This window comes from Ictidomys tridecemlineatus, chromosome 5 (genome assembly GCF_052094955.1).
Source record: "Ictidomys tridecemlineatus isolate mIctTri1 chromosome 5, mIctTri1.hap1, whole genome shotgun sequence".
Classification (NCBI taxonomy): Eukaryota; Metazoa; Chordata; class Mammalia; order Rodentia; family Sciuridae; genus Ictidomys; species Ictidomys tridecemlineatus.
Genome location: NC_135481.1, coordinates 32,760,879 through 32,899,864, shown reverse-complemented (window position 1 = coordinate 32,899,864; position 138,986 = coordinate 32,760,879). Strand labels below are relative to the sequence as shown.

Below are 138,986 nucleotides of genomic sequence, written 5' to 3'. Positions count from 1 at the left end.
TGAACCTTGACACCCAGATTATTCAATTCATTCAGAGTAGGGGAAGTTTAAATTAGAAAAGCACACACCTTACCATATCTAAAGACATCTGCATATCTTCAGACCCCTTTGGAAGTCCTTTGAATGATGCAAATAAATCACTTATCATTTCAATACCCAGGCACCCTGTGGATATTCAATATGTAATTATTGGTGACTGATTGCAATTCTCCAAATTGAATGGCTTTCAATTTCTTTGAGGATTGGTTGTTCTTGTGAGAAAAAAAAATCTTTGGAACTCAGTTTTCAGTTTAGAATAAGATTGAAGTAGTTTTTTTTGGTTTGGTATTTGCTTTTTTTTTTTTTTTTTAATTCTCTGGGCGGTAATCAATGGGAGGAATCCATAATTTTCATAAGAAATCTTCTACTACATTGGCTGATAATGGACATTTGGGGTTTGGGTTATGTGTTTATTATATGCTGTTGGAAATTATATGTGAAGCACTTATAGGCTCTCAAATCTAATTATCGTGTGAGATTTTAAAATATAGTCATAGATTTTTCCCCCTAAGTATGAGGAAAAACCCATTAAACTTAACTCCTAACTCTTGAGTACTATAATTATATTTCACACTAAAATAACCTTTTTTCACTGAAAAGTTCAAAGACATTCCCAAACGTTTCCTTTCATAAAGGAACAAACATACAGTTTGTGTGCCTTGCAAAATATTACGCACACATTATCGATGAAGTTGTAGCTAGAAACTAATACTCAACACTTAATTTCCTCAATAGATAGGTACCTGCCCTCTACCCCCCCCCCCAAAAAAATACCATTAAACATCAGATCCTATGCCTGAAGACTTGAACTACTTCATGAAACACACAGGCACACAATCACAACATTTTAATCTATTAGAATGCTTGGTAAAATGCTGCAGTTGGGGTATAGCCTACATTGTTTCACAAACACAACAAATGCTATTGTACTTGCTACAAAAATTGTTTCTCCTCAGTCATCTCTGAGACAAAGTATTTGGAGTAGTAGAAAGGGCACTGGAGTTTGGCAGAGTGAATGCATGTTCGAGCCCCAGTTCTGCCTCTTCTGCCTATAACTCCTTCTCAATCTCTCTTCAGGATAAATAAGGGCAACAATACCTGCCTTGCAGGATAATATGAGAATTAAAAGAAGTACTTTATGTAGAGCAAAGTGCTGTAATATTACAATTTTTTTATATCTTAAGGATCCAGCAGGGTTTTAGTCAAAAAGAAACTAGGTAATGATCCTATGATACTAAAATTTAAATACTTTCAAAATATTCATCGTTCTGTTATTCTTTTGCTGTGGTTGAAATTAACAATGAAACTTGGTCTCACAGTCCCCAGTCCAGTAGATTCTTGCAAAACTCCTCTAATCAATTTAATTCAATATTTTTAAAGAAGTCTTTATGCTTAAAACAGTAATAGATACATAAGGAACACAAAAGAAGTAGAGCTCTGCTGGGAGACGACTTTTTTAAAAAATATTTTTGGTTGTAGGTGAACACAATACCTTTATTTTATTTATTTATTTTTATGTATTCTTGAGGATTGAATCCAGTGTATCAACCCTACAAGGCAAGCACTTCACCATGGAGCTACAACCCCAACCCCAGGAGAGGGCTTTTATAAAAAAGCATTATTTGAGTGCTATAATAGACCATAAGAGGAAAGTATAATTAAAAACTTATTTAGAAAAACAAGAGACTGGACCACATATCATAGTGGGCCAATTAAAATATTTATCTTAATTATTGAGCTTTGGGGCACTCCCTTTAAATTTTGTGCCTAAGACAAATGCTTTACTTGCTGTATCTTAGTTCTGGTCTTGAAAAATGCAGAAAGAACAGAGGTAGTTCCTACTGTGGAATCATCAAGGGCTTACTAGAAGAGCTGGCTCCTGAAAGAGAGAATTGGGGAAGCTTCTGATGAGAAGATAAATTGCTCTATACATTAATCTATATATTGATTTCCTTTCTCTCTTGCTATTAAACTAAATCTGCAAAAGTTAAAAAAAATAGTTATTAATAATCTATTGCTGAATCCAATTTCTACATTTTCCTCCCCTCCCCAATGTTTTGTTGTTATTTTACTGTATGTATGCACACTGAAAACTTCTTAAATAATGCTTAACTTTTTTCACTTCCTGAAGTTCCCACTAAAAATTGTTTTCCTTTACAATTTCACAAAATATATTCTGGTACAGTATCACCTAACAATTTAGTTTTCTTTCTTACAAATTGGAATGTGTGTTTATGAGAGAGGGAGGGAAGGAAGAAAAGAGAGACACCTTGGCATTGATCAAGAAATTTAACCCTAAAATTCCAAAATCTTTTCAGTTCAAACCTTAATATATGCATCATTTAGGATTTATGTGTTCACCTGCTAGTAACAGTGACTGGAAACAAAAGTTTCTTAAACAAGATACACTTTATTACTCTCTGTAGTAAAAAAGAAGTGCAGAGGGAGCACCCCAGGGAAGGTATAACAGCTCCATAGTCAGCATGGATTCAGGTTCCTGCTTTCTTCATCTTCCACCATTCTCTTGCAAACCTCCCATCATTAAGTTTGTGCCATGATTCAAGATGGCTACTGGAGATGCAGGCACCTTGTCTGTATTGTAGGTTAGAAATTGTCCAAAAAAAAAAGAATAAAGCATCTTATTTAGAAGTCAAACATAGCACTTCCAGTGATGGACTGGAATGTAGTCACATGACACATTCAGCTATAGGGGAGGTTGGCAAACAGTTTTGTGGCAAGGCTCCTAAAGCTTTAAAAAGACTTTACATTTTTTTTTTTATTATTGGTTGTTCAAAACATTACAAAACTTTTGACATATCATGTTTCATACATTAGATTCAAGTTGGTTATGAACTCCCATTTTTACCCCAAATACAGATTGCAGAATCACATCTGTTACATATCCACATTTTTACATAATGCCCTATTAGTAACTGTTGTATTCTGCTCCCCTTCCTATCCTCTACTATCCCCCCTCCCCTCCCCTCCCATCTTGTCTCTCTACCCCATCTACTGTATTTCACTTCTCTCCTTGTTTATTTACCCATTCCCCTCGAAACCTCTTATGTGTGATTTAGTATAACAATGAGCGTCTCCCTCCATTACCATGCAATTTCCCTTTTCTCTCCCTTTCCCTCCCACCTATTGTATCTGTTTAATGTTGATCTTTCCTTCCTGCTCTTCCTCCCTGCTCTGATCCTGGTTATTCTCATTATATCAAAGAAGACATTTGGTATTTGTTTTTTAGGGATTGGCTAGCTTCACTAAGCATAATCTGCTCTAGTGCCATCCATTTCCCTGCAAAATCCATGATTTTGTCATTTTTTAGTGCTGCGTAATATTCCATGGTGTATAAATGCCACATTTTTTTTATCCATTCATCTATTGAAGGGCATCTGGGTTGGTTCCACAGTCTAGCAATTGTGAATTGTGCCGCTATGAACATCGATGTGGCAGTATCCCTGTAGTAAGCTCTTTTAAGGTCTTCAGGGAATAGTCCGAGAAGGGCAATAGCTGGGTCAAATGGTGGTTCCATTCCCAGCTTTCCCAGGAATCTCCATACTGCTTTCCAAATTGGCTGCACTAGTTTGCAGTCCCACCAGCAATGTACAAGAGTACCCTTTTCCCTACATCCTCGCCAGCACTTGTTGTTGCTTGAGTTCATAATGGCTGCCAATCTTACTGGAGTGAGACGGTATCTTAGGGTGGTTTTGATTTGCATTTCTCTGACTGCTAGAGAAGGTGAGCATTTTTTCATATATTTGTTGATTCATTGTATGTCCTCCTCTGAGAAGTGTCTGTTTAGGTCTTTGGCCCATTTGTTGATTGGGTTATTTGTTTTCTTATTGTTTAATTTTTTGAGTTCTTTGTATACTCTGGATATTAGGGCTCTATCTGAAGTGTGAGGAGTGAAAATTTGTTCCCATGATGTAGGTTCCCTATTTACCTCTCTTATTGTTTCTCTTGCTGAGAAAAAAACTTTTCAGTTTAAGTAAGTCCCATTTATTGATTCTTGTTATTAACTCTTGTGCTATGGGTGTCCTGTTAAGGAATTTGGAACCCGACCCCACAATATGTAGATCGGAGCCAACTTTTTCTTCTATCAGGCGAGAGTCTCTGATTTGATATCTAGCTCCTTGATCCACTTTGAGTTAACTTTTGTGCATGGCGAGAGGAGGGGATTCAGATTCATTTTGTTGCAAATGGATTTCCAGTTTTCCCAGCACCATTTGTTGAAGATGCTATCCTTCCTCCATTGCATGCTTTTAGCTCCTTTATCAAATATAAGATAGTTGTAGCTTTGAGTGGCAGGATATAAAATTAACACGCATAAATCAAAGGCATTTCTGTATATCAGCGACAAAACTTCTGAAATGGAAATGAGGAAAAACACTCCATTCACAATATCCTCAAAAAAAATAAAATACTTGGGAATCAACCTAACAAAAGAGGTGAAAGATCTATACAATGAAAACTACAAAACCCTAAAGAGAGAAGTAGAAGAATATCTTAGAAGATGGAAAAATATACCCTGTTCATGGATAGGCAGAACTAACATCATCAAAATGGCGATATTACCAAAAGTTCTCTATAGGTTTAATGCAATCCCAATCAAAATCCCAACGGCATTTCTTGAAGAAATAGATAAAGCAACCATGAAATTCATATGGAAAAATAAAAGACCCAGAATAGCAAAAGCAATTCTAAGCAGGAAGCGTGAATCAGGCGGTATAGCGATACCAGATTTCAAACTATATTACAGAGCAATAGTAACAAAGACAGCATGGTACTGGTACCAAAACAGGCGGGTGGACCAATGGTACAGAATAGAAGACTTTACAATTTTTAAAAATACTATGGGGTATATTTGAACCCCATTTGGATTTCCTTTTTTTCTAAGAAGTTTATTTATTTTATGATGAAAATGTGGATATTCGCTATTGAAAAAATAATAACGATAGAAAAATCTAATCTTATTCTGACAATCAAATCTCTCTTTTCTCTGTCTTTTCCTCATTCCACTACCACCACACTGCTTAATTTAGGAGGTTTTTTTTCCAACATTCAGTATTTCAAAAATGCATCCTAAAGAAAGGTCTCTATCAGCCAAATGATTTTAGAATTAAGACAATCATCTGAATGATCTGGGCTAAAGCCACTTTCACTTCAATTATTCAAGTACTTCAGATGATCCCAAGGTTACTGCTTGAATTCTTTAGGTTATTATTTTGTTTTCAGATTTATAATCCTCGCATCATTGCCCAGTAATAGATTCACATTTGATTTTTGTAAGCAACAATAGTACATATTTTTTTCTTTGAAGATGAAGGACTACATAATTCCTAGATATTTATTTGAGTCTCCATTTTTTAACTACTTTCTAATTTCCTAGCTTAAAAAATCCTGCCTTTTTCTCAGTCTCACCCTAATAACACAATTAACAGGCAGATTAGAAGAATAAATTTCTAAGAACCCTGCTCTATTTTTCTTCCTGTGTAGCTACTGCCTTCCTCCTTAGTAATCCTTGAATTGAACATTTTCTGTTCAAAGTCATGGATATTACAGCAGCAATTTTAAACTATCTTCAGTTTAGTATCCTAACTCAAAGAGTATTAAGATTTTGCTTTATGTCAAATATTGTTTTTAACCTAAATAATTACACATCTTAGCAACATTATTCTCTATTTTCAATTATAATATTTGAGAAAAAATAGGTTTCTTAAAGTGATGAATTAATAGGGTTTAACCTACATACATTCTGCATATTTGAAAATAATCCTATATGATGATGACAGAGAAAATAACAGACACACTCCATCTTCCCCATTTTATTTGGTGATTGGAAACCAATTTATTTATAAGTGGTGATGAATATTATTAAACTCCCTGTTTCTTACCTTCACTTGCCCATGTGACAATGTTCTTGCCAACAAGATATAAGCAGAAATGTTGTGAGGACCATGTAGGAGATTCCTCAAAAGAAACTGACTTAGCTTTTAAGAACAACCCCTTCTCCTCCTTTGCCTCCTCCTGCTGTTAGCTTAGAGTAGAGAAATGATGTCTATAAGCAACAGCAACCAGGTTGGACCATGAAGTAAACTTGTAATGGAAAGCTGTGCTACTGATGGTAGAGGAAAATAGAATCCATGAAACCACAGTAACAACCCTGACATTTTTATCCCCAACTGGTTTTCACTCTGGATGCAGGGTTTTTCTATTATACACAGCTGAACTTAATGCTGATGACCATCATTTTTAATTGAAATGATTGACTTGCTTAATAGTCTCTTCTATACTATGTCAAACAAACACTACTTTTTAAAAGTCAGGTGATGCATGCCTGTAAGTTCAGTAACTGGGGAGGTTAAGGCAAGAGGATCACAAGTTCGAAGCCAGCCTAAGCAATTTATTGAGGCCCTATCTCAAAATAAAAAGTAAAAAGGACTGGGATGTAGCTCAGTAGTAAAGTGCCCAATCCCTACTACCAAGAAAAAAAGAAAAGAAAAATGTCCTGAAGACATGATTTACATTTGTTTTTGTTTGCTGCTTTGCTTTAAGCTGTAGAACACTACAATATTTTTTTTTGTCTGATATCCATTTTTCTTATTTTCCTTACTAACAGAACCACAATTTTGTTTAGGGTAGAAATGTGCCTAGCGGAAATACCATTAGTGACCACAAGACACAAATCTAATGAGTTTTAAGGAGTATTATACTAGGGATTCTGGAAGGTGTTTGCTTTCTGAATAAGTTCTTTTTTTTTTTTAAGAGATAGCAGAGAGAGAGAGAATTTTTTAATATTTATTTTTTAATTTTCGGTGGACACAACATCTTTATTTTATTTTTATGTGGTGCTGAGGATCAAACCCAGCGCCCCACGCATGCCAGGCGAGGGCGCTACCACTTGAGCCACATCCCCAGCCCTCTGTATAAGTTCTTTGCCTGCCTGCCTGCTTCCTATGAGGCCCAAAGATGGATAATACATCTTGAAACCTTGAGTCAACCAGTATAAGGACAAACAAGCTAAGGATGACAGAGAGGAAGGTAAGAAACTGAAAAACTGATGACATCAAAGAGTGCATAAGTCCTGGACTGCACATAACCAAACTTCATGTTTGGTAAGAAAAATGACCTCCATTGCCTTTAGGCAATGCTGTTGGATTTCTGTTATTTCAATTCCAAAAAAAATTAGTTTATTATGCAAACAGAAATCAGTTTGCAAACTAGGAGATCTCAAACTGAAAATGGTAAGAGGAAACTCAGAGGCATAGCATTACAGGCTGGTTTATAAAAACAAATGAGAAAAAGGTTTTGTTATTTCAATTCCAAGAAAAGTGAACCTTTTGCACTATTGCAGCCCTTTTTAGCAAGGATTGTACCATTCCTGATGGCTGCTTATCAGCCTAGATTTTGGAAGTAGTGGTTTTTCAATAGTATAAAAATGTTATTTATTTTGTCATAATATATTGCAAAAGTACAGACGGAAGAAATTCATGTCAATATACTTCAATTCACAAACTGTTAAAAAAGTGTTGAAAGTATATGCTATACATATAATACGTATAGAAACAAACTTGATAACATATATTTGCTTGTTTTTTACTTCTAACTTTTTAAGTAGTCAGAGATGGGGGTTGCCCTTAAATTCAACCAAACATTTATGCATTTTATGTGAGAAAGGATTCAATGCACAATGTTTTAAAGATTTTTATAACAATTAGACTGAGTGAACCACAGTCTAGGAGTTATTGCTTGATTTTTAAAAATTTACAAAATACAGGACTCACAAGGAACCAGCAACATCAATTCATGTGACCAGCAGCAGCAAGGTAGGTCTCAGGACTCCTGATATCCAGAAAAGGTTGGCAGAATGGTCCCATCTGCCATTTGCTGATACCCACAAAGTTACCTGTGGCTCCTGCTGAGATTATTGGTTTCTCCTTCTCTTTTTCCTCCCAAATTTTGCAACAGTATCTCTCATTGGCAGAATTTAGGTTGGAATACAATTGATAACAGATTTTGAGAAAGGTCTCATAAGACAGAAAGCTTGGAACTGTAAGGATGATGTTGAGTATCAAGAGTTAACATATGGCATAGTTCCTAAGTCATTTAGCATACTTTCTGAGGTATTCAAACACAAAGGGAGTTATTCTATTCAGTTGTTTATTTATCCTGTCAAATAAAACAAGATCCAATTTTAAAAAATAGTTTATTATGCAAACAGAAATCAGTTTGCAAACTGAGAGATCTGAAACTGAAAATGGTAAGAGGAAACTCAGAGGCATAGCATCACAGGCTGGTTTATAAAACAAATGAGAAAAAGGTTTTGTCATTTCTGGTTTTTGCTGTGTTGGGAATCAGACCCAGGATATCACACATTGCTAGACAAGTGCTTTCCCACTTAACTGTAACCCCAGCCCAAGAAAGTTTTTTCAATCATTTTTGCAATGATTGGGTATTACCAGATGGCAGAAGATTGGTTAAAATTGATTTTATTAGGGCTGGGGATGTGGCTCAAGCGGTAGCGCACTCGCCTGGCATTCGTGACTCCCCGGTTCGATCCTCAGCACCACATACCAACAAAGATGTTGTGTCCGCCAATAAATAAACATTAAAAATTCTCTCTCTCTCCTCTCTCTCTCTCTTTCTTTAAAAAAAAAAAGTGATTTTATTATACATTGTTGAAAGACAAGTTTCGTTTATGATTATCAGAGCCATTTACAAGAAACAACCTAAGTAATGTTTTGTTTAGGTCCCTGGTCTCCATTATACTTTGCTATAGCCACCCATTCATTCATTGTGTCTTTTAGATTTAGAAATGAATACCAGGAGGGGAGGGGAGGGGGGATAGTAGAGGATAGGAAAGGTAGCAGAATACAACAGTTACTAATATGGCATTATGTAAAAATGTGGATGTGTAACTGATGTGATTTTGCAGTCTGTATTTGGGGTAAAAATGGGAGTTCATAACCCACTTGAATCTAATGTATGAAATATGATATGTCAAGAGCTTTGTAATGTTTTGAACAACCAATAAACAATATATATATATATAAAATAGAAATGAATACCTGGACCTTCCAGTAAGGTAAAACATGTAACAACACTTGTGACCTACTATTCTCTTAAGTGCACTAACAAATCTCTAGTGAGTTCCCTGTAATATCCTTCAGGTCACTAAGGAGCTGGCAGGGTAGCACTAGTAGGATAGATTCTCCAACAGCCCCAGAGTCACAGAGAAAAGGTAGGTACTAGTTGTCTATGTACTTCAAACCAGACCTCTGCATGTGCACTATTAATTTGTCTGAAAACTAGTGTCAACATTTCTGAAATCTCAGACCTTTTTCTACCCAAGTTTTTATTGCTTTGAGAATCTGCTGAAGTCCCAGGGACAGTCATGTAAGAACTACTGTGAATATAGAATATTTTATGACAGTTATGAAAATTAATTGGTCCTCAAAACATTAGGTTTATAATTTTTCCTCAAGATTGTCATATTTTTAAATGCTCTTTTAAACAGTAGCCAATAACTTCAACTTATTTTATACTGATTTTTAGATAGTATTGAATGATGTCCCTTCTTAGGCCTTTTTAATTGTCTTCTATAGTTACTTCAATTAATTTTGTATCTTACTAGATAAGTATTAATTTAGCTTAACATCACTTAAAATATGAGAGTTTTATATGACTAGTTTTAGAAAACTGATATCAAGTACTCAAATGTTTCTTCTTTAACAATGTGTGCATTCCTGAAGAAGGGGGAAAAAAATCCTCAGATTTTACAAAATCATGCCCTAAAAATAACCAAAAATAACAAAATGAAAAGACAAGCCATAGACAGGTATTAAATTCTTTACAAAATTTATATATGTTTTGTTGTTGTTGTTGTTGCTTTCTTGGGGGGGGGCGGGGTTTACCAGGGATTGATCACAGGGGCACTCAACCTCTGAGCCACTTCCCCAGGCCTATTTTGTATTTTATTCAGAGATAGGGACTCGCTGAATTGCTTAACGTCTGTCTGTTGCTGAGGCTAGCTTTGAACTCATGGTCCTCCTGCCTCAGCCTCCTGTATGATCCACCTGCCTCAGCCTCCTGAGCCACTGGGATTACAGGTGCACCACTGTTCTGGCCCAAATATGCAAAGAACTTTTAAAACTCAACAATAAAAAAACAAATAACCAGATTAAAAGAAGAGATCCAAACAGACTCACCAAAGAAAAGGTATAGATGAAAAAATATATGAAAAAAAATCATCAATCTCATATGTCACTAGGGAATTGAAAATTAAGAGAACAGTATGATCTGGAATTGGAAATTAAGAGAACAGTGTGATCACTCTACATACCTATTACAATGGCTAAAATCCAAAACACTGAAAATTCCAAATGTTGATGAGGCTGTGCAGTGACAGGAACTCTCATTCATTTGTTGCTGACAGGAATACAAACTAATTTAGCTACTTTGGATAACCATATGACATTTTCTTACAAGGCAAAATATAATCTTACCATATAATCCAGCAATGACTCTTTTAGTTATTTTCCAATGTGGGTTGAAAACTGTCCAAAGAGATGCCTGCACACAAATGTTTATAGCATCTTTATTCATAATGGCTGAAATTTGAAAACGACCAAAACATCCTTTATTAGGTGAATGGATAAACTGCAGTATATCCATACAATAGAAGAGTATTGAGCAATACAAAGAAATGAGCTTTCAAACTGTAAAAGTTATAGAGGAAGCTTAAATGCACATTGCTAAATGACCAAACCCTCTGAAAATGCAACAGAACCTCTATGACTCTAGAAATACATCCTAGAAAAGACAAAACTATGGAGACAGTTAAAAAAAATAGTTCAATAGTTTCCAGGTGTTCATGAGGGGAAGGAATGAATACAGCACATTTAGGGATGTGAAACTACTCTGCTTGACAATATTATGGTGGATATATAACATTAGGCATTTGTCAAAACCTATAGAACTGACCAACACAAAGAATAAACTCTAACATGATCCACAGAATTTAGTTTATAATAATGTATCAGTATTGGTTCATCAACTGTTAACAATACACTATCCTATTGCAAAATGTTAATAATAGGTAAAACTATGAGGGAAGGGGAAGCGAGATACATGTGAACTTACTGTACTTTCTTCTTGACTATTCTGTAATCCTAAAACTGACCTAAAAACTAAAGTCTATTTAATTTATAAAATAACTGAAAAGATTTTGGGGGGAAAATCATGATGGAGAAAAAACAATGTTTCAGTCAGAGTTTTCACTGCTGTTGTAATGCCAGATTTGTGGGACCCCAATAGACCTCCAGGAGCCAAATCCGATGCAATCACACAAGAGTCTTTATTGCAAGCTTGAGCCTGGACTCACAACCGTTTCCTACACAGCAGTCCCAAGGAGTGAGCCCCGGTCCTTTGTTCAGTGAGATTTTATAGGTTTGGGGGGAATACTCTATGTGTCACAACATCACACAGCAAATCATTTCACACCGCGGGGAAAATCAAACAACAACCCTTAACATTGATTAGCACATTCACTTGCAGAAACAAGTTGGGTAGATACCCTATCATATGGTTAGTACAAGAGGGGGATTTGCTTGAACTGATTGGTTTAATCTGGGAAGGCTGTAATGTTAAACTACCTGGTTTCCTAAATGTTATCAACCATCATAAACTATTAGGGGGTCATCTGGCATCCCAAGTATTTTCCCTATCTCATACTGATTGGTGGTTGCTAGGGGGTTGCTATGGGTCCTCACCTAGCCTAACTGAGTCAGAGACACCTGGTGCCACAGATCTCTCCTATTATTTGCAGACAAACAACTCAGCATTGGGCTTTTCCAAGGACAAGGGTCATACCCCCCTCCCTCTGGACAAGCCTTAGGTAGAAGCTGTTTTAAAAAATGGAATCACATCAGTTTCTCACTGTCACTAAAAGAACCAACCAGAATAATTGTGGAGGAGGATGAGTTTATTTGGGGGCTTAAGGTTTCAGAGATCTCAGTGCATGAACAGCAGGCTCCATCATGGCCGCAGAGTGTGATGGAAGGAAGCAGCTCATGTGATAATCAAAAATCAGAGAAAGGGACTCCACTTGCCAGATACAAATATATACCTCAAAGCCACACCCCACCTGCCCTCAGTTACCACTCAATTAATCTCATTAGGGGATTGATTCGCTGATTGGGGTATAAGGGTCCAGCGAAGCGTCAGAGAAAGAGACCACCAAGAGACCACTCATGCAATTGGCAGAAGGGGATTTATTGAACCAGCATGCTGGGGCTCCGTGTCCACTCAAGAAAGGAGAGCAGCCCAGAGCCCCAGGCAGGGGTTGAGCAGTGCTTAAGTACACTTTTTGGGAAAGGCGGAAGCTTTGCATACATCAGGACAAATCATCATGAGGCACGGGAAAATCAAACAATAACTCTTAGACATGATTAGTACATTCATTGGCGAGAACAGGCTGGGCAGGGGTGATTGGTCACTTCTAAGCGGGGTACACATTCAAACTGATTGGTTTTGGGGCCTGGATGCCTACGTGCTGGGCTACTCAGAGCCCTTAATTATTAAACAGCCAGAGGATCAGGGGGAATATTTACTGGGCAGTTCGGGTATTGTCCTAACAGAGGAATTTAACAATACCTGGTCCTTCACTTTTTAACTCAGGCCCTGCAGCTTGGAAACCTTACAATGCCCAGTCATTTACACTTTAACTTCAATTTCTTTTACTCTTACAGAGGTAAGGCTCTCATAACCCAACATTTCTTCTCTGAACCTTCCTTCTTGCATTATCTCACACGTGAGCTTTTGGAGGACACCTCACATCCAAACCATAACAATGAAAAAGCTATGCCACATCACAACCAGAGCACTACAAAAACATTTACAAACCTATTGAAAGTGCTAGCAAAGTTAAGAATAAAAGTTCAAATATAATTTACAATATATGTAAAACTTTGAGAATTTATTTTAGTTAAGAACAAATGAGAGGAAAATATAAAGAAAGACTGAGTATGAAAACAAGGGCAAATAAACAAAGATCAAGAAGAACCTGCATTTTCAAGATAGAGCATGTGCCAAGAGATAAAAAGGGGAGTGGATGGGCATTGGGTACAAGACTGCTTTCTTCCACAACTTACTGTATTAGCTGTCTTAGTGGACTTGGATTTCAGCTGCTGCTGCTTGATAATCAAAACATTATTACACTGGGAAAATTGTGCATAAAACAATTGATTTCCACATTCTAATCACATTTCTATTTTTCAATTATGTATTAACTGACTCATATTACAAAAGAATATGTTGCAACAGAGTAAAAAATAATGGCTTTTGTTTCTGTTTCTTTAACCAAGCAAAATAATTTAAGCCAATTTCTATATATTATACTGTGGTGACAACTCACACATTTGTGGACATTGAGCTCAAGATACCCTATCATATGAATTAGATTCAACAGTGAATATGACAGAGAGTTTGAAGTACACTTTTAGGAAACAATTTAAGGATTATGTGTCGTAAAATTGAAACCAATTAAATGAAACTTATTTTAAATAGGTCACTCTGAACTGAAACACTTAGGGTATTTTTCTTTGCAGAAAAGTTTACCAGCAAAACATAAAATCTCATTTTCAATGGAATTCATCAAATAGTCCGGCATTAGATCATTATCTGCACTGAAGTGTCATCATGCTCAATTCACTTATGAGTCCACTCACTTAGATAATTTCTTCACTGTTGACAAAATCCAGCACAGTCATTTTCTAATCATATCTAATCATGCTATTACCACCCTCTCTAATCCTATTTCAGCACATTCAGCATTGGCTACTCTTGAGATATCAGAGTTTTGTTTTTGTTTTTTTAAATTGCTCTATTACTTTTATGTTTTTCTTCTTTTTCTTAAAACAAAACAAAGGACTTTAAACCACTCTATATCTAAATGCAAAACTGAGAATAAGATCATGGTCCATTCATTTATAGAAGTTTTGAAGTATTCTTTTGGGATTATGTTGGATTACAGAAATGATCTTCTTGTAGGGGGTGCCCATGAATGCCTGCGTTTTGAGCAAAACATCTGTATGTATGTATTTTTAGAGAGGTGGCATATACTTTTTACTAAAATTTCAAAGTCATTTTTAATCTCTCCCCACCCCCCCCCAAAAAAAAGATTGAAACCACATAGGTAGGAAGAAGGCATGGGTAGCTAAAAATGACACTCAAAATAGGAGTGCATTCAAAAATATAAGCAGTCAACTTTTTAAATTAGCTAATTGCTTAATGTCATCTAAAGTCAAATAAGCACTAGATTGATTCAATCAGCTTCTGTGTCCCTGTGATTAAAATATCCAGTGAGAACAACTTATAGGGCGAAACACTTATTTTGGTTCACAGTTTCAGAGGTCTCAATCCATAGACCGTTGACTCCATTGCTCTGGGACTAAGGTGAAGCAACACATCATAGAGGAAGGGCATGGTGGAGGGAAGCTGCTCCTCTCATGACAGCAAGGAAGGAGAGAGAGAGAGAGAGAGAGAGAGAGAGAGAGAGAGAGAGAGAGAGAGAGAGAGAGAGAGAGAACGCACAAGAAGAACAACTCTTCCAGGGGCTGCCCCCAGGGACTCACCTCTTCTAGCCACATCCCAACTGCCTACACTTACTAACCAGTCAGTCCATTCAAACTTGGATGGACTAATTAGGTTGCAGCTTTTGTAATATAATCATTTTACTTCTAAATATTCCTGCATTAATAGGAGCTTGGACAACTCATATTCAAATCATAATGGTAAGTGATATGTTGACCAAGATTTAGTGACAACGTTGTAATAGGCATAGAGAAGGTTGTATAAACTGGGACTTGTTTTATGTAGAATATTTGTATATAAACTAAGAATGTAATGACAAAACAGAAGAAAGACAATTCTGTCTGGGAGGTTAAAACAATGCACATATTTACCTTTCTAATAATTTTTATTGCTCTGAAAATAAATCATAGACTCTCTGGAAGTATAAATTAAACCACATGTGCCTTAGAATAACATTCATACAGTTCATACATTTCAGAAATTTTTTATAGAAATTGAGCAAGCATTTGAAATGCAAGCAAGTGTTCTGTGTTTTATCTTTATACAATTCTTCATCACTACTTTAGCAATGGAGAATAAAATATAAATTTCACATTAATTTCTGTGTTTCTATGAACTTTGTAAAACTTGCCATGTGGTCTACAATGTATCTCAAGGGCAAAGAACAAATCTCATTTATCATTGAATCCCAGCACCTAGCAAAAGAAGTAGAACATAATGGATTTCTTAATCCATTATACTTTCCTGACTTTTGAGAACATTGCCACCTTTCATGTAGCTTTAAAAAGGTGAAGGTCATGCACTAACACAAAGGAGCCTAATTTATAGTTAAAGCTTTCCTTTGGCATCAATTCAAAATTATTAACTGGAAGAACAACATAAAGTGATATTGTTACAGATTTTTTAAAAAACACAAAACTTGGGGCTGGGGTTGTGGCTCAAGGTTAGAGTGCTCACCTAGCACATGCAGGGTGCTGGTTTGATCCTCAGCACCACATAAAAATAAAATAAAGGTATTGTGTTCAACTACAACTAAAACATTTTTTTTAAAGCACAAAACTCTCTAATAGAGCAAACTTCAAAATCTATGTATGTACATATGATGTCAGTGACTTCACAGATCAGTGTTCATACTAATTATTTATGAAAAACTAACCCTGTTCCTCTTTCTAAATCAAGTGAGAATTAGGTCTGTAGTTTCTAGATTTTAAAAAATCAACTTATGGTTATTTATCATGGGGCTGTATTTAAAGTCATAAAATGATAATTCAAAATCCCTAACCAAAATAACAAATTCTTGGAATGGGACCCATAAATCAACAGCAGAATCATGTAATTTGGCTCTGTTCCCTTAAGCTAGAATTCCAAAACGAATAGATAATTGCAGATCATAATATGGAATTATAAAATGTAGTCAACTGTAGCATGGGTCCAGGCAGTGTCAAAATCAAAATCCAATGAATCAAACTCATAAACAGTTGTAGATAGGAAAAATACTTCCAAGATTAACTTCTGGAGTGGTTGGAATGGCTTATTTTTGATACAGTCTAGAAATGTAGAAAAGTAGATAGAAGAAAATTACTTTCTTTCTCACACTGTATGAGTAACTTTGTTGCCAGAATACATTTTCTAGCACTTTGCTAGTTGAAGTGCCCCAAGACTAGCAACCTTTTACATCACCTAGGAATGAAGAATCTGAGACTCCAAAACCACACCTACTAAATCAGAGTTCGGTTTTGAGCAAGATTCCCCAGGGGATTCATTTGTTCATTAAATATCAAGAAGCACTGTCCTAGCCCACAGTGCTAAAAAAGTATGTGGCCCTTAACAAGTTCATGAAACCATAGTAAGAAAAATGTCACTAAAAAAAGATAGATATTCTTCTCTCTTTCGTAGTAAGCAATGACATCACCTATTTTTCAGGATTTTTAATAGTCTTAAATGAAAAAGAACAGGTTGATGTTGTTGTTGTTTTTGTTTTTGTTTTTGTTTTTTTCCAGTATGGCCTTTTATGAACTCCCAGGTATACTTTGCCCAATTTTTTAAGACTATTACATTTCCTAAATTATTAAATACCCTAAATAACCATTAAAATGTCTTCTTTTTTTAAATTAAAACTCATTACACATTATATGTTCTCAGTTTTTAAAGAATTATTATTATTAACATAGTTTATGTCCTAATTCTGTATCTGTATTTCCCCCAAATGCCAACAATTTACTAGATCATAAGATTAATAAATTGTAGGGCTGGGGATGTGGCTCAAGCGATAGCGCACTTGCCTGGCATGCGTATGGCCCGGGTTTGATCCTCAGCACCACATACAAACCAAAGATGTTGTTTCCGCCGAAAAACTAAAAAATAAATATTAAAAATTCTCTCTCTCTCTCTCTCTCTCTCTCTCTTAAAAAAAAGATTAATAAATTGTAGGAGGGCTGGGGATGTGGCTCAAGCGGTAGCGCGCTCGCCTGGCATGCGTGCGGCCCGGGTTCGATCCTCAGCACCACATACCAACAAAGATGTTGTGTCCGCCAAGAACTAAAAAATAAATAAATATTAAAAATTAAAAAAAAAATTAAAAAAATAAATTGTAGGAAACCTACAGGTGCTTGCAAATTGTAGGTTCTGGATATAGAGCAAAACAGGAAAGAAATTGGAAATGTTAAAACTGAGTTTGGAGAAACAAATAGAGACCTAAATCAGGGATAAGGGAGATTTCTGTTTAAATTTGTTTTGCTTTGCTTTCAAAACAGAGTGCTTGCAACCTACATATTCAACGCTGTTTAGAAAACGTGACTCTCGACTACCTAAAGATTTTATTGGCGAGTTGCTGACTACTATTTTGGTGCTTTCTAGCTAGTATTTAGGAGGAAGGTCTCACTACGCAGTATTTCAGGACTACGGACAGCGCCTAGGCGCCTACTCCTGCAATGGGAGGGGATCCGTTTGGGTTTGTTTCTCGTAGAGAAAACCGAAAGGATAAGGGTAAAAACTCCAAGTGACGCATTCAGTCCCCAGTTACACCAATACACCCTTCCCTCCCGTTTTTCCTTTATCCGATGAAATGAAACGCAATGTAAAAATCTAGAGACTACCGTTCCACGGAGACTGCTGTCATCACGGGCAGCAAAATGCCCGCGGCATAGCTGGGGATGCAGCAAAGAGAGAAAATCAAGGATTTTCACAATAAATCAATGAAACCTCACGGCCTTAGGAAGCAAAAATGGTGATGAATCCTGATTGCTAACCTTTAGGATGTAATGTGGGGAAAAATGAGCGCCTGTTTCCTTTTATTTCCTTCTTCTTTTTAGCAGACCTGAAGAATAGAGCCTGTTGCTGCTGTAGCTGATGCCCTTCCCCCTCTCGTTTCCACCTCCTTTCAGTCTTACACACATATACAGACGCTATCACATTCACACACGCGCGCAAATATTTACAGTGACACACCGAAGAAATCAACACACATTTTCCTACAAACCGTACGCGCGCACACACGTACTTCGGCGAGCGCCCACGTCCTCTCTCACCGACAGACACAGGCATTTACACACGTAGGCCAGGAAAGCGCTAACCAGGGTCCTGTGACTCCACGCAGGTTCCCAGAATACGCCTTTTACATTTTTACTGAACCGATCAGCGAACACAGACAAACCTGCCAACACTTAAGTCTACTCGCTGGATTTCATCTCCATGACAACAAGCATGGAAGGTGAGACATTGCTGCCTGCCAAGTAACTTTCTCTCCCTTCTCCCCGCATTAACTGACAGGGTTCCAGTACAGGTCCAGATGAGGAGCCTGTCCTCATCCTCTTGCCTTTCTGAGGCAGGAGAGCCAGAGGAGGGTGGTGGGGGGGAGCCTGCGGGTCTGGTGAGTTCAAATTCTTAGGAGGAAAGGACCCTAGTGCTTCTGGAGCTGCTGGTGCTCTTGTTTTAAAAAAAAAAAAAAAAATGTGTGTGTTTGTATGGATTGTTGATGCTTTCCCCATAATATTTGGTAGGAAGTTTCCATGCTTTTTCAGTTTAATATTTAGAAAGAGAGCTAGAGACAAACAACGTAGAATAATAATGATGGTCTAGGCTTCTCTAGCGAGGCATTTTGAGAATTTTCAGATCAGATTGTCTAGTAATTTGGAAGGAATGTCAAAAGAGCCATCCAAAAGGTCTCTTAAGAGAGAAATTCTCTTAAGATTGAAATCTGAAGGGTTTAAGGGTGAATTCTGGAAGATCCCAAGGTATAGCTCTCTGGGAAACTCTGAAATTTATGCACCATGATGAAGACATCTGGGTTTGTAATTTAAGGTTTTCTTTCAATTCCAACACATTCCATTACTAATGATTAGCTAGCTCCATGCAAAAGTGGCCTCAATAATGCTTCTTTTTCCTCTTTACTTTTAACAGGACTTAATAATCTTTTTATATTTGGTGCAGGGTGTGTGTGTGTCTATGCTTGGGAGGGCTCATTTTTTTTAAGCTTGGGTTTTCTTATATGTGTCATTTCATGAAATTATGAATGTCATATCATTGGTATTAGAAATTATTATCCAGAATATCATATTTCACTTTAATAATAACTATTTCAGATTTGCTGTTTGGAATGCCATTACTAAATAAATAAACAAGAGGAGGGGGAAAACCTGTTGATTAAAATGAAAATACTGGAGATGGTTCTTTTTTTTTTTGATCCATGTTTTTACCATTGGCTTCCACAATTATTATTGCATGCAAGTTTAATAACTATGTTTCTGAAAAATGAATTTTTGTCTGCTTATCAGTAAATATATTTCACAGAAGAAATAAACATCACCCTCAAATTCATGTATATGAAAGACTAAATATCTATAAAAATATTAACATTGCTTGACCACTTACAATGATATGATTTGTATGACTAATCAGAGGATTTAGTTTTTTTTTTTTCATTTGGTGATTTGCAATTATGAAGCAGCCTCCATGAAATTTGGGCCTTTCAATACCTACAGGTATACCCTTGGCCCAATCCTATGACTCATCAGAACTTCAAATGTCAGTTCCTGACATTTGCCATGAAAGAAATGTTGTACTTTCAACCCAGTTGCTTCTTTCAAAAGTGCCTAAACATTAATTTCAATGAATATGGCTCAAAGTAGTAGTTTATTATTTCTAGTAGTATTACAAAAATGTATTAAAACATTTTAATCAATATATGTAGAAACCCTGATGTTTAAACTGTGCAATGTTGATAATTTTATCAATTTTTTTGTTGTCTAGCATATTTAAAATAATTTTACCACTATTTAATTTTACATTTGATCTTTTTTATTCATCAAATTTTCTCAACTAATTTTTCTAATATTTTTAAATTTATGGTTTTGTTACTTCATAATCTGAATTTCTCTTATGTTTTTTTCATTTTTCTATTTCCTAGTAAACAGGATGTTAAGATGATGTTTCCTCCTGAGGTAGGCATTACAATGTTTGTTGTGCAGAACCTAATGATGTTTTGCTTTCTGATCTCTTTCAGCAACTAGAGAAAGTAAAAATGTATCTGACTTCCATAGTTGTCAAATATTTTGGATTCCTTATTTATTTTTAAGAAATGAATGTTGTAATTGAAGACTTATTTATGTTGCTATCAATATTTTTATGTTGTATTATGTTCCATATCAATAGAAAGGCACAAAGCTGACCCTGTTTACTAAAATTTTCTCAGAAACTGTAGACTTCATGCTGAAATTAGACAAGTTGTTCATTTCGTAAGTCAAATAAAATGGAAAATTTGGCCAATTAGTTGAAAAATTTAGACCTAAAATACAAGTATTTCAATTGCTACATACTTAAACTACCAAGAACATCTATTTACTGATTCTATTATTAAGCAAGTGTTTAACTTTTTACTTTTATTTGTTTGTGTAGAAGCAGTGTGAAGCAATGGCCAGAACTTTTTTCAACCTTCGAATATTACTTTTCAATTATTTTCCTTGATCTGTATTTTGTTTTCATCTTTAGTGTGGAGTATAATTTTAAGATGAATATAGAAATCTAAGTTTTTCTTTTTAAGGTATTAATAAAACATCTGCTCTTTCCCAACTCAATTAAAAAATGGAAATTTTATAGCCCTTTGAACTTTAGGTACTAGACTTTTTTCCCCCCTAGGATTAGACCTAGAATCTCATGTATACTAAGCAAGTGCTCTACCACTGAGTTACATCCTAGCGCTTTTTATTTTGAGACAGAGTCACACCAAATTGAATAGGCAGGCCTTGGACTTGCTATCCTCCTGCCTCAGTCTCCCAAGTAGCTGGGAATACAAATGTGCACCTCCACGACTGGCTTTGTTTTTCTATTGAAAACTGAATACATGATCATGTCTTTATTATTGAAAATCATAAATCTAATGATTTAAGCTTCTGCACCTTTAACTTTTGTGCAAGTAAAACTTATTTTGTCAAGTTTCCTCCACCAACCTGACTCCATTCTTTCATTGCTCATCATGTCTAAATACCCTTCAACTTAGTGTCCCAACATTAGAGAATACTGTTTTGTTTTGTTGATACTGGGGATTGAACCCAGGGTGCTAAGCTACTAAGCAACAGCCCAGCCCTTTTTAATATTTTATTTAGAGACATGGTGTCTCTAGGTTGCTTCAGGACCTTACTAATTTGCTGAGGCTGGCTTTGAACTTGAGTTCCTCTTGCCTTAGCCTCCTGAGCACTAGACTACAGGAGTGTGCCTGGATCTCTCTATATTTTGTTTATCCCCTTGGAATCTCTCTCTCTCTCTCTTTTTCATCAAGATGTTGAAGATAATATCAACCACATATGGTTGTTGTGGGGATAAAATAATATACATAAATCACTTTTTGATACGCAGTCCATGTTGGATACAAGTTTTCTTTCTTTTTTTATTTTCTTGGTAGAAACCTGCATTGTTTTATTCTTGTTTGAGCATGGCTCCTCTCCCTTCCTGGTTGGAATGTCTTTGAGTAGAGGTATCCTTCCTAGTACAACATAGTAGCAATGCAATAAATATTTTAGGGTAAAAGTATAGTGCATATATATTATTTTATACTTGCCTGACTGAAGCATAATTACAGTATTGCTACTTTCTATCATTTGTATCTCCATTCAATTTAAGACAGCATTTATTGTCCATGGTGGTGGTGGTACTGGAAATTGAACCCAAGGACCCTTTACCACTGAGCTACAGGCCCAGCCCTTTTTTAAAATTTCTAATTTTGAGATAGGGTCTTGCTAAATTGCTTAGGGCCCCACTAAGTTCCTCAAACTTACAATCCTCCTGTCTCAGCCTCTCAAACTCCTAGGATTATAGGTGTGTGCCACTGCTCCTGGCCAGCATCTGCTTTTTAAATAATCACCTCACAGCTTTGATTTATACTAGTATTTGATAACTTGCAGACTTATTTCACATAAATGGCCAAGCTGTGTCTCCCCCATTTAAGAATGGTACCTCTTTCTTCCTCCCACATAAACACATAATTTTTAGAAATGTTAAATTCTATTCTCTGGTTTCAGCCCAGAATTCTTTTCATCAGAATTGTTTTTTGAGTTTTGATTCTGTGAGCTATCATATAGTTTCAGCTAAGAATTTTATCAAATTTAATAATCATCACTTCTAGGTCTTCAACCTACTTACTATTCAAAAACACTGAAGAGGATGTAGACAGTCCTTTGTGATACTACATTGTAGACCTATCTCCATGATTATAGAACCAAATATTTATTAGGGTAGTACACTGAAGTATGAATCTATATAAAAAATGCTATTATTCAGGAATATCTCCCATGTTCCTTGCAAAGATCATGGGAGACTGCTAAGTGCATTGCCAAAAATTCTAAATCATGTTCATGCTATTTCCCTGACTCACCATACTAGTAATAAAATTTCCAAAAGGAAATGAATTTGGCATTTGCTATAGTTTAGAGCCCATTTGTCAACCAAAGGCCCCATGTGTTAAAGGCTTGGTTGCCAGATTGTGGGCCTATTGGAATATGATGGAACCTTTAGGAAGTAGGGCCTAGTGCAAGGAAGTTAGATCATTGGGGGCAAACCCTTGAAGAAGATATTGGGACACCAATATCTCTCTCTCTCTCTCTCTCTCTCTCTCTCTCTCTCTCTCTCTCTCTCTCTCTCTCTCTCTCTCTCTCTCTCTCTCTCTCTCTCTCTCTCTCTCTCTCTCTCTCCCTGCCTCCTTCCCTCCCTCCCTTCTTTCTGGCTATCATGAAGTAAGTATTTTGCTATACCAGATAATACCACACCCCAAAACAATGGAGCCAACCAAACATGGACTGAAACTTTTGAAATAATGAAATAAACTTTTCATCCTTTAAGTTGATTCTCTCAGGTAGTTTGTCACAGCAATGGAAAGCTGACTAAGACAGCATTACTTATTAAACTCATATTAATTTTAGTGCTTCCTTAAATTCTAACAAATTAGATTAATTGTACATTATTAATATATAATTTTCATAATTCTCCTTTACTTGTTTTTTTTGGAGGGTATGGGGATTGAATCCAGGAGCACTTTACCATTAAGCTACAGCCCAGCCCTTTTAATATTTTTTTTGAAGCAAGGTCTCACTAAGTTTCTTAGGGCCATGATAATTCACTGAGGATGGCCTTGAACTTGTGATTCTCCTACCTTAGCCTCCCAAGTCACTGGGATTATAGGCATGCACCACTAAGCCCTGCTCTCCTCTTTTGAAAATAGAAACATTTATCTGTCCATACCTATAAATCTGGCAGCTCTCTTATAAGTCAGTAACTTCTGAAAGTTCTTGAAAATATATTTGTAAGTTACAAATCATCTGAACCTGGGAGTTTAAACTCATTTAATGTGGTTAAACATTATTCTTCTACATTCTTGCCCCCTACATTGTTTGATTTTTTTATATTATTTTAAAAGTTTATTCTACATTGGTTAAAAAGAAAAAAGTAGATAAAAATATTTCTGTCTTTTCTTTGTCACTTGGTACATTAAACTATCTTGCACAAAGAAGGGATTTAATCCTATATCAGTTAATTTCTTGATCTGAACATATCATATTTGAAATCTCCCCTCCTACTTCAATTCTTTTGCAGTGGCTGTTTCCTGAAATTTCAATGCTCTTCACCCCCTATATTTTCATGTCTCCTTCCTTGCATTATTCAAGTTTGAGGTCAAATATTATCTCCCTAGAGAGGCATTTGTAACCCTTGAAACTAAAATAATGACCTTTGGTCACTACCACAATTCTTTTTCCTTTTAACTTGTTTTTCTTTCTTTCACATTTACAACTATGACCACCTGGCACAATATATAGATATAGATATATAGAGTTAGATTTTTTTTAATTGTGTTCATCTTTTCCACTGGGATGTAACAGTCATTATGGCAGGTATACATTGTTATCAAGTTCATAACTATTCAGCACCAAGGACCGCACTGACACATAATAGATACTCAACATCTATCTGTTCAATGAATAAGTTTTAAAACATATTATATGTTACCTTAAGCTCATTCAACTCTTTAGAATTCCTGAAACATTTAAAATTTTTGGTCACTTTTCAGCATTTACCCTAGTTACACTGCATTTTTTCTGTATTTGTACCAATAATAGAGATTGAGTGCTTAGAAATATACATAATGTCATCAAATAGCCATTTATCTATTCCTCCAAGGAATAACAAAACTAGTCGCTTTATTTATTTACTACGTGATTCTGTATACTCATTTATTGTTCATACCCTTACCTGATTCTAGAAATTTTGGAAGTATCTTACAATAATCCTCTTGCCTAAGGGTAAGAGCCAAGTATTATAAAGGACAGGGCAAACAAAGGAAGGTACAATTATGCCAGAAATCTATGCTAACCAAAGTTGCTACAATAGAATGCCTGGTACAGATTAACACCAAAATAACATAATGACTACATACTTTTCCTTAAAAAAAAAAAAAAAAAAAAAAACAGAAAAAAACTTACAAAGTTATTAGGAAAGACTTTCTCTGTCTTTAAAAACTAACAATCACATTCTGTAAATGCTATGTTAATCAATTTGATAGAAAAGAGCAGAAACACTGAACTCTGAAAAAGCTGTTGAATTTTGATATAAATCTTCAAGACCATTTTTTTTTTTTTAGTAGTAGGGATTGAACTCAGGGGTACTTTACTACTGTGCTATATCCTTAGTTCTTATTAATTCTTTTTATTTTTTATTTAGAGACAGTATCTCGCTAAGTTGCTTAAGACCTCACTAAATTACTAAGGCTGCCCTTGAACTTGTCATCCTCTTGCCTCAGATCCCCAAGTCATTGAGATTATAGGAGTACACCATCACGCCTGGTTTCAAGATCGATTTTTGAAATTAAATGCAAGTTCTTTCATTTGTTTTATTTTAAACTAAATGGTTTTGTGTACGTGTGTGTGTTTTGGATATTATAAAATTAGATTTTGGGGGGTGGTACTGGGGATTGAACCCAGAGGCACTTAACCACTGAGCCACATCCTCAGCCCTTTTTTTTTTTTTTTTTTTTTTTTGGTGCTGGGGTTAAACCCAAGGCTTCATATCATGCAAGCTTAGCCTATCTCTGCTCCTGAGCTATACTAGTAGCCCCACAAATCTCCCTGCACCCCAGTTCCAATCTAGACGTGTATGGTGGGCACCAAAGCATATTCTCTTTTCATTACTTCAACATATTTTTTTTAAGAGACAGAGAGAGAGAGAGAGAATTTTTTTTTTAATATTTATTTTAGTTTTTGGCGGACACAACATCTTTGTTGGTATGTGGTGCTGAGGATCGAACCCGGGCCGCACACATGCCAGGCGAGCGCGCTACCGCTTGAGCCCCATCCCCAGCCCTTTTATTCTTTATTTTGAAACAGGTTCTAGTTGCTTTAGGGCCTTGTTAAGTTACTGAGGCTGGCTTTGAACTTGAGATTCTCTTGCCTCAGCCCTCTGAGTTGCTGGGATTATAAATAAGTGTCACCATACCTGGCCTAGATTGATTTTTAAGAATAATTTTATACATCAAGCATTATGTTCCTCAATGTATTTACTTGACTCCAGTTCAAATATTTATTAGGTATCTACAATGTGCCAGGAACTGTAGTCAGTACTTACTTACCAGGAACTGTACTTCAGTACATGTGAAGTACTTATTTTTCCATTAAAAATGCAACTTAGCAAGGCATTAAGCAACTTTGGAATAAACTGTCTCAAAAAAAGGGCTGGGAATGTGGCTCAGTGGTAGAATGCCCCTGTGTTAAGTCTCTAGTAACCCCCACACACACAAAGTATATATATAAAACTCATTAATTCACATATTGTCTGACTCTAAGAATAGAGCATTATCTGGTATATGTTTAATTTAATAGAAGTAAATGAGATGAGTGGTTTTTTGCTACATCTAGAAAATGCTTCTTTTTTGTTGGCTTGTTTGTTTTGTCAATTGGTAAGTTTTACTTAGAATGTTAGAGTATAGTTGATTAATTACTGGCCAACAGATAACTGACTTAACTCTTCCAGTGATTCAACTCTTTCAGTGACCCTGAATTTGAGTCTGTACTATGATCTTTTAAAAACATTTAAATAAATTTAGCTACTAGTATAAAAACAATCAGTTTAAGCTATTTCTACATGATAATGAAATGAACTAGCTGAAAATGAACTGATATTTAAAAACACCCAGATGGTTCAATAGTGCAAATTATTGTGTGCTGGGTTCCCCAGAAACCAGACCCTGAGACAAAGGTCAGTGTGCCAGAGGTTTATCCTGTAGAAGCATGGATAATTAAGCAGGAGTGGGCAGAAGCTGAATTGTGATGTGGACCCGGTAACAGACTCAGCTGATCCCATGTGGATCTCCAGCACTGACCCTGCCTTTGAGTCAAGATGGCCATGCCTTCATACTATCATAGCAACCAGTCACTGAAGATGACCTTCCCTGGATATGGCCATGACCTAAGGTGTAGTAGACTCTGAGGTTGACACAATCCATGAAAGGAGCAAGACATTGAAGACTGTTTGCTAACAACATTTCTGGCTGCTGGGCAATGAATCCTTCATTGAAGAGAATCTATTGAGTGCATCACAGTGTCCACCAATAATCCATATTTATTGTCTCTTCTTACCACATATACCCTGAAATATCAAATAGCAAGGATTTGTTCTAATGAAAAAACATTCAGTCAGTTATTACAAAGCTTGGTCTACATCTCCATATAGAAACATTCTCCTTTTCAATTTCTCCATCCATTAACAAATGGATCAGATTATTTATGTGTCTCAACAAATGACCTTTAATTGACAAAAGCAAAGAGAGAGAGAGAGAGAGAGAGAGAGAGAGAGAGAATTTGTCACAAAAAAATATTTCTGTTAAGTCTCAGGGTCATTAGATATTCTGTACACTCTCCTGTGCTTTTTACACAACAGATAATTCAAGAACTTCGTCTTTTTGTTTTAATATTTATGTTTTAGTTGTAGTTGGACACAATACCTTTATTTTAATGTGGTGCTGAGGATCGAACCTAGGGCCTCATACGTTCTAGAATGAGTGCTCTACCACTGAGCCACAATGCCAGCCCCAAGAACTGCTCTTCTGAAAGATTATTCTGAACCACTTAAGTGAGCTAAATTTAAAAAAAAAATTATAGTGATTTCATGATATTCTTATCAGGGCATAAAAATGATTTGGCAGAAAAATTCAACAGAAGAGTTTGAAACATTTTTTTTCTTTTATTAAACAAAGGATCAAATAACTAGCATACTCCAGAATATATTGAATATTTCTGAAATTTAAGGTTTGAAGATAGTGCTCTTTTTTAATCCAAATCATTATAAAATACAATACTGATTGAAATAAATTGATTGCATTATTTACTAAATACTTTTGGAAGGCACAAGTCTTGCTGTTATTACTCTCTCCATTCCTTATCTCCCATCCCTTGTTCTCTCTCAATTATTTTCTGAAAACTGAGTCCAAAAAAATCTTAAGGTCAGCTATTAAAAATAAACATAATTTAAAAAGTTGTCAGAAGAAGCAACAATAAAAAAAGAGGACACTATTTCTATCATTTTCAGTTATTGCAAACCAAGCTATTTGGTGACAATCTTCTTGAAGGCAGGAGTTACTGTACATTCGTAATCATTTGACTTAATTAACTATTTTAATTTGTGCTCATTAATTTGATTAACATTAAGATGTAAAATGTGGGAGCTGGGGTTGCGGCTCAGTGGTAGAGCGCTTGCCTAGCATGTGTGAGACACTGGGTTCGATTCTCAGCACTGAATATAAATAAATAAAGTTCCATTGACAACCAAAAAGTATTTTTAAAAAAAGATGTAAAATGTGAAAGAAATCCTATTTCTCTTCAATTCAGCATATATTTTCTGAATACTTTAGCTATACTTTTAGAATCTCAATATACTAAGGGCTTACAAGTAGAAATCTAGTTGGAACTTGGGAGTATTAAAGCTGAATTTGTTTAACTTAAACTTTATGTTTATTTAGGAGGTTCTGAAAGTTAATGGAGAAGGTGGGGAGGTAGCTTAATGGCTCAATACAGATGCTGCTTGCCTTGTATAAGCTGATATGTTGGGCACTGCTGGTATTTAACATAATTTATTTAACATAATTTAATAGACACAAGTTCTCTAAGAAATTCACATTGTAGGGAGTGTTAGTGAATACGAAAATACAATTACATAAGCATAAAAGTTAAAGAGGTGAGAAAGAAGGATTATATCTGTTTAAAAGAATTGGGATTTGTATCAGCAAAATGGCAATAGAGATAAACCCTGAAGTATAAACTTGAAATAGCATGAATAGCATATGTCTGTGTTTATGTATGGTATTATCTACACATGCAAAAATGAAGTGAATTTAGATGACAGTTCAGAGCAAAGAAGCAATGACAACCTTCTAGAAATTAATCAAAAGTTTTTAGGGTTGAATTTGAATATCCATCTTCATGCTTGATTTTATATTTAAATATGTAGAAATGGTTTTATGCATCCTAAATAGTAATTCTGTAATTATTAGAAATTACTAGAATTAGTAGAAATAGCCATCACCGATGCTAATTTGGTTCTGATCCATAGCTGATAATGTTGTCAAACATCTTTTGCAAGTTAAGTCAAGAGAGTTTGAAAAATGACAGATTTTATATGAAGATTTCCTGTCTGATACAATACAAGGGTAAAACTAAACTGAATTCAATTTTATACCTAGGCCAAAAGTTGACTGCAGCAGGAATTTTGAAGAGCCACAACGATGTGCCAGTGAATAATGAGTAGTACCTACTGTGGCAATTCTTCAGCTAAGATGAGCGTCAATGAAGTTTCAGCTTTCTCATTGACTCTGGAGCAAAAAACTGGCTTTGCTTTTGTTGGGATTCTGTGTATCTTCTTGGGACTTCTAATTATCAGATGCTTCAAAATTCTCTTAGACCCATATAGTAGCATGCCTTCTTCTACATGGGAAGATGAAGTTGAAGAGTTTGATAAAGGGACGTTTGAATATGCACTCGCCTGATTTCCAGCTTTATGCTTCTCATGGTTGTGCTATTGGGACATGTGGTGGCTACATTTGGGTATGCTGGGTAGGCTGGAGAGAAACTCATTACATTCATTGAATTCAATAAAGATCTATCATTGATTTATCCACTGTGCCATGTAGATGATAAACCACTCTTAGGATTACTACTTTTCTCTGTCCCTGCATCAAGGTATCTAATGAATAGAACAAAATATGGCTCCACTTATAAACCATTTTTATTTTTACCTTGAACATTTGCCTTGAATTTCTGTTCTCTTCCATATGCCCATGAACTAGCTGGAGGCACCCTCCTTCCTCTTCTCTGCAAAGTCTAAATACCCTCTTCACATTCCAGATCCAGACCTCTAATTTAACTTTAGAGAATCAGATCATAAACATAAGGGACAGTCAAAAGAATAAACAGAATATGGTTTTTTAAAAATGATAACCATCAGTCAAAAAGGTTCATAGGTAAAACAAAACAAAAGAAAACAAAACAAAACCAAAAAACTAACACCTAAATCCCAAAAGTTTCCACAGGCCCTAAAATCTCCCCAAACTTACAGAGCCCTGGCCCTTCTAGTCTTATTATAGAATCTTTTGCAATAAAGTTCTATAGCTTGGAATCAAAGTGGTCCTGCTTCATACTGATATTCTCTCCACTACCCCTTAGATAAATCACATTTAAGAGGGAGTTTCCAGCAGGATCAGAGCATTCTGCCAGAATAAGAAGTCCACTCTCAACCCTGCCACTATTAGAGCTATGCAACCTTGAGCAAGTCATCTTATCTCCGTGTTCTTGGTGGGGAAGCTATCCAGAATATTGTTAACATTCTTAGTGCCCTAAACATGTTACAAATATGACGTGAAATTCAGAGGTCTAAGAATGAGGATTTAAGAGGTCATGAAAGTTTTTCAGATTAGAAACCTAAAGTCAGAGACTTGGATTCTAATGTTGGCCCCCAAACTAGCTTTTTGGTCTAGAAAGTTACCTAAGGGTAACTTATTTTTTGCATCTGCAAAACAAGAGTAAGAAGCCCTTGGGCTGGGGGATGTGGCTCAAGCGGTAGCGCACTAGCCTGGCATGCGTGCGGCCCGGGTTCGATCCTCAGCACCACATACCAACAAAGATGTTGTGTCTGCTGATAACTAAAAAATAAATATTTAAAAAAAAAGATTAAGAAACCCATCCTGCATATCCTGCAAGAATATTAAGAAGACCAATGAGGTATATTTACTGTGAAAGCACTTTGAAAAACATGAAACACTGTTTCAACATACCTTACTATCACTATTTAGTATCTTCATGAGTAGTAGTGTAAGGGTCCGGCTAAACGTCGGAGAAAGAGACCACACAAGAGACTGGCTTCATGCAATTGGCAGGAAGGAGTTTGTTGAACCAGCATGCTGGGGCTCAAGGCTCACTCAGGAAGGGAGAGCAGCCCAGAGCCCAGAGCAGAGGTCAAGCAGAGCTTAAGTACACTTTTTGGGGAGGGCGGGGGGAGGGGCTTTGCATACATCAGAACAAATCATTATGAGGCTCGGGAAAATTGAACAACAACTCTGAGACATGATTAGTACATTCATTGGCAGGAACAGGCTGGGCAGGAGTGATTGGTCACTTCTAAGCAGGGTACACATTCAAACTGATTGGTTTTAGGGCCTAGAGGACTATGTGAGGAGCTACTCAGAGCCCTTAGCTATTAAACAGCCAGAGGATCAGGAGGAATATTTACTGGGCAGTCCAGGTATTGTCCTAACAGAGGATTTTAACAATACCTGGTCCTTTACTTTTTAACTCAGGCCCTGCAGCTTGGAAACTTTACAATGCCCGGTCTCTTACACTTTAACTCAGGCTTTGCGGCTTAGAATCAGCTTAGAAATTTTTTCTTTACAGTAGCAGTAATAAAAGTGCTCAAACCCAAAGAAGAAATGACTTATTCAACCTCTCCACTATTCATTCTCTTCATTTGAAAAATGAAAAGATAGAATGACATCATTCTAAGTCTTTCCAATTACAAAATTTTGACTCTCTGTGATCACTGAATGAAGATAAATAATAAAAAACATTGGTGTCTCCTGAGACCACAGAACAGCCAAACATATCAAGAAGGAATAAGACTAACATTTACTGAAAACTAGCACTAATTTAGGTGCTTTCCATTAATTTGATACTCTTCTCAATCCTTTGGGACTATTATTTTTATTTTATTTTTATCTCAGTTTCACAGAAGAGGAACTAAAGTCAATGTAATGTAATGCCCTAAGGTCATCAAGTAATGTCCCAAGGTAATCAAGCTGGGGGATGAATGTGTTTAGAATTGAACTTGGGTAGACCAACATTGACAGTTTTCCCTGATACTGTCTTTTGCATCTAGCGTACATGAGAATTTCTCAGATCTATGGCACTCAAAACCAGCTGTCTCAGTGAGGTTCCCTGATTCTCCCCATCCCCTGGTAGATTTAGAACACATTTGTGATGGCTGTGGCTCTTCTGGACCAAACCCTCACCTCAAGAAGTCTCTTTGTACCCAGTTGATACAAGATTGTAAACACAAAACACATGATAGCCAGGTGGTAATTTAACCCAAGAACACTTCACTGAGTAAAGCTCAGCTGAACTTGCTGAAAACTGTATGTATCAAGACATTAGCATCTTCTTTGCAAAGTCTAAATACAAATACATTAGTAGCCAAAATGTAGAGTTTTGTGAGTGTTTTACCTTAGTAGCCAAAACGTAGAGTTTTGTAAGTGTTTTCCCAGGGAGAAACAAACACAATGGTCGCCCTGGGAAAACACTCACAAAACTCTACATTTTGGCTACTAAGGTATAACAAAGCCAGATATTCGGTTTAAAAAAGACTCCCCCACTCCCCAAAAATGCAAGAAAACTTCATGCAGCCTCTGCATTATTCCTGAAATTTCAACTCCCACAAACTTATCAGATAACAACTTCACCACAATATTAGTTTCAACCCACTAAAGAAAACATTTATTAACCAAAAGTGTCTTTACCCATAGCTTTTATTCATAGCCTGTTGTGTGCATTTTATCAGCAGGAATACAAGAGGGGTTATCATCTGTATTTTCAGAGACAATACTAAGAATAATACAATAAATATAAAATTCTGGTTGTAGTATGGATACTTCGTGGAAATTTCACAAAATGCTAATCCTTTAAGGAATAGATGTCCAGTGTCAGACCTGGATCAGCGCCTATTACTTCTTCCCTGGATCTTTGTCAGGCAGAACAGGAGGGAAGATAGAAGTACATATCTCCAGATGGCTGGCTTCTGCTACTTTCCTGTCAGAAAGGTCTAAATCAGGTTCACCTTTCAAGGTTGGTTTTATGGATGGCATAATTTCATCCATATCCCCCCAAACTGTCTCCCATCTGCTCTTGAAGGTCTGAATCCCCTTAATAAAGAACAAAGACATTCATTTCACTGTTAGAGATAAAAACCTTAGAATGAAAATGTCTGGTTGATGTAATACCAAGACTAAAACTAATTCACACTACACTGTAGTCAGGCAACAGGGAGAAAAAAGAATTTGACTGGGATTGGAGACACACACCACTTTTGATAGAGGAAAAAAAGTTTAAAAACAAATAGGCACATGGGGTGCCATGGCACACATCTGTAATCCCAGCAGATCAGGAGGCTGAGGTGAGAGGATCGCAAGTTCAAAGCCAGCCTTGGCAATTTAGCAATATCCTAAGCAACTTAGTGAGGGCCTATCTCAAAATAAAAAATAAAAAGGGATGGGATGTGGCTCAGTGGTTAAGCATCCCTGGTTTAAATCCCTGGTACCAAAAGAAAAAAGAAATAGATGGTTTATGAAAGTGAATGGGAATTGGATGATGTCAGTTTCTGTCCTGGTCTAATAAATAGAATTTGTTTTGGGACCCAGCTCTGTCCTAGTAGTACCTAGTCCTGATCTAAACAACCTACCCCATCTAGCCGAATCTGAAATATGACTAATTTCTACACCTGAAAGCTTTATTCATTGAACTCAGAACCTTTTGTTGAACAGATAAATGACTGGTATTAGTGGCCTTTAAGAAAATATTGAGTTATATGTTCATTCTTGTAATTCTATCTCTATTTCTGATATAGCCTCATTGTGTTAGCCTGACTGATTAACATGGCATTTACCTGACTAAGAGAATCCAAGGGGTTTTACTTAGGTATCTCCAGGCCGTTTCTCTATTTCTTTTTACCAATTTATCTTTCCCATTATTCTCATAGGCATAATACCTATCCTGACTTCTAATGATTAACCTCAGAATTTCAGATATGACTAAGTGAACCACAGCCAAGTATAAATATTGCTAAAATAGCAAAACAAGGACTATGTACTGTTTTAAACCCTAACACAAATATACTCATTTAATCCTCATAATGACTCCTTAGGGTAGGTACCATTATTATTCACATCTACATTTGCAGATGAAAAAAATTAAAGTGCAGAAAGATTCACTTCCTTGAGTTCACACAGATAGGAAGTAGCAGGGCCAGAGTATAAGAACATTCTAACTCCAGAGTTGACTCTTAACCATAATACTACACTATAACCAAACTATCCAGGCAACTGGAAATAACTTGGATAGTTTCATATAAGACACAAGGAGGACTCGTTCAATCATATTTGCTTGAAGACCAATAACAGAATCTGAAGAAGAGCCTTTTGTGTTGTCTTAATAATCACCAACCCACAGATTTGAGTAAAACCTTCTCCTCAACAAAATTAAAAAACCAAGTTTGATAAAATGTTTTCCCAGGTGGAGACAAAATGGCTATTTAGTAGTGCCACTGGGAATGTACCCACAGCTCTAGTTCTGCTTCAAAATTTTTTCCACTAGATAGAAATACTTTGGCAAATAAGAATCAAAGTAAGATTTACTATATGTAAGACAAAATAATTTCAAATAACATTTTCTAGTTACAAAATATAGGAATTACCTCTGGAGGGCTAACAATAAGAGGTCACTAGGACTCATCGTTAAAAAACCATGGGACTCAATTAATCTAGTGCCAAACAATTGAAGCAATAGTTTTTGAAGGATTGCTGTTGAGCAATCTAATTCTCCTTATGAATTAAAGAAACTTTATTTTATATCCTGTCTAAAAGGATTAATGATTTACTACTAGTTACTAGTTGATGTGGTACTTAAGGTTCCTCAGGGATAATGAATGGGTGGGGCTTCTAGTATTATTCCAGACCAATCATTGCAAAGTCATCTCTTTCAAGAAAGGCTCTAACCAATAAGAAGAAGCTTCTTGCTCTGGGCTGAAAGCTAAGTGCCCCATATATGTCTGTGTGATGCTGGAGCAGGTTACATTTCCTCAGAAGGCAGCTCCTTGGTGGTAAGTTAAACATTTCTGGGCAGGATAAAAATTGTACTTAATACTATGTCATAAAGTAGATTCTGAGGAGTGGAGTAAAGGGGTGTCAAGACTTTGAGAAGACTTTTTCTTCTTTGAGAAGAAGCGAGATGTTCTGTAAAAACTACAAAGATAACAGCATCACTTACAATTTCACCAGGAAAGGTTATTTGAAAGTTTAAGCTGGCTTCTTTTTAGTCAAAGAAATAGCTTTAATATCTGTGTGACACAGACAAGTTTTATTTGTATTTAACTCATCTTTCTAGAACTTCCCTTGAAAAAACAAGATTTAAGGTATTGACAAAGAAATATTATTCTAAAAAAAAGTACTTTAAGATGGGTTCATACTGTAGAATTTGTAAAAATTATTGTTGTAGTCTGTTCATTTCATAGTCAGATATAAATCTTTTAATTATTGAGAATATTTCATAAAAGAGAGTCCAAAGAACATGATTATTTTACCTAAATAAAGCATAGGACTTTATTAATAGCTATGATTTATCTCCTATCCCAAATACCTATATTTTTAAAGGTTCCATAATGGCATTTATAAAAACAAACAAATATATGAGCAAATGAAACATTCTGAAGACTAATAAAAGGGGAGAGAATTTACAGAGACATCATTTTGAAAGGTTGTATTTTTTTAACTGTCATTCTAAAATGTGATTTTCCACTTGTTGCACAGGAAACAAAATATTTCTGAGACAAATTTATTACTTGACAACCAATACATTTTTTATGAAGTAGCAAGAATGCCTTTTTAAAGTTTTCAATATTCATTTTATTTATCTTATAGGATATATTCTCAACAATCATTAAATACTTTGCAGTTTCAGAATTTAGTACTGTCAATGAACTATATTTCAGGCTGAGAATATTCTCATCTGTCATTACTAAATGCAATTGGTAGTTCTTTTCTAAAAATCATGCTGACTCCGACTGCATGAAATCCAAGCAAATACTACAAACACTGTAACATTTTATTGACTCCACTGGAAATGCTGTTTGCTGAAGCAAGTCCTCAGTTATTTATTATAGGATTTAATTGCTCAGGTGACAAAGGTTTCCGCATAAGTGATTTTTAGTGAAATGAACTTAAGATTGTAAGACTTGTAAAAGAAAACCCTTTCCTCATTCCCCAACCCTACTCCAATATATTTGTATTCTTTGAAACAAGTTTAATTTTCTTTTTCAATGACAGCTTTGAAGAACATTCTGAAGATTATATAGGAGACAATATATCAAGAATCTATTTATTGAGTTCATCTAGAACAAAAGCCAACAGCTACCTAATGTAACCACATTAGAGTTTGTTTTGAGGCAGAAATTTATAGTTTCTTTCTTTTTTCTTTTTTAACAACTGTATAGTAGATAGCTTAGTCCAAGAAATCCATTTTGGAAGATGTCATTGAACAACTCTTCCAATGTATTTCTGGATTCAGTGCCCAGTAATACCAATCGCTTTCAAGTCAATATCATAAATGAGAACCATGAAAACAGTGCAACTGTGAATGACAACAGGGACCCGCCACATTATGAAGAAACCTCTTTTGGGGATGAAGCCCAGAACAGATTAAGAATCAGCTTTAGGCCTGGGAATCAGGAGTGTTATGACAATTTCCTCCAAAATGGAGAAACTGCTAAGACAGATGCCAGTTTTCATGTCTACGATTCTCACACAAACACATACTACTTGCAAACCTTTGGCCATAACACCATGGATGCTGTTCCCAAGATAGAATACTACCGCAACACTGGCAGCGTCAGTGGGCCCAAGGTCAACCGACCCAGCCTGCTTGAGATTCACGAGCAACTGGCGAAGGTAAGCTTGAAACCATAGGTAAGTGTCCTCCCTATTCATGCCTCCAGGTCATTTCCTTCTCTTTAATAATACTCTGCAATGTGAAAGAATCAAACGTGGAGTCTGTTCCAGACCATCCATCTTACTTACACACTGTCCCTAGTTCCCTATAACCAGCAAATGCACAAAGAGTGCTTCAAAAATGTTTGCAGACTTGGGATAGAGAGCTAAAGAATGAACTCTGAAAGTTAGACAGTAAGTCACATCTTGTTTACAATTATAGATATTCAGTTCACACTTAGTTAAACATGTTCAACTGAATACTAAACTGCTTCCACCTCAGAACTAATTCATCCAAACCAATTGTTTTTAAAAAAAATTACTATGGTTGCTATATTTTCATTAAGGGGTACCAGCCTCCAGTGGGCATGGGTTATTTTTTTTTTATTCTTTACAGAAATAGCAGAAATTTATGATTCAGCATTTATCCCTTCCTCTTCAAAACTTTGCCTGAGGCTCCCGAATGCACCTACACATATAAAAGTAACTGAATTCAATTTAAGTACAGAGGCAGCAGAAGCGAATAAACTTTTCATTATTTCAGGAATGTATCCAGGGCTCCCAAATCTGCTAGAAGTATGAAGCAGCACTGTTTCTAACCCTGTAGCACATCATTTGGAAGCTTAGTATATTTCCTCTTTTATAACTGGCTCTAAGATATATAGATGGACTTTACCCTCCTGCTGCTCTATTACACAGTTTGCAATGACCACCATTCTTTATGGAACTTAATTTTCTATAAGAATTATAATTAGATTCACATATTCAATTGACATTGAATGTGGTTTACTCTTGCTCAAGTTTTGAGAAGAAAAAAAGAACAGATGGAACAATTTCTCTTATATTCATCCCATCCATTCAAAAATTCTTAAAAAAAAAATTTTTTCGTCATCAATGGACTTTATTTTATTTATTTATATGTGGTGCTGAGAATCAAACCCAGTGCCTCCTCACACATACTAGGCAAGTGCTCTACCACTGAGCCACAGCTCTAGTCCTCAAAAATTCTTTTAATTAAATGATTACCCAATACCAATCGAGAGATTCTAGGAATACTGCTGTCAGGAAAAATGTTGTTAGTAAAGGAGAAGATCTCCTTTTAGTTTCTGCTTGTCCTTCTTTCCACAGGAATACACATCTCCCTGAGCTGCTTAGATACCCAACCTTGGGACCTACTACTTCCTGAGGAGGAGCTCATGTTCTTAACTCTGCTCCCTCATCCTCGCCCCATACAAAGAAGACACAAAGAGTTTCCAAGATGCAGAGAGGGCTGAAAGAGGAATCTAGGGCAAGAGATTTCAATTTATAGGAAGCAGCAAAATGAACCAACCCCCCCCCCCGCCCCATCTAAAAAAAAAAAACCCTGAAGTTCTATCTAACCATACTCTACTATAATACACATAATTTTTAAAGCTGCCTCTTTCGTTAAAGTTGGTACCAGAATTTAAATATTCTCATCTATCCATTTCCTTATTTACAACAAAAGAAAATAAGATATTAACCCCCATGACAAAGGAAATGGAGTAAACTCACATTTTTCTTAGGACTGACATTCCAGAGACAGAAAAATAGCTTATTTATAATCTCTAAGCCATAGCTTATGTAAAACTTTAAATAAAGAGAGAAAAGCTCTGAAGGACTATTTTCCTAGCAAACCATCTAAATGATCACACAGTAGGAGAATTACAGCTGCATTTGACAGATTTGTAGCTATTTGGTATATTATAAATTAGTTTTAAGCTTGATGCCCTGAATGTTCATTTTGAATTAGTAAAAAAATACTGTTTGATGAACTTCACCCTCTCTTGAGGGATCTCAACTTGATTAAATCATGTAGAAGTATCCACATAGTCAAGTATGGAGTAAAATTTAAATGCAAACACAGAATCTTCAGCAGGCACATTCCTGCAGCCAGGACATTCTAGTGTCACTGAAGTTCTATGGACCAGTCTGCTTCTTCTCATGTGCTGCTTTGTGCTCTCCATCCTTGGCAGACAAAGCAGTCTGGGTCTTATTCAGGTTCTTCTCTTCTTTCCTGTTAATAAAATTGACCACCTACTCCCTGTTTTATCTCCCTCAAATAAGAGATGAAGACCTACAATATATTTTATCTATGATGCCACTTCCTTGATACTTTTTATGGTAATTCCTCAAATCACAAGAATAAGTGATTTATAGAATGAACATATTATGTAATGTTTATTCAATAATATATTCATTCTATAATACTCAGACACTTTACAGATTTTGCATGCAAAAATATAAACAATAATATTTAATTATTTAAAAATGGAAAGCAACTAGCATAGTATATGTTAGGCAATATTTTTTGTATTCATGATTGTAATGTTTTCCAAAGCCATACAGCAATGCTACATCCATACTGAAAGGTGTAACATATTTAGTCAGGAAACCAGTTCGATTTTGTGCAAATCCTGGTTAAAATTTCCAAGTCTGGCCAGGCGTGGTGGTGCATGCCTGTAATCCTAGTGGCTCAGGAGACTGAGGCAGGAGATTTGTGAGTTCAAAGCCAGCTTCAGCAACTTAGCAAACTGCTAAACTGTCTCTAAATAAAATATGAAAAAGGGCTGGAGACATGTCTCAATGGTTAAACGCTCCTGGGTTCAATCCCTGGTACAAAAAAAAAAAAAAATCCATGTTAGAAAGAAAATTATGTGACAAAAGTTGTCCTAATAGGTAAAATTACAAACAGTTGTGAAAGACATTATTCTAAGTATCTGCCTTAAATGAAACTCCAATTGTGATAGATATTGACAGAATTTGTAGTCTCAATGATTTGAGATCATAATTGAAAAAAATCCTTTAAATTTTCTATGTAGTAAAGGGTAAAATGCCTATATTGGTAGCTATGAATTATAGATTTCTGAAAACTCTAGTTAAAAGCAGAGAAAAAGACCTGTCCATTACTTGTTCTGCAATATTGTACAAGCTACATAACTTGTACTTATCTTGAAAATGCTTATGAATATTAGCTTATAAGCATATAAAGTCTAGCACACCAACACAATGGGCAGGAAGTCAATAAATATTTGTATTTCTAACTAACTTTCTGTCTGTATTCTTTTTTCAAACATGCATGGGGACTTATTTTACTTGTTCTGTACTCTGCTGTTTTCACCAAGCAATATACTTTGGAGATCTTTCCATAGCAAAACATATATAATGATTATTTGGCATCTGGCAAGGTTTACTCTAGTATTTTTGCTTTGTAAAGAGAATTGTGTTTTCAATATCCAGCCTCATTCTTGTGGGCACGTTTTCATAAACAGTCCCTAACTATAGGGCTAACTGAAATGAAACTTCTTTTTAGCCTAACTAATCACCATTTCTGTTAGTTTTTCAGTAAAATATAATTATAAAGGATTCAGCAAAACTATTTAGCCCTCCTATCAAAGCCATGTGTTCTAATGTCATTGAAATCAACTATGGAAAGTATAGAATACTATAATATTATAAAAATTGGAATGAAAGGTCATTCTTAAGGAAGCCAACTGTATACAAACTGTGCCAAATGAAAACCAATGGAATGGCTTCACATTTGGGGCATCAGTCTGTTTGCAATTAAAAATAATTTGTAATAAAAGTATTAAGATTAACTATAGTGTAATAATAACCAACTTTTAACTGAGAGTTTTCTATGTGTTAGACACCATGCTCACGCTTGAAAAATTATTTTAATGTTTATACCGATCCCTCAAAATAGATACTATTATTGTTGCCATTTTATGGAAATTGAAAAGTTTTATCTAATGCTGTGGTCTTTTAGAAAAGTAAACAAAGATTTAGATCAGTAAGCTTCCAAGGTCAAGAAGCTGAGGTCACATGGCTGCAAGTTGAACCCATGATGTCTTGACTCCAGAGTCCATACTCTATATCACCGCTCTCCAGGGTCAGTCTGCTCTCCAGTGGCACATTGCTTTGGCTCATTCAACTGCCACATAGAATGATGGGACTCAGGCACAATGAAAAAAATCTTACATCAGTCACGAGGAGCTGACCAAGTCTTAATTCATTCCTTGTTTCTAGCTGGTACCGACAGATCATATTACTTCTACTGAATTAATTACAGGTCTCAATCATTTTCATCGTCATCATCAAAAGCATTTATCAGTCATTTATTTACAAGAGCTGCTATGTAAAGTGAGTTGAAGAGATTTGACCTATATTCTCTGGAATTTTATCATATAAGTCAAATGACATCGTTATGGCTAAAAATAAAGGACAGGTAATCAAGCCAAATATTAAACCACATAAATCAGTGTATTAAATACTTAGACAAATAACAATGTACAAATGTTTTCTCTCGAGAATAATCTTTTCTAAAAGTGTTTTCAAATTCAAATTTGGAACTTCAGCATTCAAATTGGGGATATCAAAAATTAAAAATAATCACTAAACTAACAATAGTCGAAGAAAATAGTCATTAAACTTGATGCCTTAAAGGGCGGTGATGATCAGAGGCCACTCCTAAAATATTTGCTGGAGTGCAACTCTGTAAAAAAGAGTTCCTTCTGATACTTATTAGAGTTTCTAAGTACCCAAGGCCAGTTTCCTTGGAGCTCTTGCTATTAAAATAATCTGTGAAAAAAAATGATTAATTTCCCATTATTTATATATAGTTTAGTAATAAATAATGGGTAGAGTGAGAGTTCTCTTAAAAGTATACTTGGAAAATATTTTTAAAACTTTCAATTTTCTTTTTCATATGCCAGTTTATTGCATATAGTCAACTTTCTGCCTAAGTTATCAAAAACAAGTCAGTTTATGTATGAAATATGTTTTCAGTTACAGCAAAAATGCTATTATTATAAATTGTGACTCTTGGTGGTGATTTAGAGGCATAGTTTATACTACCTTAAAACAAGAAAAAGAAATGCTGTCATTTTCACCATTTAAAATACACTCCTTTATCACAAATGAGTAAAAAATGTATAATCATAATAATATTGCTCAATAAGATATGAAATATAGTTAGAACCATACTTTTTTTTTTTATTCTGAGATGAACCTTAGGACTCTGGTTCTTACTTGGATTGGTTTTAAAATAATCCTGTGGCAGGGGAGTAAGGGATTTAGAAGGGATAGATTCATCATATGTTGATAATTATTGAAGCTGAGTAATATGTACATGAGATTTATTATATTATTCTCTATACTTCATATGCTTGAATATTTAAATAATAAAAGAAAATTTAAAACAATGGGGGATCATCTAGGACTAAATATTTATGAGAATTCTATCACCTTGAGATTAAAGCTCAAAGCTGGAGAGCATGTATAAGTAGCAAACTTACCTAATTGGAATTTAAAGAATAAATATATTTAATTTCCTCGGTTTTGATGATATCTACAAAGACATTTTTAGGAAAACTGAAGATCCACATTATATATTAAATAAAATAATCTGTCATTACTGGAAGAATTCATTAGTGATCTGTCCCTTAAACTGCATGTGATTGAAGCCTCACCAGTTTATTGATATTGGAGGAGGAAAAATCTTTTATCAAACACTCTTTCTTTTTTAAAGGTGTATTTAGTGCTTTAGGGGAAAACAAAAAAACCTTACCTGTAAAACTCTCAGTAAATAAATAATCTTTCCCTAAAGCTATATAATTTAAAATGCATTTACAAAAGGTTATGGGTCATCATTTATGCTAATGGAGTGTGAACAAACAAATTAATTCAAAGTATAAAGGAAAAAAACTGGTTTCAGGGTGCAATCATAAAACTTTTGATCTCTGAGACTTTGATTTCAAGAACATATACCAGCCAGGAGTCTATGAGCCACTGGGCATAGTTCATAGCCATCAAGGTCCCACAAACCCGCAGCCCAAAGTCAGGTACAGTATTTTGATGATGCTTTGAGTTTATCAAGGAGGCATTTATTAAAGAGTGAGATGAAGTTTAGCTTTGCCATGTTAGAACAGAAAGGTGGGCAACATAGAGGAATGATTTTGCCTTAGAGTAAATTATTTCCAGATAAGATTTTCAGAAAACCCATTGGACTTATTCTTATTGGCAGCTTCCAAGAAAAGCTAAGTAACTTACTGGAAGACACGCCCTAAATTAATTGCACTGTCAAAGCTAGATTCCAAGTTTCCTAGTTTATAAGATGTAAGATTTTTCAGCTCCAACAGTAGAGTAAGCAATGAAAATGGCATCTGTGCTTGTATTTATACTATCAAACCTTACTAGTGGGGAAAAAAAGTATGCATTCAGGTCCCCCCTCCATTGCCCCCAATAGTATACATAATATAAATGTATTTAAAACTTTAAAACTTCAGCAGGTTACAATATTTACCTAAAGGAGACTTGAAACCCTACATTGGCTCTGTTTTTGAATAATTTAGAAAATGATTGCTTTACTGACTTCCACATGTGCTGGTTTTTCTGTCATGCCCTCATAGAAAATTCGTTTTACATCATATTGTGACGTTCTAAAGATAAATTTAAAAACTGTTAACTAAACTGTGACCAGGAAGGGCATCCATCAAGAAGAAATGTTCACTTAAGGGAAATGTTAAATATCCTATTCATCCTTAAGCTGACTTTGTATTTTTTTCAGTCATGGGTATTCTCATTGATCCAGACCTAAGGGTCACTGTCGCTTTTGGTATTCATCAGAGAGCAGAGCAATTTCTTGGACCAAATCCTCAAGTTCAGTTTTAGTCAGAAAATATGGTTCTAGTCCCAAGACTGCCTTTAAAAAACAAGTGACTGAGACTATGTCTTCCTGAATGAATATCTGCTGATGATCTGGTCACGAGACTCTTGATTCGCTAGAACACTGATAATTTTTTTGGAAATTGTTTTCAAATTAAGTGAAATAAATTAATCCCCTAACCAAATAATCCCTTCAACATTCATAGATATTTTAACACATTCCTAAATTTCCTGCCTTTAATGATTATAAATTTCAGTTATAAAGAGAGAGTTACGTTTGACCCATGTAGCTGCTGTATCTATATAGAATTTGTTAAGAAAAAAATAAGAGTTTGTATTAAATTGAAAATAACATCAAATGTTTCATCCAAAATTGACTGCATTGTATAGATCTTTGTTGTCCAATATGGTAGCCATTAACTACTTGTGACTAGTGAACAAGAGAAATGTCAGTAATGCAAGCCAAAATGTGTTGTCATGGAAAATATACACCATATTCAAAGACTTACTATAAAAAGAATACATAAAATATCTTATGAATATTTTATTATGCTGATTACATGTTTAAATAATACTTTATATTCCATTAAATAAAATATTGTATTAAAACAATGATTCAGTTCCTTTCCACAAGGTAAGGTGCTACTACTATTAACAAATATTTACATAGCAAATGCTAGAAATATAAAATGTGATTTGCAATTGTATTTAAGAATTAAATACATCTTTAGATTTTTTAAACTCTTTAAAACATAGCTATAGGGGCTGGGAGTATAGCTTAGTGGTAGAGCTCATGCTTAACATGTGCTAGGTGCTAAGTTCAATTCCTGGCTCCAAATATAAATGAATGAATAAATAGATAAAAATAATTACTAGAAAATTTTGAATTACATACATAACTTGCATTTGTAGCTGGTATAGACCACCAGTTTCTGCCCTGTGAGGTTGGCCTCAATTTCTTTGAATGTTATTTATCTCTATTTTATATTGGTCTGAATATATTGGTTTTTCATTATCTATGCAAATAGGAATTGAAGATGCTTAAGATATTACATCAGTAATTCAAAACTAAGTTTTCTTTGTGCTGCTTGTTTTGTGAGATTTTTGTTTGTTTGTGTTTGATACTAGAAATTGAACATCTTACCACCGAGCTACATCTCCAACCCTTTTTATTTTTTATTTTGAGACAGGGCCCTGCTAAGTTGCTCAGGGCCTCACTAAATTGCTGAGGTCATCCCAGAATTTGATATCCTCCTACATCAGCCTCTGGAGTGTCTGGGATTACTGGCATGAGCTACCACACCTGGTTTAACTGTTAATTTTAATTTCCTCTATTGTTAAATTTTTTTCCCCACTACTGTCAGAAAATAATAAGATGAGCTGACTTGAGATTTATTTTTCTTCCTCTCTCTTTTTAAATGTGGCCTGCACAGAGGAAATGGACTTATAAGAAAGAAAAAGAAAAAGAAATAGGAGATTAGAATGGATAAGAAACTAAGACATCTGATCCCAAGTGGTGGAGATCAGGGAATTTAGATCCACTTTACAGATTCAACATCATTTATTAGGGCCTTTGTATGATAAACCCTTTATTGATGTTGAAGAGCAATGCACACTACTGTCCTTCTCTGATTCAGTTGTCACAGAGTGACTCCTATCACATTATATTTTATTAGTTATCTAAATGTCACACTAGTATCATGAATAAAGTCTTATGGGGAAGAAAGTTAGGTATGCATTCTTATTTACACAATAAAGGAGAGAACATGCTGGAAGAGAAGAAGTCAAATTTCCTGGAATTAAATAGCCCAAATTAGAGTCAGTTTACAATAGTCAGACTAATGGCATGCAAAAGCCCAAAGATCCAAGAGCCCTTGAGTACGCAAGGCCAGAAAGTTAATTATTCCAAAACAAAGTTTTTATAATAAAAACTAAATGTTTACTATACACCAGTCTCATTTTAGAAGGAAAAAATAATTCCATCAAGTTTTCTTAATGACATCAGAACATAGCATCCTAGGCTTAAGCCAATTTAGAGCCTGGTATGGTGGCACACCCCTGTAATCCTAGTGACTCAGGAGGCTGAGGCAGGAGGATGGCAAGTTCAAGGCTAGCTTGGGCAACTAAGTGAGACCCTGTCTCAAAATAAAATTAAAAAAGGATGAGGATGTAGCTCAGTGATACAGAACCCTCAGGTTCAATTCTTAGTACCAAAAAATAAATAAATAAATAAATAAAAACAACCCCTGCTTCCCCCCAAAAAAGAAAAAAACAACAATTTATATAACTAAACTAAAATAAAATTATCGCATAATAATGACAATTCAGTCCTGGATCAAAGGGGCTTCTTCAGTGATTTCGAAACTGGTACTGGAAAAGTTGCTTTGGGGAAGCTCAGTGAGATGTAGTTTACTGAGTAAAGAGCCAAGCAGGTGCTAGATAGACTAAATTAACTAGAAGCATCTGAAATTATTCAAAGTCATATCTAGAAGAGCTATTGGAGATAGAGAGCTTTTTTTTTTTTAAACTTGAAACAGATATTTTCTCCCCATTGAACTCAGAGGTTATCACTCTAGAAAGGAAGTTTTTTTTTTTTTCTTTCCCAAATTAGGTCACAGAAAAAAATGCATAAAGGTTTTATACTACTTAGTTTTTATTCTTAGCAAATCTTTCTGGTAGTTAGTTGGTCATGAGACCTTTTACCCTCTACACAAAGCTAGTATACTCAATAATTGTCAAAGACACATCAAACCTGTAAGAAACTAGTCTTGCATGTGAGTTTTTTGTTTTGTTTTTTTCCACTGAATCCTCTTAAAGACCTTCTGAGGTGAGTAGAGAAGTTTTATTGTCTTTATTGTCATTATCTTGGGTGATTAAAATGGAGCATGGGGAAAGAATTCCAGATACTCTGTAGTACTGAGGAAAGTTATTTTTCTGGTCCTTCCAACAAGCTGCCCCAAAGATGCTAGTTTAGTTTTACTGGGCTTCCTTCCTTTCATCTCTTCTCTTTGTTCCTTTTTTTGTTTTAACTTATCATATTTAAGGACATAATCTCATTAGTGGGAGGACCATCTAGGTTCCCTCCGTTCACCACCCCTGTAGGTTTAGCCTAAAAGTCACTGACTAAAGGAACACATCAGCTGGGCAGGGGAAGGTGAGAGTGAGCTACAGGGAGGGCTATTTTGCTAAAATGACCAGAATGTTTTTGTTTTTCTCTTGTCTAAAGTTTCGTGTGAATTGTTTTGATTTGCCTTTGAAAGCTTTATGGAATCATTTGTTTGTTGACTTCGATATTTTTACTCTCTGTAAAAATGCAGAATGTGACAGTGGCCCCAGGTTCAGCTGACAGGGTTGCTAATGGAGATGGGATGCCTGGAGATGAACAAGCAGAAAACAAGGAGGAAGAAGATACAACTGGTGTTGTGAAGTTTGGATGGGTGAAAGGTGTGCTGGTGAGAAAGCTCCTGTGTTTACAAATGAAAACCATCCACTCTATGATCTAGTGTCACTTAATCACTCTATGATTAAGTGTCAGCAAGGCCTGAACACTAGAATTACAAAGATGACTGAATTTTGCCCCATATTTGCTTCTCATGTCTCTTCAATGTCCCTTTTTTACCCACAGGTAAGATGCATGCTGAATATCTGGGGAGTCATGCTCTTCATTCGCCTCTCCTGGATTGTTGGAGAAGCTGGAATTGGTAAGCATTGTCCTCCTCCTAAATGATTTTTTTAAGTAACTTTTATTGATTGATTGATTGATTGATTGATGTGGTGCTGAGGATCGAACCCAGTGCCTCACATGTGCTCTACCCCTGAGCCACAACTTTAATCCCTAAATAATTTTTGATGTAAATTATAAACCCAGTGAGCAACTTGGTTTCACCTTCAATACCACATGTGAGATGAAGGTTACAGAAATTTTTTACACTTGAGCTCCTTTCACTTTGCCTCTTTGACAGTGTTTGTTGGAAAGGACAAGTAAGGAGGGTTAGCTCCTGCAAGGCTGGAATTTTCCAAATTGCCATGCAAGTAAATGCTCAAGTCAATCTATCTTTTGACAGAGTTTAAAGTAAAACAGGTACACAAAAGTACATTCATTTTAGATAATAATATTCATATTTTGGGATATATTGACATTTGCCCTTTATTTGCTTAACAACATCCCTCTTATGATGATTAGCAAAACTTCACTATATGAAAACTACTTGTGGAAAGACTGGTGAAAATGTGACCTAATAAAAGTGCTGAACTGTTGAACATTTTCCAGAAAAAATAATTGTGCTACCTTCAGGTACCAGCAGTGAGAAAACAAAGGTTAATAAGATATTACCCGATATAAGCTTTAAATGATGGAGGAAATGACTAAGATCATGTCTATAACTGATGTTATTTTTTTTTCTAAATGGGAAAATGGAAGACATGGATATTATTCTAGGAGTGATTATTTAAGCTTTTAAATCGCTGTGTTCCATTTAAAATATGTCTTCTGGCAAATCTTTTTTGTTGAGAGCATATTATTAAGATTTGTATAAAAAAATTTATTTGAATGTTATCAAAGGTTGTGATTTAATGTAATAAAAAGCAATGATGTTGTATTCTGTATATGTGAAATACATTAGAGTCACTTTTGAGGGAAGATTTATAAAGCGTGAGTGTCAAGAAGTTCAGATGTGCTCTCAGAGACTACTCCAGAAGGTATCTCAATTCATGTTTAAAAAGTAGTTGGTGACTGCTGCCTTTGCTCCTCAAAACTCATACAGAACCACCAGAAGACTAACTCAAAAGAAAGGGCTAAGCTGTAAATTGAAAAAGTGGAACCAGTTCCCACAGTTTTTCCATGTTTCATGTTTGGCAACTGCTAAGTTCCTGACAAAGGGCTGCTTGCCGGTTTTATGATGCATATCAAATGAACGCGTACAGCCGCAGGGTCCAAAATAAGTATATGCTGTTCCATGGAAAATCTGCATCTTAATATTGCCAAGGTTTTGCTCCAGGGTTTCATGCAAAATTAGGTTTTTAAGGGCAGTTTAGTAACTTATTGAGATCATCAAGAAACATTACTTTGTTTGGAGGTGTGAGTGTAGCCAAGGGCAAGAGTAATTCTTTTTAATGCAACTTATTTAACAGCCATATGTTTGGGCAATAATCTGAACTTTAATCAGATCTTACATTACTCTTCACAGCCCGATTTCAAGTTTCTTACAAAATTGTAAAATATGAAGAATCTTGTTTTCTGCTGAACAGTTTATTATACTTTCAGACATTAGTGTTGTTTAATAAGGGTATATTACTAAAGGTGTTTAAATCACATATTCGAAGTGATTGGAGTTCTACCCAGTCGTTGTTCAGTGAGGCGTTCTTTGAATGGAGGCTTAGGAGCTTTGTTTTGTTTCAATTTTTTCTTTTCTTTCTTTTTTTAATTCTCAGAAAATAGATTTTAGGGAGTAGTAGAAACTTCTTATCAACCACGCTGTTTCACTGGCCTTTGCTGTGAACCTAAAGTTAAATGATTTAAGCCACCATTTATTCCCATTTGGGTTCTCTGTACTGGAAAAGAAAAGAAACAAACACACTTCGTTTCTTCTTGCTTTGGGGGTAGCTTAGAGAAGAAACCCGCCCACAAAATATTCAAGCCCAGATCTTGTGGATAAAGCCAGAAGGAATCTGGAACCAGCAGCAACAGTAGCTACAGCCCTGGGATAGCCATTCAGGAGCTCTGAGATTTGACTGCTTTATTCCTAAAAGCAAATGGAAGGAAGGAATGATAATGCCATCTAGCTGTTCTTCTCTATTTTAGAGATGTTGGCTGGGGCGAGATGGTTTCCAATAAACTTACCCATTTGGCAAGGGAGATGAGTGTGAAAAGCAGGCACGACCTGAAGCAAGTCCCTTTACCCTGTGAGCTTTACTTCTCATCTAAAATCTAGGGAGCTGGGTTAATTCTTTCCCAATCAGTTCTTTGAAGATAAACCTAAAGGTCCTTGCTGAACAGGCAGACACAAGTTGAGATAAGCTGAGGGTAGCTGAGTCATCTTACTGTAAGGTAGGTAAGAATTATCTGATAAATTAGATTAGAAAATTGCAAAATGCTGGGATTCACTTTTGAAGATCCCAACTCAGAAGGTCCGGGCATTTTTAAGAAGCACCCCAGGCATTTCCTGGAGCAGGTGGTTGGAGGACCACACTCTGAGAAAACAATGAACTGAAAGTTTCCTATGCTGCCTTTCACCCAGGGATTTTATGTGTAATTATGAGAGGAAGAGAAGAAAACCCTTGTTGTTTAAGAATATAAAACATTGTCCTGAGATTTCAAATGGCTTACAGAAATATACATAATATTAAAGAAAAAATTAAGAACTTTGGGGAAAATAGAGGCAAAGGAAAAATATGGATAGGGAAATAATAAATTAGAATAGGTTTAATGCCAAGCAATGCAAACTATATGGTCCTGTTACCATTTCTGGGTATGTTAAACATTCAATCTTAAACTAACTTTCTAAAAACAAAGTCAAGAGAAAAATAATGTGCAGAGGATAAAAATAAATCACATTTACTAGTGCAAGAACCTGAAGCCACATAGTATACAGAAGTGATGCTCTCACCACAGGATCCTTGCAATAGACACAACACATTTAGTGCAACTGTTTCTTAGAAACTCTAGCTTTTAAGAGTCTACAGAGACCAAAGCAGTATAATCCAAGTTTGCAACTTTTGCCCTACAATTAACCTATTGCCACTGCACTTTATCCTGCACAATAGTCTAGAGACTCCTGCTAGATCCACAATATATCTGGGAGCATCTCAGTATTTCTGCCTTTAATCACTCTCCACTTCCCTTTTATTGGGGCATGGACCAAGACATCCCTGAGGTAAAAGAGCCTACCATCAGCAATTATAGAGCATCTGCTTTGTGTATGGAAACACCAAACAGTCCAGACCAGACCATTCCCAATGGAACCAGAGGGAGTGCAGAGGCTGTGATCCTACAATCTTCTCCATGAACTCTGGGTCAGCCTCCACTGGACAGGGTATTGTAGGAGAGGGAAATAGTGTTTCCCTCTATCACCTTAGGTTCATCGACTGTGGCCTTAAAAATTAAACTATTCAAAGCCAGATTAACCAAAAAAAAGAAAGAAAGAAAGAAAGAAAGAAATTTATTAACATATTCATGGTGCATACACATGAGCACCCCAGTGATAAGTGATTCAAAAGGTCCATTAGAACATGAGCTTATAGATCATCTTAACAAAAGAACAATAAAGCTGTGGGAGGGTGGCCAGATAGAGGAAAAGGACTTTGGGTTTCTGGTGTGCAAATTGTGGGAAGCTAAGTAAATGGGAACAGGCCTACTGGAAGATAAGGTGTATGCATTCTTGTGATGCCTTCTGTAGGCTAAACAGAGTCTGAAGTTTTGTCTCTGGTCTTTAGTTTCTGTCCTTCCTGGTAACTAGTCAGGGCGTTTACAAATGTATATCCTGCATTTAGGGAAAGAGGAAGGAACAGAGAACTTTTCTGGTGTCCTCTTTTTATTTGTCTTTAATAGAAAAAATTCTTATACCAAAGCAATATATTCTGGCAAATTCTGTCATCTTTGTAGTCAGGCCTTCCTCCAAATTCTGGCCTCTACCACTTTCTTCCTTTCGTTATGTTCATTAACCTTCTGAACAGTTAGATCTTCAAGGGCAGCTTTTTTCATTTCATATTATTTTTTCTTGAGGCTCTCACACTACCTACCACACAGCTATATATAGAAGGCTTTTAATAAACAATAGCCTTTATGACTGTTGCAAATACAGTGAAAAAGTTTGATTATGTACTATGTTCTATGTACTATGGTAGCAACTTAACATATGCATTCTTTCTAACTCAATTGCCATCTTTGGCTCAGAAAATAAGTAGCCTGCCAGAGGTCACACAGCCAGTAAGTTAATGTAGTTTGATTTCATTCTTTCTACCTTACCCGTCTGTCCGATGAATAGTTTGCTATCCTGTATGTAATTTTCCACCCCTACAGGACCAATGTACAAAAAAGAAAGTTAACTAGGAGGAATCTCATTTGATCTACAGTTATATTAACAGCTTGGGATAGTATAGATTCGTTTTTTGTTCATTGGTTTCTAGAATGTCACTAACCCCAGGGTTCGCATTATATTTTGACCCATTTCGGTTGTTCAGTTGCATGCAACATAGCTTTGCACATTTTAGCTCTTGACAGAAAACTTCAAAGTTGAACATTGATTGTTTGATGATTTCCTGGCCAACCTGTGATTCTCAAATGTGGTCCTTCAATGATGACCTTAGGTTTGTTAGTTTTTATGCAAATGACCCAATAGATTGTTCCACCATTTAATTGCCTTTATTTTTCCTCTCTCAACTGAGGTCTTGGTGTGATTATCATCGGCTTAGCCGTGACAGTGACTGGTATCACTGGTTTATCCACCTCTGCTATTGCCACAAATGGATATGTCAGAGGAGGTAATTAAACTTGTGACCCGCAACATCATTTGTAAGGTAAAGGCAACACAGGCTCAAATAGCTCACCACTGACCTTTCTGGGAGTGTTTTCAAAGGTAATACAAGTTGGTTCCTTTCTTTCCCTCCCCACCAGCAAAGGGATGCAAGAAAAATGGAGAAGGATTTAACCTTTGTCAAATCCCCAACTTTCTCATTCATGTTCCTCTCAAGCAAGAGAGAAGGTCAAATGTCATGTTTTCTCTTTTCACAGCCAGGGTAGTTTCTCTCCCAGGACACCAGCATAAGTCAACTTTTCCTTTCCAGGGCTGCATTTTAGATTGTGTTTACTTTGGTAAACCATCCTTCATCATAACGAGTGGTTCTCAGACTTGATCTTTATGCCAGGCATACCAGTCTCTCCTCAGCACAAGAAACCCCATTGGGGCCCAAGACATGGACTTGGAAACTCAAATTAAAAGCTGTCTAGTTTGCAGAAGTAAGGAAACCATAGGAGAAAAGTGAAATGTAATATCTTCTATCTTTCATTGCTAACAGGTCTTGGAGTTCTCATAATTCTTCTTTCCACCATGGTAACTTCTATTACTGGGTTGTCAACTTCTGCAATAGCAACTAACGGGTTTGTTCGTGGAGGTAAAATCTCTAAGATATCTAATACCCTCATCACTTACTACGGGTATGCAAAAACTTTTTATATACTTGTTTTTGATGAGAACAAGGAAATAGCTCTGTGTTCTTGAAGCCTGGCTAAGTGTCTGGAGGATCTGGATGCAGAGGGAAGCATCAGGTATGGTGAGTATAGTCCAGGTCTCCTCTGGTCAGCTCTGGTCTCCTTTCTCATAGACCTCTCTGGCACATTGCAGGTCAAGCTTCACAGATGCACAAATGCCTCTGGTAAACATTTTATTTTTCAGGCAAGTCTGCACAGCTGTTGCTGGTGTTTCTTAGAAACTGACTCCTCCACACGACTTCAGTTTTAAAGTTTAGTACATTTCAGGTGCTTCCTAGACCTCCATGGAATGGGGATCTTTTAGAACATTTCAGGTTTTCATGGGGAGACGGATCCTTCTCTGACAGACAGACTGCTGCATCCTGAAGTCCTGGTGACTTATCTCAGTTCTGGAGCCAAACACCTTTCTTGGGGGATTTTGCAGGTCTTGGAGTCGTCATCATTGGCCTGAGTGTGGTAGTGACAACACTCACAGGTATTTCTATGTCTGCTATTTGCACAAATGGAGTAGTACGAGGAGGTAAGTCAATTTACTTATGACTATGAGCTTAGGTTACAGAGCAATTTTTAAAATGGTCTAATATTGGGAGCGAAATTTTCATGTTGCTAATTAGCCTCCAAAGTTTAAAAAAAAAATTTAAACAACAAGGCAACATGCTTCTCAACTAAAATTAGGGGATCTCCAGAAAAGACCTCTTTTACCTAGTTCCTAGGATAAAACATGTTTTTTTTTTTAATAGGATGACTATCTGTTTAGTAAGAAAGTATGGAATACAACAAAATATGAGGTCTATTTTTATACAAGGAAGATTCCTGCCAGCCTTCTCTTAGGTCCCTTCAGGATAGGTCTTCTCTAGCACCTTACCTGACACTAGTGATGATTCCCATTCAGTAAATCATCCTGTGCCCAGCCTTCAAGGTTCACCCCAAACAATATGCTCCTCATGGCCAACAGGCATGAAAAGATCATCAAGAAGAAAATAAAAACAAAAAGTTTGCAAGCTATCAGCAGCAGGTAGGCCTAGATAGAAAATGAAGTGGATGAAATTCATTATTGTTCTTCTAACTTCTTCCTCATTGCCTTTCCCTTGGCTTTTGGAGTCTACTTTTTTGGGAACTAGGTCTTCTTGATCAGGGCCTTCTAAAACACCATCCCACCCACAAAATACTTCCTCTGCCAACTTCTGCCTGACTCTCATTTTGACCAAGCCTACCTATTTAACTGTCTAGCTAACTTGTTTAATGAAACAAGCTAAAGGAAATAATGTGGATTTGCTCTACCCAGAAAATACATTACATTTTTAGAGAAGACTTTGGTCACTTAACCCAAAGCAGTTACTCTAGTGAAAGAAATTCCTTCTCAGTAGAAGGTGGTTTTCCTGTTTTTCAGTGCATTTGTTCAATGTTATTTCCAAGTCCACTGTGCCTACCTCCAAGACTAGTTCCATATAGAAAATTGTTGTGATGGTCTTTTAAATAATCAGGGCTCTCTCATATAGCCTTAAAAAAAAAAAATCACTAACTTGCTCTAGGTACGATTCAGGCTGTTGACCAGTCACCTTAGTCTTTCCTGTACACAGGAGGACACAGACATGGCCAAGGAAGAGGCAATTGTTCCAAACCTTTCCTGCTTTGCCTCCCACTTGGTCCCCAATTATGGTATTTGGCAATAATCATGCCTTGTTGAGCTAAAAACCAAGTCTGATTTTTAGAAGGAACAGTATGTAGCATTATATTGATACCTTGTTTTATACAGCAAGTGTATCCAAGAACATTTTATGGGATAGAAAAGGAAGTTGAAAGAATAAAGACCAACTTCTTCCACTTCATTTTCTTTCTAGGCCTGTTCGTTTCTGAAAATTTTGGACATAAAGTTTTATTTTACTGCAATCACATTATTAATCTGAATACTACAGTGATATTTTTTTTAAAGACAAAGAATTTTTTGATAAAAATTTCTTGCATAGAGCATTTTTTTGCATTTAAGTTTCAATAAATTGAATTCATTAAGTCAGGATACTTCTATTGTAGATTACGTACAGAGTACAAGGAATGGCTAGGTTATTCATTATGATGACACAGGAGCCCTAAAATTATTAGAAAGCTGTCATGCTTTATTAGAATAATTAACATTTAAAATTTTTCAGACTTTCAAAATAATTTGATCATGTAAATTAAATTCTTGGCAATTACTCAATGTAAAATATGTTCCTTTCTTATTTCAGGTGGAGCCTACTACCTTATTTCCAGGAGCTTAGGGCCTGAGTTTGGTGGGTCAATAGGCTTGATCTTTGCTTTTGCCAATGCAGTGGCTGTTGCTATGTATGTGGTGGGATTTGCTGAAACTGTGGTAGATCTTCTTAAGGTAAGTAAAGTTTTTCTTTATACAGTCAAGCAAGATAATGTATTTCTTTTTCCAGGGTTTAGGGGGTTATGGGGATATTATTATGGCAAGATGAGAGGGGGAAAGTTGGATATAGGAAAAGGAGCCTCAGACATGACCTCAGAAGTTCTGGCTTTGAATTCCAGCTCTCACTTTACCAACTGGAAGACTCTGGACCAATTCCACTGTTCATCTGAAGTGTGTTTTCCAGATCTATACAATGGGTTAATAATACTGTTCTATGTGTTTCATGGTAGAATGGTATAGATCAGATGAAATGACACATGAAACATTGTGCAAAATATGAAAAATCAGATAGTCATACTTCTATTACGCTTACAGATTTCCAAAAGTTCAAACATTAGAATAACCCACTGCAGAAAACTAGGTATTTCCTCGTTTTAGATACCCAAACTAGAATGGTGTAGGGATAAGCACACTAATTGGCTTGTGTACAAACTAACTTATGATCTTTGTCTTATGGTAACAATGGTGCACACTGAATTCAATTAATAAAATGACCTGTATTTTAAAATTATATGAATCATGAGCATTTACATACTTTGTGAGGCATATTATCTTCAAGAAATGCATTATGAGGTTTGTGTTGTCTATTCTTAAATGGGCTTTTAAGAATAATTTTCCAGTATTCACATTGTTAAAAAACTCATTGGTATTCCTCTAGAATTCCCCCTGATACCCTAAAATAACTAATCATTCTTCTGAAACAAAGCACAATGTATGCATATATGCTTTTACTTAGTGCTACAGTAGGCTTTAAAAGCTGTGACTATACTGAATCTCTAAAATTTCCAACTCCTAACCTTGGCTATCCAAGGTCTATTATCAAAGGAAAAAAAAAGGTAGATTCTTTATCTTCTCAAATTTATGAGCACTTCATTTTTCTATTGTCCTAATGGCCCCAGGCATCAGTGTACAAAAATCTCTTCTTACTGGTAAATGTTACAATAAGATATGCAAAAAGTTGTATCTATATCTATATGCAAAAAGTTTTATCTCTAATCACTATTGACTTTTTTACCTTTAGGAAAGTGATTCAATGATGGTGGATCCAACCAATGACATCCGGATAATAGGCTCCATCACAGTAGTGATTCTCCTAGGAATTTCAGTAGCTGGAATGGAATGGGAAGCAAAGGTGAATTTCTCAAAATGGTGTTATCAACTGCTGGTCAGGTTCTGAACAAATTGCAGAAATTGAGAGAACCCTATATTCAAAAAGAATGGCTATTTGCTATGGCAAAAGGAGCCACTTAGTAGTGCTAGGTGGAACCTCCAGCCCACAAAGCACCAAGTCTTGTCATGCCTCACAGCTTGTGTGTCACATTGTCGGCCTGTGCTTGGCCCTTTGTGTCATCCCAGTGACACAGCCACTAAAGTTGCTTCCATCTTCATGCCCAGACCCCTTATGACCCTAACCGCAGTGCATACTAGAAGCCCATGTTTCAACCACAAGCCCTGGTATTCCCTTTCAAGCTGCCCATGGGTGCTGAAACCCAAAAGAAGTGACGGTGCGTTGGGAAAAGGTAGCAGAGGCAGAACTATTATTTTCCTCTTAAACCCAGAATTTCACCAGCAAATTTTAATGTGTTACAGGCTTTGGAACCAGAATACATCTGAATTTAACTGGCAGATTTTAAAGCAGAGAGTAAATTTCTGAATGACAGGGAGCATGTCTTTTGCCTCTTTTGTAACTCCACACAAGAATCTGTGCCACTGAAAATATTCTGCAAGCTTGGAGACACTGTAACTGGTTCTCAAGTGGTCACCAGAAATGGAAAGATCCTCAAAGCCTCCCACCCCTATAAGGGAGTAGGAAAACATTCCAACATGGCATCTATTTCTGGGTTATATACTCATAAGTTAAGCAATATTCACACATTAAACAGTGTCTGCCATGTGCTGGGCCTTCTGCGAGGTACTAGAAATTCAGTTGTGACCAAAACAAGCATAATCCCTGTCACAGTTCAGCATCTGGTCTATGGATAGATGAGTAAGTAAATAGAAAAACAAATAGAAAATGGTAAATGATATAATATACTATCAAGGAAATAACAGGACACTGGGATATTAGAAAATAACAAGGGGGCTGGGAATGTAACACAGTGGTAGTGTGATTGCTTAGTCTGTACAAGCCCTGGGTTTAATCCCTAGGATCTGGAAGAAATAAAGAAAGCTAGCAAGCAAGCAACAAGCAAAAGGAGGAAGTAAAAGGACACTGGTTTTAGATTACTTTATGCCCCAAGGGAGACAAAGTAGTTCCACAGCAGTAGAGGGTAGTATTTAAAACTTCACCTTTGTAGTTAGAATGCCTAGATTTGAATCTGATTTATATCTCTGTGACCTGAGTAAATCATTTAACTTCAGCAACTTAGTGAGGCCCTGTCTCAACAAAAACAAATAAAATATGAGGGAAGGTTAGGGATGTAGCTCAATGGTAAAGCACCCTTGTGTTCAATCTCTAGTGTTCCACCTCAAAATTAAAATTTAAAGCTTCATCTGTTGTATTATAAGTCCTCAGTGAATAAGGTACTTGTAGTTCAGATCAAGTAGCAGGAGAGGGCTCTTTGAGGAGGTCACAGAGACCTATAGGATGCAGGAAATAGATACATGAAGACTAGGGTGAAGTGAGATCCTGCTAGAGTACATACACCAACAGTATATGGTGATGTCAAGCAGGTACACCATTTGAAAAGTTTCAGGAACTGAAGGAAGACCATTTGGCCAGTAGTAGACTGTTCACATGAGCACACATTGGCAGCCTGACATTATGGGCATGATGGAAATTCCATGAACCCTTCCGTTCGCTGGTAGGCCTTCTGCAGTAGGAAGAGGAAGAATTCATAGGTACTCTGCCTGGAAAAGAACTCAAATCTGTACAAGTTAAACCTTCTGGCTCCAGTTACATTCCTCGAAGTTATTGTGGTAGTTTCCCACTTCCTACTTAAAATGTTCTTGAAGTGTCACCTCCAAGTACCCAAGCACATACTCCAACTGAAAATGCAGTCGTTACATCTAAGTAGAAGAGGGTCTGTTAAGATGATAGTCCATAAGGATGCACTTATCACTGACATTGGGGAGCAGAGCCTTATTGAATAAGCAGAGAGTCTTTCTCCAGTGGACAATAACTTCTACAATTATGTGAAAAGTTATTAACTAAATCTAATTTGATCCCCTTTCATTTTGCCGTTCCAGGCTCAAGTGATTCTTCTGATTATTCTTCTCATTGCAATTGCAAACTTCTTCATTGGGACTGTCATTCCATCCAACAATGAGAAGAAATCCAGAGGCTTCTTCAATTACCAAGGTACAGATGACAGATTAGTTTCTCCTCAACCCATGTTGCTCCCCACATCACTGTCCCTATCCCCCAATCATAGCCAACAGAATTCCAGCATAGCCCAGGAAAGAGACCACATACTAGAATTGGATTTGGGAGAGACAGGGTTGAATTTTAAATCCACTGTTTATCAGCTGGACAGGTCACCTGATGTGTTTGGGTCTCAGATTTTCCTGCTAAATGTGTGGGTGATGATAATAATAACTTCCTGAGGGAATTTTGAAGAGTAAATGAGATAGTTGTTATGAAAGTGCCTTGTAAACCTTAAAATGCTGGACAAATTGTTGCTGTCAAGTAGTGGGAATAGAAATTACATGCAGGGAAAGAGAACACAGCTTGAACAATTTGTTCAACCAGTGCAGAGCACTAGAGTCAAACAAAGACATTTTTTTTTTCCTTCCTGGTAGATTTTTTGGCATCTTAACCTTGCTGTGGCATTAGCTAGTTGCATCAGTGTCAGGTTTTCAAGCATGAAGAATTATAGGTTTACTTAGTGTAGCATCCTGGGATAACATCACCAAGCATGGAATTTGACCTCTCTCTCCTATTCTGTTCCACATACCCACTTGTTCCTACCTTTCCACCCTGGAATCCACTGCTGAGTTTGTTTTGTATTTCACTTTATTATTTGTTCAGTTGTCCATATTTGTTTTCTTTAAAAAAAAATCACATTACCTCTATCTTCCTGAGTCTCTTTCTCTGTAAAGATTATTTTGTTTGCTTTGGACATGAACATTCTTTTCCTTTCTATTCTTTTCCCTCTTTCCCATTCATATGGTATTTTTTTCTGATGTTTTAAATTTTCTTTCCTCTTTGCATCTGATTCTTTTGTTCATGATTTTCTTCCTCCTTTTCTTTTTCCTTTCTGTTTTTCTTCTAGATTGTTTCCTTTCACTTAAGTAATATGATGGCAACCTGTGGGACAGTCTTACTGTAGGGACAAGGCACTACTCTCTCACATATGAGAATTTGGTATAAGGATCTAAGATCCAAACTCTGGGGGCAAGAGGCAAAGAGATTAGAAAATTAATGATAACATTTTCAAGTAGCCTCACCCACAGAATTCTCCTATCATTTAAATTAAAAGCATAAAAAAAGAATGTTGCTTGTTTCAGGTATGTATGTATATGAGTATGTAGTTGGTGGGGGGACATGGTATGTGTGAATGTATATGGTATACTTTGTGAATGTGCCAGTATGATGATAAAAGAGTTTTTCGTCTTCTCTTTCAATCTCTTCAAGACTCAAAGAAGTCAGGCATCCTGGATCTCTGTTAACACAAAAAATTACTGATTTTTCAGAGCTATGTCATAGAGCTCTGAAGTCTTATGATATACATTTTGACTGTTGGCAAATACTAACAAATCCATCAGGAGTACAACAGCATCTTTCAGTTCATCCCAGTTAGACTCTTGAGATATATTTGCATTTAGAGTTATAGAAGCCAAAGGTTTTCTACTCTGTGAAAAAAGTCTACATGATAATTTTCTTGTAATTTGTGTTGTAGCATCAATATTTGCAGAAAACTTTGGACCAAGCTTCACAAAAGGAGAAGGCTTCTTCTCTGTCTTTGCTATTTTTTTCCCAGCAGCTACTGGGATTCTTGCTGGTGCCAATATTTCGGGAGATTTGGAGGTACGCTGTTTTCTCTGCTTTGTGTAGTTCATGGTAGTGCAGTTGATAGACAGCCCAGGGATCTAAGAGATTGAATGTGACCCCATTTCCCTACAGATTCAAAACTATAAAATTTCTGCAAGTTTTCCTGGCTACTTAAAGTTCTCTCTTTTAATGCTCAATTTATATTCCTATTCCAGATAGTTCTTCCAAGAGTCTTAATTAGTGATATCAGAACAATTGAGTATATTGACATGATATCAGTTTTCCAACAAAATGAATATAGTTCAGTGAGAAACTATCCAAACCACCCCTTCTCTTTTCAAGCCATAATTAATAAGAACATGGAACATTTAAGGGAAAGCAAAAGCATAACAAAAAAAAAAAAAAACAACAACAATATTGTTACTTTGCACTCCATTCATATTATCCTGCTAAATACTGAAAGAATTGTTATATTAAAATTTTAGTTTTAATGTTTTATTAAAGATAACAAACAGTGGCCAAAATAAGATAGAAGTTTTTTGTTTTTTTTTTTTTTTTGTAAGTACATAAACACCTGAGCTCATAGGCCATTCATTTAAAGAAAGGTCTGCTTTAAAAAGTAGCCCAGGAACTCAGATGAGCTCTCTTGTTTCACTATTACATTAGGATTTGCCCTCATTTGCAAGGTCCAAGATGACTAATCATTTCCAGGATCACATTCCAGGCCACAAGCAAGAGCATAAGGAAGTAGAAACAAGCAATTCCCAAACTTTGCGCAGATCCCTTCTACTGGTATTCCATTGGTTAGAATTTGGTCTCAAGACCTTCCACAGTTTCAAAGGAGTCTGGGAAATGTAGTCTTCAATTGGGTATAATGTGCCAGATAAAATTTGAAGGGGTTCTAGTATTAAAAGGAGGAAGATGAGGATGGATATTAGGGAGAAATAAGAAGTATGTCTAAAAAAAAAAAAGAGAAGGAACAGGCTTTAACTCACACACAAACGATTCAGATTTTACCTCAATAAATTTATAATCAACTTCAGAAGATAAGAAATATTTTCAAGAATCATCAGGAGATATGTATAAGTGGGAAGCATGTGCACTGTCCTAGTGGATCATGACATAAAAATACTGAACAATTGTTCAGTTAGTCAGGGATGATTTCAAGGAGGTAATTTTTGAACCTGAAATGAAAATCAAGACTAGCTGCTGACTATTGGTGAGGAAATACCAAGCAATTCCAGGCAGAGAAGACAAGGATGGTCAAGCATGAGAAAACTGTGGGAACAGTGAGGAGTCTATTTCAATGGGAAAAATCCTGATAAGGCTGGAAAACCTTGGGAGGGACTTGAGGGAGAGGTGCTTCCCATAAAATGTGACTCCCTGCAACTGGAGATTTTTGCCTTCAGTTTATTCACTGCTGTATTTTCAAAGTTAGCTTTGGTAAATATTTATTGAGTTTAATGAGTTAAGGCATTTAGATTTGTTATGTTAGGGACCACGGTGCTGTGATAAATTCTTGAGCAGAGATAATGACGGAAAAGATTATGATGAAGCTCAGAAAAGTCAAGAAAATTATTCAAAATGATTCAAGTAGTAAGTATTAACACCTAATGAAATTTAATTATGGATATTCAACTTCTGGTTTCTCAGCACTGGAAATCAAAGGTCACTCATTTAAATTTCTGCGAACTGTAAGCATACTTTCAAATTAAAGATTATTATGCTTTCCTTATACTTCTTAAAAACTAGTTTGTATTAGATGCTTGGTAGTCAGTTCAGCTTAGCTAGCACTAACTCAGTGCCTGAATTAAGACTAAGCAGGGGAAAAGGATCAAAGGGGTAAACTTTAATTTGAGTTGGGGAAAAGAAATTGAAAGAATGTTTTCACAGTGATCCACAGCAAGAAAACATTATACATCATAACCAAATGCACACTTTAAAATTTTCTTCAAATGGTTCTTCATTTCTGATAGTTTCACATCAGTTCTATTCTATTCTATTTTTTTTTTTTGTTAACACTATCGGAATTTTTTGAATTGAATTCATGGCACAGTAGTTGAGGAAAAAGAAACAAACATAGCCATTGAGGTTGAAATGGAAGGATACCAAGTGTGGAGATATCTAATAAGTAGCTAGATGGATGAGCCTAGAACTCTGGAAAGGAGAGAGGGCAGGACTGGAACCACAACCTGGATGAACTCACCCACGTATGTGCAACAGGGAGGAATAAAGAGGTCCAAGGCAGCACTCAGGGAAACACAGATATTCAAATTATTAATGGGTGAAAGGAAATCCATTATGTAAAAAGAGAAAGAGCTTTCTAAGAGGTAAGGGAAGCCAAGAAACACTGGGGTCATAACAGTCAAAAGAGGGGAATCCTGGTTTATACCTAAAGGACTTAAAATCAGCATACTATAGTGACACAGCCACATCAATGTTTATAGCAGCTCAATTCACAATAGCTAGATTATGGAACCAACTTAGGTGTCCTTCAATAGATGAATGAATAAAGAAAATATGATACACATACACACACACACAAACATACACACACACACACAATGGAATATCACCCAGCTTTAAAGAAGAGTGAAATTATGGCATTTGCCAGTAAATGGTTGGAGTTGGAGAATATCATTCTAAGCAAAATAAGCCAATCCCACAAAACCAAAGGCCGAATGTTTTCTCTAATATGCAGATGCTAATTCACAATAAGGTGGGGAACACTAGGGAAGAATAGCCTTACCTTAGATTAGGTAGAGAAAAGTGATGGGAGGGGAGGGGAAGGGATGTGGGGATAGGAAAGATAGTAGAATGAAACCGGTATTATTACTGTATGTATATATGTGACTACATGACCAATATGATTTTGCAACATGTACACTCAGAAAAGTGAGAAATTATATCCCATTTATGTATGATATATCAAAGTGCATAAATGCATTCTACTGTCATGTATAACTAATTAAAACATATTTTAAAAATTTAAGCAAAAAAAAAGGGGGGATCCCTCAAGAAATAGTAATGTGGCCAAAAGCCAGAGTAGTAAAGTATGTTATGTTCTGAAAGGTGACAATATGCTGGGAAATAACAAGGAATCATCAGTACTTATGGATATTATTCCTATCTGAGTGTGAAACTAAAAATAATAGATTCAGTTCAATTGAGTAAATATTTATTGTTCACACAAAATAGGGAGATGCAAAGTGCTTACATCTGCTTAAAGTCTCAGAACCCTTCTCAAGATGGCCCATCAAGAGTTGGCACAAGGGGACTGGCATTGTGGCTCAGTGATAGAGCACTTTCCTAGCATGCATGAAGCCCTGGATTTGATACCCAGCACCAAATAAAAAAACAAAAACAAAAACAAAAACAAAAAACCTAAAGAAACAAAAGTATTTTGTCCATCTACAACTAAAAATATGTATGTAAAAAATAAGAGTTGGCACAAGGGACACTACAGAGTTCACATCCTAAGCCGTTCATTTGCTAATAATACAATATAGATGGTCTGTAAATACATACCTGGGAGAAGATTTATGAAATACCCAAGTCTAATCAAGAGAGTTAAGATATGATTTCAGAAATGCAAAATCGGGATGTGGTTTTCATACTCAAAAAGCAGCAATATAATAGATTATTTATATTCAGTACTAGAAAAGAATATGATGTTAATGAAAAATTGTAGAAGAAAGTTAGATTTGGGGTTACTGCTAAAGGAAGGAAATTAATATTTTAGAGTGAAAACTAAGAATTTTTCAAAGTTGCAAACCCTGTCTATAGGTATGCAGACAAGATAATTCCATTTTTTTCTGATCTTATAATATAGAATCATATATTAATATATTGTCATCACAATTTATGCCTTAACATATAAATCAAATTTGACCCTCATGTAACTTCTATTAAGTTATTTTAAAGCTTGTAATAGTCATAAATAAACACCAAGTCTTTGTCTTTTAATTACAAAACTGCCTTCCATCTTCACCCTTCTTATCCATGTACATTTTCTTTCTTCCCACTTAAATTAATTCACGTTTCACTCAGATCCCAAGAAATCTCTAATCAAATAAGTAAATTTGGAGACTGGAGTTGTGGCTCAGTCGTAGAGCACTTGCCAAGCACATGTGAGGCACTGGGTTGATTCTCAGCACTACATATAAGTAAATAAAATAAAGGTCTATAGACAACTAAAAAATGTTAAATAAATAAATAAATTTTGAAATATAACATAAACAAGGAAATTGAGGCCCATAAAATCCACAGATACTTTCTTATTTCTTTGAGCTTCTCCACTGCACACATCTGCCACACTGACTTTTGCAAACAGTAGTGTGTGCTGATATTCATAGGAGAGTGTGGCGGGTAGGGAGGGGTAGTGATCACAGAATGGTTCCACAGGCTGGCTTACTCCATGTGAGAGCAGGTTTGCTTGGTTCAGTTGTGGTTTCCAGGTGTCACAGTGAGTCTACCTTCACTGTGAGTGACCTTTTTGATGGACTTAATTAGCATAATTTAAGTAAAAAAAAAATCTCAAACTTTTGTTTGACTGTATTGATTGCTTATTTGTATTGATGAGTTTTCTTGTCCTCTAGTGGGAGACTAATGCCTACTGGGATTTTACTTCCCCCAATTCAATATTTATTGACTCCTACTATATGCCAGGCACTGTCCTGTATAAACAACGAATGCATTAAAATCTCTATTTGATAATTCTTGTTAAGTTGAATTGAATATAATTCAATATGCTGCTTGGAAATTGATTTGATATGATTTAGCCCCCCAAATAGGATATAAAATGGTAAATTAAATATGATGTGAACTCAGCTTAGTGAATGTATATACATTTATGAGCAAGAGAGAAGCCCATTTTCTGGTATAAGCTTGAATTTGCCCTTATTTATGCCTGCTTATGGAAATTAAACATCTCCCATTGTGATTATTTCTGAACTAGATTCCAAATGGGGATTTGAGAAATTGAAGAATTTGGTAGATCATGCTTTTTGCTCACTCACAAGTGATTTCTTTTTAAGGGCAAGCCTAAGCTCAATATAAAACAAACACACACATGCAGGTATCATCAATGTGTTTGTATATTGTCCCCTAATGCTTTAAGGTCTGATGCAGCCACACAAAATCACAGGAGACAAAGGGAAGGGAGAGGCCTTGGTAAGTGAACTACCTAATGTACTTTTCTATAAAATCTCCCTCTGGGGCAGTGAGAGATGTCGTCTGTTCAGCACAAAAGTTTTACAGGATTCATAATTTGCTCTAAGCACTTTGTCTTCATCCAGAAAAAGTTCAAGCTCACCACCTTGCCATTTTCTCCATCACTTCTTTAGAATTTGTCTTAGGAAGTGTATCTTAAAAATTTGAAAATACAGAAATAACTCCAAGCAAACTATGTTTATTATTCTGCCCTGTCTTCTCTCCCACATTATTTTTTGAAAGGACCCCCAAGATGCCATCCCTAGGGGAACCATGCTGGCCATTTTCATCACCACGGTTGCCTACATAGGGGTTGCTATTTGTGTAGGTAAGTTGTATGTGTCTGGTATCAGAATGTCAGAAGTACAAGGAGCCCAGTCATTCTTTATGTCTGGAGGGCTTTCAATGGAACCTGAGGGTTTTTTTTTTTTTTTTTTTTTTTAAGGCAACAATTTTACTGCCTTTCTTGGTACCTAAATGTTAATGGTTTGGATCTTTTTGGCTTTTAATGCAATTGAGCTGTAAAGCAGGCATCCTGGGTCAGTGCAAGAGCAGAGCTAATCAGATTGTCATTTTGCCTGAACCCAAAGAGAGCCCCATTCTGCTCCCATGGGTGATAATTTCACTGCTAAGAAAACCCTCAGCTTCCAGCACCCATCTCCCTTCCCCTAGGAGGAAGGTAAAGAATACACTGAAAAAAAAATCAAACTAAAACAAAACAAGAAATGGCCTTAGGAAGGTATGAAAAATGTAGAATTTATGAGAGTATCTCATCTTTGTACTGCCATGTCTAATATGGAAATGTCACTGTCACCAATTGGCAGGAAATCAGAATAAGACCCAGCTGCTGGCAATGTGGGCGGCCAGCCCCCATATTGCTCACTGAGCAGAAAATATGTGTATTTTCCTGCTGTTCCTGAGTATGACTTCAGTTCCACCTGCTGCCTGCAGTCACACCTATTCCTGGTTGCCCCATCCCCTTGCCCCATATTTAGGCCATAGCAGGAGAGAAAGAAATTTGGCTTCCTGAGATGCAGACAAGAAAACCCTTTTCTGTATACATTAGAAAATACAGACCCAGGCTGGTCGACTATGGAGGACTGATGACTGTTTTACCAAAGTGGACTTCTCAGTGGTTTTCTGCTTCCTGTAGGGGAAACTGGGAAAACACATAGAACTTAAGTTGGTTTCTGAAAGATAATGAAAAACAAAAGCAAAACCCTTTGATTATTGTCTATCTCACTGCCTCTTATTGGAGAAAATTGGATAACATTGTTAAATGTATTGTTGTGTCATTTCCAAGTTTAGTTACATGTAAAGAGACTTTGTTTCAATGCTTTAGAAAATCAACACACTTTTAAAGGACAATGAAATCACCTAAAGTTAAATTTCCCCATTCCCCTCCACACACATAATAAAGATGAGGGAATGAGCAAGTTAGAGATCTGATGTCAGAGATTCTTCCTGTTTTGGCCCCCCTATATGTAGGGGGGAAAATCTGCATTTCTATATCCTTCCCAGGGCAGCCATGGAGTCAACAACCTGGTTGTTTCTGTTGTTGCTATTGCTGTTGTTGTTGTTGTTAATTCAGATAATGGCTCATGGGCTGGCTTCATGAGAATTTGGAGAGACCTATTATGCAGAAGTTAAAATACATGGTTCATAAAAGTCAGTTTGACATAAATGAACAATGCAAAAAGGTAAAAATTTAGAATGAATAATTTTGCTCAGTAATCAACAGTCATAATTTGGAGTGTGTAAGCTGAGGCTGGCAGGCCACTTCTCAGGGTTATGATAAGAAGGATTCACTGATTATTGTTAGTGGCTCCTTCAATTCAAAGATTCTATGATTATTAAGTCTTTCCCAGGCTCAAAGAATGTGAATTCCATGACTAACACTGAAGGTTCCTGTTATTTGTTCCTGACACTGGGACCTCTCTTAATTAGAACCTATTCTGGGTAGAGTGTGAAAAGCGATGTAAGCAGCTTTATTGGTTGGCATTTCATTTGCATAATATTTATCCTTTATGTAATTTTTTAAAGTTTATGTATATTTCACACATATATTCATATATTTCAATAATCCTACCAAATACAGAATGGTAAATACAGTCCAGAAAAACTCAAGGAAAATCAGTAGTTAAAATATATATCAAGAGTCTTTAAAATGGTCAAAATTCCATTTCTGAGAATCTATCCTAGAGAAATGTTTTGAAATAAAGAAGAAAAATTTATACACAAAGATATTTATTGTAGAATATTTGTAATAGAAAAAGAACAAATACTCAAACGTGTGAAAATAATAAAAGGGATTAACTGAGGGAGATGTTTGATACAACATTTGACCATAAATATTAAATTTAATTCCATAATGCTTTCCCTTGTTTCCCTCACTGACAAAGAAATATATCCTTCTACTTGAAAAGCATGTGGTCAGTAGCACTAAGCCAGAAATATGAATTGAGTATATACTGTGTGCAAAATATTGCCATGCACCTTTTCAGAGATCAAAAAGTAAGGCAGTCTCAACCCCCAGGTCTCTCAGAGTAGCTGTTGAGAGCTAAGACTTAAACCACTCAAGACAGTGAAGATGTCAGCCTATATTCTGACAAGGCCACTCCCAGGACTCAAAGGATGGGAGCCTCCAGGAGCCACATCCCAAGAAGCACTGGTCATGAACAGAGATTGGGAATAAGTTTTTCAGACTCAAAGTCAATTTAGTGTTTTTTCACAAGAAAATCATAGGGGATGAGAATCCTTCTAAAAAAATGACAAACCATAATTGTCTCCACAGCAGCCTGTGTGGTCCGCGATGCCACTGGAAGCATGAATGACACCATCATTTCTGGGGTGAACTGCAACGGGTCAGCAGCCTGTGGGTTGGGCTATGATTTCTCAAGATGTCGCCATGAACCATGTCAATATGGGCTGATGAACAATTTCCAGGTTTGAACTGCCAAAAAATAATAACAATAAGTATAAAATGTTTTTTGCTGTTGTTTTTATTTTTATAATATTAGAGATAGGGAAGCTTCTGAACCTGCAACTGATTGATTACTGATTGACTTGTGAATTCAGCGATAAACAATTTGTGTGGCATGGAAAAAGAGTGATATAGGCATTCTGCAGTAGCAATTCCTGGGGTTACGTTTACTTGTGGTAGGGAGACAATAGGCAATTGTATGAATTAATCACCAGGAGAGAGTACCACCTGGCTCTAGGTACCTTTTGATCAGTCATGCAAGATTTCATGGTGGAAAGAAGCTTAGATCAATTGGCACTTGGAATGCATTTCATCTGTGGATTTTGGCTTAGGAAAACCCTGTGAGGAGCCCCTGGAGTACCCAGAAGACAAGAGAAAGAGAGAAATTGTGAAAGGAGGGAGAAAGTGAGGAGGAAAGAATAAGGGAAGTTAGAAATATGTAGGACTTGAAACATTGATTTATCTGCATGATTGGTGAGGAGAGAGAGAGAGAGAGAGAGAATTAAATGTGTCGTGAAGTCTTCATTCATCTATTTTAACAACTGGTGCAGAGAAATTAACTCAGCTGAAGTCATTATTCCAAAATATGTCTTAAATTGATAGAATCTCATCATGTCTCAGATCTAAAATTATGTTTAGTCAACACAGAAAAAGCAAAGGTTTGAAAAGGCTCTGTGTGCAGAAAGACCTAGAAAAGCCTCTAAAAAGACTGGTAAACAGCTGAGTCCCTTCCCAAACCTTACTAAAATACCACTTTCTGCTGGATAGAATTTTTCATCATCAAAGAAACATATGGCCTGGAGTTGTAGCTCAGTGGTAGGTAGACCAGTTGCCTAACTCGTGTGAGGCACTGGGTTTGATCCTCAGTACCACATAAAAATAAAAAAGTAAAATAAAGGTATTGTGTCCGTCAACAACTAAATAACCACAAAGAACAGAGAGGGGGAAAGTGCTGTCAAAACCCTTGAAACCATTTACTTCTTGATTTTTTTCCAGTATCTTCTAAAAATATTGTGGTAAGCATTTATTATTCTGTGTATAACAAAAATTCGAATTCCATTTTGAAAAAAAAAGTAAATATTAAAAATTATGGAGTGGGGCGTAACCTCCTTAGAAGTAATTAGTTATAAAAGATTCCAAATCACAGAAAGTGGAGAGGGAAGCATTTGCATTAAAATGGAGCTAATGTTTTAAACATCTATTGGAAAGGGAAAAATAATACAAGAGGAAGAAATGAATTACAGTAGAGGGGGTAGAGAGAGAAGAGGGGAGGGGAGAGGAGGGGAGGGGGGAGAGTAGAGGATAGGAAAGGCAGCAGAATACAACAGACATGAGTATGTCAATATGTAAATCAATGGAAGTGTAACTGATGTGATTCTGCAATCTGTATACGGGGTAAAAATGGGAGTTCATAACCCACTTGAATCAAAGTGTGAAATATGATATATCAAGAACTATGTAATGTTTTGAACAACCAATAAAAAAAGGAAAAAAAATAAGATGTTGTGAAGGGAATGGGAAAATAAACAAGGAGAGAAATGAATTACAGTAGATGGGGTAGAGAGAGAAGATGTGAGGGAAGGGGAGGGGGGAGAGTAGGGGATAGGAAAGGTAGCAGAATACAACAATTACTTATAGGGCATAATGTAAAATTGTGGATGTGTAACCGACGTGATTCTGCAATCTGCATTTGGGGTAAAAATCGGGAGTTCATAACCCACTTCAATCTAATGTATAAAATATGATATGTCAAGAGCTTTGTAATGTTGTGAACAACCAATAAAAAAAATAATAGACAAAAAAAAAAAAAAAACATCTATTGGATGAGTCTCCTTACTTGGCCCTTTCTTCTCAAGGTCATGAGCATGGTATCAGGGTTTGGCCCCCTCATCACTGCTGGAATCTTTTCGGCTACACTCTCCTCTGCCCTGGCCTCCCTCGTCAGTGCACCCAAAGTGTTCCAGGTAATACAGGCACGAAGGAGCTGTGCTTCTCCCTACTGCTACTTCCACTGAATGTGGATTGAGCTGAAATATTCGTTCTCGGTGGCAATCATTTTCCATCATTTTCTGAAACAGTTAATGTTTGCATCTGGCTCAAGTGCTATGTCTGCCACATAGTCAAGATCGATTCAAATAATATAAAGAATGACAAACTGCAGTGTTAACTTGTGCCTCATATTGTGTATCACTTAATCTTTCCCCAAATCTTCTTGTTTGAATCACCTAGAGAAAATGACTGTGCATAGATATAAGTGACAAATTTCTCCTCTTTTTTTTTTCCCATTAGGCTCTGTGCAAGGACAACATCTTCAAAGGCCTGCAGTTCTTTGCAAAGGGATATGGGAAAAACAATGAGCCCTTGAGAGGATATTTTCTCACTTTTCTGATAGCCATGGCGTTTATTCTTATTGGTTTGTAGTTTTCTTGTTCTTACTGAAAGCCAAAGAATTCTTCTGATTACTCAGAATTTACCCTTCAGTTTGAGAAATTACCTACTTCATGATTAAATTAAGATTCCATTTGGGAATGTTGGAGTCTAAGAAATAAATGAGAAATCCTTGTGTGTAGAAGCCCTTTGGGAAACTGGAGCTGGACTCTGGGCTTTATCTGTTCTTTGAAAGTGAATGTTGGAAACCCATCCAACCAAACACAACTGAATCCTTCCTCCAAACTGCCTGATATTATTGAACCTCAGTGTTTCCTGCAGCTGCCATATCTCCCACCCTGACTGCAGATCTGAATTGTCTGTGTCAGTGTTTCTAAAAATAAGATTCATTGGCCAACTACTCAGAATCACCAGGGTGTTTGTGAACATGCAGATTTTTCAGGCCCAACTCTAGAGTTAATGAGTCAGAGTCTCTGAGGATAAGGAATCTGCATTTTTACAAGCTCCTCAAAAGACTCATAGACCATTAATATTTGAGAACCACTTAACTGGATTATACTCATGGCTTCTTCTCCTCAAGTAATAAAGAAGCAGCTCTGTGAGCTTGGAAAGATGCATCCCTCAGCTGTAGCCTGCACATGCCTCACTCCTCCCCCATCCCCAAAGCCCCACCTTTGCTGCTGAGCACACTGGAGGATAGAAGGCAAAATGCAAAGTTCAGATGGGAACCACACTTAGGCAGCTGTACCTTCCTCAGCATCGTGATGCTGAACTATGGTTGCTCCTCATCATAATGCATGAAACTCTGGGAGCTATAGTTCATGAATTCACCTAAGATCTCTATGAGGTTGAGGAGGGGAATATATAACTCTCAGTTAGATTTTTTAAAAAATTAAATTAAAATGATTACATATCTCTAAAGATGTTCCAATTATGTAATTTAACCTTTAAGGCCTCAAATGATTGCCCCGTGCTGAATTTAAATGATTCTACAGTCAAAGTTTAAACATTTGTGTATAAATTAAATGCTATCCTTTAAAATCACTCTTTCAGAAAAACAAGGTTTAGCTCCATATGCAGATTTTATGGTAGCATTTTTTGCATATTTCCCAACTGGTTTCTGTGTTCTAGAATCATACCCAGTTGACACCTACACTCGAATCATTGAGGATTATAGATGTCTGAATCTCAGATTAATGAGGAAGTCTGTATTTTTTTCTTGATCATACAGTAAACAATCTGGTTAGCATTAAATCATACCATATATTTAGCCACTGAGGTCAAAGTATTTTAGAGATGCAGAAAAGTATGAAAGAGCCAAAAGAGTCCGGAAAGTCATAGAAAAAATACTGGAATATGCAGAAAGATTTTCAGTTGGTAGTTTCTGGTACACTGGTATTTAACTAATCTGTCACTTGGTAGAGCCTTTTGGTTATTTACATAGCAGACAAAAATCATGATATTGGTTGGTACCTCCAATATAGAGTATGCTCCATCCCCAAAACTTCTAGGTACAACTCTTACTTGCCTATTTTCTGATTGGTAGGTTTTTCTTGATCTCACTTTATAGAAACCTGGGCTAATAGTATATATGTTATCCCAAAGAAAAAATCACTAAATTTTTAAACTTTGACAGATGCTAGCTATATTTTCAATTTCCAAATAAAGTCAGGCTTCCAGGCTATAACAGCTGTTCAGCCCCCAATCTCATCACTCAGACGTACATGTTTGATTTTGCTTCTTTTACAGCGGAACTGAACACCATTGCTCCCATCATCTCCAACTTTTTCCTGGCCTCATATGCACTTATTAACTTCTCCTGCTTCCATGCTTCTTATGCTAAATCTCCAGGTAAGATGACATTTCAAAACTGAAGTCAGCCTAAGCAAACAGTTAGTTTGTCTCAATAAAATGAAATAAGTCGGTGAAAAGTGCTCAATCTGTGTTTATATGTTTTCGTATATCCTAGTGGGCAGTGTAATCCACTTTATTTTGGTGAGTTGGGGGATGGCTTCTAAAATAGAAAAAGAATCATTTGAGCAATGGCCTTTTTGACCAACCGTAAAGTCAATTTTCTCCTGTGGCAATAAATTATTCATTGCAAGAGAAACCACATTTATTTCAGCAGTAGAAAAACACCACTATTTATTTCCAGGGTGAAAGTGACCACAGAAGTGGAATAAATGTATATATTTGAGACTTCCTTACTATCAATTTGTTTCCTGCCCATGGTGCAGAAGAGAAGGATGAGTAGCTCCCATAATTACCTGCTGAGTGCAGGCAATGCAGATTCACGTTGGGCCCCATGATGTTGATGCCAGCGGCGTCTGTGCACTTTTGGGGCTAGGTTTAAAGTCGTTCAGAATTTTACACCAAAGAACTTTCCCCTACGCAGTCATCCCTCATCTCTTTTTGGCTTCAACTGGCCAGTAGAGATCCTCTGCCTTTCCTCCAAAAAAATAAAGTCTTGTCATCATCAACCCTTAAAAAGTTCCTCACAATGAAGATTTTGTCAAACATATCAAACACTGCCTTAGGGATTACTGCCTTCCCAAGCCTTTGGAAAACCTGCTGGCAAGAAGATGAAAGATAAATGGACAGGAAACCTTTATCTACCCAAGGCTTCTGGATTGTAGGAGATGCAGAAAGACTTTTTGTTTAGTTTTGTTATATTCTTTTAACACAAAGAAATATTTGACCCTATGCCTTGTTATAGCCATTTTTGAAAAACAAGGCGGAGTTATAAAGGCTGGTAGGAAAATGAGTGAAAAGGAAGAAGGGAAAGAGAGAGAGGAAAAATAGGAAAAACGTATAGAAGGAGGCAAACACACAAACTCTTAAAATAAATCAATATCTTTCCCTCCCTCCCTCCTTCTCCCTCTCCTCTTCTTGTCCCTCCCTCTCTCTTTCTCTTTAACACAAACACACACATACACACACACACACACACACACACAGAGAGAGAGAGAGAGAGAGAGAGAGAGAGAGAGAGAGACAAGCCAGACTCAGAAAAATAAAGGTATTTCCAATGATGTTCTCGAAGTGCTATTTCCATCTTGTGGTTATTTAGGAAATTGCTCCTGGAGACTTTTACAGTTGTGTTGTGTTTTGGCAACTGCAAATGTAAAATGTACTTCATCCAGAGACCAAGTGCCCTCCAAATCAGAGTTTCCCCATCCTGACCATACTGTCTCCTGGCTTTATTCATTTCAGAGAACTAATAGAACATGGAAACTATGTATTTAGGAACTGTGAGAAATATTTTCATTACAAAATGTGTGATATATTAATATATTGGGTTTAAGAAGTCATTGCTAGAAAAATCTCTCCTTTTTTCCATGGATTATTGTTTCTGAAAGGACAGGGCTATCCTCTTAGGGTGATGGGAGAGCTGCCAAGAAGTCAAGCAGATTGACTCCTGCTGACTAAGAATAGTCATGTGCAAAAGCTGAATGTCTTAATCCTCTCTGTCCAGATTAACCAGGAAGCTCCTCCTCCCACTCTTTCCATCCCTCCTGCCTCCTTTCAACCCCTGGTGGCTTAGATTTTAGATGCCTAAGCTTTGGAAAGCACAATTGGGGCATACAGGAAGAATGAAGGGGTCTGTGAGTAAAATTTTCCAAATGCTTAATATTTCCCAAATTTTATAGCATCATGTTTGGTATAACCACCACTTTCATAGGCCAGGGACCCAAGATTATAGAAAAAAAAAAATAACAGAGTTAGAAAATGGACCTCAAAGTTCTGATTCTTTAAGACAGAAAAACACACATTACCTGCATTCTTATAAAATTCAGTAGCCTGATAACAGTAGTGTGAAAAACTTGTGGGTTGTTTTTTTTTTTTTTTTTTCAGGATGGAGACCTGCATATGGGATTTACAACATGTGGGTGTCTCTTTTTGGAGCTGTGTTGTGTTGTGCGGTCATGTTTGTCATCAACTGGTGGGCAGCTGTTATCACCTATGTCATTGAGTTATTCCTCTATATCTATGTGACTTATAAGAAGCCAGGTAAGATAAGGACTGTCCAGGATGAGGTTTCCAAATCTCTCTCTATTCATTCATTCAGCATTTATTAAGCAGCTTAGGTGTGCCATGTACAAGGTAGATAGTAATAATGTAATGTAATGTAGAGATAACAACAACTATGTCATATAATCATTTAATCCTCATGATAGTGTTGTACATTAGTATTACTCTCATTTTACATACAAAGAAACGAGAGTTCACAGAGTTGACCACTTGTAATGGTCAGGATGTGTTAAGAGTTGACATCTTAACCAGAGGAGTATCATCCCAAATCCCAGAAGTTTTCCATTACAGCACCTTCTGCTTCTGTGTCCCAAATGAAATACATGTCCTGTCCTCAGGAGTTCCCATAATAAACAATTAATTATGATACAATATAGTAAGCAAAACCATGAAAATAAGAATAATAATTTGCTAAGAAAAGGGGAGGGAGGGAGCCATTTCCTTGGTTAGAGTTGTCTAAGAAAATTTGGGGGGTCATGGCTTGAGTTCTCAGGGTCAGGCACTCTGCACAAAATAAGTATTTGTTGAGTGAACAAATAAATTAGGTTATAAAAGAAAAAAATAAGCGACTAAGAGACAATTCATGGAACAGAGTCAGGGAATGACATTCTAGGCAGAAGGATAGCAGGAGTGAAGTTAAGGATGCTCATAAGCTGGTGGCATTTTGGGGAAGCTCCAAGGCCTTAACACATTGATTTGTTTGGTACTAAGGAGAAGGGACTTGATGTGAAGTGAGAGGGGTTGGCTGAAGCCAAGGAAATAGGAAATTTACATGGCCTGTGTAAGAATCAGGATATGGAGAACAATGGAAAGGTGCCATAGGTATTCAGTTGGAGAAGCATAACTGGACCTGAACTTTGGATGTTGCCTTTAGAACCTGTGAGAAGGGTGAACTGAAGCAGGGAGTGACTAGGGAAACAGGGGGTACTGAGAGGCCCCCGGCCACCATAGAATTCCCCTTTCCTCACTTTGCCGGTGAGGTAGAGATAGTATAAAACAACTTTGGATGGATTTGTTTTGTTTTTCTTTATCTATTTTCAACATCAGATATCATTTACATATGGTAGTTGTACATCCCTTTTTGAGGTACATTCCACAAGTTTTGACAAACTTATACAGTCCAGTACCTACACCATAATCAAGACGGAGGACATCCCTAAGGTGCCCTACACCCCGTGTCTTCAATCTCCTTTCTCTAGAACTTGTCCCTGGCAACTACTTTTCTAATTTCTGATTCTATACCTTAATCTTTTCCAGAAAAAACCTATAAATAGGACCATATAATAATAGCCTTTCACTTAGCATAATCCTCTGGATTTATCCATGTTGTCACAGGTATAAGTCATTTGTTCTTTTGTATTGTTGAGCAGCACCCTATTATGAATATATCACAACACTTTAAAAAATCTCTTCACAAGTCAATGAGCATCTAATTTATTTTAAGTTTAAGATGATTATGTATCCATGTGCTATACTTATTCATACACATGTCTTCATATGGACCTAAGTTTTCATTTTACTTGAGTAAATATCTAAGATTCAGATTTCTGTTTATATAGTAAGTATACACATAACTTTAAAAGAAACTGTCAAATTGTTGTCCATAGCAGCAGTATCATTTTCTGTTCCTACCAGCAATGAAAGGGTCCTAGATAGTTGCTACATATCTTTGTCATCATCTAGAATTGTCAGTTGCTTTTTAAAAAAGTCATACTAATAGACATATAGTGCTATGTCATTGTGGTTTTATTTACTTTTTCTCAGTGACTAATGATGTTGAACATCTCATTTGCCATTCATATATCTTCTTTAGTTAAGTGTCTGTTTCAATCTTCTGCTCATTTTTTCCCAATTGTTTTCTTATTCAATTGTGAGAGATTTTTGTTTGGTCTGTTTTTTAGTTTCTTGTACTAGGGATTGAATCTAGGAGTGCTTTCCCATTGAAATATATGCTCAGTCCTTTTTTATTTATTTATATTTGTCATGAGATGGGTCTCATCAAATTGCTAAGGGTCTCCCTAAGTTGCTGAGGTTGGCCTTGAACTTGCAATCCTCCTCTCTTAGCCGTCTTAGCTGCTTAGATCAAGTGGCTGGATTTATATGAAGGTGCCACCATGCCTGGCATAACAATTCTTTATATATTCTAAATACAAATCCTTTTACAGTATGTGTTTTACAAATATCTTCTCTGGGTCTGTGGCTTCTATTTTTATTTTCCTTATAGTTTGTTTTGAATAACAGAAGTTCTTAATTTATATGATGTCTTAGTCATCTTTCCTTTTTTTATTTATATGGTTTAGCAATTTACATCTGACTTAACTTTCCCTAGTCCAAGGTCACAAACTTCTACAAGTTTTAATGCTTTGGTGATTTCATTAAGGTCTACTATCCCCTTGGGGTCAATTTTTGTGTAGGGTGTGAGGTGTGGTATAAGTTTCAATTTTAGGATATAAATGTCCATTTGACTAAGGGGGTTTTTATTCCTATAAAAATGAGTTGTCTAAAGTATGCTTAATGTCTAATGCATTGTCAGTACTTGATCAGTGTTAACCTGTTTTTTACTTCCAGTTAATCATCTCCAACTCACTTTCTAATTCTCCAAAGCAAGAGTGGAGGGAATAGGTTCCTCCTTCTTGGAATGGGTCTGTGCATTTCTAGCCTATTAAAGTTCATTTAATATTTAAATTTGTTTTTGAAAAAAAAAGGAAGGAAGGAAGGAAGACAGGAAAGAAGGAAGAAAGGAAGGCAGACAAGGGATGGTAGTGCTGACTTCCCTTGAAGCATAAATCCCTGAACTGCTCATTTTAACTATTCAAATATAAAGATGACTGCACACTATATGTATAACTGAAAATGCTTTCAATTTAAGAATTTATGAAGACCCCTTGAACTTATTTAGGGCTGACCTTTTTCCCCAGTCCTTCCACCTGCAATGTAGTTATCACACAGCCTCTTCCACCAGGCAAGATTTTTGAGACTGCAGCTTTACAGGCTGATCCTTAGCTGGAAAAAAGCCTTGTTTCTGAGGATTCACATAGTGTTCACAAAGCTCTTTCTAGGAAACACTGTTGCATTTTCTCTAATTTGGGCACAGATCTCTGCTTGCATAGCCAGGGAAAATTATATAAGTGGATGGCTTGTAACAATTTCGTGTGTGCCAATTTCCTCCTTGGTCCACAGATGTGAACTGGGGCTCCTCCACACAGGCTCTTTCCTATGTGAGTGCTTTGGACAATGCTCTGGAATTAACCACAGTGGAAGACCACGTGAAAAATTTCAGGTAAAGTTGGCTACTCAGGCATCTAGTGTGTTCCACATCAGAAGAGGCTTTTCTTTTGTGCAAGAATAGAGTAATTACAAGCTTTGTGAGTATGTTCCAAAAATGAGCAACTGCCATACTTTCATAGCAGCACTTCCTACAAATGAGTGCTTCTTCCTCCCACACTGGGTCATGCCTACCCAAAACCGTAACCCCTTATGGTGCCAAGTGTCACCTTCCATGCGTGGAGATGGAAAAGTGGCCTAAATGACATGATTTCAGAGAGATGTCTTAATTATTATTAATTAAAATATAATTATTAATTATCTCCATTCAGCTTGAGCTTACTGAGTTCCCTTCAGAGCAGTCACACTTAGGCTTTTCTTTAGTTATGTCTCTTTTTTTTATAATATTTATTTTTTGGTTTTCGGTGGACAAAACATCTTTATTTTATTTTTATGTGGTGCTGAGGATCAAACCCAGCACCCCGTGAATGCCAGGTGAGTGCGTTACCACTTGAGCCACATCCCCAGTCCAAGTTATATCTTATTTTGAATAGAACCTCTCAGCACAAGCTGGCAAGACAGAAGGGGGGCGGGGGAAGAAGAAGGAAATAGTGAATAGTGACTGGAGAGGGACAGGTTTCGTTGATATTTGGGGTAGAGCAATATACAGACCATAAAAGGCGAGTGGACCCCAAACTGCCTTTTCCCGGCTTTACACTTTTGCTGTGACTGACTAGACTATGAATACAAAGATGTTGGGGGGAAACTCAAGAAATAATCAGGGGAGAGGCGGTTGCGTTTTTCATAGCCTCTGTTCTGGCTGTTTCCAATGGGGCATTTCTGCTTTCAGTGGCTTCCTGTAATGGCCAATTCTATACCTTCTCTTCTTTACTTTCAGGCCCCAGTGTATTGTTCTAACAGGGGGACCCATGACAAGACCTGCTCTCTTGGACATAACTCACGCCTTTACCAAGAACAGTGGACTTTGCATCTGCTGTGAAGTCTTTGTGGTAAGAGACTCTTCATCTATGAAAAGTGCTTTTTTCTCCCTGTTCACCTTGTGTTACTTAGGCCAGCAGGGAAGGTACGTGCAATGATAGGAAAATAACAAAAAACTCTGGATAAGAACCCTCTTCCTTGATTCATAGATCAAGGACAAGCAAGAGCCCGGGATCCTGAATTTTAACCAGTAGTTGAAATGTTTTTCTGATTTCATAGGAGACCAACTAAAAGTGATAAATATTTCTAAAGGATGGCCTTTGAGTCAAGGAAAACAGAACTGGCTTGGAAATAAAACGAAAGCATTTGGGGTGATAACTGTCCTTTGAAATGTGAAAGGATGGAAGGAGCCAGAGAGAGCACTATTATATAGACTAACTGACGAGGAGAGAACCAGACATAATGGCCTTAAATGACAGCATGTGGAATTTAGATGAAATATTTGGGTAAATCTGATGACACCGCAGATATCTAGGGAATTAAAGCAAGTTTTTCATGTCTTAGATAAACAGTCATTGCTGAATGAATTACTTTTTGTTTAGGGAGTATGTGGTAGACAAATAATAATCAATTGGTGATTTTCTAAGGAAGTATTCATATAGTGGTTAAAATTTTAACCATAATTATTCTCAAGTGGAGAGAAAGCATTAAAATTATTATTTAAAATAATAATGTGTAGGACTGGGGCTATAGCTCAGTAGTGAGTGTTTGCCTAGCATATGGAGACCCTGGGTTGATTCCCAGGATTTAAAAAAAAAAGTCCAAATCTTCCAAACTAGCCCACTTCTACTAGTATACCCATGTCATTCCCTTTCTCTTTTCTGTTTTTCTTGTGCGCGCAAACACACACGCACACACACACACACACACACACTGCTAAAAGTCCTCATCTATTGATGTATTTTTGTAGTACTTAAGTGCTTACCTATTCTTCCAAGCATTTTCCTAGTTTTTCTTGTTTGATTCACATGACAGCCCAATGAGGCAAAAAATAATCAAAGCTGTGTTCTCAATTTACTGATTGGGAAAGTAAGATTCAAGAAAATTAAATTAATGCTCATAATCACGTGATAAGACAGTGGCAGAATTAGGACGTCAATCCAGGCCCCTGGGTGTGCTCTGCATTACACAATGTGGAGAAAACCTCAGCAGACTTGCATCCTTGGGAGCACTGTTAGAATCAGGTACCACTACTTACATTTCCAATGTCAGCCAAGGAATAGGCCATCAGGAGGCTGTGTGACCCTGGGGCCAGTCAGCTCCATGATGATGCAGGGGCTAATTTACCACATGTCACCATGAGCAGCATTTAAGCCTCTTTTTACACCTGGCAATATTCTAAAATCTATATGAAACGAGTTGGTCATATTCTCCTTCCTCTCTGTGCTTATATGACAGTAACTCAAACAATATAACTAAATGCAATTATCCTATAGTGGGAGGAGAGAATCCTACTGAATGCATAAGATTGACAGGTTAAGTAACGGCCAGCTGTGACTCCAGAGGATTTTTAAAAAGCTTTTCAAGAACCCTTCTCTCATATTATCAACTTTGGTGCCCTGGATTAGTGGATTTCATTTTGGCCAATATAATATAGGAGTTGGTTTTGATGGAATAAGCAGTTTGAGGTGTTTTTCTTCTCTAGCAATTTAGAGAAAATTTAGTTTAGCAGGCAATAAAGTATCTTCAGAACTAGAGAAATGAACTGGGAATATAAACTGTCATATACTGACTGGGGAGAAAAGGTCTTCTACAGAGACAAGAGATATTGCTTTTAATTAACCCTTTGCTGCTTTAACTGTAATAAAGGAGTATGATGCTAGAATATCATTTCATTTGAAGTAAATACCTAAGTCTGTGACCTTTGCTGTTTGGCATGTATATGGGTGACATTGTATATTACTGTGTTGGTCTCTCCATGTAGGACCCAAGAGTCTTGTTCCCGGGTGCTACAGTTCTCTTGGGGACAAAAAATAGTTACTGAATCAGTTAATGACTTTCCAATTAGTTACTTTCTACGAATTCCTGTGGTTACAGATGCTGTTACCATTTTTAGACTCCAGCTGTCAATCATTTTTGCACAGAAACAGATGGAAGGCAATATGGGGGGAGTCAGCATACCCTCAGAATTTTTTTTGAAAGTGTATGTGCATTGGTTGATGGTTAGGCCAACCTTGTGGAAAATGTTAAATGGTGATGATAAGAGAATGACAGTTTTGTTTTTAACCTTAGGAAGCTGGTGCTCTTGGGCTTTTGTGACTAATAGCCAAGTTCTGAATCACTGTTTTGCCACCTATTAGCTGTAGATCCATTCGGCACATAATTTAGTCACTCTGACTCAATATTCTCAGTTATAAAATAAAACTAATAAAAACACCCCCTATATTGTAAAGTTAATATGAGAATCATATAAGATAAGCTTTCAAGTACTCAGTTTGGTGTCTGTCAAATAGTAAATGCTCATTTAATTTTAGTTTTATTATTATTGATCCTGCTGTTGTCATTATAGTTATGTTTGATATACCTGGCTGCCATTTTCTTTTCAGAAATACAGGGCAAAAACAAAGACCTAAAGAATCCTCTCTTAAAAAACAAGCCGGTCACTGAATTTTGAGCTTTTGGGTTATCTAGCTGTTTGGTCATGATGGAACATTGAGATATGTTTTCCTACCAGACAGGAGACAGCTAGCTCTGCTCCACTGCTCTGTGGCCTTCTGCCATTAACCCCTTGTTTGAAGTGCTCATACTACATAAAGGAGCAAGACCCACAATTCACTGGCTTTTTGGTGTTGGTGGGTAGTTGAGAGCTTGTGATCATAGTTGCCATTTCCTGAAATCAAGGCTGTTTTTTCCTCCTCTGAGGTACTGGGGCTCACAACATGCCAGACAAGCACTCTACCACTGACTTACATGCCCAATTCACTTTTTATTTTTATTTTATTTCTGATATCAAGGATTGAACCCAGGGATACTTAGATACTAAGCTAAATCCTCAGCCCTTTTCATTTTTTATTTTGAGACAAGTTCTCGCTAAATTGCTGAAGTTGACTTTGAACTTGAAATCCTCCTGTCTCAACCACCTGAGCCACTGGAGATTACAGGTGTGTGCCACCACACCCAGTGTTTATTTTATTTTTTAAGACAGGGTCTCAATAAGTTGCCCAGGCTGGCCTTGAACTTGCAGTCTTCCTGACTCAGCTTCCTGAGTAGCTGGCATTAAAAGCATGCACCACCACACCTGGCTTAACTATGTCAATTTTTTTTGGACTGGGGATTGAACCCGGGGCATTCTACCACTGAGCCACATCTTCAGCCCTATTTTCTTGTATTTTATTTAGAGACAGGGTCTTATTGAGTTTCTTAGGGCCTTGCTAAGTTGCTGAGCCTGGCTTTGAACTTGCAATTCTCCTGCCTCAGCCTCTAGAGCCACTGGGATTACAGATATGTGCCACCATGCCCAGTTTAACTATGGCATTTTTAAAGACCTAGAAATTATAGCCCTTGAAGCTGCTAAAAATGAAATAAAAAGAACTTAATTTTTTTCTGGGCCCCAATTATCTGACTAACTCCTATACTAACCCACTGAAGCCTCTTTCTCCCTCTTCTTGCCTTTTTCTTATTCAGCCTTAAGATTTCAGATAAGGGACCCTTCATCAAAACAATCTTGATGATCCTTTCAAAAAATCCATCTTAGAATTTTTTAAAACATTGTCTGGTCTTCTCATTTGAACTACAAATAACAAATCAGTGACATCTTCTAATCTCAAGAGGCTTTATATCCAACATGTGAATAATTTTGTTCTTTTGAACCTCATTCCAATCACCATGGAAAGGCAAGAGTGAGTAGGACTCACCTTCTAGTATCAAATCACAGTTTTTAGCATAGCCAAGTTCAGTGGGCTCAGCAAGAGGCAAGTATTAAGTGTTGCAAATCTTTTTTTTAAGTATTTATTTTTTAGTTTTAGGTGGACACGATATCTTTATTTTACTTTTTTGTGGTGCTGAGAATCGAACCCAGCACCCCGCGCATGCCAGGCGAGCACACTACCACTTGAGCTACATCCCCAGCCCCAGTGTTGCAAATCTTAACCTCCACCAGTTCCACTCTATGTATCATGACAAACGTATGTACTTTTTTCAATTAGTTTCTGTGTTTATGTCATTCATAGTGGATAGAGGATACTGCAGCCAATCGTTACAAATAATTTAGTTTGAGTTTATATCCCCTTAACTCTCTGGTACACTGTGCTCTGCCCTAAAATCAGGTGGGATTAGCTCGCACTGCACTGTCCTGTGCAAGAAGGCATCACATGACAGAGATCAGCAGTCCTTCACTTATCTACCTCTCAGTTTTACATCAAGACAGTGTTCTTTTGAACAACAGATAAGAAACAGCTGCTTTTGTACAAAGAAAGTTGAGTCAGTTGATTTGGGATTGAAAATACAAATCAGATAAAATCATTCTTGTCAAAAAAAAAAAAGTACCATTCACCTCTTTTCTGTCTTAAAATTGCAGAGGACTTTTGACTCTATTACAGTACATGTATATATATATACTTTTTTTAACCACATACACTGTGCAGTGCTAGTGGCTAAAAAATAAAGATTTTTATCCAAGATCACTTCTATTTTTTATTTTAAAACAGTAAGAAAAATGACAGACTGAATCACACAAAACTTACATTTTTGTTGATCAAAACTGTTTATGCCAGCAACTTTATATAGTTCAACAACATAAAATTACAGGGAACCATTCCACCTCTCCTACTTTTATTTTTTTTATTATTTTTTTTATTTTTTAGGTGTAGATGGACACAACACAGTGGCTTTATTTTTATGTGGTACCGAGGATGGAACCCAGGTCCCACCTGTGCTAGGCGAGCGCTCTACCGCTGAGCCACAATCCCAGCCCCTCCACCTCTCCTACTTAAAAACGGTTGACACTTTTTATCCTTTTGAAATGAAATAACCAGGACAGATCAAACTCAAGACCCCTTTATCACCAGTTAGACCTGTGGCTCTCTATCTCCAGCAACAATGTATCTGAGTTTTATGGATATTTTTCTCTTTATCTCACATCTGTGTGCCAGGATGCAAAACTATTTTGGTTCCTATTTTCCCTGCTCTTTAATACTGCTTTAACTTTGATTGTCCTGTCTTCCCATTGTGAAGGAGGAAAAAATATGCTTTTTGATGAGCTTCCTCAAGTAGACCCCCTTTTAATGTTTCACCTCTGCTATTACCCTCTTTTTCTTTTCCTGAAAATTATAAAATCCCTTAATAAAATCCAAAGCTCTCTTTGAATTTTCTCTTTGAGAAGTTCTCAAGAAAACTCAACCATCTCCTAACTCTATGGCATAATGGAAGACAATTGAGCCTGGATAACCCTGGGGAAACTGAAATTCTTGTTTTTTCTTCTGTTTTCAATCTTCTCCTAATCACAACCTTCACACCCACCAAGAAGAAAATGCATTCTTTTGAGATGCATCTATTCTCCTTTTGTCAGTGACTCTCTGTCATGATGTTAATAAAATAGTGACATGACCAAATACAGAAGGAATGAAATGACCTATGAATGGGCACTAGGATGCATGGCGAGATGAAAAATGGACCAAATCAGAAAGGGAAAAATTCTCTTTTTCACAGTTCCAACCAGAGAAACAATGACAACAAAGACAGACAAATAAGACTCTCAATGTTTTAAGAAATAAAAGTTGGAAAGAACATTGCATTTGGCCTACATTCCTCTATTTGATCCTAATGGTGTTGGAACTCCTTTGCAAAACTCTTTTTCATAATATTCACTTATTTGAAGCAGTGTCACATCAGATTCTTCTGGACTCAATAATTAGAAATTCTTTACTCCTTTTCAAATCATTGTCCAAGTTATAATATATACAACATTTTTAAAAGTTTCTTTGTTCAAATCCTGAATTAATTTATGTGTTCCTGTTTTCTATGCCAGCTGAAGCTAATCTCTGTAACACATTAATTGGGTGGGGAAATCCATTTTAGGGAGTATGACATATTTGAATGATGAATAAGTGTATTCCAGTATGTCTCCTCTAGTTGTTAGTTTATTTTATCCTTACGACGTTGGCACTGCAGCCTCGCTACACATTAGTAAGTGTGCTAGGAAGATATTATAATTGCTTTTAGCAAAAAGAGATTCTGCATGAAATATTTTTATGACTTCTCAGTAGGGGAAACTTAGTCATTAAAATAAATCTTCTTGTCACAATTAATGTTTAATCTAGATTTTTATAATACTAACAGACATACATTAGACTGTATTTATTTAAATAAATGCCATTTTCCCCAGGGGTTCAGAGTCATCGAGGTCCTACTCAATATCCTGATGGCCCAACGTCTTTCTTAGCTATTGGTGATTCTTCACTCCAATGGTTGTTGTTACTGTTGAACTTCCCTCAGTAAAATATGCTTTCTTTCATTTGTAGTAGCTGGAGTCTAGACTGCCTAAGAAAGGACTGGTGGTTCAAAATGCATCAACAGTTTGGAGACCTGAGCCAAATTTGATCCATAATGACATACCTTTCTTTAGTCTCGGCCTTCTGGTTCAGTAACTATTCTTCTTATGTCTCTGCATTTTTTATCTTCCGTGAAGGTTTTTGTTTTTTAACTTTAATACAAATTAATAATTGGAAAATTGGTAGGTTCTAGAAAATATTCTGGAAAATAATTAAGCACATAAAGAACTTAATCCAATTGAAACAGAAAATTAGTTGGGCGCAGTGGTACGTGCCTGTAATTCTAGCAACACAGGAGGCTAAAGCAGGAGGATTGGAAGTTTGAAGCCAGCCTGGGTAACTTAGCAAGATCCTCAGCAATTTATCAACATCAAATAAAAAATTTTAAAAAACTGGGGATATAGCTCAGTGGTAAAGTACCCCTGGGTTCAATCTCTGGTTCCTGCTCCCCTACCCAAAAAAAAAAGAAACATAACATGTGACACATTGTGTTATTTAAATTTTTCTAGTAGCCAATCAAAAGGTAAAAAGAAATGGTTAAATTTTTTAAAAAATAATTTATTTAACCCAGTGCATCCAAAATATTATTTCTATATGCAACCAACATAGAAATTTTGAGATATTTTACATCCTTTTTTTTTTTGTACTAAGGCTTCAAAATCCAGTATGTATTTTAAACTTTGAATATGTCTCAGTGTAGACTGGGCACATTTCAAAAGCTCAATAGCAACATGTAGCTGGCCTGGCACATGGGGCAGCGAGGACTTAGGCAGTTGCCTTATTTTCATAAATAAAAGAACATAGTTCAAGAGGGGACAAATGACACAACCAAGGTTTCAGCCAGTCAGTGTTGAAGACAATTCTGAACCCAAATTCAGTGTCCTTTTAGCTCCAATATTGAACAAACACAGTGATAAATTACCACTAAGTCTGGGGCTCCAATGAGATTGTGAACATTCATTTAAGATCATACATATCAGTTTGGACAAGCATCTATCACCTCCCAGAAAGAATAGGTATCTTATTATTACTGCTTAAACCATGAAAGAAAGGGAGTTTATCCCCATGTCTAGAATAAAATTTCGAAGCTCAGAAATAATCAATTACCTCCAACATGGCCAAGCTTAGATTTTAGACCAGTTCTGTCTATCTCCAAAGCCTGAACTCTTTTTCATATATTATCCTCATGCCTTTTCTCTCCCATCAAAGTCCTTCGAAGACTGTCACTCCAAGTGTGGCCTAAGGACCGGCAGCAGTCATTTGACCTGGAACCTTGTTAGAAATGCAAGATCTCGAGCCCTTTTCAGACCTAACACTGCGCTTCATCAAGATCCCAAGAGACTCATATGAAATCTAAGACATCTGAACAAAACACAGATCTCTCTATGAATTGAAAGAATTTTCATGAAAATACTAGATTTGTCTATGGAGCACATGGTAGATTAATCGGAAATGCCATTTGAACTGAAATGAAACATAAGAAGAAAAAAAGCTAGCTTGGACCTTTAAGGAAGGAGAAATAAGAATAAAAATTTAGTTAAAAATCTTGAAATTATGAAATGCCTTCACTACCATTACAATAAGCCTCCTTGTCTCTTAACCTTTTCTGCTTTTCTTATGACCTAGATATGTGAACTTTTGTTCCCACCACATTCACTGAGTGAGAAGGAAATGTGAATACATTTGAGTAGAAGCCTGTCAACATTATACAGGAAAAAGTGGTACAAGGGTATTCTTGCCACACACAAAAAAAGCAACGCCTCAGCCTAACAGAGTTATCAAGATGTGCAGCTTGTGACAGGATTTACAGCTCACCATGGTCCGATTCCCAAGAGCTCTGTCCATTTCTTAAAACGAGGCTCTAGCTGAGATTTCTTTGGTGTTACTAAAAGTGGCTCCCACTATGGAGTCAAAGGTTGAATTATGCATTTATCCTGAGCCTCTTCAATCACATTTGGAGTATTTGCTTAAGTGTCATGATGCCCTCTGCTTTCTCTTTCTTTCAGTATGATGCAGTTAATTAAGCAGGTGTTAATAAGCTTAGACATTTTGGGTGGAAAGTGAATGTGAGCAACACAGGTCCTCTCCAAAAGGTTGAATCCGTGTGAACTCTGTTTAGGGAGGTGTTTTTCCCTCTTCAGCATTTCTTAACTCAACAGGGCATTGCTAGCTATTTTTGTCCTTTAGAAAAACAACAGCAGTGTGATGTACAATAGCAGACTTCTAACCAATATTTCATTGTGTCGTACAGGGACCTCGCAAGCTGTGTGTTAAGGAGATGAACAGTGGCATGGCTAAAAAACAGGCCTGGCTTATAAAGAACAAAATCAAGGCTTTCTATGCCGCAGTGGCAGCAGACTGCTTCAGAGATGGTGTCCGAAGTCTCCTTCAGGTAAGGCTAGCACTGAGGGAATGAGCATAGAGACAAAAGATAATTAGCATTCCATGTTAATGAAGCTCCTGAAGCAAATGGCTGCAGTCAGGCAGCCCAGCATCAGAGATTAATGCAGATGGGTAAGGAATTCATTCCGAGTTCCTGGGGATAGACAAAGCTAGAACAAAAGCAGAGAGGTTCTATTACAGTGAACTAGGAAAGATACACTGGAAACAGAAACCGAGGTTGCCTTTGGCCACCGGCACCCATTCTATCCCCATACTTATTGAAATGTAAATTTGTTCTGGTGGTTGACGACATTCAGGATCCTATTAAAACTTCAAACTATTTTTGCATTTCATACTGCATATTGCAGTGCTCAAGTCAGGCATTCTTTTCTTTTTCTTTTTTTGCAAATGGTGTGAGGGCAGCTGCTAGACTCAACTAAATAAATGCATGGTGATCAGGGTGGAAAATCTCCCTATCCACCTGAATTATTTCCAGAATGTTGAATAAAATGTAATAATCTCTATAGCGCAAAATAAAAGCCTACAGTTATCCACATTTTCCCCTTCGCTCTTCCCTTTTCCATCTCCTTCTTTACCTCTTCCATAGTAAGTACATAAAATCTTTCCATAGTTCCCATCTCTGCAGTGTAGAGTGCAAAAAAAAAAAAAAATCCTAAAAACAATCCAAGAGACTCTCAGAAGTGTAAGGCTTGGCTTTCTAAACGTTTTTACTGTAATACAATTGAAAAACCCCACAGTATGGATACCAAATGGAGTGTTTGACTTTCAGAGTTGCCATAGTTAGGAGTGTCAGAATTCAAGAATGCATCCAGGTTACTCTGATGCTTATGTGGGCAAGGAAAAAGAAAATACTTGTTAAGCAATAATATTTTGGAGATTAAGGGCATTTGATGCATTTCTGACTGCAATGCACCCAAAGAGCAATTGTAAAGTAGCTGTACATGCAGAGAAGTCATTTTTAAAAGGCCTGTTATCCACAATAAGCTTCTTTTCATCTGTTATTAATTTGCTAAAGCATGGAAATAAGTGTTGTTGCAAAATGCTGATTTTTCTTTCAGTAATGAATTACTTTGCAGTAGCTCTTGGCTAAATATATTGAGACGGTTATACATTTAATATAAAGTAACCACAGAATATTTGTAAAATGATAAAAACTTTCAACCAGGAATGGGACTACAAGCAGGTAGAGAATCAGAGCAGGGAGACAAAAGACATAGGCATGGAAAAAAATTCTTAGATTAGTCCAGAATGAATGATAAAAAATCTGAGCATGCATAAATTCACATGAATTTCTTTAAATCAAGGTGGAGTACAGAGGGGTCATGGCAAAAGGGCAAGACTGAGTGGCACTGAAGTCAAACACTGCCAATTACAACATTTTGAATAAAGTTTTTTTTGTATCTAAGAAGTTACAGTGCAGATGACCATATCCCTAGACTGAAGCTAGGGAAAAGACAATATCCATACTGCTGTATATGTGCCAAGGGCCAAAAAAAAAAAAAAAAATGGCTCCAAGGAACTCTTGGGCTATCTGTGTATTTCTAAGAGCAGTATACCAAATGCATTAGAGGCAAAGCTTAATTCAGGGACCCTCCCTTAGTACCTATCTTTTTCCTATCTCTTTAAAAATGTCCAACTCTAGTCATTTCTTTAACTCTTCCCATGTGCCAGAATGGCCTTCTTTACTCTCACTGCTGTCCTTATCTTCACTGGTCAACATCTAATCAGACTCCAGGACTCAAAGCAAATGCCACTTCTCCCATGAATCTGCCTGTGAATCATTGGCTAGAATTCAAGTTTTCTTCCTCTGGCTTCCTTATGGAGTCCCTTCTACATTTATACTTATATTACAATTATTTGTGCATATTTTGTCTCCCCCACCTTATTCTAAGTTCCTTAATGCCAATGAAGATACTGCACTATACTCTCACAGCACCTAACATACCACTCTGCAACTCTGCAATTAATAGACGCTTGATAATATTGCCAAATTAAATCTGATTAACTGGGAGCCATATCCTGTCATCTAATGGGGGGAAATGAAATATCTAATGTGGAATGTAACTATTAATGATATCATCATGCAAGAGGATTAGATTTTGGAAACAAAGTTCAGTCATTCTTCAATAAATAATATGAGAGGCTTCAGTGATCCTTGTATATAAGAATTTCCCAAACATGAATTTTATTGCTAATGACATTATGGATATAACAGGTGGAAATGAGCTTTGAACCACTAAGTTATAACATGCATACCAACAGTTAAACTGGCCCTTACTTGATTTTAAATTATTGAACCATTTTAATGAGTGTGTCAGAAGAAATGCAAATGACTGCTAATTTAGAAAAGCTACATTTCTGTCATCTAAAATCCATTTATGGCTGAGATGATTTAGAACTAATCTTTCTATTTTATGCTTGGGTACGGGCATGAAGGACATGCACTAAAATGTAATCTAATCTTCAGAATCTTCAGAACATTACTTCAGTGCTCTTTGGACATTATTTTTCATTTGTAGTGGTAGTTTCCTGGTGCAGTAGGATTGCCCATGTGTTTATGTCCTCTGTTTAGGCCTCAGGCTTAGGAAGAATGAAGCCAAACACTCTGGTGATTGGATATAAAAAAAACTGGAGGAAAGCTCCCTTGGCAGAGATTGAGAACTACGTGGGAATCATACAGTAAGTGATGGCTTTCAGGAAGAGTTCTTGTTTATAATGCACTAACCAGGGTAGTACATAACCTGTACTGCACAGAACACTGTTTGTGCCAGATTAAATTGTCTGAAAAGAGCACTTGCTCCCGGTCCTTTCAATTATTTACCAAAGTTAAAAACAAAAACAAAAACACCACCAATAAGAACTGGAGAGACTCAGAATGTCCCAGGAGGCTGGAGGGAAGAAGGGTAACCTGTGTCAAAGAAAAAGGTAACTGTTTAGAGCTACAACCTTAAAATCTATTTACAAGATTAAAAGCAAAGGACAGAGAGAAAAGGAAGAAATTTTTCCTTCAGAACACCTGGAATCTGGGTTTGGCTGTTGAACTCATTTCAGACATCATGTTCTACACTTTGTATAATGTGTTCACTGTCTCAGAGCCCCAGATCTCTCTCTCTCTCTCTGTTGATAGAGAAATCACATATGCCAGGTGCTTCTGCTACCGGGTAGCAACATTGCTTTATGTAAGGAATGTGAGTTTTAAATGGTATGTGACAACTAATAGCCAAACATTTCAAGAGTCTTGGGAGAAAAACAATGATAGACCTGAAAAGACAAGCAAGCTCCAGGCTGACATCTTTAACTTGGACTTTCTCATTTAATTCTCCTAAGAAACCTTTGAAATAAGTACTATTCTTGTTCCCATTATATAAGGAAAGATACTGTAAAAATTAAGTAATATGGTGGGGAAAAAAATCACAGTTTAGTAATTAACCAAGGTGAGTTTCCAAACCAGAATCATACAAACTTCAAAGTTCAAACACAATGATCTCAATGCTATGTAGCCTCCAGAAGTTCATGGACATCCACATAGAACCTGGCTTGGTTTCTTCTTTTGAGTAAGAGAAACAAAGGCCACGACTACAGAGAGATGCACTCTAGAAAACTGAACCTTTACTCTAGGCATGAAAATACATAATCAGACAAGAGGGGCAGTGTGAGAGATGCCTAACAGCCATCTTTTGCATCAACAATAACAGTGGAAGGTTTCCTGTGTCTGGGATCAGGACAGGCTCTGACTTCATACCTAAGAGGTATAGCTGCACCTAGACATCCACTCCACACAAGGCAGGAATCCTCACCCCTTCAAAAACAGCATGTAATGAGCTCTGCATTTTGTCATCATTTCAGGCAAATTTATAACAAAAGCATTCTGAGTTCTATTGAAAAGAATCATAGGAAACTAGCTTTCATCTTCTGAAACTATATGCATTACTGACCAAACAAATTCACTCAACAGTCTTTCTAATGTAAGGCACCTATATGTTAAATACATTGTATGCCAACGTATACAGCCTGTAATCCATAGGCTGCCTTCTGGCTCCTGCTGGTACTCTTAAATTCAGTAGGTAATGGCTAATCCAGGAGTTTGGGATCAGAATTTCTCCAGAATCAGCAAGCAGAATTTTAAAATTTTTTTTAGTTATAGATAGACACAATACCTTTATTTTATTTATTTATTCTCATGTGGCGCTGAGGATCGAACACAGTGCCTCACATGTGCCAGGCAAGCGCTCTACCACTGAGTTACAGCCCCCGCCCAGCAAACAGAATTTTGATATATTTAGAATCACAATCAGTCACCTGTGGAACATTTTTGCAAATGGATTGGATCTGCCCTTTGATTATCCAGATTCCTCAGTGAAATTTCATATATACCTGAGAGAACAAAAGGGATAGAGAGAACAAAAAAGCAAATAAGAAGAAATGTGTGTCTTCAAGGAGTTCATTATTTGATGCAAAATTATTTGAGATTGTCTTCCAACTTCTAAGTCACCAAAGGGACCAAAACCCAGTTGACCTACTAAACCCATATCACTGAACCGAGGAGGCCTCTGGCTTTTACAACAAATTAGTAATTAGTCTTCTTGGTAATAAAATTCAATATTAAGGTAGTTCACATCTGTACTAGTGTAAACCTGCCTGTGTTGGTAAAGTTAAAGGGCTTCACTAACAGAAATGGGGTTAACATAGAAGGAGGACAATCATGCATTTCTGTATTGCATTTCCTTTTCTGAATTTTTGGTTGATTAAAGTATAGTATAGTGTTATTGTTAGCACCAGGCTACTGTTACATGGGTGTGGTATTTTTATCATTTTTCTTTGAATAAAAGATTTTAAGTGTCTATATAAACATTCTTAAGTATGGGTTAATTTTAATTAGAATCTCTTTTAGTTTTTAGGTCACCTTAACAAATTAACTCAAATTCATCAGCTTAATACCACACAGTTTTTGGCCTCGTGTACCAAAATCAAAGTGTGGACAAGGCTCTGTTCCCTTCAGGAGGCTCTAGAACAAATTCTTTTCCTTGGCTTCTCAGATCTAAAGGTTGTCCACCTGAAGGGGTGGTTCATGGTCTCCTTCTTCAATCTGCAAACAGCAATGACTGTTAAATCCCGGTTGCATCTCATTATTCTAACCTCCACTTCTGCCTCCTAATTTCATTTTTAACTACCCTTGTTACCATGGTTGGCTCACCCAGGTAATTGAGGATAATCTCTCCAAAGTCCTTAATCTAATCACATCTGCCAAGTCCTTTTTGACATGTAAGGAATAGATTTAAAGATTCCAGGAATTAGAACATCCTTGGGGGAGAGGACATTATTCTGTCTAACACAGAATCCAAAGATATTTTGTGAGGCACATTGTCTATTTTTTTTTTTTTTTTTATAATCAAGCATGGTTAGAACCAAGATTTGTTTGTGTGGAATTCACTTTGTGGCAAATTGTGTTAGAATTAACCTGTTTTGTTAAATGAATATCATCTATAGTTTAAATTTTGAGTGGATACTTATATTGCCTTGAACTTATTTGTAACATTGTCTGAACATTTAGGTTGACTTTGTTTATTGGAAACCTGTTTGCATATGGTGAGACAATCACAAGCTGCATTGTTTCTGAGAGAGGGTTGCCAATGGTAAAAGATTCTGGGTTTCAGCTCAAAAGAAGATTGAACAAGGAAACTCCCACAGAAAAAAAATTGTAGATGACTCAAATGATTAATTGACTTCTTCCATATTTTCAACCAGTGGAAACATATGCTACAAGAGCAGAGATAAAGGAAGGAGCCTTCAGTTCTCTTCCAGATGGTCTAATCTCACTGGGTTGGATATAGAGAAGGCACAAAAACCATCTTCAACTGTCTCAGATTGCCATGCAAAGTATTGCTTCAAATGACTTGTCCAGAGTCAATGGAAAAAAGTTCCTTGGAGGAACTGGAGAGATTTTTACCCATGAACTTGGTGCCAGAAATGTAATCCTCATGAAAGGGAAGGAGGCTAAGAATTTCAAAGGTTCTTTGCAACCAGTAAACACTCTGTTCTAAACATATCAGTGATTGTTTTGCTCACTTTATAAAAGATTTACTTATATTAAAAGTATGTGACAGACTCTTATGCAAAATTCTAGTTACTAATACTATTTGAGTTGTCTGCAGAGTTAATTGGTTACTGTACCCAGAATGTATTTTTTAAAAGTAGAAGAGGAGAATAAACAAAGAGAAGAAGCATCAGCTTTTGGCTGAATTCTAAAGTGAATTTTGATGGTTTCATGATATCAAAATCCTAGAAGCAAGGGATTGTTTATGTTTATTTGTTTGTTTGGTACCAGGAATTGAGTTCAAGGGCACTTAACCACGGAGCCACACCCTCAGCCCTTGTTTATTTTTTGAGACAAGGTCTCACTGAGTTGCTGAGACTGGCTTTAAACTTGCAGTCCTCCTGCCACACCCTCCCAAGCCCCTGAGATTACCTGCAGTTACCATGAACTACCACCCAGCTAAGATGCAAGTTTAATAATATTCCAAAGCTTGAATATTAGAGGAGCCATTTAAAACACTAACAGCTTTGCTTCTTCTTTCAGTGATGCGTTTGACTTTGAGATTGGTGTGGTCATAGTCAGAATCAGCCAAGGGTTTGACATCTCTCAGGTTCTTCAGGTGCAAGGTATGTATCTACCTTCTTTATTCAATCAACAAATATTTAGTAAACACCTACTATGCGCCTGACATTGTTCTAGGTGGTGGGGAAAGAACAGTACACAATATGGACAAAATCCGAGGCTTCAGTTCTGGGCTGATTCATGTGTGCACACTTCCCCAGTGTTTTTCCCACTTTTAACACAAGTGGCCTTTGCCCTGTTAATCATAAATGTAGGATAATTTAGGGTAGTCATCAATTTTTTTTAGTCACAAAACCACAAAGCCAGCATCAAGGAAAATAGCACCTTCAGTAAAATAGCCTGCCAAATTAATTTCTGCAAGATGTTTTAGAAAATGAAGATTAATTTCTCCCTCAGAAAAACATATATTTTCCTTTTAAGAGTCTATGAACCGGTGTGTAGCTAACATGGAAATGAGTCTGAATGTATCATGCTGTGAATCACTAATCTAAGTCAGAGGCAGAAACACTAATTCAGATTAGTGACTATTTTTTCCCTGTAGAGAATTTGGTATACTTGTTTAGTCTCAGATTTTAAACATACCCTCTTTGTGTTTGAAATAAAGAACATATTCAAAGAATTACTAAAAAATTAGGACAGATCATGAATTCATCTCTTCAACTGAACTTTAAAATAGAGCCCACTGATGATATGACACAAAGATATGGGGACATTTTGGGGTATGTATTATGTGGTAGGTATACTGTAGGTGAAGATGCTGGGTAGATTAATAACTTGGTCTGTACCCCCAGGAGACTCACATCCTAGTAAGAGTAATGGATAATAGATATAAATAAAGCATTAAGGAGGGTGGGAGTTAACCCCTGAAAGGCTGAAAGGAGAATGTTTGATTTGAGAATTACAGGTTGAGTCAGAGATAATTAGGCAATGTTGAGGGAGAGAAAAACAAAGAGAGGGTTTGGGAACAGCATTCTTGGCAAATAGGAGAGCATCAGTAAAGGTTAGACATGAGAGTACGGCAGAATGGGATACATGGGCAACCAGAGACAGATTGGTGTTACTGAAGTGAAAAGTATATGAAGTAGACAATAATGAAATATGAGGCTGCCCCCCATAAAGAGGATCCAGACTTTAAAAGCTTCATTTGTCATCTTAAAAAATGTGGGCCATATTCTGTAGATAATGAGGACCATCAAAGAGATTTAAGGAAGGGAGTAATATGGTCCAACATGGGTTAGAGTTCATAGTCTTTCAGTTATATGGCACATGATTCAAAGAGGATTAGAACAGAAACAGAGAGACATATAAAAATGATTTCTGCAATAATCAAAGTGAGAGAATGTTTTAGTCAGCTCTTTTGCTGCTATGACTAAAGACCCACCAGAACAATTGTAGAGGAGAAAAAGTTTATTTGAGGGCTCACAGTTTCAGAGGTCTCAGTCCATAGAAGGTCAGTTCAATTCCTCAGGGCTCTATGTGAGGCAGAAAAACCTGGCAGAAGAAATGGTGGAGGGACGCAGCTCTCATGATGATCAGAGAGCAGAGGAAGAGATCTCCATTTTCCAAATACAAATATATAGCTCAAAGCCATGCCCCCAATGATCCACCCCCTCCAGCCACACCACACCTACCTCCAGTCACCACTCAGTTAATCCCATCAGGGGATTAATTCACTGATTGGGTTAAGGCTCTCGTACTCCAGTCATTTCTTCTGTGAACTTTCTTGCATTGTTTCACACGTGAACTTTTGGAGGAGAACTCACACCCAGACTAAAACAGACAAGGCAACAGCTCGAACTACAGATGCCTCCATAGAGATGGAGAGAAAAGGACAAAATTGAGAAATATTTCAGAGTGAAGAAGAGCAACATGAGGAATTGATTGGATATGTAGGAAACAGGAAAGGGAGGAGGGAAGAAAAAGTCCTTGGCTGAGTGAGTGAGTGGTGGGACTACCGATAGAGATGGGGAACACAAGATGGGGAACACAGGGTTAATGAGATACCTGGTGCAATTTTAGACAGTATCCTATGGGGAAACCTGCTGCAAGTGTCCACTGGGCACTCAAAGAAATAAACTGAGCCTAAAATACAGATTCAAATGTTACTGACTAAATTGTGTCCCAGGCCCAGCCCCCTACCACCAAATTCATGTAGAAGTTCTAACCGTAGTACTTCAGGATGAGACTCTATTTAGAGATAGGGTTTTTTAAAGATGTTATTAAGGTAAAACAAGGTCATGTTAGTAGGCCCTAATTCAGTATTACTAGGGTCCTTATAAAAAGAGTGTAGGAGACAAACGTGAGGGTCACTCTGTTCTTACCTTCAAGCCAGGCAAAGTGCTCAGAAAGAAATCATCTCTGTGGACACCTTGATCTTGGAATTCTACCTTCCAAAACTATGAGAGAATTAATTTCGATTGTTTAAATCACCCAATATTTGTTATTTTTTTAATAGCAGTTCTAGCAAATTAACTAAGGGGACGTCATAGAAAAGGTGGATATTGAAACCATAACTCTGAAAAATAGAGCCCAGAGTGTGTGTATTTGAGAGCTCCAAGGCATATGAAAAGGGCCCCAAAGAAGAAGCAGAGGAGGAGAGGACAGAGGGAGCAGCTTCTCTAGAGAAATACTGTCAGCACCCGTTTCACAGTGGGTGGAGGAAAGACTATGAGATAACTAAACAGAGAATTACGACTGCAGCTAAACATTTTGAGAAGGCAGCATGTAAGGGGGGGAAATGAGATTGAGGTAGTTTGTTATGGGAGATCTATAGACCTTAAAGCGGGAGACCTAGCATATGTCCAGACGGTGGAAATGGGCACAAGAGAGTGACAGAGATTAAAGATAGAGGGGAGAAATGGACAACTCATGGAGTAAGATTCAAGAGAAAGAGGTAATCAAGAGAAAGGCATGAAGAGAAGAGTTGGTCTGAGGAACAAAGAAAAATGCTTCATCTAAAATTGGAGCAAAGGAGGTGAGCGTTGATGATGAGATTGGCAGATTTGTGCGTAAATCTGGAAACCAGACCTTTGTCTGTTTGAAGCTGCTATTCTACCTTTTAAGAAAGAGAGCTAGAGATAGTGATGACTTCCGTAATGAGAGGCCATGGTGATATCTGAGATGTGGGCATAGGGCAAGACTGTCTTCATGTATCCTTCAAACGTCCACCATGAGGGCTGGTTTTTGTCTCTTGTAAGACAGAACTGACTTGGAGAGTAATAACAAAATCTAATGTTCAGAAACCTGCTCTGTTACCACCTCCCTAGTTTTTATTTTAATTTTTTTTCTGGATTTTGTGCTATAATGCTTTTCCACCTAAAAAATAAGAATGAAAAACAAACTATTTGTATTTAGATTGCACATTTGCTTTGAATATCATATTGATTTCTTCAAAGTGAAAGATGCAATGTAGCTGACAAATATTACTCCCACCCCTCATTGCTCCGTTCACCAAAATACACCATCAATTTATTTCCATAATGCAACATAGCCACCAAATTTTGTGGCATTTCTTAAAAAACCCTAGCAGTGAACTGCATCCCTTTTTTTAAAAAAATTTCCCAAGGGAGGTATCCTATTTAAATCAACTTTGATGTTTGAAATATTTCTGCTTCTTAGTCAAGAAAGGGAAAATACAGTCAGATGCTAATAAAATAATTATAAGTAACAACTGTTGAGGGTAAACAAAAGAAAAAGCAATGTTACACAAATAAATGAAGAACATGAGGAAAAACAACAGAATAATGATAGAAATTAACTCCACACTGCAGTTCCATGCGTTATTTTGAAGTTTGTGCAATTTATGACCCAAATCTCATTTTAGATTTTGAATTGGAAGAAATAAGCTTGTGTTTCATTATATTATGCTGTAATATAGGGCTTAATAAGAGCCTGATAAATCTTAAGTATTGCATTATACTATGTTAATGATTATCATCATAGCTTTTCCAATGCAGGCACAACAGTGTCATCACAGATTATAATTTAAAGGAAATATTAGCAATGCAGAGCGCCCATATACTGTAGTTAATAAAGCAGTGAATAGAAATCAGCTTTATAGGTAATTTACCCACTAATGACAATTATTTCTATGCCGTGTCACAGGATTATATGAAAAGGATAACTTTTCATATAAATAAGATCAGTGCACATAACATCCTAACTTGTACACAGCTGCATCTCCCCTGATATTGATGACTGATAGTTTCTCTTAATAAATTAATTCATTTCCTGACAACACACAAAAAAATGCAGCATTTCATATTATTCACTTCCCAGGGGTATTTAGCAAGTTTGCCAATTACAACAAAGAGTCCAAATTTTACTGATAGGAAATGAAGTGATGAAACGTGATTTGCAATATGTTGTGGTCAAGTATTCTGTGTAAGTACTGCACGATTTATGACCATCTCAGAGCATGGTGATACTGCTGTGTCTGATCGAGTGGCTTAGCAAAATAAAGACAGATGGCAGTGTAGTAAATAATTACTTGATTGGAAGGCGACCACTGCAGGATTGCTTCCTGCCTTCAATTCAACTAGACTTCACCTGGGGTTCGGCCCGTTGATTCATATGGGCATTTATGGCTTTGAGTTGATTGACCAAGGAAAGAATCATGATTTAATAATTAATAAAGAGAAAGGATGCTGTAAAGTGGGAGAGGATATGATTCCCCAGTGGGTTTCTCTGCTCTACCTTCTGTTGTCAGATAATTGACTGCTCTCTGTCCTTAAGATTTAAAGCAGATGGTAATTTGAGGCCGCTGCCCATTTCTAAAACACATCTTTTAAAAAAAAAAAAAATTAAAAAACCAAAAGACTGATAGAGCATTTTGAGGCAATTTTGACAAGGAAATTGACTTTCAAAATATAGGCACTCCAACTGGTTATCATACAATCAATTTATGAAGCACTTGAAAATATAGTAACTACTGTTCAAAGCAGTTTGGGCATTTGCATCAAGACAGGGCTCAGGAGTCACTCTTTGTTATCTCTGAGAAATGAATTTAAGACACTGGTTAGAAATGCCCTCTGGACCCGGAGACCATTAAGATGTAAGTTTTGCTTCCACCACTGTTACCTCAGATATTCTCTTAAAATCTTGAAAAGAGAGAAGGACAAGCAGATGTTTGGTTAGGGCCTACCAATGAAGAAGAAAGTAAAGAGGGGTACACACTAAAATTGGAAGCACAAGGCTTGGTTAACTAGCTGTGCAGCCTTGAACAAATCACTTGAACTCTCTGAGCTCATGTTGCCTTTTTAGCAGAATGGAGAGACTAACACCAGCTCTGCCTGTACCCCAGCATAGGTATCAAATGAGACACTAGGTGTCTCTATAATTTGTGAACATTAAAATGCAGTAGTGATGGGGGAGGGTTGTAGTAATGGAATAAATAATCTTTGTCAGCCTAGTGGAAATCAATTTATAATCTGTCTATTCATTACCCCTTGGCTTGCTCTCCACATGATTAAGGGTATATTTTGTGAGTCAACTGGCCAGTAATCCTGTTGAAAGAAACATTTTTGACAAAGTCTACTCTTGATTTCCCATACAAACAGAGGTATAAATTACACCAGATAGATAATTCAGAAGAACAGATAATCAAAACATCACTTCTATTTAGCGCTGAAATGTGAAAAAAGTGGGAAGTGCACAGAAGGAGGCCTTAGATCATTTACAAAGTGAATAATTAAGAATTAACTCTAATAAGAACTTGCAGAATCACTGTGCAAGTGGGAATCACACCACCGTGTAGATCTGAAAATCCAAGATGGCAAAGCAAGTCATTTCAGATTCTACAGTAGACTTTGTCTGTCAGCCCCTGTCTCTACAGCCTTTGAGAGAACTGTTGAATCTAAAGCATTGAAGCAAAATTTGCTTTTGTTGCTCAGGCCTGGGATCTTTCCGTTTGCTCTGGATGGGCTGTGGACATACCTTCAAGCAAACTGTTGGAGCAGCTCCCAGTTTGCTCAGCCAGCTGACTCCTTTACAAAAGAGGATTTATCTTTTTTCCTTCTTTGTCCAAACTAGAGGACAAAGAGCATGGCAATTAGTGGCTAATCACAGGGTATGCTAGAGCCGGCCAGAAAAAGAAAAGAGAACTCCCTCCCCAGGGTAGCCCTTACAGTTGCCCCTAAAGAAGCTCATAAATAAGTACCTTCCAGAGGATTGCAGAAAGGTTACCCCCACCACCCTGAGCTGGGCCCCTGCAATATCCCAGAAGGCTGGATAGCAGCTAGGGTGCGGTCAGAGCAGTGACAACAAAGTCTGACTGCAGATGCTGCTGCTCTGGGGCAGTTTCCTATATATATATCCACATCTGTAGAGTCCTCCTTTTAAAATGTTTGAAGGGTTCTCATTTTGGGTGATTAGCTTGGCATTACACTCTGCTCCTGAAAGTGTTTTAAGTTCATCTAATGATGAAGAGGGGGAAGTTAACCAAACAACTGTGAAGTACTAGTAGTTAGCCACAAGAAGGTCGTCATGATGGGAAGCATAGATTTGAAGTCAAGCTGATCTCTTTGCCTTTGAACACTATAATGTGCTAGGTGATGTCAGATGAGTTACTTTACCTTTGTGAGCCTCAGTGGCTTCATCTATAAAATGAGGATAATAATAGTAACTCTCTCTGAGTTGTTTGGGAAGGAATAAAATTCAACACAGTCCCTGTTACCCCCCAAAGTGTATAATGAATAGTAGCTCTTAACTCCCAGGCTTTTGAAAATACTCCGTTTGCTTTGCTCGAATAGGGTCATTTCCAGAAGTTGCATAAATATACAATAGGATATAGCTATTGCTCTGGTCTTTAAGAAGCACCGAAGTGCTATGCAAAAACAGTAGTTTATTCTTTTTTGCAAAAATAATAGGGTGAGAAAGGGTTACAATTTTCCATTTCACATATAGAAAATCTGAGGCATAGAAAAAGTAAATGACTTAACTAATGTCACGAAAAGCCAGCTGCAAAACCATTATGGGTCATGACCCCCTCTGCAGTGCAGCTTGTCTTCACCTTTCAACATCAGGGGTAAGCAACTCCTGTCTGTGCTCTAATACCATCAGCCTGATTTCTCAGGTTTTCTCTAGCTGCTGGTCTTGAGAACCTTTGAAGCTTCGGGGAAATCACATGGGCGATTTGACCTTAAATCTCGTGCCACTGGCAAAAGATTAATTGCTAAGACCTGGAAAGGGGCCAGACAATTCTGTGTAGCTGAATAACAGCATCGTCTAGGGATGTGACTGTCCTGACAGATTTAGTTAGTACATAATTGATAAATCTAGAGTTTGTATAGCTTCGCTTCACAAGATAGATAAGGCACCAGGCTCTGAGGGTTGACATTTACAGAAGCCCTACCAGTGTTTTGTAACACAGAATCTAGGTTTTCTACCCCTTCCCTTGGAGCATCATTGCTCATTTTCTAAGTCTCTGTTCTCAGCAGGCAATAAGAAGAGGAGATCTGACAAGAGTGCCACCTTGCCCGGTGTAAGCAAGAAGCGTCCTCTGTTTAGCACTGTCACATGAGTGCTTTTAAAATCACATTTACCTTGGTCCAGGGCAGGTTGAGGTCAAAGAGGGATTCGACGTATTACATACCAGTGAGGAATTTTTCATTTCAATCAGAATCCAATAAAGATAAAAGGCAGCCAGACACAACATCAAAGCTTGGAGAGTGGGCCGAAACCTTGGGCAGGAAATTTTGCACAGCTTGACTCTTGTTTCAGACTCCAGCGTCTGAACTCTTGACAGGCACAGAGAAACCTCCGCTTTTATTGTTATGACTTTGGTCACCTATTCCACAAAGCATTTTACTTAACAGAAGCAATTGGTGCTGGATGTTTTTCACTGCAATTTGTATTCAAAGGTCATAGAGGTTTATTATGAGATTTGATTATCTTATGTTAACTCTTGGTCTCCAGTTTTTGTGTTTCAATTCAGATGGCATTGTTAGATACCTGTCATATACCCAGTGGACTTCTGCAATTCTGTCACTTTCAGTTGTAAAACATCTGGCCCAGTAGCTTAGGTCAGTAAATCAGTGGCTTACAGTATAGTAGATCTTATACAGAGTGGATTGGGTTGTTTGTTTTTAGATGGCAGTAAATAAGGAGGACCTTAATATCTATATAGATAGACAGAATTTTTTTTTCTTTTGCACTGGTTATTGAACCCAGGGACACTTTGCCACTCAGCCACATCTCCAGCCCATTTATTTTTTTATTTTATTCAGGGTCTTGCTAAGTTGCTTAGGGCCTCAGCCTCTTGTGTTACTGGGATTATAGGTATGTGCCACCATGCCAGGCAGAAGGATATTAAATTGTCTCTCTTATACCTCCAAATAAAAACCCAATGACTTTATGTATTATAGCTTAATATATGGGGCTATTTTTCCTGAGCCAGTTGATATTACTTTATGGATACAATTTATTGGAATATACTACTTTTCAGTAATCCTTTAGAAAAAAATCATAGTTGTGTGAATGAATAATCATTTTATTACTGATATGCCATTTGAAATACTAATGATGGTTATAGGATTGTTCCTAGAAACTTTGTTACTGTGAGTTAAGTAGCTGATTCTGCCTCCTTTATCATCAGATGAATTAGAGAAGTTGGAACAGGAGAGGCTGGCACTGGAGGCCACTATCAAAGACAATGAGTGTGAAGAAGGAAGTGGGGGTATCCGAGGCTTGTTTAAAAAAGCTGGCAAGTTGAACATTACTAAGCCAACCCCTAAAAAAGGTAAGTTCTTTTAATAATTTACAATATTTTGAGATGAACCATTATTTGAGCATCTGTAAAGAGTCAGAAATCTGATTCTAAAACTTGCATGGCATTGAATATAGGGAAGAATTCAAAGATTTCTTTCAAGAAGGTAGCATGGATAAAAGGTAGAAGCCATTGTCATTTATCAACATCACTAAGTAATTTATATAATCTTGCTGCAAAGAAATTATTTAAAAATAGTAATATTTGGTCTTGGAATTAAATAGTACTTAAGCAAATTGAGTAACTTAAAATAGAAATGTCTTAATTGAGATGGAAAGGGTATAGAAATTTAAGAACCAATACCCAAACTATTTTATATATATTCACCTTACATTGTAGATATTTCAGTGGAATTAAAGTTGGCTTATACAGGTGAGAGACCCACTTAAAACCCTAATTTCAAAAGAGACATTTTTATCACAAATTATGACCATACACTTAGTTACTGATACTGGTTACTATCTGTAGATTTTGGATGAGTGGCAAATTTATCTCTGAATGTCTGATTTGTGTCACAGGGACAGAGGACCAAAGGATGAGTGAGATTGTTACAAATATGTGATTCAAAAATCTAATTCTTTTGAAAATAGTTTGCGCTCCAAAACATTGCAGGTTTGAGTTTAATGAGGTCCACAGTGACCTCTGCTGGTAGAAAATCAGAATTTAACATGCCTTTATGCACAAATATCTCTCTGGGAGTATCTCCAAATCAAATAGCAGGATTCAAATTGAGACTTAGCAGGCTCTGGTTCACATTGAAAATAGCCAACCCTTCAAAGTCAGGCCACCTTCAATCCTGTAAATGGTTTGGTTCTATTTGCTTGTTTTCCTATTATAGCCCAAGGATGAAACTTCATCTGTAATATAACATTTTTATATGTTTACAGAAAGTGATGCAAAATATAAATATAACCCCTCCTCAAATACTAGAGGAACTCTTGGATTCCTGGGATATCCCAGGGATATGGAAGCACTTGCTACTTATTACACACACCTTTAAATGACATTTTTCACAAAAACAATGTGTTTGAGTCCAACGTTGGAGTTCATTAGGACTTTCAGGGTGCAAAAAATTAGAATAAAACTTTTATTGAATGATAACTAGTACTATCTTCTTTCCTTTCCTTTTCTTTTTTTTTTTTTTTTTGTACCAGGGATTGTTGAACCCAGGGGTGCTCAACCATTAAGCCACATCCCAGTCCTTTTTATATTTTATTTAAAGATAAAGTCTCACTGAGTTGGTTAGTGCCTCACTAAGTTTTTGAGACTGGCTTTGAACTCATGATATTCCTGCTTCAGCCTCCTGGGGATCACAGGTGTACAACACTGTGCCCATCTTTCTTTTCTACTATTTGATTTGTTGGTGACAAAAGTAAATTACTCTTTAAATATGCTCTATTAAGTGGTGTAGTCTGGAAAAGCAATGGAAAATTCAGACATCAGAGCCAATACTGTCCCCTTTATAATCCTGAGCGGGTAGTGTTGATGTCCTCATTAATGAAAGCAGAACCTGTTATTTACTCTGGAAGCCTGTTTCTACATCATAATACTTGTTTTGGCCAAAAAAAAAAAATGTACTCTGCTGAAAATCAACATGTCTCAGTGTTCAGAAAAGCAAAATCATAATGCTATGCACTACTTTCAATACCTGAAAGTTCAAACGCAGCTCTCAAGTGGGCCCATTCATTACTCAGGGCTTTAGCTGGCTGACAAATCTTTGGAGTTCTAGATCAAGACCAGGCTTGCCTCTGGGTACTCATAATGACTCCTGCGGATGCTTTGATTTGTATGTAAGAGAGGGCAGAGTTTGGTCCATTCTGCAAATAAATTTACTTTCTGCCTCAGCAGTCCTAGGGATATAGAAAAAATATAAGATAATTGCTTCAGAACTGACAGGTCCAAAACATGGAAACAGAAAGACAGAACAAAGCATTTTTCAGAACCTCTTAGATCCTGGAGGAAGCTCTGAGGAGACTGTCAGGTCTACACTAAACACTACACTGACACCACCTCTCCACCTCTTTGAAATGGAACAATGAAGTCACAATTTCAAATACAAGGAAATGAGAAATAGTATATACAGCATGGCCAAGAAACCCCTACTACCAGATAGGAACAAATGTCCTGCTAAAACACCGATCTTGGTCTCTGGCACACATTCACCGTATCCACGTTAGGACAGAAAATGTATTTCAAAATTGTTTTAAGTATATGTACCCTTAAATGTAACTCAAGTAAGGCTATATTTTCTTTCCATGATTCCTGCCTTTTTTTCATCTCATTGACAAAGATTCAAATAACTCAAGTGACTTTACCTTAGCTTCACAAAACTCCTTGAAAAGAACACAGAAGAGTGAACCAAGCCAACCATGGAACCAAATAAAGAGTTTAAGAGTCACATCATCCCTAGCAAACCTTATAATCCAGAATCTCATGGAATCATCAAAACTGCTTAAATGAATGAATTCTCCAACAAAAGAATATTTCTGATGCTGGTGCATATTTTTAGAACACCCAATCACCACATGTTCTACTTTCAAGTAAATTTGAAAATATTATTTAGTAGATTGATTTAGCAAAGTTGGGATAGTTTGGCTACTGTATCAAATTATTTAGCATTGATACATATCTAAATCATAATTTCACTCTGAGATAGATTCTAAGGGTCTGAAAATAACTCTCTGCTTCATAATGAAAATTATAATAATTTGTTTTGCTTTTGGTGGTGCTGGGGATTGAACTCAGGGCCTTGTGCATGCAAGGTAAGCACTTTGCCAACTGAGCTATATCCCCAGCCCATGAAAATTATAATCATAAAACCAATATCAACTTTATATTTTACTATTTAAAGTGATTTAAATTGTGGGATTCAACTTTTTCTGTACTCCTTGGAAAATAGAATTCACAATTTATCTATAAGTATTAAAAAAACACAAAAATTTGTGACCTCTCCTTTATTTTCATCAATAGGTTTATTTATGGGTTATTTTGTTTGTGTCCTCAAAAGACACCACTCTCTCTTTCATTCCAGACAGCAGCATTAACACAATCCAGTCGATGCATGTGGGGGAGTTCAACCAGAAACTGGTGGAAGCCAGCAGTCAATTTAAAAAGAAACAAGGGAAAGGCACAATGGATGTCTGGTGGTTGTTTGATGATGGAGGTAAAAACTTCCCTAGGGAGCAGAATTCCTTTCTCAAAAAATTTAACAAACTGATGGGAAGATATATGAAAATGGTTTCTGTTAAAGTAACAGTTTTGAGTTCTCAGAGGTTGTAAATTACTTAAGAGCTATATCATTAGATATACCTTTCCATCATAATTTATTCTTTATTCCAGGGTTAACACTTCTTATCCCCTACATCTTGACTCTCCGAAAAAAATGGAAAGATTGTAAATTAAGAATCTACGTTGGAGGGAAGATCAATCGCATTGAGGAAGAAAAAATTGCGTAAGTAGTTTACCGCTCACATGTTTGGTCCTTTCAGATATTTATCTGTTAATTCTTTAATTTTAAGAGCTTTAAGTATGCTTGAGGCATAATAGATTTAAAAACAAAGCCATCATGATAGGCCTCATGTTTGATTTTTTGGCCAATAAATTATTTGCATAATTTTTCTAATTACTGTCTTCAAGTCCTCTTATGCCCTGCCACAAATGCCTCCAAAGGGAATTTGGGAGTGTCACTATCTTGAATGAGTATTTTGTTCTGACTAGTAAGTGCATTCAAGAAATTTTATGTGGTACTGGGGATTGAACCCAAAGGCACTTTGCCACTTAGCAAATTCTGCAGTCCCTTTTCATTTTTAATTTTGAGACAGGGTCTCACTAATTTACTCAGAGTCTCACTGAATTGCTGAGGGTAACTTTGAACTTCAGTACTCCTGCCTGGGCCTCTTGAGTTGCTGGTACTATAGAGTGTGCTACCACACCCTGCTAAAAAAAGGGAAATTCTAAAAGAATGTGTGTGCAGGTGTTTCTTATGGAAGAATTCAAACCTACTAATTCATGGCAACCAGTCTTAAAACAGTTAGAGAACTAAAAACTTAAAAGAGAACTAAATTGAAAACATACACATGGGTCCTAGCCCCAGCCCTCTACCAAGGAATTGCAAGACTTTGCAACAGTCACTAAACATTATCTGTGTCCCAGTTTCTTGTTTATAGTTTGAAAAAGTTTAATGGATGACTGTTGAGAATCCTCCTAGTTAAAAAAGAAAAGAAAAATTCCCACAGTGTCTATCTGTATATTTTCAGTAATTTAGCAACTGAGAGCTGATACGTAGTTGTGAGAACCATCTTGCCTGGAACATGGGACCTCTAGTGGAAATCTTGAGCATCATCTTCAGCAGCTTTTGGTCCTTCGTGGCATGTTTGAGTCCTGGGCCCTGGGACTTCCAGAACTCACAAAATAATGACAGGACATTTATACAGTAATTTTCATATTTTCTTCTCCTTTTTAAAAGGATGTAAATTATGAAAAGCATATGCATTCATATATTAGTGAGTATATAAATATATTAATATATTTATTTTCAATCAAAACAATGTACATTAATATCACATATTTAATTTTTCTTACAAAGTCATGTTAAAATGGAAACTAATATGTCTATAATAATTTATATTTCTTAAAACTTCTAGTACCTTACTGGGACGATTGATAAAATTTGAAGATGGTTTGAGGATTAAAAAGTTATTACATTTTTAAGGTTCAAAAATTATACTCTGTCTGGGTGCAGTGGCACATGCCTGTACTACCAATGGCTCAGGAGGCTGGGGCAGGAGGATTGCGAATTCAAAGCCAACCTCAGCAAAAAGTAAGGAACTAAGCAACTCAGTGAGACCCTGTCTCTAGATAAAATACAAAATAGGGCTGGGGATGTGGCTCAATGTTTGAGTGCCTCTGGGTTCACTTCCTGGAACCCCCCTCAAAAATTGTACTCTGGCTAGGGAGGGTGAGGTGGGAGGATTACAGGTTCAAAGCCAGCCTCAGCAATTTAGGGAAGCCCAAAGCAACTTAGCAAGACCTTGTCTCAAATTAAAAAATAAAAAGGGCTGGTGATGTGACTGGTGGTTTGAAATTATTCTAAAATAGCAGATAAATGAAAAGGAAGGAAGGAAGGAAGAAAGGAGGGAAGGAAGGAAGGAAGGAGGGAAGAAAGAAAGAAGAGAAGGAAGGGAGGGAAAAGGATGACAAATCAAATGGGCCTGAATATAAATAAAATCTGGAAGTTCTCTGAACTATCCTTACAACATTTTTGTAACTTTAAAATCATATCAAAATTATCAGTTTTCTGAGAGAAAACCACCAGTATATAACTATTTAACATGATAATTATTGGTTTGTCAGTAACTCCTATATTAATTATCAGCAATAGTGGCTAATAAGTATTCAGATTTGCTGTCTTTATTTCAAATAATTAGGGCATATGAACAGATTTGCATTATTTTTCCTAAAAGATGAATACAAAGCTGGACTTGCTCTTTCCAGTGTCTCAGTGTCTGCACCTGCTAGAGTTTCTGTCTGCCTTCAGTGGAATAGCTTGGTCTACACTTAACATGTTCAAAAAGTACTGAAGTGAAAATCAAACCCCAAAAGCCTTGGACAGCTAAGCCGAAATATGACATGATTGCTTTTGATATCTTAACTCAGACACAAAAACTCTTTGATTGAAAATAGTTAAATATGCAATGATGAAGTGTTTTTTCTCTTATGTTTTCAGAATGGCTTCTCTTCTGAGCAAATTTAGGATAAAATTTGCAGACATCCATATCATTGGTGACATCAACATTAAGCCAAACAAAGAGAGGTATGAAACATTTAACAGGATCCATTGATTATCCGTGGTACTCTCTCACTCTTCTTGTGTGTTGATTATCAAAAGGTAAAAATGTTACCCGTTTACTGCAGTGAATTCTCAATAGGATATATAAAAGAAGGGCCTTCAAGTAATCATGACAGAACTATCAAGTACATTCTAATGGGAAGAAAGGTTTTATGATGAAGGTGAGCCTGATGGGAGAATTATTGAAATACAGGTCAGTCAGTGATTTGGAATTGCCCTTCCTGCTCTTGGTTTCTAAGCTGGCAAAAGGAAGCAGAATGTTGTACTATTCTGACCTGAGCAGTTAAGGTGTTTTTTTTATTTAAAGTTACTGATGGAGCCTCTTGGATGAGAAGTGCTGATGGAGTAGTTACCGTTTCTTTAGCACAATGGACCCTCAAGGGCCATTTTAGCTCTTAGGATTAAAAGGTTCAATTCTTTGGGCCTCTGATCTTTATGGAGGGATGGAGGGAAGGGAACTATAAAATTAAAGCATGAAAAGGAAATGTATGAGCTCCAAAATTTAAAAAAAAATGAAAATATTGAAACAATCATTTAAATATTGTCAAAACATGACATCATTTTAACACTTTATTAGTTGTCAAATTTGTCAGCTCTGTTATTGTGTTATCTCAGGTGGTTTTGACAAAATACCACAGATATGGATTAAACAACACAATTTTATTTCTCACAGTTATGGAAGCTGAGAAATCCAAGATCAAGGTTCTGATTAATTCAGTTCCCATTAAGGCCGCTTTCTGTTATGTAGATGGCCACTTCTCTCTATTTTCTCAAATAGTGAAAAGAAAGAGAATTTGGTCTCTTTCTCTTATAAGGACACTCATCCCATCATGGGGGCCTCATGACCCCTCATGACCTCATCTAAACCTAAGAACCTCCCAGAGGTCCCACCTCCAAATGCCATCATCCTCAGGGACAGAGTCTCAAACTATGAATTTTGGTGAAACACATTCAGCCCATAACAATGATGTTTGAAAACAATTTGTAGGTTAATTAAATCCTCATAAGAGATCTCAAAAATGCAAAAGGATTGTTCAGAAGTGATAGCCAATTATAAGTTAAATGAACTCCTTCAATTTGTAATTTGATAATTATAAAATGTTCTCAATTATTTATAATCCAAATCATATTTGCTGTTGCATTCAGATGCAGTTTAATACCCTTGATTTAGGGTGGAGTTGAGCCTCCAAAGTAAGTGGACATGAAGGTTTCAGAATGGTTTGGGTCTCACTATTCTTTTATTTTTTCTCTTTTCTGTTGACCACCATTTATATTTCCTCTTACAATTCTTGATGAACTGTAATGTCATAGTCCTCATGTCTTCTTGCTGCTTCCTTTTTTTTTAGCTTATTTTTATCCCATATAAACTTAATAACTAACTTAAAATATTCATCTTAAATCTTATTAATTAGATGAACTTTGTATTCTTTGAGCTATGGGTTAGTTAAAATGGCTTTACAAAATACCTCAACTGTGATAAGAAAGCTAAAATTGACAGGGTTAACTTGGTTATTAATTTGTAATATTTCCTTCCATTATATATACTTCTAATGCCTTTTATTCTTTTTTAAAATATTTTTTTAGTTGTTGATGGACTTTTATTTTATTTATTTGTATGTGGTGCTGAGAATCAAACCCAGTGCCTCACGCATGCTAGGCAAGCATGTTACCATTGAGCCCCAACCCTAGTCCCAATGCCTTGTATTCTTAATTTCTGCAGTTATAAATACTTAAGAAAAATTAAAAACACATTTATAATTCTCTTTGGTAAATGCAATCAGGATTCTGATAAGAACTGGATTTTTATACAGTACTCTCTAGTCGCCTTCCATCTTTTGTTTGAAGAATTTTAAAATCCTAAGTCATTGCCTCTTAACATTTGCAGTGATATGATCAAAAGGCTCATCTTAGGGCTCTAATTGGTGGAAACACATTCTCTTTCATAACAGAGCAAGTCCACCAGTTACTTAGCATGTGCCACTTAGTGACATGGTAGACCTCCTCCTGCTCTGCAAGAAGGGGCCTTTTTCTGTTGTATGGAGGGTGGTCACTGTGTCTCCTACTAACATGGGGTTTTCTATAAGCCCTTGCTTAATGAGTGGTACAAATAGTAACCTACTTCTTATAGCCAAATTCTTTTTACTGTTGTTTATCTTAATAGCTAAGGACTATTCCTGCTTGCTGATTATATTGTTCTTATATTCCTTTGTCTCTTTACCTATCAATCTGATTATCTCTACCCAAGTCCTTATTTCCTTCTCTTTCTTTCATACTCGCCTCTGTCCAGCTGCCATGATCACTATCCTTTCTAAGCTGTCAGCCACTGGGAGTGTGGATGAACTCCTTCCACTAACCAGGTCTCTTCATTCTTTGTGTACCTGTCCAAGTGTGGGCACTCTTAATCCTACTATCCTGAGCTTTGTCCCATGCTGTCCTCTTCTCAGAGAGTAAATCTCTGTGGGCAGTGGGAAGAAATGAAGTACTCAATCATTTTTGCTTTTTGTCTTGGCATCTAAATTTGACTTTAGACACCATTTTAACTTGATGCTTTTCAATGTCCCACTTCCCACTTTTAAGACACAAATGAATTTGTGTTCAAAAATTTGCAGATTTTTCTTCTCCTATTTCAAGGTCATGAAAAAGATGAATGGAATAAAGTCCATCCTTCCTGAAATAAAAGAATTCTTACAGTTAATGTACCCTGGATCAAGGGTAAAAGGCCATCCACCAGAAGGGGGTGCTGGAAGAACCATTCTCTTTTCTTCAGCCTTCTGCCATAACTGATATCATACTACCTTATAAAACGGTCACATATCTGATATTGACAATGGCTATTCCAATATATGAGAGTAACCCCATTTAGAACAAAGAATAGTCATTGGGTATATCTCACATTTGGCCTGTGGTAGCACATTTGGCACAATTATGTTAACTGAAATAAGGCAACTCTTCTGGGTACAAATAGAGAAGGAGATCTCTTTTTCTGGGATGATACAGAGCTAGGCCCAGGGGCTAAGGCTTGGCACACTTTTATCCCTCATATGGGCCTTCTTGTCCAGGCAGCCCTTATCCACCATCAAGAGCTATCCTCTGGTCACTATTCTTTCTTAGTCACCAGGTGATACAAAATAGGGAAAAGAGTGTTGATGATTTCCATTTTGGAGGTTAATGTTAAATGCCAAGAATTTCCATTAGTAAACCCTTCAAATACCCATGAAACATCAATAAGTCTTGGCAGAGGTATTTTGTCATAGACACGTTATTTATAAATATGGTAGGCCAAGGGTGAAAGAGAGTACAAAAGCAGAGTTAACAAGAAAATAATTGAGTGGAAGAAAATGAGGAGCTCTTGCAGATAAATTTCAATTTTTATTGTATAGAGTGAATTAAAAATCATAGACCAAAAAGACAATAATCAGTATGTGAAAATCAAAGAGCAACTAGAAGCAATTAACTAGATAATTTAAAGATGTTAGCGTAGTTATAAATACAAGTATAGTACATTACTTTGAGAGAAGAAATCTTACATGAACTGAGGAGAAAGTTTTATAGAAAAATTTTAAAACTTCCTTTTGAGAGAAAGGATGGGGAAGATAGGACAGCTATTAATTCCATTAATTCAAAAAATTGAATTAGGGGCTGGGGTTGTGGCTCAGTGGTAGAGTGCCTAGTATGTATGAGGCTCTGGGTTTGATCCTCAGCACCACATAAAAATAAATAAAATAAAGATATTGTGTCCAACTACAACTACAAAATAAATATTTTTTAAAAATTGAATTAATTATCATTTATATTTAATAATACATGCTACATGGCTTAATTAATTAAAGCATTATATGGAAAATCAGACTTAATCAAAATAGAGAATCAAAATAGAAATCTTGGGTTACCTCAGGATCACCTTGTAAGGAAAATGGAAATGGCCACTTCTTGAATGAGCATGAGAATGAAGAAATGAAAGATGAACATGGATAAGGAACAGTAGGAGTTCAAAGAACAGGAATAGGCAAATCCAACCTCTCTATACCTTCCTATTGTGTCACTTGGCACGTTTCAATTGCAATTAAAAGAAAACCTCATAGTGACCTAGATGATAGAAAGTATTGTCATACATGACTAAACAATACAAGTATAATTTGATTTTCAAGCTAATCTTGTTCTAAAAGGTAAATTTTGTAATCAAGAACTAATTCTCTTTCAGTCTCCTATTCTAGCTTCCATTATGAAGTCATCAAAGTTGATTTAACTTATAAAAGCATGTCAGACAGTAGCAATCAGGACTACATACTTGCTCATGTATGTTCAGTAGGAAAGAAAGTTTGTCTCTTCCCTAGTTGTTAGAGTCAGGTATGGGGCTCCATTCAGGATGAACCAGCCTAACTAAGTAAGTGAGCCATTCATGGTGGCCTGCATAACATTGGGTTCCTGTTGGTTCAAGTCTGCTTGAGTTAGGTGTCTATGTTGGCTAATCACTTTGGCAGAAAGCATAGAATTGTATCAGGGCTGGTTGGTCTTGGGGATGAAGTCTTTCCATCCAAATTACAATGGGAAAACATAGTATGAATGCTGAGGAGACAACTACAACTTCCATCTCATCTTTTCTTGGGAAATCATTTTTCTACTGTGTTTTCTAGGATCTAGGCTGGGGTGCAGAGAAACTCTCATCCTGATCAAAATAAGGATATGTAGAGGGACTTCCACTGCTAGCCTTAATCTTGATGATGTTTAGAAAAGTGAATGCCTCTCTTTTACAAAACCCTGTATGCTTCTCAGAGCACTGTCATTCAGATTCTCACTCTGTCACACAGCTCCAAATAGCCACTGTCATTCCCTTTCTACAGGCAGGCTTGTCCAGGCCAAGGATAATAATGAAAGAGGCCCAGCAAGAACTGTGTTCCCAGGCCCCCACCTTTCCCTTTTCCTGACAACTGCCAAGGCGCTCTCTAAGGGCATGACACGTTCGGAAATAATATCAAATAAAAGTATTCCGGTTGAAAGAAGAATAGGACACATCAGTCTCACTCCTTCCCTGTCTTCACCTACCTTTCTAAATAAGTCAATACAATAGCAATCTACTGCATTAAGTTTCTCTTCAGTCCCTTAACAAAAGCTCCCTAGCAGGGATGGTTTTACTCCTTTGTCATCGCTGTACTTTTATCTGCAAATCCAAAATCAGGCCAACTGATGAGATAATTAAACTCATCACTTCATATTTTAATTTCTTAACCTAACAGCATATGGATTCTAATTATCCTTCATTCCACTGTTACTAAATTATAAGTAAGCGACATTATATAAAACCAAAGAAAATTATTCATACATGAGATCATCTTTAAGTAGCATACTGAAGAAACTGCTACCATAAATTGTAAGTAAAGCTTATCGTGCTATTGTTTTAAAAATAAATTTTATGAGATTCTTATGTAAGACAAGAATGAGATTTTTTTTGCACAATTTAAAAAATGTTCTATAGCTCTTTAGACACTGCTTCTCGTCTTCTCCTCAATGATTTGTTTTTAAATGCTCTAAAAAGGCCTCAGATTTGTAGACATTAAAATGTTATTGATTGTTATTCTCTCCCTTAACATGTCCCTGAATAATATTCATTTGAAAAACCTCAGACAGCAACATCAAACACCAGGACAAGCGCAGCATTATTTGCAGCAAACATCCAAATTGTTCTAGAACCATTCAACTTGTGAGAGCCCTTGCTCTTCTCCTTGTACCTTCCCAGAACCTCCTCATATGAATGGGAGTTGCCATGTGGACTAAAAGTAAGGGCAGCCCTATCTGATTTCCAAAAAGCCTAGTTCCTTCATCTCCTTCATTAATGACTAATGTCTCCCATGGAGCCTGTCTGATAAGCGGATGGAAACTTATTTATGGGCTAAAATGTCTACAGTGCAACTGTGTTTTTGACTATATTATGTAGAAAATGTATTTGCAGAACAATTACTCCTATGTGCTTGTGCATTAATACTGAAGATCTAATACACAGTAAGCTAACAAGGCCTGAAACACATTAAATCCCATCCATGCGTGGGGAGGGAGCACTATAACCACGCTTTTACTCACAGTAAATTCCCTGCAAAGATAATTCGTAAAAGATTTGCATGACATTCAGCTCTGATTCCACAGCCAGCCGAGCCAGTCATACCTGGAGTATCTGTGAAATAATGAGTTAGTTTCCCACTGTGAAGCCTCCTTTACAATTCCAATTTCAGCTGGAAAGTCTTTGAAGAGATGATTGAACCATATCGTCTCCATGAAAGCTGCAAAGATTTAACAACTGCTGAGAAATTAAAAAGAGAAACTCCATGGAAAATTACAGATGCAGAACTGGATGCTGTCAAGGAAAAGGTAAGGACTTGTCTGCCTTAATTTTTACTTTGCTATCTAACTAGCCGAAAGCCGAAACAGTGGTTGATTTAAAGATCAAGAAGTAATGTATCTATTACTGAATGGCATTATTCAAGATCCAGGGTTTCTGCATTTGTCAGGTGTTTTTCAATTACATTACTGGATATTAGGATTTAGAAAACTTTTCATTTTTTTTCTAGAAAGTAACATTTTTTAAAAGTTAAAAAAAACAAGTCATTGATACATTTTGTAAAGTTTCCTTTCAAACTTTATTATTATTAATCTGAAATAATTTAAATAATATTCATGCAGTGCAGATTAAGGTAAATTGGCCCACACTTCAACACAATGACAAAGAATTTTAACCTGATGAAGATAGCTGTGAGAAACTAACAAAAGTATCTAGGGAAATTTATGATGCGTTTAGAACAACAAAATGTTGGATCTGGCAAACGTAAAATGAATGTTGTCGCAAGCAGCCCTATTAATAATTACTCAGAGGTGGATTGGCTTTAAATGTAAGCGTATATTCGATTACACCAATTATCAAATATAAACAATTAATGCAAAGAGTGTTGAGTGTGCTGGAGCACCCCAACTAGCATTTAATGCACACTAATTAAACATCATAAGCAAATCACACAATCCTAGGGCAACTATGAGCCCCAAAATACCTCTGAAGCCACGCAACTTCTCTTAGCCAAAGAGCAGACATTGTCCTTGTCTGGTGGTTCTCTCCAGCCTATGGCTGGACGTCAGGGAATGGTGGAGTCAGGGATGGACATCAAGGCAGCCAGGGATGGACAGCAAGGCGGTCAGTCTCCCTGATGTCCTTGGAGCAAAACTCTAATGTGGCAGGACCAGCAATTTAAATACAGTTCCAAGTTGGTGGTATATGTTGGTGATTGGTTATACCCAGTGAAAGTCAATGTCTGTTGGTTATGTCCAGTGAGGTGATGTAATTGCAGCTGGGCATGTTCTTTGTGCGTGTCCATGGAGCTGTGCTCCCTATCAACTGTAACCAGTCATTGCTTAGCATGTCTATGGCTAGTGCCCCTTACAGCTCTTTATCAATTGCAAGCAGAAATGACTAAGCAGTTCAATGGCTGCTGTTCCTTATGGCCGGCAACCTAGTGAGTCCCAGCATGTCCCAGCATGTCTATGGCAGATGCTCCTTTCAATGTGAAACTGTGAGTTTTTCTAGACAGCCTACCAGAAGTTACTCTCTTCTGGCCTGAGCTGAGTAAAGTTGGTGATATTGAGGATAATGAAAAGGACAGCGATTCAGAATGAAGAATTGATATCTGAATTGGACACTAAGGGAAATGAACCACAAGAATCTCTAAACTACAAAATCGGAATAAACTGTATTTGGAGCTGAGCTTGGAAAATTTAGAGAAAGAAATACCAAAAGTCTGTCAGATTTAGTGAAAGAAATACTGAACAAGAATCATAAACTCTGCATAATAATAATAATAAACTGGCAGTTCCAAAGCAGTCATATCACATGTCTGAGGTTCAGGTTCTAAAATATAAAAATAAATATTACTTTCATTATCCCAAAATAGTTGTCCAAGTGACTTTATTGGTGATTTTGTTTTATTTGAAACCATCCCCCTGAGCTGATAAAACATTCAGAGAACTTAAAGAGAGTAGGAAATAATCTATTTTCTTAAGATATCAAATCAGTAACAAGTTTTGATCAATTTTCTTTGGCTGAAAATATGTTCCCCAAAACTGTCCATTCTTGTCTTCTTTGGATTGTTATCCATGCTGTTTGTTTTTTTCCCCTAAAACTTAGTAAGCCACTATAATACAATGATACTCTGGTCTTTTTCTTTATGTTTCTAAAATTTCTCAAGAAATTTTAAAACATCAAATTTAAATTTTTAATAAACTATTTTTAATAACTTTTTTTAAAGCAAAGCTTTCGCTAATCTATGATTTAAGGTAGGAAGATAAATTCTCATTCATAATTTTGTTGGAACTACACACAACAAAATTTGAATGTTGTCCACAGAGTTACCGCCAAGTTCGACTGAATGAACTTTTACAGGAGAACTCAAGAGCTGCCAACCTCATTGTCCTGTAAGTATCATTGTGGGCAGTAAAGAATGATAGAGAGAAGTTTTAAGTTAAATGAGATAATAGATCAATTTATAAGCTCATGACTTTTCAGATAAAAAGTTTAAAAAAAAGAAAAAAAGTTGGACCAGGTAGGATTTTGGACAGTAAAAGAGGATACATGCCACCCTGAGACCCTAACAACTAAGATCCACGGGCTTTAAAGGGCCTTGCTTAGACTTTGTGCCAGTCATGTTACTCCTATGGGGTCAGGGCACATGCCCACCTGGAACACAAGCTTCCTTCTGGACTATGCTCTAGAAACCTGAGGCTCTGGAATTCCCTGGCAACAGCCACAAGTTGGCCACCAGGGCTCAGGCATCTTCCCTGGGTGGGTGTTTTGGAGCCACCACATGTCCATGGCAGACTCATGGTCCCCTTGCAGTGTGGCAAGAGGCCACAGCAATAAAAAGATGGTTAGTTTTTCCCCTTTTCACTCTTTACCCTTCAGTCTTACAAATGTCAGAAGTGGGCCTACTGATAATATTCATTTAATTAAATAATAATGATAATTCATTTAATTAAAGATTGGTAGCCAAACATGGGGAAACATCCAACTATTTCATTAGTACCTCATGAACTGAGTCCTAGATATAAAAACAAACATCTTTAAGCACGGTCTAGATTGGTGGATGATCCAAGTGATCAAGACACTATAGAATGACCTCCTGAACTGGATGGTAGAATTCCAATAGCTAGTTTCTAAGCTACCTCCCAAATACATGTTTTAAACTATTGGAGGAAACTAATGTCCACTAGAGGGCATGGATGAGTATGGGTTGATCAAATTCTCTCTTCAAAGTGAAAATTTATACTTTTATTTTGTCTTTTTCAACATCTATGTCTGTTTTACTGCTTTATAGATATTTGTGTTATCTAAAAAATATCAGTTTAATATCTACATTTGAAAAAATTGGGGGGACATAATAAAACTTTCAGGTTACTGGTTATTAAATAGTTCAGAAACACTAATGATATTACCATCTGTAGTAATTTTTACTTTCATTTTTATTTTTCTTCTGCTATCAGGAGCCTTCCAGTGGCAAGGAAAGGATCTGTATCGGATTTGTTGTATATGGCTTGGTTGGAAATACTCACAAAGAATCTCCCTCCTGTCTTACTGGTTAGAGGAAATCACAAAAATGTTCTGACATTTTACTCTTAAAACATGAAAGATAAGGATACATTTTAAATTAATGTATGAATAATTAAGAGACCTGTTTCTATACTTTCTGTTATAAAATCTCATCTATGGATAAACAAACCTCTGGAGACTAGCCTACCAATTTTTACATAAATTTTGTCTTTTTCTTTTCATTATTAGTTAATGGGAGCTTCCTCCACCCCATAAGCCAATGCTACTCCTAGAAAAACATTTTTGTCATTGCTGTTGATGAACAAGAAATTAATCAAATCCATGCTGCCTTATGTTCATGAAAACTACCAATTTGGTTGTAAGCTCCTCTAGGCAAACTTAATCTTTTGTTTCTAATGGTGTTTGCTACTAGGCCCTGATACAGGCCTCAGCCCCACAGCAGGTTCTCCATAAATGCTTATTGACAGGCTGGTACAGTGGCCATGGGTGGTTATCAGAGAAAAAGACCAACTGGGTAGGAGGCGTGATTATGCTTGGCCTCCTGAGAGGCTTATGCCTACAAAGAAGATTTAAAAATCAATAACTGGAAACTTTAAGAAGTACTTGAGTCTAAAAATGTTTAAAGTAGTTACCTAAATAAGGTTTATTTAATGTAACAGATAATATACTTAGAGTTATCTGAGTGATCATTGATAACATACGGCTTGAAATTGCTGCTGACTCAAGTGTATTAACTAGATTAGAAACATATATTCCAATTAAATGAAATATATTCTATTTTTAACATATAAACATTAATTATCCTCCCTGCTAAACATTTTCAAATTTCCATAATGATATTACTTTGCATATTTTCTTCTAATTAAGTGGTTAGTACAGATGAAATCTATAGATGTCTAACTGAAAACTAAGTACCACAAATTTTCAAACCACTATTAACAAATATATTCAGAATTATATATTTAGTTGCTTTCTATAGTGATTATATGGACTTAAAGGAATAATTAAAATGTGAGTTGAGAAACTTGCATAATTTGGAGTGTACGATTATTGATTTTTTTCATTTTTATTAGTGTATCTACAGTATTTAATCACATTGGCAAACCAATAAAAATTGTTTTTCTGATGAATGGTTTGGGTTTTTTCCTGACATATTTTGACTGTTCTGAGAAAACATATGGGGAAAATGAACCTGAAATAAAAGCAGCATAATTCATTTGCTTTGGCCTAGGTCATGTTTTTACTTTTCCATCACTAACATCACTACACAATGGTATATCAGATGTGAGCCTAAACATATCATCAGGGATCTTGTCTGCAGTTGTTCAGTGCTGGAATTGTTGCCAAACCCAGACTTCCTGCTCAAAAGGATGATTAGGAGGGGAAAAAAAAGAAGAAGGTCAGTAAGGCTTTACAGCTGGGTATCCCTATCACAAATCCAGGTCCATTTCACTTAGCCCTAAATTAACCCTCTCTTTTGAGTTTTATGTACCTGAAATCCATGAGTAATCAACCAGGTAAAAGGGCCCTGATTCTTCTGGTCCTAACACTTCTCTAAAATCCTTGAGAGGGTCTTTGGGGAAAGGGAGGAGTAATACAGCTTCTGTGGCAGGAAATTCTGGCTGCTGTTTCTTTGCTGAGCTGTTTCAGCCTGGGTTCCCCTGGAAACTGACTCTGAGATGCAGTTTATCTGTGCATAGTGCCTGGGAATCAATACCTGTGGGAGAAAGAGGGCAGAAGCTGGAGGGGCAGAGAAGGAAAATGGTGAGCTGCTGCAGGTGCAACGACAACCTCACTGGGAGCTCTGGAACTAGAATGTCCCTTTAGAATAGTTCCCAGAAGGGCAGAGGCCACAGGCCTTTGTGCTTCCCCACTGATCAGTCACTGTGGATAAGGGCTCCACACCTAAGGGGTATGGTCTTGGGCAAGGCAACCTGTGAAGCTGAAGCCTGAGCCTGCTGACAGCTCTTCTAGCTTCAGGGGCAACAAATTCTTATGAAACTAGATGGGGGTGAAGGTATATCACCTTGTTTGCCAAAATGGCTATATCCTTATGATAGTGGTTCAAAAAAAAAAAATCAGATGGGCCTGAGTTCAAATTTTGGTCCCCAATTATCAGCTGTATGACTTTAATTATTTAATTTTCTGAAGACTATTAGCTGGAGGGTGACTGAAGTCCCTGGGGATCCAGGGACAGGTTAGGTGGCAGGAAGGGACTATAAATTTGAGGATCAAGAGCCACTATATTGGGAATAGGTAAAAGTAGCAGAAAACTGAAAAGGGGGCTGTGCTCAGATAGCAGCAGATTTTTGATAATTGTTAGTGTCCCGGCCATTGTCCTTTGCTTTACCCAACTCTATTAATCCAACCACCCATCATCTCCAAGTCTATATTTGAATTTCTAAGCAAGAGGGAAAAAGTTCTACAATTGTGTGCAATGTTCAATGTTTCAACTGCTGTCCAACTTTCTCTGTCCCTGCACTTTATATGGTTTCTCATCAACATTCCCACTCTTTTCTCAAAATCTGCAGCATTTTTTCAGTTGATGATGTCTTCCCCATCCTCACAACACATCCATGGTCATATAGTCACAAAACTTTATTACTTACATAAACAGGGCCATGATGGGAGAATTGTCATATGAGTCCTTCCCTTAATATTCAATCTGAGGTCCTGTGTTCAATCCCAGAATTGGAGACAAAGAAAGGAAGGGAGGAACAGAGGGAAAGAATGGAAAAAAAGAAAATCTGGGAATTGTGGGAGACCAATCTCGTACATGTGACTGAGTTAACTCCCCTGCTGGGTGATGTGGCGTCAGACATTCATGCTGCTAGACTGCCCGGCTCTTCCAGGGTTCTGCTCTTCCAGGGTTCCAGTGACTGTGTCTTCCTACAGCCCCATGGGTGGAGCTATGCTCACCTGTTCCTTTGTAATATAACCCCTTGCCCTGTTTAGGGTAGTATCTTCCATGGAAGTGCCTTGTGTGTGTCCCCTTCTCTTACTGTGCCCTTGAGTGTGGCCTACCCAGATGTCAGTCAACCTGCTGACAGTGGACATCATGAAGATAGACTCAGCCCCCTGAAACCTGACCCCTTGCCTCATTTGAATAGCTTCTCCTCAATAAAAGGGGTCTCTGTCTCTCTCTTCCTGCAGACCCTTAAGGTCAGAGGAGCCGTCACATCCACCCCAAAGAAAAAGGTATTTGTGTCTCTCATGTGGTTATTTTGCACAGCCCAGTTAGCCCAGTTCAACTGGAGTGACCCCTGAGCCTTTTAGTCGTGAGAACAGAAACCTGGCACGGAATGAAACCAGGGGTTCTGATATTCTAATGGTCTGCAAGATTTTAGTACTACTGCTCTAAGCAGTCCCTCCCATTCCTGTGATTTGACTTCCATCATATCTCTCAAATTTATCTTTTGACCTTAGGTCTGTTCTATGTCTCAGATCCATAAACTTAATCACTGATTTCCTTGGTGTTTCTGCCTGAATGTCCTGACACCCTAAATGCAGGATAATTAGACATTTGCAAAAATATGGGTACATGTGCACGCACGCACGTGCACACACACACACACACACACACACACACACACACACACACTGGAGCAAAGGCTTCTTCCCCATCACTTATCAGATCTCCCCTGAAATGACCAAAGACACATAAAAGAAGGAAAAAAAAATCTGTATCATGGTAGGAAACTATGGAAGGATGCCATTTTTAGAAACACAATCAAGTTATAGTTTATGTGGGAGGAGATTGGTGAAAGATATCAAAGATCAGGTTATAAGTAATGATCCTGAGGGGAAAAAAATTTAGAGAATATTTATAGAAGACCCTGGGAGTATGCCACTAATCCCACCCCCTTTTGAAGCCAGAGGTGAGAATAGAGAGCAGGACAGACTGCAGCACCTCCTGGGGCTCCCTTCTGTGGTGAGATACTGAGAGTGCTCAGAAAGACGCCTGGTGTACTTGGTGGATGCTTGAAGCAGATCTGAGTGTTGCAATAGAGCATCTCATGGGTGCCCGTGGCAGCAACCCCAGGAAAACAAGCAAACAAAATCATGTGTCACGTGCAATACACAAAACGCATAAAAACTGGAAAGATAATCCAAAAGAGAAAAAATTTTTTGAAAATTCTCATTTAATAAAAAATAAAATCAAACTCTATCTGCAAGCATCATATAAAAATAAATATCAAAATAGCTTAAAAGCCCACATTTGGAAGTGGGGAAGCAAAAAGCTAAAAGCAAAAGTATAACCAAAAATATATATTAACATTCTAACAAAAAGAATATAATTGACAATATTAATTCCAAAGTTTAAGACTAAAGGAATTAGGAAGGGCAGAAGAGTACCATTTTATATTAAAAAACTATATATAGCCATGATGCAAAGCTATAATAACAGTGGGGCTTTATGTAAACAAATAGCATAGTATTCACATAAATAACACAAGAATTATTGGAAATAAAAGGGGAGTTATATAAAATCAATTTTCTTAGGAAACAGCTCACCTATATCACCATCTTTGACAGATCAAATATAGGCACAATTTAAACTATATTAAAAAATGGATTTAATGGGTACCATAGTGCTCACCCATAGAAAATATATCATCTTTTAGAAATCTATAGAATGCTTATAATAACAAATTATATATTAGATAATGAAGAAAAATTCAGTAAATCCCAAAATGCAGAAATAGTATCACATTTTTGTTGTAATACAATAAAACTGACATTATTTACAAATCTATAAACAATAATGTCCCAAAAACTCATTGGGGAGAAAAAAATTCTAAATAACTCAGGTCAAAAATATGCAGTTTTAGACTATTTAGCAAAGAATAACATTGAGAATTCCATATAGTGAAACATTTTACGCTGATAAATAGGACTCAGGAGGTAAATTTACACAATAAATAGACCTTGGGTTAAAAGTATCACCTGATTCTGTCAGGCCACCCTGGTCAATCTCCTTTATAATTAAAATTAAATTCAACTGCTTAAAGATCTTGATTATTATTTGTGAAATCTCTTCATCTCTTTCAGATAAGGAAACCTAATGACATAAGGTGCAGTAGTGCAGGCTTTAATCCCAGCAGCTCAGGAGGCTGAGGTAGGAGGATAGCAAGTTCAAAGCCAGCCTCAGCAACTTAATGAGGCCCTTTCTCAAAATGAAAAATAAAAAATAGAGTGAGAATGTGGCTCAGTGGTAGAGCCACACTGGGTTCAATCTCCAGTTTTTTTTAAAAAAATGGAAAACTAATTATTGGAGTGGCAGTCTACATGGGCAGATGCCGCCCTCTCTAGGGGAGGTGATTCCATAGGGCAAGAAGGTAAGTGTGTGGGAAGCATCCAGGCCATCTTAGAAACCTGCCTACCACAAATGCTATCTCACATTTGTGCATAGCACCTATGAGCTACCAAGAACCATGCTGTGATTCAATTAACAAGCTAGAAATGTTTCATGAAGTATCCAAATAAAAGTTCCATTATCTATGCACACTAGATAATGCCCATTTGTTGGGAAATCTAGAACCACAAAAATAAATTAACACCGAAAAGGACCCGGGAATCCCCTAGTATTAGAACAGTATTCTCAGAAGATTTGTGTACAATTCTAGACACAGGGTTTCAGTCAACAGAGAATTTAATGAGCTGTTAACTAGCAGTAAGTGACACCAGAAACAATGCAGTAAAACATCAAAAGTATTTAAAGGGAATATAGGCTTCAAAAATGCAACAGTCTGAGATCACAAATGGGGAAGGCAAAGATTCCATGTCCTCAACAGAGTTGAAGACATCATCACTTCGTGAGCGATAAACTGACAGAGAAACTCCATCTTGTTCTGCATGACCTGGTGAAGTAAGGATATGTGCAAAACATGCTCAGAAAAGTTCTGTTTCACGAGGCTCACATTAAAAGATTGGCTAAGTTTCAGTTATCTAGCAAATTAATTTATGTGGAATGATTCTCTCTATAGTTGAGCAGAGTATATAGAGTTCTTACATAAAATCTAAACAGGGGATTTTTGGATAGGTCATCCAGATAGGAATGAAGAAAGGAGAACTTCTCAGAGGTCGAGGCTAAAATCCAGGTCATAAACTGGATGACTCACTTCAGAAAACATGACAGGCAATGATGCTTAGTGCTATGAGCCTTCTATTATTACTGAGCCTGAAAGATATTGCAGTAGAGGGAGTCTAGTGGCAAAACTAAGCAATCAACTTTTGAGAGCGAGATGGCTAACTGCATGGTTGTAGGCTCAGCTATGATCTGGGGCCAGACTTCCATTCTGATGCAGCTCTTTCCCTGAAGGCAGTGGTTTTCCCAAACTCTCAAACTTGGTCCATCTGCTCTTTGGGATGCTGGAGAGATCAAGAAAAGGAGACTGGCTTCTTTCTTATATACTTCAGTTTTCTGATTGTCCTGTTGTATTCCTGCCCCAAACAAAAAGGTGGTAGAATTATTCTTAGGGAAAGTGAGAAGTTCAGAGAAGTAAGCAATAACAGGTATAGAAAGATACTAAATCATGCCAGCTGCTAACACAGCCAGGTTTGAGGGAGACAGTTACCATTCTGTGGTTTCCTAATGCTCATAGGTATGGTTACAAAAGGAGTGGGAGCAGGGGGATTTGTAGCACCAGTAGGAGATGATGCTGGCCCCAGAATATGGGAAGAAAACTGGTTATATTTAGATAAAGAATCAACAGAACTGGATGAACCGGATTCTATCTCTGTAAGGGTCATAGCAGAAAACAGAAAGCGCAGAGTAGGCTAATTAGAGAAAAATTCACGAGAGACTATTTATAAATATCTGGCAAGATTTGAGATATCAAAACTATAAGGGAGAGTACCGAAGCAATTAACAATGCAATGCTTCCCCCATTGTCAACCCTGAAGGGAAAACAGGAGGAGAAAGTCATTTCCAGAGCTTGGAAGAAAGGGCAACTTTGACAAGAGAAGGGGTCTGCAGTGGAGGGACAGTCACAGCCAGAGAGTCCCCTGATCTTACTCTCCAGCTCTGATCTCCTACTGGGGGTCTCCATTGTCCAAACCCAAATGGAAGATAAGGGAGCTCATTGATGAAATTCTTAAAAGACAGCCTTTCAGGGTGGGGAATAAGGTGCAGAAGGACAAAGAGTACGTCTACAGGGAAAAAGAAAGATGTGTAGTAGAAATGGTGTGATCATTTCAATTTATTAAAGAAAATACAGAGACTTGAAATTTGCGGGGGAGGGTCACTGGGGATTAAACTCAGGGGTGCTTAACCACTAAGCCACATCCCCAGCTCTTTTTACAGATAGAGTCTTGCTGAGTTGCTAAGCACTAAATTGCTGAGGCTGGATTTACATTCACAATCTTCCTGCCTCAGCCTTCCAAGCCACTGGGATTACAGGCATGAGACTTTAATTTTAACATAATTTTCTTCTTCTTTCCATGTGTGTGTATGTGTGTGTGTGTGTGTGTGTGTGTGTGTGTGTGTGTGAGAGAGAGAGAGAGAGAGAGAGAGAGAGAGAGAGTTAGTTACTGGGAATTGAACCCAGGGGTGCTCTACCATTGAACTACATCCCCCCAGCACTTTTTATTTTTTTAAATGGGGTTTCACTAAATTGCCAACACTGGCCTCAAACTTGCAATCCTTGTGGCTCAGCTTCCCAGGTAGCTGGGATTACAGCATGTATATGGCTACATAATTTCCTTAATACTCAATTTCACTTAGCCTTTGTGTGATGGTTAATCTGAATTGTCAATTTTATGGATGAAGAGATGCCTAATATTAAGAGGCTTCTAGGTGTCTCAGTGAGGGTGTTTCTAGGAATAATTAGCATGTGGGACAGCAAACTGATGTGAAGACCCACTCTAAGTGTGGGTAGCATAGTCCAGTAATTTGGGGGCTTGGATGGAACAAAAGTTGGAAGAAAAAAAGCAGCAGCAGCTCCGTTGGGTCTTTGATTGCTGCTGTGATCACCTGAAGACATCAGACTCCAGCTCCTTCACTCTTGAGAAGCACGCTCTGCCCAGTGACTCTCAAGAGAGTTTCCAGGCCCGCAGTCTCCAACTGGGGCTACATCATTGATTCCTCTTGTTCAAAGATTCCAGCTTCTTGTCTGAGCAGCTTCTGGTTCTTCCAGCTCTCCAACTTGCAGACCGCCATTGAGCCATTGTGGGACTATCCAGCTTCTGGTTAGATAAGTCAATCTAATAAATATCTCCCTCTAGAGAACCCTAATAGACATAAAAAAAAAAAAAAAAGATCTCTTGCCTTCATGACTTTTCCTTGAACATATACAGCTGCTATTTTTTTCTTAAAGGTGGTTAGAAAAGAGTGATCAAAGTACTTATAAGGGCTAATGATATTGTCGTCAGTGAAAAAGTTGTTTAGGAAAAAGCATAACATTTGAGGAAACGTTGGCGTGTGAAAACTGGGTAACATCCACTTTAGTCTAAAGAGAATTGAGTTTGTGCAGGCTGGTAAGAAAAGGTTGTTTCACAGAATATTGAATCACAATCAACAAAAACCACAGTGAGCCTGATTCGTAACTCTCCCTGCATGGATACCCATATCTTACCATTGTTTCAGTTTCCCTTGTTATTTTTCTTTTCTTTTTTGTTATTACTCGGGAACATAATTCAATTTGCATTGCACATTTCCTCACGGAAATTTTGAATCTAATGAATATAAAAATCATGGACTTGGCCCAATTTTGTTTTAATCAGTTTTTCTGTTTCCTAATTCAGGATTAACTTCCCAGGATATATGCAGAGATTTAGTAGCAACAAGAGCAACAGTGTGCTCATTAAAATGTGTAGAAACTCAACTGCAATTTGAGTTATGGTAATTACTGGATTTGTTTACACATAGATGAAAAGCATAACCTTTTTGTTCCTGTCTTCATTTCTTTTTTAATTTGGAAAAATCAGGTGCTACCAACAGAAAGAAATCATACAACAGTTGGTTAATGTCATGGAGGAAATCAGGTGCAACCAATGAGACTGAGAAATAAAGAGATCAAAACCGTCTAAGACAGTGACTTAACTAGGCTTCCTTTCTCCTGGAGTCAGGATATTGAGAGGCTCTCCTGCTTGTAATCTATTCAGAATAAATGCCACAGCCTTTGCCCGCCCCCTTAGTCCCCACCTGATGAATACCATCTATACATACCAATTCCACTGTGGCCCCAAAGTTTCCACAATCATTCTCTATACTTTTCTCTCTGATCCCATTTGTTCCAGCCAAGAAGTGGGACTGACTATAATGGGGGAATGTACAAGGGAAGACAACGCCAACAGAGAGACACCATTGTTCCTAGGGAAGGAAGGAAAATAAGCCCATCCCTGGTGTGTCTATCAGTTTTCTGTCACTGTGGCAAAATACCTGAGATAAATCAACTTGAAAAAGGAAATGTTTATTTTGGCTCATAGTTTCAGAGTTTTCATTCCATGGCTAGTTAGCTTAGTTGCTTTTAAACTGTGGCAAGGCAAAACATCATGGTGAAAGTATATGACAGAGGAGAGCTGCTCATTTCCTGGTGACCAGGAGAGAAAAAGAGAGAGAGAGAGAGAGAGAGGACACTCTCTTGAGTTTTTTGGGTTTTGTTTATAACAAAGCCCCTCCCTCAAAACCATGAAGTTATGAAGCCATAAACGGATTCATTCATTCATGAGGTCATAGCTCTGTCAGGATCTAATCACCCCCTCCAAAGGTCCCTTCTCTGAACTCTGCTGCATTGGGGACCAAGCTTTCAACACATAAACTTGCTCTTATGAAGGCCTATTGATCCCAGATCTGGAAGCTTCCCAAAGATTCCCAGATTCCTGCTTTCATACAGGGACATTACTCAAAAGGCAGTAAGCCAGACAGAGAGATCGTCTTCCAATGCTTGAAAATGGGTGAAATTACCCAAATGACTAATACTTGATTTCTATGTCTTCTTGCGCTTCTTCTACCCACTTCCATATCAAATCAACTTGTTGGGCAACCAATTCAGCTGAAAGGCAAGTCCTTAAAATATCTAAGTCTTTGTAATAGATTAAAAAAAAGTTCTCAAAGATGTCTATACTTGGATCACCAGACCCTATGAATATATTATCTACTCCCATGGCAAAAGAGTCTTTACAGATGTGGTTAAGGTACTGATCTTGAGCTGGAGAGATTATAATGGATAATCTTGACTGGGGAGCAGAGTGGGAATTCTAACCACTTGAGTCCACAGAAGAAGAGAGCCTTGGGCTGGGGATATAGTTCAGTTGGTAGAGGGCTTACCTTGTATGCCCAAGGCCCTGGGTTCAATCTCCAGTACCACAAAAAAAAAAAAAAAAAAAAAAAAGGACTTTTCCCAGCTGTAGTCAGAAAACTAGACAGGTGGCAGCAGCAGCATAAGAACTCAACCTCCTGTTACTGGTTTTGAAGATAGAGAAATGAGGGATGGAAAGGCTTCTTTCTTACAATTTCTAGAGAGATGGAGGCCTAATTAACACCTGTATTCTAGCCCATAGAGACCTATGTCAGACTTACAACTTGAAGAGCTACAATTTTTTAAAAAAATTGAGTTAAGACATGAAACCAGCAGTAATTTGATGAAGTAATGTAAATTTAAAGTCGTCACCTGTCAAGCTTGGATTAGCACAATGGAAAAGTTCCAATCTCTCCAGCTTCTCTGGTCTCTAGGTCAGCTTAGAAAATGTTATTTCACCAAACTCTTCAAATATCACTCAGCCCATTCTACACTCCCATTTGAGAGCCTGCAAATGATATTTCCCCTCCAAACTCAGCACCTCTGAACATTAAAAGATCTGTGTGTCCCTGGACTTGCCAAGAGGTGAAGATGGGAGGCTCAGGGCACACTGCTTCCATTTTAATAGCAAAAACTCTATTTTAACTTGTTCTACATATGTACTTTAGCATAAAATAAAGTTTAAAGAACAGGTTCCATTGCTTTAAAAGTGTTTGGCCTATAACTGCAAATATAAACTCTGCCCAATTTTTAAGCCTGCTCAATCTCATCCTACTCTACTCATCTGGTCAACTTTAGTTCCTAGAAATAAACTTCCCATCAGCCAGAACAATGGATTCAAAATATCTACAAATAGGTTTGTTCCTGTTGATACCCACACCCTGGATGGTGCAAAAACTGAAGCTTAGACTCACTCCTAAGTCTTCTCTCACCTAGGGGTAAACCTTTCTCTTCACCTCCACACCCTTTTTCACTGAGAAACCAATCCAACTCCTCCAGTATCTCTCTACCAGGTAAACTCTGTCTCCTCCATCAGGAGGAGACATCCTGTAGCCTGACACAGAGCTACAGGAAGTCACTGGGTGTCCTAGATGAATACCTCTCCCACCCCATGGCTCTCTTTCCTCTAATATGAGTGCCAATTTGTCCTAAAGTCTAATTTTCCACTGCTGCCCAGTTTCTTTTCAGAAACATACCCACTCCCTCAAATTATTGGTTGCTGAGTGGCTCCTAAGATGTTCAATGGTACAGTGTTGTCAACATTAGGCTAGAACCAGAGGGGGGATGATCCTTGGAGAGCATATTATCATTTTGTGCTTTGTGCCTTAATAGCCTAAAACACCACTAACCCTGAATGCAGAATGTTTGAATGAAGGTTTGGAAGAAATGAAAGAGATAATAATGTAGATTAAAAACAAAAATTGAAACAAAAAAGTAAGACTTGATGCTAAATTTGACCAACAAACATACATCAAGCTAAATTATTTTTAAAAATCACCTTAATTGTAAGGTTTCCATTACTTTCTGCTCTTCCTGAGGCTTGATGGTTCTATTCCAGAGTAAACAATATACCCAATTGCTCATTCCATAAATGTACTTTTTTGATGAAGCTAGCTCAGGTTGGTTTCTATTATAAGCAGGAGACTACTAATATATCCTTAAGAATATAAAAATCTTTCTGTGGTCATATGTTTGGAAATGTTACAGAGCCCATAGCCAAATCCTGGCAATTCAGTATTCTAAGACTCTGACAAGTCTTGCAACGTAAAAACTACTTTAACTGTTAATCCATCATTACCACAGGTATGTGCCCTGAGCTTTTGTGAATATGAAACTTTTTTATTAACATTCTGAAGAACTAATATCTCATTTCAAGGAATACATAAATATAATGCTTAGAGGCACTCCCATTGTTACTCCAAAAGAATTTGCTATTAGCTTGGCCACATTCCATGCAGCATTTTATGAATCACCTGCATTAAGAAACTGACTCAAAGTAAAAAGGATAATGCTTTTGAAGTTCCTTTCTTAACCTAGGTTCCTCCCTCCCCCCTTTATTTTATTCTTTAGTGTAAGAGAGGACAAGATTTATAAAGAAAGAAAGATGTTAAAAGTAAGGGACAGAAAACAATAGAAAAGAAAAATATGTCAGAGAACTCCAACAGAAGATCCTATCTTTCCCTTGCTATCTTTCCCTTCTCCTCTGGTGAAGGACTTCCTGCACCTGCTGTCTGACAGGGTCACAGCGTGGGGGATGCTGCGGCAGGGCCGCACCATCTGGAAACTGGAACCATCAGGAATGTTAAGTGTTTTGTTTATGATACTCATGATATGAATAACAGGGAATACATCAATCAATAATAAAAGTACGTATTGCCCGAGATTGCAGGAAAATTCCCGGAATGAGACTAAGGATACAATTGAGATATGCCATGAGGTGCGTTTCAGTCTCTCTCAGGATACAAACAATAGTGTTATTCCTCAAGCCTGAACAACAAGAAATATTTATCCCATGTTTAACAATTAACACTACCGCCCCCCACAACCCCATCCTAAAGCCACAATCTGTACAACACCTAGCTACAGAAAAACAATTGCTGTGCCAACAGTACAAGGACCACCATATGTAGCTTGTAGTATCCCACTGGAGAATAAAAATAATAAAAATAAAAATAATAAAAATACCTTCCCCCCACCAACGCACCCTCCTTTGCCTTACACAGAAACTTATGATGAAAATGAAAAACACATAGTTAATATAAAGGACAGATGGGTTGAGGTATAAAGCCTGCCCTTTAGTTAAAGATTACAAAGACATAAGAATTGATGTGCTTTGACCAAGGAAACTCTGTAAGAAAGCTGTTAAATAGGTCATATGAAAAAATGAAATTACCTTGGAAATTAAAAATAAAATAATGTAAAATTAACATAGATATATTTTAGAGGCACTTCAGAGTAGCAGGCTTTTTAAGTAACAGACTTTCACTATTTTAAATGTGTTTTACTGGGATTTTAGTTTAGAAGTAGGAAAGCTTACCAATAATCATAAGTATACTTTAAAGGTTAATGAAATAACTATAGGTATGCTTTAAAGTTAGAAGTGAATAATAGGTCAGGAGACATGTAGTCTAGTTGCATCACCTAGCACCTAGTGATTGAAGTGAAAACATAAAAGCTTAATCATGATTGGCTAAGGTTATAGAAAAAATATTTTGAACAATGTGCTCAATATCTTAGGTAATCAATGTATGTCAGAAAAGATTGTAACTCTTAAAAATTATGTAAATCAAAGAAGTTTCGGGCTTTGAAGCTATCCATTAACTACCTGAAAAAATACCTGTAAAAAAGGTATACAAATAAAGGTCCCTCTAGGGGCAGCAGGATTTTTTCTAGAGGCTGCTGGTAACTCGTAACTGTCTTCCTGACTCTTTTTTCGCCGACACTACTCCTCCTTCAGGACCCCTGGACCCTCACTCCTGCCACCACCACTACCACCGGGGCTCACATCTCCTAGATCAAAAACAGAGGCAACGGAGGCATTTATTATTTTCTTAGGAAATTTCAAGCCCTTTAAAGAAGCCCCATATTACAGAAATATGTTTGGTAGCCTGGTGAACATATTGCAAAATAATGTGTTCTACATTGAGAAATAATTAAGATACTTGACTAAGGATGCATACTGATTTTCCAAGAATATTCTAAAGGAAAATATCTTTATTTCTGTTATGAATTAAATGTTTGTCCTCTACTCCCTCACCCCACCAGACTCATATGTTTAAGTCCTAATCCACAATCAATGAAATTTGAGATGAGGCCGTTGGGAGGTAATTAAATTTAAGTGAGATCATAAAATTTGGTTCTTAATTCAAGGAAAATCCATATGAGGATACAGTGAGAAGGTAGCCACAGAGAAGTAGGGGAAAGCCCTCATCAAGAATCCTAACATAAGATAGAGGATTAATCTTCAGGATATATAAAGAACTCAAAAAACTTAACACCAGGGCTGGGATTGTGGCTCAGCGATAAAGCGCTTGCCCAGCATGTGCAAGGCACTGGGTTTGATCCTCAGCATCACATTTAATAAATAAATAAATAAATAAATAAATAAATAAATAAATAAATAAATAAATAAAATAAAGATATTGTGTCCAACTAAACTGGAATATATATATCTTAACATCCCCCCCAAAAAAATAATTAACCCAATCAATAAATGGCCTAAGGAACTAAAGAGACACTTCATGGAAGAAGAAATACAATTGATCAATGAATATATGAAAAATGTTCAATATCTGTAGCAATTAGAGAAATGCAAATCAAAACTACACTGAGATTTCATCTCACTCCAATCAGAATGGCAATTATCAAGAATAGAAACAACAATAAATGTTGGCAAAGATGTGGGGGAAAAAGACATTCATACATTGCTGGTACAGCCAATATGGAAAGCAGTATGGAGATTCCTCAGAAAACTTAGAATGGAATCATCATATGACTGAGTTTATCCCACTCTTTAGTGTATAACCAAAGGACTTAAAATCCGCATACTACAGTGATGCAGCCACATCAATGTTTATAGCAGCTCAATTCACAATAGCCAAACTATGGAATCAACCTAGCTGCCCTTAAACACAGAAATGGATAAAGAAAATATGGTATATATATACACAATGGAATATTACTCAGCCTCAAAGAAGAATGAAATTGTGGTATTTGCTGGTAAATAGATGGAGCTAGAGAATATCATGCTAAGTGAAATAAGCCAATCCCAAAGAACAAAATGCAGAATATTTTCTCTGATATGTGGATGCTAATTCACAATAAGGCAGGTGGCTGGGGAAGAATAGAGGTACTTTGGATAATACAGAAGGGAGGAAGGGTGGGTTGGGATATGGGGGTAGAAAGGATAGTAAAATGATAGTAAAATGGACATTATTACCTTATATGCATATATGATTATACGACTGGTGTAATTCTACATCATGTACAACCAGAAGAATAAGAAGTTATACTCCATTTATGTATGATGTGTCAAAATGCATTCTACTGTCATGTCTAACTAATCAGAACAACAAAAAAGAATCCTAACATGATGGCATCCTGTACTCAGACTTCTACTCTCCTGAACTGAGAAAATAAACTTCTGCTGTTAAACTCAGTCTACAGTATTTTCTTGTCCCAGTCCAAGCTAAAACATGACTAAGTATTTTAACTATCATCTTGATTCCTGAACTTTCACAAAATGTGCAAAAATGTTCCTACTTACTAAATCTTTATTGCAGCCTAGTCCTCTTTATTTACAATATAGATTTCCAGCACATACTTGTTTTGGACTTTGGGTTCATATTTACCTTGCTTTAGATTAGTATAATTATAGACAGGGATGTTGCCTGAGCTTCCATCATCATATTTTGAAATTTATGAGCCAAAGATCAGCCTGAAAGGTGAATCAATATTGCTGAAGATGACCTGAAAAGATTCCTCAGAGAGATTCATCAATAGAAGTTGCCAGGAAACTGCCCATGGTAGCACATGCCTATAATCCCTGCAACTTGGGAGTCTAAGGCAGAAGAACTGCAAATTTGAGGTCAGCCTTGGAAATTTAGCAAGATCCCATCTCAAAAAAAAAAAAAAAAAGTTTCCATGAATTTTGTCATCAAACACATTTAAAATCAATAATCATAATATAGTGGGCAATTTAGTTAGCAAAGTCTCACAATGTTTGCTCATTACACTGCCCAACTGATAAAAATAGTTGATGTGTTAGTGTGAAACCAGTTCTGCTGCTCTCACCAGATGGAAACATCCAATTAATCTCTGAACCGGGGCCAGTCAATAGGGACAATCTACAATATATGGTTTATTTTCTAGTCCAATTTGATACTTTTCAAAGATGAGAAAGGGAAGTATAATATGAAAGAGATCATATGAGCTAGAAAAGACAAAGGAAGCCTAGAGGTGACTTATTCTTAAAGTTCTTTCCAGTTTAGTCTATATAATCCTCCTCTGTTATGCTTTGTATATGAGTGTCCCCTGAAAATTTTATATATTCAAAACATTCAATGTAACAATGTTCAGAGTCAAAATTATTAGATTATGAGAGTTGTAACCTTGTTGGCAGATTAAATAATTTGATGGATTAAGAATTTGAATGGACTACTGGGTGGCAACTGTGGGCAGATGGGGCATGGCTGAAGGAAGTAGGTCACTGGGTTGTGCCCCTGAGGATTATATTTTACTCCTTGCTCCCCCTACTCACTGCCTACTTTCTGGCTACCAGGAACTGAGCAGCTGTCCTCCACCACACCTTTCTGCCATGATGTTCTGCTTCACCTAGGGCTCAGAATGATGGACATGGCCAACCATGGACTGAATCTCTAAAACCATGAGTCAAAATAAACTATTCCTCAAGTTTTCTTGTCAAATATTTTGGTTACAGTGACAAAAAAGCTAACACGTCCACTTTGTCTAATCTTACAATTAAAACTGCCAAATATATCAATTACTTTATTACTCAAAATTTCACTTTATATTTATCAGTGTATTTACGTCTTTCAGTCCCATTTAATCGTTTGTGGGATATCTTTTGTGACTTGCTTTAATTATCTCCATTCAGCTTAATTAAGAAATAAGCAGATATTCTGAATGCTGCCTGGCCTATAATTATTCTTATTAAAATCATACCACAGATTTATTGCTAAGAACAAATGCCCTGGCCCTGTTCCTATATTTAAGTTAATGGAACCTCTATCAAAAATATTCAGTATAGTAGGATTGGTAAAGCTGGTAATATTGGTTAAATGTGAATGAATTCTTTCATTGATGTGTTGATCCCAGCAAATTCTCTAGGAAAAAAATTCCCAAAGCAATGGTCCTTAACCAGGAGTGGGCAATAGATTGCCCTGGAGATTCTGAATAGAAAGTTTGTGGTAGGGTTTATACATATGCATTTAACCAAGCTCTCTAGATAATTTGCCTTTGTACTCTCACTCTTAAACCATCTGTTTTTATTTTATTTACTTCTTAAAAATTCAAAAGTGCTTTTAAATGCAATAACAATAATCCATCTCTGGATTATAATTTCAGAAATGTTGTCTCCCAGTGTTTCTACCAACTAACATAATTCAAGTCAGTTTTTCATGATGATTATATTAGTTAAGTGAGATTGGGTATTTAGTGTTTCAGAGAGAACTACATGTTCTGAGTTTGTGTGATAAGTGTTCTAATCCTCTTGAACTACTGTAGTGCAATGAGGCAGTAATTTATGAGTTAATCCAAAGCAGTTTTGTAGCAATATATGCACATTTTTATTATCTTCTAAGCTGTTTGACCATCTTCTAGCTTCTCACCTATTAATCACCTTTCAACTTCGTGTCAATCTACTGAGCTACTTCTATACTTAAGATTCTTGTGCTAGTTTTATGAAACCAAAATCCTGCAAATACTTACCTGTTCTTCATATTCTTCTCAAAAGCTCATCAAGAATATTTTTGTGGGTTTCACAAGATAAACATTAGTTTAGTCCATTTCCTACCATGAATTTGACTACATATACTGCTGGGTAAACAAGATTTTCTAAGAAGTTTCTGATGATATTTAGGACCAAAAAGGATATATATATATATATATTTGTAGTTGGACACAATATCTTTATTTTATTTATTTATTTTTATGTGGTGCTGAGGATCGAACCCAGAGCCTCTCATTGCTAGGCGAGCACTGTGTTGCTGAACCACAACCTCAACCCCAGGACCAAAAAGTTTTGAAGGAATAAAGTTTCAGCTAGTAAGCATGCATAGATACTTTCTACTGAAATTGATCTGCAAATATACTATTAGTTCTTTCCATCTCCCCTATTGTAATTGCCCTTTTATAAAAGGCAATTGCTCTTTCACAAAATAGCATAGTTCTTATCTAACTCGTGTTTTGTCCCATGGTATGCAAGCCTCTGTACTTGAAACAAAGAAACATTTCTGAATTTTGTTTCCAGAACCCAAAGTATGGCTTTTGTCTTTTGTTGGTGTATACATATTTCTAGTAAGAGTAAACTGTGGCATGATAAATGAAATATTTGGGCCTATGTTGGAATGTTCTCAAATCAGATACAGAATTGTGCAGTTAAGGGAAATGATAGCAATTTTCTATTAACACTCTTACCTCTTCCATTCCTGAATGGTTGCCAAAGAATATAATTCCTCTGGGGAAGAGTTCAAGAGTTTTGCTCAAACCTCAAAAACCAAGAAAGTTCATCCCCTGAAGAACCTCTCCATTGAGCATTAGCGTAGAAGCACAGTGATCCCATATGGAGGTCTGAGATGCAGAAAGAAGAGCAAAGAAAGGGATAAAAGTGTGGGTAAATGTGTCGATCCAGCCATGGGCTGTGTGTGTGAACTGTGAGCATTTTGAGCACACAAAGCAGACTGGACCGACAATGCTGCTCTGTCTGGACTGTGTACATATATGTCCCTTTCTCTTGCTCTGCCTTTCATCAAAATACAGCACATGAGATGGATGTGACCTTCCAAGATGTCAGTCAATCTGCTGTCAGCAAGACATCGGGAAGCCAGACTCAACCCCCTGAAACCTGACTCCTTGCCTCATGTGAACGGCTTTTCCCCAATACAGCCAGGGTTCCAGGCTTCCTCTTTCTCTTTCATGCCTGCCTTGCCTCCTTTGTGGGAGCTGCAGCTGAGGAGAGGTCACTGAACCCAAAGAAAATGTACTTTCTGTGTCTGTATGTTTATTTAGTCCCCAAATTCACTTGGAGCGACCCTGACTGGTGACTGGTTTAGTCCTGTATCGCAACAGGTAAACATTGTTTCAAAGGCCTTTCCTTATTGCTGTACTTTGATGTTAATATTATAGAAGCATTTAGAATATATGTGGCATAAAGAAATCAAATGGCTATAAAAGTAGCAATAATAGTAATGCTTATTGAGATTAAAAGATGCACTTAAAATCCTAGAGAGTAACAGCATATAAGAAAGAAAGATTAGTTGGGTTAATGCATTCTAAGATCAGTGTTATCTAGGAGAAATGTTAATTTTAGATTTTAGGCACTGATAAATCAAGCATACATGTTTTAATTTATTTCAAATAACATAACTAGAGAGTAAGACATATAAATGAATATAAAGAAAAAGTGAAATATTTATTAAGTTTAAAAGAACGCAAGAAAAGGTAAAAAATAGAACATCTGAAAAAAACCCAAATTAAGATAGATTTGAATCCTTCATGAAATTTTCATGCTACTTGGGGAAACACACAACTAACAAGTGAAATGAATACATATGTGATTTAATGTAGCAATATATGCAATGAAGAAAAATCAAATAGAGCAAAGTGTTAGCTGGTGTCTAAGGGGAGGCTAGTTTTAGATAAGAATAGATCTGAGAGAAAGAGGAGGTAAGCAAGACTCCAAGGATTTTATTTTGAACAATAAGAGGTTGAGAAGAGAAGAGAGGTCAGAAAAGATACTGAGAAAGGGCAGCCAATGAGGGGAAAAGAAAACCAAAGAATGTGGACCAGTGAAGTGCTTCAAGGAGGACATGATAAACTGAAATTAAGAACGCCCAGTTAATTTACTACAAACATCTCTCCCAGACCTAGACAACACAGGCTCAGTATTAAGTTACTGATCACAACAGGGCACATAAAAACCAATAGAGCATAGTGGCTAAGTGCAAGGACTCTGATGACAGACTATCTGAAGTTGAATCGAATGCCTCACCTGTTTCTACTTGCGAGCTATATGTGATCTTAACTTCTCTTTGCTTTGCTTTTCCTTATTGCTGTACTTTGATGTTAATATTATAGAAGCATTTAGAATATACGTGGCATAAAGAAATCATTATTTATTTATTTATTTATTTAAAGACTTAGTGAGACCCTAAGCAACTTACCAAGACCCTAACTTTGTGCTGAAGATATAGATCAGTTGGTAGAGTGCCTACCTATCATTCACAAGGCCCTGGGTTCAGTCCCCACCACCACCACCACTCCCCCCCCCAAAAAAAGACTCCTGACTTTGAACTTGGGATCCTCCTGCTTCAGCAGTCCCAAGCTGCTGGGATCATAGGCATGTGCTTCTGTGCCTGGCCACTATGTACATCCTTTTTAGAAGGAGAGAGAGAAATCCCTATAATGGCAAAGGTAAGTATTATGGTTTGTACCTGGAATGTCCCTCAAAGGTTTATATGTTGAAGTTTGGTCTTAAATGCAGCAATGTTCAGAGACACAGTTTTTAGGAAATCATGAAGGATCTAACCTCATCAATGGATTAATCCAGTGAGGGATTCAGAGCTGAATGGACTACTGGGAGGTTGTGCAAATTGTAGGAGGTAGAACCTAGTTAGAGAAAAAGTGGGTCCTAGGGAGTTTGTGCCTTTGTGGGGGGGTTGTAGGAGGCACCATATCTTGTACCCAGCCCATTCCATTCTCTTTGCTTCCTAGAAGCCATGTGATGAGCTCCTTTGCTCTGCCACACCCTTCTGTTATGTTCTGCCTCACCACAGGCCCAGAAATAATGGAGCCAGCC

At 36.9% G+C, this 138,986-nt stretch overlaps 2 protein-coding genes across 7 annotated transcripts; both read left to right on the top strand.

Annotated features, from left to right (window-relative positions):
• Window positions 1–17,687: 17,687 nt before the first annotated feature.
• On the top strand, window positions 17,688–29,273 carry Ctxn2 (cortexin 2). 3 transcript variants are annotated; one of them, XM_021726600.3, is made up of 3 exons: window positions 17,688–18,343; window positions 20,039–20,072; window positions 28,844–29,273. In XM_021726600.3, the coding sequence occupies exon 3, from the start codon at window positions 28,901–28,903 to the stop codon at window positions 29,144–29,146; it is 246 nt and encodes an 81-aa protein (XP_021582275.1). In that variant the 5' UTR covers window positions 17,688–18,343; window positions 20,039–20,072; window positions 28,844–28,900; the 3' UTR covers window positions 29,147–29,273. The 3 variants fall into 3 exon arrangements, with proteins under 3 accessions (XP_021582275.1, XP_005316590.1, XP_040131661.1); XM_040275727.2 differs by lacking the exon at window positions 17,688–18,343 and adding an exon at window positions 18,404–18,919; XM_005316533.4 differs by lacking the exon at window positions 20,039–20,072 and having other exon boundaries at window positions 17,696–18,343.
• Window positions 29,274–34,367: 5,094 nt separating this feature from the next.
• On the top strand, window positions 34,368–119,424 carry Slc12a1 (solute carrier family 12 member 1). Of its 4 annotated transcripts, XM_078049646.1 has the most exons (28): window positions 34,368–34,518; window positions 35,741–36,361; window positions 46,402–46,536; window positions 46,710–46,785; window positions 51,467–51,562; window positions 52,097–52,192; window positions 54,515–54,654; window positions 55,721–55,831; window positions 57,889–58,000; window positions 59,541–59,668; window positions 65,087–65,171; window positions 67,638–67,789; window positions 69,683–69,790; window positions 70,116–70,239; window positions 71,964–72,065; window positions 74,070–74,225; window positions 77,427–77,526; window positions 78,409–78,520; window positions 87,249–87,389; window positions 89,973–90,079; window positions 93,978–94,060; window positions 102,610–102,753; window positions 105,812–105,943; window positions 106,120–106,231; window positions 108,506–108,592; window positions 114,853–114,988; window positions 117,009–117,076; window positions 118,142–119,424. In XM_078049646.1, the coding sequence occupies exons 2-28, from the start codon at window positions 35,942–35,944 to the stop codon at window positions 118,275–118,277; spliced, it is 3,399 nt and encodes a 1,132-aa protein (XP_077905772.1). In that variant the 5' UTR covers window positions 34,368–34,518; window positions 35,741–35,941; the 3' UTR covers window positions 118,278–119,424. The 4 variants fall into 4 exon arrangements, with proteins under 4 accessions (XP_077905772.1, XP_013215298.1, XP_040131440.1 ...); XM_013359844.4 differs by lacking the exons at window positions 51,467–51,562; window positions 52,097–52,192 and adding an exon at window positions 52,714–52,809; XM_040275506.2 differs by lacking the exon at window positions 51,467–51,562.
• Window positions 119,425–138,986: the final 19,562 nt, after the last annotated feature.

Excerpts from the sequence above, each read along its gene's own strand:
- Slc12a1 (XM_078049646.1), top strand. The coding sequence starts at position 35,942 with ATGTCATTGAACAACTCTTCCAATGTATTTCTGGATTCAGTGCCCAGT. Across the intron at positions 78,521-87,248 it reads TCTGCTGTGAAGTCTTTGTG|GGACCTCGCAAGCTGTGTGT; the intron begins GTAAGAGACTCT and ends TGTGTCGTACAG. Across the intron at positions 87,390-89,972 it reads GTGTCCGAAGTCTCCTTCAG|GCCTCAGGCTTAGGAAGAAT; the intron begins GTAAGGCTAGCA and ends TCCTCTGTTTAG.
- Ctxn2 (XM_021726600.3), top strand. The coding sequence starts at position 28,901 with ATGAGTAGTACCTACTGTGGCAATTCTTCAGCTAAGATGAGCGTCAAT.